General features: G+C 36.1%; 8 protein-coding genes across 15 annotated transcripts in view; 4 read left to right on the top strand and 4 right to left on the bottom strand.

Moving 5' to 3' along the window:
- LOC132610171 (ATP-dependent DNA helicase 2 subunit KU70) overlaps nt 1-9,486 on the bottom strand; it is a 12,183-nt gene extending 2,697 nt beyond the window's left edge. Inside the window, exons 1-14 of the mRNA XM_060324457.1 lie at nt 9,270-9,486; nt 9,083-9,160; nt 7,391-7,507; nt 6,655-6,769; nt 6,390-6,495; nt 6,155-6,272; nt 5,881-5,964; nt 5,749-5,807; nt 3,979-4,112; nt 3,844-3,887; nt 3,654-3,730; nt 1,930-2,077; nt 1,377-1,438; nt 745-805 (exon numbers count right to left, since the gene is read on the bottom strand). Coding sequence (XP_060180440.1) covers nt 745-805; nt 1,377-1,438; nt 1,930-2,077; nt 3,654-3,730; nt 3,844-3,887; nt 3,979-4,112; nt 5,749-5,807; nt 5,881-5,964; nt 6,155-6,272; nt 6,390-6,495; nt 6,655-6,769; nt 7,391-7,507; nt 9,083-9,160; nt 9,270-9,341 — 1,275 coding nt within the window. The 5' untranslated portion in view covers nt 9,342-9,486. The remainder of the gene's footprint in view (nt 1-744; nt 806-1,376; nt 1,439-1,929; nt 2,078-3,653; nt 3,731-3,843; nt 3,888-3,978; nt 4,113-5,748; nt 5,808-5,880; nt 5,965-6,154; nt 6,273-6,389; nt 6,496-6,654; nt 6,770-7,390; nt 7,508-9,082; nt 9,161-9,269) is intronic.
- A 2,443-nt stretch (nt 9,487-11,929) lies between these two features.
- Nucleotides 11,930-25,263, bottom strand: LOC132611138 (importin beta-like SAD2). The gene is made up of 22 exons (XM_060325543.1): nt 24,994-25,263; nt 23,104-23,239; nt 22,853-22,940; nt 22,560-22,709; nt 21,347-21,509; nt 20,816-21,000; nt 20,556-20,729; nt 19,099-19,244; nt 18,876-18,999; nt 18,599-18,779; nt 17,726-17,885; nt 17,605-17,646; nt 17,393-17,511; nt 17,116-17,314; nt 16,019-16,150; nt 15,230-15,333; nt 14,966-15,145; nt 14,066-14,205; nt 13,816-13,955; nt 13,571-13,728; nt 12,890-13,022; nt 11,930-12,784 (listed from the first exon to the last, which is right to left on the bottom strand). Exons 1-22 carry the CDS (start codon nt 25,081-25,083, stop codon nt 12,624-12,626), a joined length of 3,105 nt encoding a protein of 1,034 aa, XP_060181526.1. The 5' UTR covers nt 25,084-25,263; the 3' UTR covers nt 11,930-12,623.
- A 13,070-nt stretch (nt 25,264-38,333) lies between these two features.
- On the top strand, nt 38,334-90,183 carry LOC132610752 (histone-lysine N-methyltransferase ATX2-like). 8 transcript variants are annotated; one of them, XM_060325112.1, is made up of 28 exons: nt 38,334-40,274; nt 40,362-40,413; nt 40,507-40,581; nt 40,674-40,893; nt 41,154-41,277; nt 41,393-41,497; nt 42,964-43,154; nt 43,617-43,709; nt 43,808-43,905; nt 46,188-46,358; nt 46,695-46,832; nt 46,992-47,039; nt 47,746-47,863; nt 47,942-48,007; nt 48,099-48,160; nt 48,798-48,854; nt 49,323-49,391; nt 49,509-49,707; nt 49,894-50,175; nt 50,482-50,543; nt 50,666-50,743; nt 51,823-51,918; nt 53,039-53,142; nt 53,219-53,365; nt 54,754-54,803; nt 74,698-74,825; nt 75,746-75,832; nt 89,467-90,183. In XM_060325112.1, exons 1-24 carry the CDS (start codon nt 38,827-38,829, stop codon nt 53,358-53,360), a joined length of 4,098 nt encoding a protein of 1,365 aa, XP_060181095.1. In that variant the 5' UTR covers nt 38,334-38,826; the 3' UTR covers nt 53,361-53,365; nt 54,754-54,803; nt 74,698-74,825; nt 75,746-75,832; nt 89,467-90,183. The 8 variants fall into 8 exon arrangements, with proteins under 8 accessions (XP_060181095.1, XP_060181092.1, XP_060181093.1 ...); XM_060325109.1 differs by having other exon boundaries at nt 54,754-55,279; XM_060325110.1 differs by having other exon boundaries at nt 54,754-55,279; nt 74,698-74,884.
- Nucleotides 90,184-91,685: 1,502 nt separating this feature from the next.
- Nucleotides 91,686-96,951, top strand: LOC132609970 (probable polygalacturonase At1g80170). The gene is made up of 9 exons (XM_060324199.1): nt 91,686-92,060; nt 92,801-92,929; nt 93,531-93,701; nt 94,737-94,757; nt 94,850-95,057; nt 95,339-95,420; nt 95,980-96,088; nt 96,204-96,320; nt 96,414-96,951. The coding sequence occupies exons 1-9, from the start codon at nt 91,815-91,817 to the stop codon at nt 96,693-96,695; spliced, it is 1,365 nt and encodes a 454-aa protein (XP_060180182.1). The 5' UTR covers nt 91,686-91,814; the 3' UTR covers nt 96,696-96,951.
- Nucleotides 96,952-98,177: 1,226 nt separating this feature from the next.
- LOC132610018 (eukaryotic translation initiation factor 3 subunit H) lies at nt 98,178-104,839 on the top strand. Its single transcript, XM_060324272.1, has 12 exons — nt 98,178-98,335; nt 98,413-98,495; nt 100,595-100,711; nt 100,792-100,895; nt 101,232-101,298; nt 102,557-102,690; nt 102,814-102,862; nt 103,295-103,366; nt 103,455-103,556; nt 103,645-103,712; nt 104,151-104,303; nt 104,544-104,839. Exons 1-12 carry the CDS (start codon nt 98,326-98,328, stop codon nt 104,599-104,601), a joined length of 1,017 nt encoding a protein of 338 aa, XP_060180255.1. The 5' UTR covers nt 98,178-98,325; the 3' UTR covers nt 104,602-104,839.
- A 1,741-nt stretch (nt 104,840-106,580) lies between these two features.
- On the bottom strand, nt 106,581-110,232 carry LOC132608939 (probably inactive leucine-rich repeat receptor-like protein kinase At3g28040). Its single transcript, XM_060322743.1, has 2 exons — nt 108,493-110,232; nt 106,581-108,198 (listed from the first exon to the last, which is right to left on the bottom strand). The coding sequence occupies exons 1-2, from the start codon at nt 109,968-109,970 to the stop codon at nt 106,734-106,736; spliced, it is 2,943 nt and encodes a 980-aa protein (XP_060178726.1). The 5' UTR covers nt 109,971-110,232; the 3' UTR covers nt 106,581-106,733.
- A 14,713-nt stretch (nt 110,233-124,945) lies between these two features.
- LOC132610793 (probable folate-biopterin transporter 2) lies at nt 124,946-131,964 on the bottom strand. The gene is made up of 5 exons (XM_060325192.1): nt 131,123-131,964; nt 127,119-127,377; nt 126,698-126,794; nt 126,461-126,631; nt 124,946-125,823 (listed from the first exon to the last, which is right to left on the bottom strand). The coding sequence occupies exons 1-5, from the start codon at nt 131,493-131,495 to the stop codon at nt 125,221-125,223; spliced, it is 1,503 nt and encodes a 500-aa protein (XP_060181175.1). The 5' UTR covers nt 131,496-131,964; the 3' UTR covers nt 124,946-125,220.
- Nucleotides 131,965-134,767: 2,803 nt separating this feature from the next.
- LOC132610315 (mediator of RNA polymerase II transcription subunit 30-like) lies at nt 134,768-140,247 on the top strand. The gene is made up of 4 exons (XM_060324623.1): nt 134,768-135,339; nt 136,507-136,579; nt 139,218-139,316; nt 139,873-140,247. The coding sequence occupies exons 1-4, from the start codon at nt 135,035-135,037 to the stop codon at nt 139,969-139,971; spliced, it is 576 nt and encodes a 191-aa protein (XP_060180606.1). The 5' UTR covers nt 134,768-135,034; the 3' UTR covers nt 139,972-140,247.
- Nucleotides 140,248-144,179: the final 3,932 nt, after the last annotated feature.

Below are 144,179 nucleotides of genomic sequence, written 5' to 3'. Positions count from 1 at the left end.
GTATGACCAAACAAGTATAAGTTTTTGCCACTATTCACAGACAAAAGAATACACCAAAAAAGGCTACTCCCTCCACATAATTTCCACTGAGAAGTTCGAATGCACTCAAAGTTTTACAAGGTATGCTGGACTTGCATCTTATATTACTAAAAACATAAAAGAATAGTAACGTCATAGTTCATAAGTTAGCGGGACGGGGAAAACCTCATTTAAAGTAGGAATTTTTTAATCAAAAAGAGTGGTGGTATCGCCAAAACCATTCCCCCCAAATCTTAAAACGATTACGAAAGAGGTGAGAATACTGAACTCTGAAAAGAAAAAAGAAATACTTTCGCCTAGCATGAGGCTAGTAGGCATAAGCTATTTAAGTCCCTAACAAAATTGTAGAGGCTCCAATACCTTTTGAAAAATTGGTGAAACACACAAGAAAGCTATGTGTTAAGCTACACGAATTAAGGGAAGTTTTTTAAATTCTTGGAATTCTGAAATTCAATTACATAAGGATTAAGAATGTTTGACTTAAAATTCTTAACGGCTCTCTTGAATTCACGAACAATAAAGTTAATACGAATATTCTTAGTGATTGTATTGAATTTTATACTTGGATTATAGTGTCAATATCACACTACACGTCCTTCAGTGCATGTCAGAGGCAATCGCTGATCCCAGCAATCACGGTGCATAAATAGGCAGATTTAGTCTGCATATAATCCCAAAGGATTTGGATGGGAAAGCATATCTTACTTGTGCAACAAGAGCAACCAATTGAGGATGACTTGAATTCCCGAAGAAAGCAACTGCAAAGCTGCGATGATGGTTAAAAGTCAGACACAAAACAGCAACACACTCAGCAAGCACCGCAACAAAAAGATCATGAATTTATTCTACAGTAGGTCAAAATAAAACAATTGCAAGCAGGTCAAACTATCCTAAGGCGAAACGACAAGCAGAAAAATGCCCAAAAGTCAGCAGCATGTCTTGAGATCAAAGCAAACTAGCACTATTGCAGCCTGTTTATACACGACTTCAACAAGATTCAGCACAGTGGCATGCTGATAGAGTTGCTCAAACTACATAAGATAGGGTGAAATGAGAAAGGAAGGAAGATAACAAAACAGTCGCCTGAATTTACTTTAAACAAAAGGCTGGCTAGGGACATTTTCAGATTTAAATCGACAGTTTAAACAGTGGGCAAAATGAAAATGAAAACCCAGTTGAATATAGAACGGATGGACTTTTACCCAAGAAAGAGAGCCTCCAGCCACTTCTTAATGTAGATAACAGGTCAAAATATGCATACCTGGCACTTATCACTCACTACTATTTATTTAACCCTATTTGCTAATTAAATTAACAAGATTTTCAGACATACTAACCGCTTAAGCCGCAACATGGATCTGTGGAGAGCAACGAAAAGACAAGTGCTTCCGATCACTTCCTGCAGGGACCAAGGAGAAGCAATAGAATTGATCATCATGGAAATGACATATTTTGAGAGATTGGTGAAAGGTACTCCCGCTTGATGGATTCAAAGCGGTAAAATTGTATTGTAAAAACTAAAAACCCATTGGCACCACACAGAACAAGTTAAAGCTAAATTTGATTAACAGTGCCATATGGACATAAAGGTAGATAAAGAAATGTAAACATAAAGCACAAAATCAAGTTGACTCATCAGACTCATTTCTAGATGTAGTTTTAAAAGGTGAAATGATCCAGTCCAATATCCCATCTGACAGCAAGATAATCTGGCAAAAGCGCCGTACTTCTTAAAGAATGCTTTATATAAAAAATCCCGCTAATAGCGGTTAGACTGATATTAACCAGCATAGATAATCGAGAGTGAAGACGCATGATGACTGCAAATAACCTATGACCATATACCAAATCAAAAGAAGAAAAATGCATGTGGATTATTGAAAAAACCACCTCATCACTGGGAAAGACAAAAGTTGATGGCTTCAGGTTATGACAATCCTTTAAGCAGCTCAATGGCTTGAAGCCCAGAAGACGAAGATGTCCAGTGGAAACTCTTTTGACTTCTGAAAGCTCATCCACAGAAAACATGACATTCTCACTGAAACAAAAAGCCATAAGACATCAGTGAATGACTGAAGAAGTCTGCCAGAGTGAAGTTGGGCTGGTCATTTGGTTATAAAGTGAAGCAAAAAGTAGCAAATCAAGGAACCAAATTTGAAATTTTTCCAGGATTCCTAAGTTTACTACGCCATCCTTTTAATACTTTAAATGGTGAGGATTTAACATCCTGTTTCCAAGTCCCAATGTATCCCCATTCTCTAAATTAATCAGAAAATTTTGGAAGAAATGCAACAAAAAAGCGCTGTTAGGAGCTGAAAACTTGTATAGTTTGTGGAGAAGCCTAGTAATATTTGGCTTCTCTTTCGATAATCTGCAAATAGATTGTGCTACCTTGAAATTTTGTCTTTTGACTAAGTTCTGGTAGTATGAGCTATCTCTAGAGCCTGTTTGGATGGGCTTATGCCTATAAGCTGCAAACAGCTTATAAGCTAAAAAAAATAAGTTGGGGTAGTCTAACTTATTTTTTTTGGCTTATAAGCTGTTTTCAGCTTATAAGCTGCTTTAGATAAGCTAAGTCAAATGGGCTCAATTATTTTTTTGAGCTTATTTTAAGCACAAAATGACTTTAAGCTGGCCAGCCAAACACTCAAAAAAGCTGAAAACAGCTTATAAGCAACTTATAAGCCAATCCAAACGGGCTCCTAGTAGTTAAATTTTTAAGCCTACTCGTTGAAAATGAAAAGGTATACTGAAATTGATTGTTGACAAGATACGAGAATTATCTCTATGTAGAAGGTTGAGCAACATGAAATAGGGAAAGACTCCTACAATTTTTGGATCCTGAACTATTATGACACATTTTTTTATGATGGTGGTGTCTGGGCCAGCTTGCGGTGCACCTCGACTAATTCCATCGGATATTTACTACCTCCCAGGCTCCCACCAGCAGAGGTATTGGGTAACTTTGCTCCCCAAGACTTGGACAAATGGTAACATATCACCTAGTGTTCATGGTTCTCGTCAACTTCATTAAGAATAACATAATATTCTTCAGTGTTTTATAAGACAAAGTGAAAAAGTCAACAAAGTCCATTGAGCATTGAGAAAAAAGAGAGGAGAGAGCTTACACTTCTTCAAAGTGATGTGCACAATTTTCAAAAATAAAAGGTTTAACTAACATATATGAATTCAGTATAACTAACATGTATGAATTCAGTACTTGTAACATCAAATTGCAACTAAAATGACTAATTTCAGCATCCAATATCCAATAATGACAATTTCAATTGAACCACTCAAAATGATCATCATTGAAATATAAAATGCACAGGCCATATTACATTAACTCCAGTGTAAATTGATTTTAAATTCCCAATTTATCAACCATTAGAAAATACTAATTTGCAGTATTCAATTTCATATTAAATTGTTTAATATTTATAACAAACAGATTTGGCAGAAACATGTAAAATGCCTCCCACCCCCATACACATTTATCTAAAATAAGGAGAATAGAAGAGAGAAGCAAAAGAGAAGCCTAGACTCAGAGTAGCAGAAGAGGACGACTGGCATACTAGAGGAAGGAGTCGTCGTTTTAAGAAACAGATACTGACTTTTTGTAAGACTGAAAGCGTTTTGGAGGCTCCTGAATTATAGCAGCAGTATCAGCACATATGAAGGATCTCTCAGTCTGTAAACAGGGAAGAACACAGTAGAGGTTGATCAGAAACTGCCAGAGGTATATTAAAAAAAAAAAACCACACAAGGGTAAAAACAAAGCATGACGATGAAGCTAATAAGTACCTTCAAAGGTAGATTAGTCGTTGACTCAAGCCAAGTAATTGTCCCTGCAGAAAAATAAAAAGGGGTATGACGTTTACTTTATAGTCAGCTCACAGTAATCATTACATAATAAAAGATAGGACACCACCGCCAGACCGGGATTAGTTGGACGGATCAAAGCATAGGTGTTAAGTTCAATAGATAATCCATTAAAAATCACAAATCTAAGCCTTCGAACTCTGCGCTTCTTAAACATGCGCTTTCTTAGCTGGTCTTTCAGATCTTCAAACCTGATATCAAACATAGGGAAGGAACACATGAATACAGGGGCCAAAACATTATCAGTAAATTTAGGCTCTAAAAGAATAAGAAATCTAATAGGCTCAAAGTGCATTCAACACCTTAAGACCTTGCAAACTGGCATTTATTATCTAGTCATCTTGATCATAAGGAATAAAACCACAAATTTTGGAAATGCAGGAAGTTTTAAAAATACATACTCCAGTAACATAGGCACAAGACATGCCATCAATCAGATTCCAAATAAATAAAAGAATGTACAAGTCTGAGCTGTTTAACAGCGTAAGAAGCACAGACACCAGATCTTGAGTGTTTATACAAGTTGCATTCAACCCCGTTACCGATCTGGTCATCTCACCTTCATGTTATTTGGTTTTCTACATTCGAGTATTCATGTCATCAATCAAGAAAACAAATAAATTAAAACTAACACGTACATTGATAAACATTCATATCACCCTTTTTGGACCCTCATTTCTCTCTAAAGACGCAAAATGGATGTTATTTACCTTCCTTTTCCATCTTTATTCTATCTTTAGTATTATGCTGCCTTTAAAAAAATTATGGTTTTCTTACTTGTGCTATACAGAAGTTGCCAATCTTATGTGCTTTGCATGTTCAGTCCCACTAATTGTCATGTTCATGTCTGCTCAATGCTACTCAATGGAACAACCATATGGTATTGGTAAGTGGTAACTATACTTTCATAGTTTCGTTTACCAGACTTATAATGTCCGTACCTAATTATATTGGACGACATCTTGTCTCTCTTATATGTGATCAGAATTAAAACCTGTCTGTATATGTGATTGGTGATACAACAAATTCAAAGAGTTTCTAGAAACTTCAATAGTATTTTATGACTATATTGTGTTACTTACCCGGGAAAAAAATGATTATATTATGTCAAACTACATAGTGGAAAAAAAACATGCATGCTCCACACACTATGCATAGATGCCTAGAGATAAGGACAAATGCATCTTACGAAACAGATAGAGAACTCTGAATCTTAACAATGTAATAAACAAGAATCTGAATTTCAATCAGTACTACACTCCGTGCAACTTTCAAGAAATGGAGACCGTAGGTGCAACCGTTCATGCTTCCAGCATGAAACTTCCTAAGACTACTATAAGAAGCTGTAGGAATGAAAACTTAGGTGATTTGTTCTTAATGAACATCAGATCAACAGCAACTGCGCATTAGATAAACAACATCTACGCCGTAGTCCCAAACAAGTTGGGTTTGACTACATGAATCCTCACTTCTTTATTTAAGCTCATTTCATGTTATCATCATACTAAATCCTCGTGAACATTAGATCACTTAGAGAAATATCTTCACAACAAATGACTACCTCACCACGATCACTGAAAGAAAGCACAACTATATGAAACAAGTTCTTCTATCTTTGGACTCCTCTAATGAATATTATTAACCATACTACAGTAAGTTGTGTAAATAAATATCAAGTGCCTCAGAAAGTAGTTTTACCTTTTACATGGAGATTCATCATTTGACTAGTGCGAACATATGAGATAGTCATACGTATACTAAGCATATTGAATAGCACACAACATCCATGGGTAATTCTCAACAGCTAAAACTTTTTGTAAAGTATACCTCTCTCCTACAAGAGCCTTGAACTGAGCAAGGTCATCACCCTCCAAACCAAGTAAATCCTGAAGCCAAAGATCTTGAATTAGATAACAACGACAAGCAACAACGGATCTCAAAAATAGATAATGGTCATACAGCATAGAAAAGGGAAACATTGAACTCATCATCTGATCCGCTTAGTGGAAGAAGCTCAATTGCAATACCAAGATCTTGAGCATCCTGCAACCATTAGCAATATGATTAGAATAGTAGTGCAATAATCATTCAAGAATATGACAAGCAAAGTTACTAAACAATCTCAATTTCTATTCACTCAGAGTTATCTTTACTTAAATTAACATTTTCCTTTTGGACTTGTTTTCAACTGACTAGAATATTGATATATCAGTATGGGGCATAGATACTATACTTTGGCACGCTGCAGCGTTGTCCTCATCATATCCACTTTTATGACACCTTTGAGATTCCCAAAAGGATCATCTTCGTTTGTAAGCAAGAGAATGCGTTTATCAGCAGTTTTTGCAGATCTGAAAATGGTTTTAGACACTAGTAAATAAAGGGACGCACATCATTTCAGGAAAAATAACAAAGGAAATGAGAAGGAAAATGCTAGTAAACTGGGGAGAATATTGAGAAAATCTTACCCTTTACGGAGAAGGGCTTGGGCAACCCAAAGAGCATTGTAAAGAGAATTCTCACGAGAGCCGGGCACAATTCCATACTTACTTCCTATTTCTTTATCAAATCTTTCTGCAAACATATAAAACAGGTGATTTCAGCGTAAGTCTAGAAAACCAAAACGAAGCAATTTGAGGACCAATCTAGAATCTAATCTAAACAGAGATAGGTGCATAACTACGCACCCACCAAAAACTTGTACATAAATTAGAGACCAATATGATGATATACCTTCTATTCGATCAAATTCTTTAATTAGCCTAGCTGTTGGTCTGTCCAGATCCTCTCTTTCTGGAACATTAAATACATAAACGCCACTTAGGTCCTGCAAGTTCTTTTTTTCCCGCTGAAATCACACAACATGAAGAACATAAGAAAAAGCATCACTAAAAAACGAATTTCCAAATGTGATTTTTTCCTTATAAAAATAAAACAAAATTTGGAAATACTAATAAGAAACAAAAACTGAAAACAGGTGTTAAATACGGAGAAAAAAGCAAAAAACTAATTTGCCTTGATAGAAGAGTGGTTGTTCACCCACCTTGTCTGCTGCACAACATTAGAACTAGAACACATACATCTCGCCTAACCTAAATAACATTTGATCAAACTTATATGGTACAAGGAAGACTGGATCCCACAAGTAAATGAAAATCTAATCCACATTTTTAGAAAAAGGGAAATATAAATCCAGACAGAAATCTCTAGTTACAACCAAGGTGGCAAAAAAGCTCCAGCAAAGGTTAGTTGAGGGTTCAGCATTTTTCTTTCTTCTTTCTTCTTTCTTTTTGGGGTGGGGGAGGGGGTGATAAGTTGGATCCTGCCAATATTAGCTAGCACAAGATTTTAGCATAACTAATATAAACTTTGAAATCATTGTAGATAGAAAAAAGCAGCAATTAAGAATAGGAGCTGCCAAAGGCACAGTTTCAGATGTACAGTTTATATAGAACAAGGACTGGCTTACAGTGTTAAAGAAGCATATAGCAACTTCATCATAAGACCTATTAATAATCTGAGTTCTGAGGGATTGTGCTATGGAATTGATGGCAACTTGAAAATGAGTTGCAGTCTTTTCATCATCCTGCAGAAATTAAAAAATTAGTGGGGTTCCACATATTAGAATCAAAAGGTGAAAAATGCTAAAGAAAATTGAGAAGATGCTTTTAAGAAAAATACTGCTCATTATTTTATTTTATTTTTTGACAATAAAAAAAAGTACTGCTTATTATTACAATACAAATGCATGCCCAAACTCAATCAAAATAAGAAATTACAAGAAAACAAAAAGAATGAGAACTCCAATCTCAAGGAGGTGTCCCCCTTTCAAAAAACCAGTCCTAAACTAAGCAAAATCTGCTTCCTGGGATCCCCTTAATTTTTTGTTTTTGTAAATAAAACAAAGAAGTTGCCAAATATTGGTGTTTAACCTGCTATTAGCCCGATTAAAAGCCTTTCATTTCTTCAGACTCCAGCCACAAGTTCTAAACACACCAACAAGACAGCAGAAATGTCACAAAAACCATATTGACAATTGTGCTTTGCAAGTAACGCCTTTCCATCGGATTATAAATTACTTTCTAAAAGACCTTTACAGTAAATATTCCATCTTTATCATATTAACATATCACCAAGTCTCTCCACTTTAACAGGCACATTTCTAATTAACGAAGTATTAGAACTCCAAACTCAAGGAGATACCTCTTTTCAGAAAAAACAAGTCCTAAAAACTGAGCAAAATATGCCTCCTAGGATTCCCTTAAACTTTTTATAATATAAAAGAAGGGAGTTCCAAAATAAAGACTCCAACCTACTATTCCTCCAAATTTTGATTTTGAGCCATGTTACCAATTGTGCTTTGCAAGGAACTCCATTCAGTCGGATTATAAACTAACTTCTAACAGAAGTTTCAGTGAAATAGCCAACTTTATCAGCTTAGAGCGAAGTGGAGTAAGGGGAAATGTTCCAAATCAAGCAAGAAAACAAATATAGATCTGAACCTACTATTCCTCCAAAATTAGATTTTGAACCATATTGACAACTGTGCTTTGCAGGAAACTCCACTCAATCGGATTATAAATTAATTTCTAAAGCAAATTACAGTAAAATAGCCAAATTTATCAGCTTAAAGTGAAGTGGAGTAACGGGAAATATCCAAATCAAGCAAAAAACAAATATAGATCTGAACCTACTATTCCTCCAAATATTGATTTTGAACCATATTGACAATTGTGCTTTGCAATAAACTCCCTTCATTCGGATTATAAATTAATTTCTAAAGGAAATTTACAGCAAGGGTGTCTTCCATATGGAGGAAAACATTTCCCAACCAAATTTTCTCGGTCAAAATTTCTGGAAAACATTTTCTTTAGAAAAATAAGTTCCTTAAAAATGAGTAAAACGACACAAATGGCATTCCACATTGATTGTCTCCTCACCACCCACCCCATTCCCGCCCCCCATAGTTGGCTTTTATGATAATATTTTTTGCTTACGTACTGAACACAAGAAAATAAGTAAGAAACACAGTTATTTTCCTTCATACCGAACACACCCTAAAATAGCCAACTTTATCAGCTAAAAGTGAAGTAGAGCAACAAAAAATGTCCAACAATCAAGTTAAAAAATGAGAAAAAAGCAGGTGGTAAAAAGGACAAACCGTAGGGCAAGTAGTGGAAAACATTTTAGGTGAAGCATCAACAACATACACCAATAATTCCTTAGTAGCATCTCTTTCCTGCACATTAATAGTTTAATACTTATTGACCAAAGTAGTTTAATTCTCAATCTTAACTCAAAATGAAGAAAATATATATATATATATATATATATATATAAAATAGAACCTTGAAGAAATCAGTTTCAGGGTCATCATCATCATCACGAAAAACTTCATCTGGGTCCAACTCCATTGCCATATATCCAATTAATGGAACAATAAAGTTAGAGCTTATTTAGGTTTTAGAGGGGTTTTTGAAATATCAGTTTAAGCTTGTTCGACAAGGAGACCAGTTTTGGTCCTCCCGCCTTCTTTTAGACACGCTGCTTTTTCAATTGGCTACTAATGCGTAACTTATTTAACTGGGCACCCAGTTTAAAAAAGAATAATTTTTTTCTAAATTTGTAGTGTTAAATAAGCTTATAAATTATTACATAAAGCTAATTTATTTTCAAATATAGAAAGGGATCATTCTTTTTTGACACGAATTAATAATAAAATAAGTTCACGTGAATTGAAATGGAGTGAGTAATTGTGTTTATTTTTATTTTGATTTTCCCGGTGGCTACTGCGAGGTTAAAATGTTGTATGTACTAGTATGTGTTTGCACGTTTGTAGGAGTATCATTTACCGCCAAAGAACAGTGTGTAAAAGTTAAAATGGTAAAAGTAGCTCCATCCTTGATAAGATATTTAGGTGCCGTTTGGCCATAGATACCAAAAAAAAAATCACTTTTTTTTTGGAATTTTGGAGTTGGAGTTGGAGTTTTGTTTGATTATAGTTTTTGAAATTGTAATTTTTAATGAAATGTAAAAAAGTGGAAAAAAATTAAAAAACAAATTTTTTGAGTTTTTGGTATTCCGGAATACAACTTCAAGTTGTATTCGGAATTTTCATGGCTAAAAGCTGATTCCGGAAAAAAGTGAATAATTTTTATGGTCAAACGGCACCTTAGGTTGGACTTTTGAAATGGGGAAGTGCACATATAGTGGTTTTTAGGACCGCTATTTTCGAGAATAATTTATATTTTCTTAAGGAGTATACAAATGACTAAGTGGACACCCTTTTTGATCCGGAGGGAATAACGTAGCTACCTCATAATCAAATTTTAGATCTTTGGGTATGAATTCTGAACTGCCAAAGCCTTTGAATGCAATTCAAATTCATTAACGAAGGGCTGAAGTTATAATTTTGGCAGTTCTTTTGAGTATGGGGTAAGCCTCTTTCAACTCAAAAAACTGCAGACTTGATGCTCTGAAGCAGAAGCAGCAGCAACAGAGTGATATGATATTTGCCAAAACTAACTAATTTGTAAATAATTGTTAAGACTTAGATATGTTTTAAATAGAGCTGCTAAAAACAGCTATTTGGTGTCATTTCTACCCTTAATATGAAGTTCTCTTTGATAGAAAATGTTAAAAACTTCATACTGCTAAGTTTTCTACTGTGCGATTAATCGGGTCAATATGTTCCCCACAATGAATGATAAACCAAAAAAATACTGTAATCGATTTAAGGGAGAGGGAAAAAGAGATTGTTTTACTTCCTTCTTTACCATGTAAAATGGACACCAAATATCAACGTTGTTAAAAAATGATGTTAGAAGATCACTAAGTTGAGAACCAGTGATATTTTTACTATTCGAACTGGACAAGTGAATCACTAGGAAGGCTTATGCGAAGACATATCACTTGTCACTTCATAGTTTAGCACTTCAGACATGGTCAGCAAACTGCAATACAAAATAGATATAGTTTCCTTAGTGACCACTCAAGTGGGCCAAGGGTATATCGAAAACAACCTCTCTGCCCCACAAAGGTTGAAGTAAAGTCTGCGTACATCCTACCCTCCCCAAATTCCATTTGTGGGATGACACTGGGTTGTTGTTGTACTACCACTTCCCCACAATGAATGATAAACCAAAAAAACACTGTAATCGATTTAAGGGAGAGGGAAAAAGAGATTGTTTTACTTCCTTCTTTACCATGTAAAATGGACACCAAATATCAACGTTGTTGAAAAATGATGTTAGAAGATCACTAAGTTGAGAAGCAGTGATATTTTTACTAATCGAACTGGACAAGTGAATCACTAGGAAGGCTTATGCGAAGACATATCACTTGTCACTTCATAGTTTAGCACTTCAGACATGGTCAGCAAACTGCAATACAAAATAGATATAGTTTCCTTAGTGACCACTCAAGTGGGCCAAGGGTATATCGAAAACAACCTCTCTGCCCCACAAAGGTTGAAGTAAAGTCTGCGTACATCCTACCCTCCCCAAATCCCATTTGTGGGATGACACGGGGTTGTTGTTGTACTACCACTCAAGTGGCTTTTTACAGTATTTGAATACTTTACAGGACTACGTCCCCCATCTAATCCCTCCCCGCCAGCTTCTATAACTGGTGGCAAAATCGTCACTAAAAACATTAGATATCAAACTGTGAAGACAAGAACATGGATAAAATACATGGTTCAAAGTATCTAACCTGCCTGAAAACAATATGGAGCAAAATTTGGGTATGGCTATTAAAATATTTTTAGAAAGGCAAAGCAAAATAAATCGCAACGGTACTCTTCACCATCTATTTCTGGCTGAGGTTTCAATAGTCCAACAAGTTCCAGTGTCATGCACCATGTCCCTTAACAAATATGTTTTTGTTAGGCATTGCCGAGTCCAAAAAAATGCTCTAGCCATTACCCGAACCAATCGATGAAGTAAAATAGAAATTCGAAGAAGCCGACGAGTGAGTGAGATGGCAGCACGATAAATTCAAAGAATCATTTAGAAAAAAGAACAAATGAAATTATGATATTCCCCATGAATACAGATCAAGGAATACTAAATGTTTTACAATCAGCAGCAAAGCTAATTGTGTGACCACTTGCAATGCGAAACACCTTCCAACCCAAAAATAAACCAATGGTGTATAAATACTGAACATAAACTACAACCATGACTTACAAAACTTTTAGGGCATTAATTCACCCAAATTCAAACAGTATATGCATCATCTGGTAACCGAATAAATATAATACATGATAAATGCTGTCTGCATTTACCCCCAACCCCCACGCCTTCCTAAACCAAATAGAAAGGCCACCAATGAATAATCCTAACGTTTTCATCCGTATGAACTACAAGACACTCGGGGAAAAAAAAAAAGCAATGACATCCAGCGAAGAGGCATCTTCTGACATAGAATTAGCCCACTTCACGGAGACTCATCAAGACCACATAGCAAGAGAAGGGAGCAGGCCTAGTGCAACTTCAACTTCTGCCCCTCGTAACCAAGGTACATGTTTGGATGTGATTACTCATCAAGACTTGCACGTTTCCAGAACCAGCGGACCCCTCAAAACCTTTAAACTTAGCAACTTACTCAATTCTTTCTCAAATCATATTATTGAATGAAAGGATACACGGAGAACTCAGAGCAAATTGAGTTTTGGCCAAAAGCAAACTGGCTGACCAAAATCATGATGCAACTGTTGCTGATGCCTTCTCCACTTTTTCCTTCTCTATCTCCACTCTTCTCTGCTCAGCATGCTGAGCAACACCATTTGCCAATGCTTGATAACGAAAGTCCAAAGTCTGGGTAAGGCTCTGGAACCTCAATGGATCAGATGCTTGCATAGCTGGATCAAACAGTCCCAAGGATAGAGAAGAAGAGATCAGTGAGCCCACTGCCCAACACCAAGCAAAAAGCATTTCTGAGAACAAAATAAGCAGCAGCATCATACCTTTGATTGTTTCCACAAAGAAAATGAAGGGGTCCACATCATCAAGGGGTGACTGCAACTCTTCATCATCATCGCTGAAATCATCATCGGAGTCATCATCATCGTCCTCGTCATGTGAACGAAAAGCCTTTGCCTGCAAAAGAAGCACAAGATGTTAAAGCTTTTAGAGTGCTAACTCTGACGGCGTCGTTCTTTATCTTGAAGTAGAGGTATCCAGGCATCAATCTGTAATAAATTCTCCTACAAGAAGCCATCACAAAGGTAATCTACAGAAGGTACTTCAAATTCCTTTGTGTTCTGAGGCACAAACAATGTCACTATCAAACTCATATCATTTAACTATTTAACAGAACAGAGTTCTTCATTTATCATAATCATTCTAAAAGAAACCCTGTGTATTCTCTTCTTCAACCTCATTCAAATAAAAATCCCGTGCATTATCTGCAATATATCACTGCATCATCACTTGCTCAACTGTGTCATATAGAGGATGGAAACCAGATCCACCTCAAGCTGCTAATTCAATAGTAAAAACACAAATGTATTCCAACTCCTATTCAGTTTAAAGCAAATCAGTCAGTAGTATATGAGACTACTCCACAACATAATTATACACATGAAATGGAGCATCAGCAGTACAAATTCCAATAGAGAATTACAAGCACAATTTTAAGGAATCACCTGTGCAGCCAATTTTTGAAGCCTAATGCTTTCAGCCTCATCCCCTTCCTCAGCATCATCCCCCATTTCTTTGTCAGACCCCTCTTCGTCATCATCCTCATCAGATTGCAATCCATTCATATCATCATCATCTTCTGCCTCGTCCTCCTTAGCCGCTTCTAAACACGGTGATTAACATATTCGATGATTATATACCAGTGACATATTGCACCAGAAAAATGAGGAAAAAGCAAAATAAGTTTAACCTGCTACTTGATCCTTGTAGGCAACAAGCAGATCTAGAGTTGCTTTGAAAACACGCTCTAAGGCCTCCCCTGGCAATTGATCCACAGGAAGAGGAAGCAAAGATGTCAAGCCCAAGCAGCAAACCTTTTTGTCATGTTCCCTGGAAAACAATATATAAGGAACATTAGTGGCCTGTTTACCAACTAATTCGTTCAAAGTTGTTTTATCTTCTCCTTTTCAGTGAAAACAGAGAGACTACCAGGTCTTTACCTTTTAAAGTTAACCCGTGCTCCGCTCTTTTTTGTTTGTCCCAACATCTGGAACCAGAGATTAAACACCTCTGTAGCAATGCCAAGCTTTTGAAGTATGTTCAATGTCAGAGGCGCATTGTAGTAAAGAGCATCAGCTATCTGCCAAAAGGAAAATTATCAAACAATAGAAACATCAGCAACCTGTGAAACAGAATCTAGAAAAAAAAAAAAAGCTATCCAAATGTATTGTTCATTTGTGCAACTCTATAGTGATTGAAGGCATTAAAAAAAGGAACTAAATACACCTAAAATCACATGGAATTCAAGAAAGCGCAATCTCTTTGAAGCCATGTAGAAATATCCAAGAACAAAACATAATGGAGCAGAATCTATAGGAATACCAACTAGTTGGCTTAGAAAGATTAGTCCAGTCGTGCACACACATCCAGTCCGGCTCTAGGAATAATATCTTAATTTGTTCAGGAAATTTGTAAGCAAGTAATAAGTGAGAGATGTAGAGAACTCTAGCGTTTGAGAACCATAATATTTGTTGCGGAAGAGAAATTTGAGTATTCCATTACAAATGCACTATATTTGGTATACAGGATTTCATGTGATCAACCTCATTTTGTTTGAAGATCAATTTCATGTAAATATTGCTTCCATTAAAAATGAAGAATGTGCATGTTGATGTAGCAAAGAGAATGTTCATCTGACATACGTCAAATGAAAATGACACATTCTAGATCAATGGTCATCCAAACAGAAAAAAAGAACACATAAGGGAGTGGTTGAAGCAAAGTAACTAGCACCCCTCCTATGTTACTGTCCCGGGGAGCATCCATTTACAACATACCAACCAGAGTATGCAGTTACTAGGAGAAACATACACAGCATACAGTTTGAACAAATAAATTACCACTTGGACCAAGAGGCACTTCAGATATGGTTTATCAGCTCGACGGAGACGTTCAATTGTGATTCTGATATACGGCTCAACCCAGTGATCCACCTGTCCCTTACAATGCTGGAATACAACTTGAATAAGCTTAGGTGCGGGCTCAATGTCACTATCCTCCAAATTTTTATCTCCCATGACCTGACAAGAAATGTTAATTATTACACAATTTAATGTAAAGCAAAATGATCAGAAACTAAAACTTGGTTGCAATATTCGACTTACAGATGATATCATATTCCAAAGGCTTTGTTGATAGTCTGGATCCTTGCAAGTGAGGAAGTGGGCAGTACTCCTGGATATATAGTTGTCTAAAGGAACCAGTATATCTGCAAAAACATAAATCAACACCAACAGAAAGGGGAACCAAATGAGGTAATTAGCAGAACTGTAATTTTTAGTTGCATATAAATGACAAAACATCTACTATCCACTGGCAAAACAAAAAAAAACATATGCTGCATTCTGCAGCACCTAGCATCTCTCTGACAGAAGAATGCATCATATCTCATTAAGGCCACAATCCTAACAGTATAGGCAATATAACAGCATCGTAAAATCATTTCACCAAACATGGCCAATCTTTAGAAGGATGAAATGAAATCCAACCATCTAAATTGATTTGCAGCTTACTCTGAACCAATAGCACTACCTCCCCAAAAAAACGAACAAAGGGAAAGTAAAGAAAATAGAAAATAGAAAAACATAGAAGGATTAAGAGTAGTTCAAAATACAAGAAGACAAAACAAAAACTTTTTGCTCATGAAACTCTTTTCCACCAATCTATCCCTGAACACAATTTTACTCCTTAATTCTAAATGATCTAGTTAAACACATGAAACTTAGTTGAGCATATCATGAGTTCTTAGATAATTACTGAACCTCCAAAAACAAGTCACGCAGCAAATGTGTTTATCACACAGGAAGGCATTAGAAGCAGCAGATATTTGTACAAACTAACCCTATTTGACAACGGCATTTTCCCAACAGAAACATTAAAATGTCTACACATACTTGGAAAGAAGTCAATAGCCCAGTCTGCTAGCGCCTCCATCATCAATGGCCAAAGACTCCACATTTCCATGGATATTGTTGGCGAAAAAAAAGTCATATATGAAACTATCTCCAAAACCTCTTCAAAGACCTCTGCAGGAAGAACAATTGGTTATAAGAGAAACACATTGTTTTCCAAGAAAAATGCAACACATCCAGCATATTTTAAGATCAGGATGCATAGTTCAACTAATACATCTTGCAAATATATAAACCATGCTGACTTTGGACGAGATTGCAAGATTGCATTCAACGCATTTTTTCTAATACTTCAATGAACACAGATGGAAATAACAAATGATAATTGCTCCCGTCCAAATAGATACACTAGCAATGAAGCTAGCTGATATTGTATGATACAGCTTACTTTTAGTTGTGCACTTTACCACAAGAAGTTCACCTGTCATATTCCATCCTTCACGAAGGAACTAGGAGCTTTTACCAAACATTAGATCGCTAATCAGACTGACGAATTACTTTAAAATGATCCACCCAGTCTTTCTGCAGCTTAACACTTCAAAAATGTTTTCTAGGCAAACTGCATGAAAGGAAACCCCCTTTGCTTTTTCTTCTTTGTAGTACAGAAGAAGAGGAAAGAAGTTTGAAAAAACAAAAGGAACAATATGGCTCTTATCTTGGTCTATCGCCTAATTAACAACAGCAGAAAAGCATATCACATCTCAACGACTCTTTGCCTTCCTCAAACAAAGGATGAATGAACTCCTTACACTTTCTCCTCTGTTTTCCTTGCCTATATTTTACATTACATTTCTTTTCCTTCCACAAGAAAGTATGAAGTTTGGATAATGAGAATTGGATAATACAGCAATGTATTTCAAGACAGATGGACTGGGTCCATTATAGTTTATACCATGTAGAAGTGTCACTCAATTTGATACCACATGGGTTGAGAAACTGCGAACTTCAACTAAATGATTGTCTTACTAACAAAAGGTAACAAGCTAACAGAAGAATAAAGCACCCTTATTTGGATAGGTGAAGAATTAAAGCACCTTGTCTCAATAAAATATCTTTTAACAATCAAAAAGAAAAAGCACCTTGTCCATCCGTAGTCAACATCCTACGCATTATTGGCAGGAGTGTTGGCTCAATGTGAATGAAAAGGTGTGGAAGCCGGCTCACTGACTCAAGTATTGTGCTTATGGCTCGTAAACAGCCAACAGCAGCAAGAGCTCCAGGATCATCGGCTTCTTCCTCTGCTTCAGCCATGTTAATGCATTTCCAAAATGCAGCAGCCTAAAAAGCAACTCATTAGATTTTGGTGAAGCAGATATTCTATGCATTCAAAAGCGCTCTAATAACAAATATTCTCACCAAATTCTGGCATAACCCAAGAGCATAAGGAGCCATCTCCTCACCAAACTTGTCCACGATAGTCTCAAGCGTAAACACAAGATCTTCATTCTCGACTTCATTCATAAGTTTGAAAAATTCTGAACGCAATTGATATGAAAAGGATTGTTAAACAAAAATATCATCAGTTGATGCTCATTAGCAATATAAATGGCAAAGAATCTTCCAAGTACCATCAAGTAATTGCGGAAGAATGGGCCGGATTTCATTCAAATCTGCAGGTACAAACAAAAATGAGAAGTGTAAGCAGGATTAATGTATATGAAGATACCAAAATGTCAAGTATATGTTTACCTCTACAGGCTTCAACAAATGAACGTAAAGCGAAAACAGAATCAACGCGAACAGGTAGGTCAGGATCACGCATTCCAGTCACAACACTGTGTAATGCCTTGCGGAAGTTGTTTGGATCTGAAAAGTTAACATGGGCATACTGTCCTGCAACCCATGCTGCCTGCAGCGATAGAAAGATAAAACATTGGCAATGATGATGCTACATCAGATTAATTTTGAAGATCCGAAGTTATGAAAACAGGAAGAAAAAATTAAAAAATAAAACAAAGAGGCACCGACAGATTGCTCTATATGCTCCCCCATAATAGGAAAACATTGTTCTTTGCAACAATAACTATCAATAAAACCAACAGGAATAAAGAAGTGAATGGATGCAGTATTTGAAGATTGCTGAAGAATTGGTAAGGATCTAACAGAAAAGAAGAAACCTCCACTTGCACAGGAAAGACACAACTTATTTTCAGAAACGAGGAATGAGTTAGCAAGCAATCTTCCTCCAGTTATTGGTAAAAGATTAGTGAGAACATATGGCTTTAACAATATCAAAACAAACAGCCTTTGGGGTATTTAGACTGGATTGAAAATCTACAAGAGTTCAACGAGCCAGGAAGCTTCTTGAAATAGCAATTTCAAATTAAAGGTACAAAGTGTTGATATTTGCCGCTACTACATACAAAATATCACTTAATAGAATTAAAATTCTTCCGATGATAAGAGGAAAGGTGAACAAAAAAAAGTATGTTATCAGTATTTTGCCTCATTAATCCTCTGAAAGAAAACCCAAAGGAAATCATTAGACAGAATAAACTAATAGTCATTAGCTGAGCATATAAAATGCAAATTAAGAAAGACCAAATACACAGTCCAACACACCTTGGCTCGAAGATGACCCACAGGACTGCTAAATTCAGGGAAAACATGTTGCACAAGCATACGTTCAAGCTCTGATTTGTATGGTTCAGTTTGTTTCAATTTATCGCATAGAGCTCCTATTGCAAGAAGAGCGCCATCTTTCTGCCTATAGGGCTTGTATTCTGGGGCTGCCTCCTCATATCTAAGAAAATAAAATACAAAACACGCACTCAAGAATTTTGTTATATAAAACGAGCTTAACATGAGTGACACCATGTGAATTAACGTTGAAAGATACCTCTTAAAAATCTCAACAATGAAGAGTATAAATTTTTGAAGGTTCTCTTTACCACGCTTTCTTACTAACTCGCTCACAAAATCCATTGCAGCAGTTCTGGGACTATATAAATCCTCAATTATATCTGCAGAATTATAAAGAGGAATGTTAATCTTAAATTGCTGAGAACTCAGCTGAGTGGAAGGACAGCAATATACGTAATAGTGAATGACATATCAATTACCATAACCCTTCCTCACATATTCATGAGGATCCTCCTCCCAAAGCTTTTGATCATTATCACTGAAGCACATAAGCGGAAAGATGATCTCGAAAAGAACAACATCAAGTCTGGGTTGCAACAAGCTATACATGTTGCTCTTTGAGATACTGTACAGTACAAAGTAAAGTAACTAAGTATCCAGAAAGATGTAGAAATAATAGAGTGCATTTCAGTTACCAAACCGTTATCTACAAACTTGGAGAAGGAAAGAGATTCGGCTAATAGTGCCTGATATAGACAAAATAGAGAGGCAGAAAAAGTTAACATCATTAATCAGCAGTTGAAATCAAAACCAGGGCCTAATATCACTCACTACGGCTTATTAGAAACCTACCGATAGAAGCAACCTAGAGAAACAAAGCAAAGTAGCAGAGGAAGTAAAGCATCTAGAGGACCTGTAGAAAAGATTATCACTATCCAGTGTTGTCAAAGGCGCGCTTAAAGCGCGCTTAAGCCCTGAAGCGAGGCTCAAAACACGTTGAGCGCTTCGCCTCGCTTTATGTGCGCTTCAGTGTCATCATCAAGGCTCTAAGACATATCTTTCCTTGCCAGTGAGCCTCTCTTGAAGAGATGATAATAGTTATTTCACTTTATCATTATGTTTCTACAATTTGTTTGTCCATATATTTGTTATTCATGCTTATTATAATTAGTCTTGGGCAAAACATGAATATAATTTTATTTTTGCACCATTGCGCCTTTTTTCATTAAAGCCCACGCTTTATTTGCGCTTTGCGCTTAAAGCCTCAGCGGACCTTAGAGCTTTTTTGCGCTTTTTGCTTTTGATAACACCGTCACTATCTAAAAAGTAAGGCCTCAAGTCCAGTCATTTTTCTTCACAGAAGACCGAGATTCATGTTCATCTTCCACTCAAAAAACTGCAAGACACATCATATTGAACAATCTCACTCAAAACTGAGGTGTCCAAAATCTGTTAATTTCTCGGCAAGAACCCACTTCTATGCTATTAATCTACAGTATTTCTGCATAGGCCTACTACCTCTTCATGGGTCATTGAGAGAGAGAAATGAGGACCGAAGTCCTTTATAATGTTTTACCCATTTCAAGCTGCGTTGTCACTGATCAAGCACTCACTCTCTGGTCACCACTAGAAGCCTAAAACGAAAAGTCTTTTCTCAATTACAAATGAGCAGTACTCTATCAAAGTACCTTACTTTTTGTCTCATTAAATCCACATTAGAGCATCCAACTTTAATCCACTAAACAAAATTGCAGTATTGTAAAGCTATCGATACAACTCACAACAAAAAGAAAAATCCAAGAAGTCTTCTCAACTTACTAAAACTCAAGTCCATGCTTTGCCTACTACGTATAAACAGATTTTCCGAAGGAAATAATTCAGGAAGTATTTACAGATTAGTATATGTGACATTCGTAAACAAAGTAGTTGCACAAACCTATTGCTCAGGTATTGCAAAATGAGGTTGATCACCCTATCCGGCAAGTAACCACCAGCACGTATAACATTCAATAGATTAAGGTGACACTCCAAAATTTTCCCCGCATAACCCTTCTGAAACATTTGAGCAAAAGCTTTGTTGTCTGGGTTTTGAAGTTTTAAATCTCCAAACCTGGAAAAAAACAAAAAAGGTGAGATCAATGCTAGAAGCAAGCCATAATTGGTCAGAACCAAATAAGCATAAGGGTATCAATTTACCGGGTGTAAAGTCGATTTAATATATGGACTGTCCACTTTTTCACCTTCCACCATCCCCATGATTTCCTTAGCTCTGGATCAGTTGGTTGGCCTTCCACAGGGACAGGCCTCTCCAACATATTCAAGAAAAGAACCATCCAGGCATTGAACACACTTGGATCAAACAACTGCTTCGGAATCTCCAACTGGAAAGGAGTTTCGACATGGAAAAGGTAAGGAGTTGCATAAACAAATTCAGTTGTGTGATCAGATTTTTTCTTTTTCTTTTTTTTAAGGAGTTATATTATCAGCATTGAAACTGAAGATCAGGGGGGACAGCTTTCATTATCCTGGTCAATTCTATGAATTATTTGCCAGATCAAGAATATTTGAAAATACTAACAGAAGACAAGAAGGCAAACAGGCAGAAACTTGCTAGGCACACCAAACACTTCTTTAAAGGGTTTAGCTAAATAATTAGAAACAACAACCCTCATCGGGACATGTAACCTTATAAGATAACCAAAATAAAAACGTTCAAAGAAAACATACATATATGGACGACCAGAATATTTTGCAAATAAGCTTGATCAAGTCTGCTACTTCAATTGACGGATTTGTTATCTGAACAAGTCTGTTAAATATGTTGAGAAGACTCGGAAAAGTTTCCTCAACAACGTGATAAACAGGTGTTCTCTCCTCGTCTGATTTGAATCTGGTAATAGAGAAAAGACATGAGCACACAGAAGAAGTTATAATGGAGTTTCACCATCCAGGTGATCTAAGGCAGAAGAATGAAGTTTCATAGATAACAAAGCCATTCAACAGTGTTTCTTCATCGCAACACAGATGGAAGGATATCCCTGCACTTTACTACTGTTCATCCAAATGCTGAGAACTCAGAGACACTATATAATACATTTTTTAATACCCAGAAATCCCCAAGGACCAGTGGCGCATGGTTTGAAACTCGGTGGATAATGGACCTACTCCTCTACTTTTTTCCACTTAAATACCAGGCTTTTGTATGCAGAGTGTCAGACCCGTAATCTGTGGCTAACCCACCCATGACATGTTACAATCTTACCACTAAACCAAAGCCCTGGGACGGGGGACACTATATAATAAATACACATGTAGAACTTGGGGAATATAAAGTGCCTGCAAAGATAAGCCCCCCCACGGCACGATCAAAAGGGGAAAAAGATGTTGGATGAGCTCTCAATCTCTCACACCGTGTTTTACACACTCATTATACTCAAAACCTAAAGGCCTGTTTTATTAAGACAGTATGCGGCCGTGTTTTAATTTCGTAAAAGAGTTTTAAGGCATTGAAAAATGTGAACCATTGACACACTCATTATACTCAAAACCTAAAGGTCTGTTTTATAAAGACAGTCTGCGGCCACAACTAATAACGTTTTCACGAGAGCGCAGGTAAATTATCATGGTGTGTTATAAGAGCAACAAGTAATTATTTTGATGCATGTTATGTTTTATTTTTGGACCTTTTTGCAGATGCATTAACATGCATAAAAATACCTCTATGCATTATATCCTTTTTGGTGTTGAAAACAGACATTATTCCTGAAGTACAAACTCAAGAGTTCAAGTACATGAAAAGCATTTCCTGTAGCGCAAAATTCACTGGTCATGAATCAGCAGACGAACGTAAAGCACAACGCATAGAAACAATTTCTGGAGTAGCCAAAACGAAGAAAATAGAGCTTGTCAAGAAAAGCATCATTCTAAATCAACAACTTACTCATATTTCCTAGAGAGAATTCTCAGAACAAACAAAGCACCATAAACTTGCTGATCCTGCAGATTATGCTTTACCCAGGGCAGAAGTGTTGGCCACTGCTCCGGGTAGTCTGCATGTATCATTGTCTTAAGGCATTCCCCCAACTGTACCCTGTTCACAATAACAAAATTGTCTACTTATATGAGAGTCCAGTGTTAAAAAGTAGTAAAAGAAAATGATTATCAACAATTTGTTTTATCAAATAGGATTTCCATTCGAAACACATTACAATATGTACAGATAAGAAATCATACCTCAGCAATGAAGGAACTTGCGCAATAAATATGAGAATATTTTGCCTCACCAATTCCTTGTCACTTGGCATAATTTTTGATTGCTCAGCTACATCAACACGAATTTCTCCGTAAATACCAAATTTATCCAACCACTAATGAAAATATCATGAAGTATACATTTTGACAATTTATTCCATATAGAAAATCTGTCTTTTTCCTCTTTTCTCGTTTGTGGGGGTATATATATATATATATAATAAGGTCATTACCAGGATCATGAGGGCACCAGTTCTTTGCAACGAAGTTCTTAAAATGAATGCTAGCCACCTGTCGGACTGCCATGTCGCAAGACCCATCTACTATGATTTGCAGCAATCTCACAAGATGCTGCGGGGTATGCTGAAACTGCAAATACAGATGCACTCAGGAATATACAAAATTAAACCAATATCCACATATTTATTCCCTAAAATTCAAGTGCTGCGATTTCACATCCTATAATGTCAACCGTGAGCTTGTAATCCAGGAGGACAAAGAGGATTCAAATTCAATAATCACAAACAGCTAAAATAAGCACCGCAATCTTAGATAAACGCGCAGAACTAAAAGTCAGATCCTATACATACACATCTCAGAGTACATACACATATCAAAGTACAAAACAATTCACTATCAGCACAATTAAGAAACCCAGTTTCTTTTTAATGGTTGATAAATGGAGAATTCAAATATATTTCTTCATTAATTATCAAATATAACGAGAACACTTGAGTCAAAAGTAACAAATCCAACTTGAAACCGGCCATATATTGCCATAAATTAAATAGTCTACTCAATACAGAAAATTTATTTGCAACTCCAACACCACAAATCTAATCCCATTAAAACTCAATCCAACAATTTCTCAACACCCCATTCCAATAACAAAATGAAAAAACCCATAATTCAGGTCCAAAACTACTTTCTGATAAGTATGTTCGATGCAAATTTACTAACCACAGAGTACTACTCATAATTCAATCATACCAACAAATCCGATCAAAACTCAATACTAATGCTTTTATAAGCAAATTAAACCTGATTACGACTGTCTTCAGCAGCTTTAAATTAAATAACGACATGGATTTAATCATAATTCAATCATAATAACAACAAATTCAGTTTATTCTCAATCAACTTAAAATTCAACACTAATACGTTCATAAGCAAATTATACCTGCATAGTACTACACATAATTCAATCAAGCCAATAAATCCGATCAAATTCAGTTTATTCTAACGCAACTTAACTAATACTTTCATAAGCAAATTAAATAACGACAGAGATTTAATCATAATTCAATCATAACAACAAATCCGATTAAATTGATTTAAAATTCAACACTAATACTTGCACAAGCAAATTATACCTGCATAGTGCTACTTACAATTCAATCAAAACAGCAAATCCAATCAAATTCACTTAAAATTAAACACTAATACTTGCATAAGAAAACTATACCTGCATAGTACTACTCATAATTCAATCAAAACAGCAAATCCGATCAAATTCAGTTTATTCTCAGTCAACTCAAAATTCAACACTAACTTCCATAAGCAAATTATATCAACACTAATACTTTCAAAAGCAAATTAAATAACCACATAGTACAACTCATAATTCAATCAAAACAACAAATCCAATAAAAGTTCAACAGTAATTAATACTTTCATAAGCTACTCAAAATTCAATCAAAACAGCAAATCCGATCAAATTCAGTTTATTCTCAGTCAACTCAAAATTCAACACTAACTTCCATAAGCAAATTATATCAACACTAATACTATCATAAGCAAATTAAATAACCACATAGTACTACTCATAATTGAATCAAAACAACAAATCCAATAAAAATTCAACAGTAATTAATGCTTTCATAAGCTACTCAAAATTCAATCAAAACAGCAAATCCTCTTAAATTCAGTCCATTATCAATCAACTTAAAAATTCAACACTAATATCCATAGTACTACTCATAATTGAATCAAAACAACAAATCCAATCGAATTCAGCATATTCTCAATCAACTCCAAATTCAACACCAATACTTTCATAAGCTACTCAGAATTCAATCAAAACAGCAAATCCAATAAAATTCAACATTAATAATAAATAGTACCTGATTGAGACTGAGTTCAGCAGCTTTACGCTCATCAGGATTAGGACTCAAAGCAGCACGAAGAATAACAGCAAGGTTCTGATGATCCATTACAACTAAGGATAATATAAACCCTAGAAAGATAACGAAAGGGATATTTAATCAATTCCCCCTTTCTACTACTTCTAGGGTTTATAAATATATGGAGAAGAGAAAAAAAAAAAAAAAAAAAAGAGAGGTTGCGGACAGATACAGCGCAAAAGAAACTGGGAGAGTGTGCTGAGGAGAGAAGAATGTGTGCGTTTAAATCATTAGGGTTTACAAGGGTAGAGCCATAATAGTTGGGGCAGAGTGGTTTAACTAATTTTACTATATTCTATTTTTTTTTTGCTTGGAAAGTTGGAAATGAAAAAGGAACCTTTGTATGGAAACAAGGAATAGGAAAGAAATTAAATAATATACTCTATTATTTTAACTAATTTACTATTTACTACTATATTCTATTTTTTTGGGTTTGGAAAGGTAGAAAGGAAAAAGGAATCTTTGTATGGAAACAAATCTAAATGAAAGGGGAAAAGAATAGGAAAGAAATTGAAATATTAAGGTTTTAGTATGACATTGAATATTTTCTCTATTATTTCCCACTAAATAGGAAAAATTGACTTTATCGTTAGGAAACAAAATTGATATTAATATATCACATTTCCATTTTTTAGAACGAGCAGTAAAACGATCAAACCATAGGCGCAAGTAGAGTAACCATTTTTCTACTACTGAACCTTTTCATGGAACGAATTTATTATTTACTTATGTTCTATTTTTTTGGGTTTGGAAAGGTAGAAATGAAAAAGGTACCTTCGTATGGAAACAAATACAAAAAAAAGGAGAAAAGAATAGGAAAAGGGAACCTATATTCTGTTTTATTCAGTAGTGAACCTTTGCATGGAAACAAGGAAAGGGGACTAAAAAAGAAGGGGAAAAGAATGGGAAAGAAATATGTAATGTTCCTATGTTTTGTTTTTATGGAGAAAAAAAAAAAGTGATTTTAGTATTACATTAAATATTTTTCTATGTGAACATCTTTTGTATAAAAGAAAAAATTCCACTAAATAGGAAAAAAATGACTTTATTATTAGTAAATGAAATTGAGCTTTATTTATAAATATTTCACGTTTTCGCTTATTAGAATGAGCTGTAAAATGATTAAGAGCCCGTTTGGATTGGCTTATAAGTTGCTTATAAGCTGTTTTTAGTTTTTTTGAGTGTTTGACTGGCCAGCTTAAAGTCATTTTGTGCTTAAAATAAGCCCAAAAAATTAATTGGGTCAGTTTGACTTATCTTATCTAAAGCAGCTTATAAGTTGTTTACAGCTGATTTTTTTAAGCCCATCCAAATAGGCTCTAAATCAAATTGGTGTTTATGGGGCACACATATAGAAAATAAGGGGATTGGGGTAGAGTGGTTTAAGTAAGTTACTATATTGTATTTTTTGGGTCGGAAAGGAAATGACAAGAAACCTCTTGCATGGAAACAAGAGAAGGGAAGAGAATATATAGGAAAGAAATTATATATTAAGGTGTTATTTTCTTTTGTTTGTTTTTATGGAAACGAAGTGGGTTTAGTATGATAATTTAATTAAATATTTTCCTATAAAATATTAATGCTCACTAAACATGGAAAAATTACTTTATCGTTAGTAAACGAAATTGATTTTTTATTTACCAATATCTAAAAAAGAAGGGGAAGGAAATGAAATAATAAGGTGTTATGATCTTTCTTATTTTGAAAAAAAGAAGTGGTTTTAGTACGAGTATTACATTATATATTTTTCTATAAAAGTAAATTCCACTAAATAAGAAAAAATGACATTATCATTAGTAAACGAAATTGATCGGAAGGGAAGGAAAGCAAATGGAAAGGAAACTTTGTACGGAAACAAGGGAAGGGAACCCAAAAATAAGGGGAAAAGAATAGGAAAGAAATGAAATAATAAGGTGTTGTGTTCCTTTGTTTTGTTTTTATGAAGAAAAAAAAGTGATTTTAGTATGACATTAAATATTTTTCTATAAAAAATAATTCCTACTGAATAGGGAAAAAATGACTTTATCATTAGCAAACGAAAATGATCTTTATTTATGAATAGTTCACATTCCCATTTCTTAGGAAGAGTGGTAAAACGATCAATTTAAATAGGCGGGGGTAAACTGACTGGTTTGTCCACTACTGAAACACAAGTTAGAGATGTTACATTCTTACCAATGTGATCCCTCTTTGAAAACAGAGTCTTTCCATAACGAAACTAAACCTGATATTAACGTCTTGTATGGAAACAAGAGAAGGGAAATCAAAAAAAGGGGGAAGGATTAATAAAGAAATGAAATAATAAGGTGTTATGCTCGTTTAATTTATGGAAAAAAATAAGTGGTTTTTATATAACATTAAATATGTTCCGGTAAAAAACATTATGAGAAAAATAGTTTCTACCAAATGGAAAATTAAACAAAATTGATTTTTTTATTTACAAATATCTCACATTCTCATTTTCTAAAATGACCGGTAAAATGTTTAACCAATATGGGCAAGTAAATTGACCGTTTTATCCACTATAGTTGGAAACGTTACATTCCCCATGTAATCCCTATTTGGAAACAAAGCCCTTCCATAACGGAACTAAACATAGTATTAACGTCGACTTGTCTACTAGACATGTTGGGTCTACCGTTCTGTTGAAAAGTTATTTTAAAATATAATTATTTTAGTAGATTTAAATATTAGTTACTACATAATAGATGAATTTAGTCATTGTTTTAGATCATTTATTACTAAGTCTCATATTTTTATCGCGAATAAAATAGTAAGTAGATTTACACATCACTTAGTAGTGAAATTAAAATCAAATATTATACGATAATGTTAAATTTTCATATGAAAATGAAAAATGAGATCAAACATTACACCTATAATGCTAAATTTTATATAAAAATTATTTCTCCACTACTATCGACTAAGCGTCACATTTAATGAATTAAATAACACTATTAAAAGTTATGGTAGAATAGCAACTACTTTCCTATCATCAATTAAACCTTTGGGTTTGGATCCTCAAATTTTTCAACTTAAATTCGGATTAATTAAGCCCAAAATAGGTACTGCATCCGTCCCAACTTATATTACACTTTTTAGTCAGTTTTAAAAGAATAGTATATTTCTACATTTAGTAATAATTTAACTTTAAAATATTTATTTTATCTTTAATGAAATAATTTACAACTATACAAATATTTACGACTTATTTTAGAACATAAAAATTTACATAAATTGAGACGGACCGAGTACTAAACACCTAACAAAAATAAATAAAGAAGAAACTATTTATATTTCGCTTGGTTGGCAGCGCGTGATGTCACGCCTATTTATTATGGGAATCAAGTGGTATTAGGTGTGTATGGGTCCTACAACGTGGGAATTATGAGGAGAGAGGACTCATTTCTCAATGATGGATTTGGCTCTTTGTTTTTCAGCTTCGGATTTTGCGGCCTTCTCATTGTTGTGCGTATTTGTCTCCGGTCAGCACACACAGCATACCAACCCATACAACACCTACTAGTTATGTGAGGCCTGTGCTAAGTCCGGGCTCAAACTCAAGATATAAAAATAGATATTTTAATTAAAAAAATATAATTTATGTTAGTATAAGTGTACTACAACAACAACAATCATATAGTCCCACAAGTGATTAATTACGTTAGTAGTAATTAAATTTCATATAAGTATATTTTCAATATATGAAAGTAAAACTCATTCCACTCCTTTAATATTTTAACTTCCATTTTGATGAAATTATTTACTTCAAATCAAATGCGGAGCCAGAATTTCACATTTATAAGTTATGTATCCTAATTTTCTGAAGTTATTTAATTCTAAATAAACAATATATACATAGTTAATGAACTTTTAAGATAAATACATAATTTAACTTGTGCAGCGAATGGAGTTGTTCCTCCCTTAATTAGGGATTAGGGGTTCGAACATGGATATGAAAAAAATCTTTGGAGGGAGCGCTTCCCCCGAATGGGCGCGATACAGTGCGAATTATCTGGATTAATTGGGCTCAAATGCGGATATCGAGCACCAAACAGAAAATCAAAGAACATGAAAAATGAGGTACGAGGTTCGATAACTTTTGAAAAGTAGACCTTAAAAACAAAAAACAAAAAAAAAATTGACTTAAATAAACAAGATTAGGATCTAAAAGTAATTAATTAAAAAGTTTTAAAAAAAATTGGAAATTCTTGTGAGGACTACAAAAGTCCCTAAGTTTGCCCTTATATATAGTAGTAATATTTTGATTCTCCAAATCTCTTGTACGTACTCACCTTAGGTGTCGAGTTTTGGATATGATTTTTTTTTTTTTTGGTAGAGAGCATTTTTCGTGAATGAGATCTTACGTATCGTGAATTATGATATAGTCGAGCTCTAATGTGCATATTGGACACCGAATGAGAAACAAAAAAAAGGACGTTAAATGAGCAGATTGAATTATATTTGGAAGAATCAAAATGTGTTGCGCTAACAAATGGAATGGGCTAGTCGTTCATAAGTTACTTGCATTACAATGAGTTAAAAAAAGATCACAATTCAATTCGCTTAATTCTTGCAAGTTTTAAATTTTCTTTTTATTATTTTATAATTTTAAGTACTTAATAAAATAATTATATTCTTTGTTCTGGCTATAGATAACATATCAATATTTTTTTGAAAATAATTTTGACAAGGTTTATATGGGTAATTTTGGTCCAGATTTGGGCCGAATCTGAATTACATATCAGTCCAATTTTTAGATGGGCTAAAATGAAGGGTTGGGATTGGTCGAGCTACTAAATTGGCAGGCCAATGACCCACCCAAACTTAAACAGGTTAGATGGGTTCTGTTTTCATGGGCTAATTTCGTATCGCGTACACCCCCCCCCCCCAACTCAAATCATCCTCCCAACCCAGCAACACACACCATGAAGAACTATGGGTAATTTTCATTATACAAATTCATCACTTAATTATTATAATTAATTAATCAATATACACTTTTTAATTTATTACATCAATTGATCATAATAAGTTGAATTGAGTAGGTTAGGTATATAAATATTTAACAGTTTTGTTGCTTAAGATAGAACAATAATAATGTGATTAGCATTTTCAAAGATCTAAAGTATCGTTTTCCACAATAACTGTGGCAAGAAGAATCATGTAGGAGATTATGGCGTGTATATATTGTATACACCGCGTATTATGTGTGCATATTACATGTTTTGATTTCAATTTTTTTTAGCCGAGGATCTATCAGAAACAACCTCTCTACTCCAAAAAGTAGGAGTTGAGATCTATGTACATCCTAACCTCCTCATACTCATTATTAATAAGCCAAAGAGGATTGTGAAAAAAATGTAGCAATCCTTAAAACATGTGCATATAAATGACAGGAAAACAATATACAATAAATTTTCAATCTCAAACAAAAATGACACGTCATTTGTATGAAAAATAGGTCTTTCTACAAAGAACAAAATAACAACACCAATAACAATACACCCAGGGATGTCTTACGATGTGGTATGGTGAGGGTAAAGTGTACGCATACCTTACCTTACCTTGAAAGGTAGGGACAAATCACAAAATAACGAACTTTAAAAATATCCCTCAAACAAGCATTTATTTATTTACTTATTTAATCTAGTTTCACCTCACGCTATGTATACTTAGGGGTCGTTTGGTAGACAATATAAGGCAGGATACATCGATATTCAATTTTTGGGTTAAATTTGTATTAAATTTGGTTTGAATTGTTAATTAGTCCCGGTATAAAAGTATACCACAATGTTGGATAATATTATCCCATTTTCTGGGTGGTATAACTAATACCAAGCACATGCTTTGGATTATACATGGTATATCCCACCTTTAATCCAATGAACCAAACAAAGAACAAGTACTAAATAATTCAGAGGTTATTTAGTCCCGGGATTATAATCTCAAGACTTTAATCTCAACATAACTTTGTCCGCGTACTAGACCACCATTTATAATTATTGGGGGGTTTGACATAGATCCCTACCATGTAAATTAAAATCCAGAAGGTAAATAGGGACATGACACCTTACCTCCTCATGGTCTGTATAAGGATTAGACATGTCAAATCCGATGCAAAAATTAGCATACAAAATACATTGTCAGTTATGGTTGAACAGTCATGTAGGTTTGGCCCCATAGTTAAAGTAACTACAAAAATTACATTATATACCCGCAACATGCAGTGAGAGTCACCTTCCCATATCATTGATGGAGATTTCAACATTTAAACATAGGTATTGGTAATGGAGTTTCTTTTAGCGTGCCTGATCCTGGAACTAGGCATACCCCTAGAATCCATCTTGCTTGGTCCAGTGACTTGTTTGGGCATATCATGGAGTCTATTATTGAGCAAAATATAATTTCTTTTTAACGGCAAGTAAGTCTTAACTTCATTTCTACCACTTGAAATTTAGATTAAATACCATATATTACAAAGTAAATAGCCATAGGATGAATCTGTGCTTGGATTGAGCAACTGTGTTCCCTAATAGTTCACATATTTTAAGTCTACTTGGTACCCAACATGGTATTGTAGACTCTGTTTTTATCAGAAACACATTATTCGAGACTTTATGACACAAATTTAAATTTAATAGGAAAACCAGAAAAGGAAAAGGAAAAAAAGATAAATGCTTGGAGTTCTTGATGAAAATGAAATTATGAATAGATATTACTAATTACTTAAAGAGCTTTATACAGGAATATATGGGCGTGCATATATTGTGCATACACCGTGTATTTATATATACATATTATAGGCATAAACGCGTCATATGATTGTTAATAATTTAAACAGAATTAGGAAAAAGAAAGGAGCAATCTTTGAAACATGTGCATTTAAAATAAGAGGAAAACAATATATTATATAGTAATTTCTTAATCTCAAACAAAAATGATATGTCATTTGCATGAAATCCAATTTTTTCTCACAAAGCAAAATAACGAACTTTTTTTTAATGATAAACCACTAAGTAATACTTAGTGGAGGGGTATTTTGGTTAATAATAAATAATAGTCAAAAGAAAACAAAAAGGAAAGCAAAGGTTCCGGACCAAATAAAATACAACAAAATCAAATAGAAACCGACAAACTCAAAACCCTTACAACACATTTAGGTAAGTTATCGACCATGGTCGCCTTCATCGAAGCAATGCCGCTGCAAGTCCACCCCAAGGCAAGCATCTGATTCTGATATGGTTTCATCATCTTCGCACCAAAAAGCTCTCTGGTGCCATGATTCTATAGCCAAGGAGTTCAAACTCGGAATAAACCAGATCTCTACCTTACATATAAATTTTGATCCCAAATTCTCGATTTTGCTTAGTGCAAGTGAGGGGTTGAAACATGTGCCGGTTATCTCTTGCTTTGTTTTCCTATTTAAAGAGTCTTGAGTTGTTATGTTCTTGAGATCAGCCGATCTGTTGTGAATGTTGGTTGTTGAGCTGGAATTTGCTATTAACCAGCATTTGTGTCCTGAATCGGCCAGATTGATTGATATTTTGGGATTGTGTTTAACATAAACTGTAACACCCCGTATCTTAAAATAAAGGTTAGACTCATATCGTAAGAGTTCCATAGGAAATTTGAAAGTTTGTACGTATTACGAAAGTGGTTGATAAGCCTAATTCGGGCACCCATAACCCCTTGATTCATTGAGAATTTGTAAAAGGTTCCCTAATGAAAGTTATAGTGCATAGAAATACCTTTCCAGGCATAAAAGGACCGGGTCAATTGGAGTTTGGACCAAGGAGATATGATCTTCTCAAAACGGCTAATAGAGAGGTTCTTCAGATTCGGTAGAATCGACTAAGTGTTCGATACATTTGACTTCCAGCCCAATTTTTGGAAGATCCGTTGATAATATGAGAAAACGTAAAACATGAAAGTTGTAGCCCTTTGAAATAGCTCTCCAACGGTATATTGTGAAGCCTGAACGGATCTCTGTGCTAGGAGTTATGACCATTTTACTAAATGCTATTGACTTGGTGTAAAATTGACAGGGGAGTTCGCCGAGCGAGGCCCAAAGCGAGGCAAGGGCTCGCCTTGGACCACGTTCAGCGAGGTAAGGGTCCAAAAGTGGGACAAAGTCAAGAAAATTGTCTAAGTGTAAAATGGACAAGGAAGCTCGCCGAGAGAGGCCCAAAGCGAGACAGGGGCAAGCCATAGACCGCGCTCGGCGAGACAGGGGGCCCAAAATGACCCATGCTATAAATTCAACACTTAACTCGAAATTTCATTTATCAGACATTCCAACTTCGTTCTAAAGCCCTAAGCAGTTACTTTTCTCCTCTCCTCATCCTCCCACGTCAAAGTAAGATCGCTCTAACGATTCCTAAGTAATTATAACAGTAATTCATGAATTGTAACATGATTCTTCAACCAAAACATAGAATTTCCAAGGTAAATCCACCTTAAGCGATTCAAAGCTAGAGTTTTGGTGTTCTTCGTCAGAGAAGCATTTTAATTCATTGGATTGGGGCGTTTACAGGTATGTGGAGTTACTATCTACGTGTGGGAACGTCATTGTTCTTCCTCACGCCTCTTAATTCATAAAGTATGAACCTTTACGAAAACTAGGGTTTCTATACCATGCTCATAACAACCCTAGGTCCATGTCCATGATTATATTATGTATGAATTGTTATTATTCTATCATTGTGTTCTTAATAACTCCATATGATTATTGAGAATCAGTCTATAATTCATGAAAACTCATATATCTCATTCCACAGGTTCTTACATGCAAGTTATGATATGCTATGATATTTTTCAAGAAAATACTATGTTTTACAAGTTCATGCAAGCAAGTTATAATTCATGATATCCACGTACAAGCAAGTTATGATTCATGAAACCATTGGCAGCAAGTGCCACTTATTTTTACATGTTCATATTTTTGGGAGTTGCATTAATTACCGAGAAGGCTTCAAACAGCCTGAAACTACGTAGCCACCGTATGATGAGAATTGCTCCACCCATGCTTAGGACGATCTCTCATAATGACTGGATCCTTTCATAATATTACTAAATCTCATGTCCCTGGCAAGGTATGATTGTTCTGCTGGTAGCACGCAAGTACCAGACCATGTTGTCGGTTATATTTACTGCTCTCCCTACTCACGATACTTTACGCGTGTTATATATGTATATGTACTCATGTTCGTGATCATGTTTCAGTTCAGTCTCTATTATGTTATTTCCATGTCCCATGTTATTTTATTCAGTTGCTTTGCTTTACATACCAGTACATTTAATGTGCTGACGTCCCCTTTTATTGCCCAGGGGCCTGCATTTCACGATGCAGGTACAGATTTACAGGACGCCACATCTGCTCAGTAGGATTCGCTCGTATCAGCTTATTGGTGAGCCCCATCTCATTCGGGGTTTTTTTTTACTCAGTTATCTTTATTTTACTTTGTTTTCCAGTCAAGACTCTGATTAGAGGTTTCATAGACTAGTCAGTTTAGTTATGTTAGACATGTAAGGTGTTTAGCCATCTCTGGCTCAATTCATGTTATTTCCGCATTTATGATTTAAACAAGTATTTCATTAAATTTTTATGACATCTCATGCTTTATAAAAGCTCATCACATTCATGCTATATTTTCGCTCATGTATGCCTCATGATGATTCAGCAAGTCATGTGGTTCACTCGGTCACATGCAGTATGGCACCGAGTGCCGTGTTTCGCCCAGGCCATGGTTCGGGGCGTGACATAAACAACTGAGAGGAAAACAATTTATTATATAGTAACTTCTTAATCTCAAACAAAATGATATGTCATTTGCATGAAATCCAAGTCTTTCTCGCAAAGAAAAATAACAAACTCTTTTTGTTGTTGTTGTTGTGAAACCACTAAGTAATAAATAATAGTCAAAAGAAAACAAAAAAGGAAAGCTAAAGGTTCCAGACCAAACAAAATACAATAAAATCAAATAGAAACTGGCAAACTCAATATCCTCAGTTGTTTATGTCACGCCCCGAACCATGCCCTGGGCTATCGACCATGGTCACCTTCACCGGAGCAAAGCCGCCGCAAGTCCACATCATGTTAAACATTTGATTTTTCGATATGGAATCACATCATCTTCGCACTACAAACCTCTCACTGGTGCAGTGATTCCATAGCCAAGGAGTTCAAACTCAGAATAAACTAGATCTCTTTCATACAGATAAACTTTGCTCCCAAATTCTCGATTTTCCTTAGTGCGAGTAAGGGGCTGAAAGACATATTTGTTATCTCTTGCTTTGTCCTACTATTTAAAGAGTGTTGAGTTGCAGTGTTCTTGAGTCTGCCGATCTGCTGTGAATGTTGGTTGTTGAGCTGAAATTTGCTATTAATCTTTATTTGTAACCTGAATATCAGCTAGATTGATTGCTATTTCTGTTGGATTGTGTTTAACATAAATAAATGAGATAGGCTGTCAATTTAACTCTCCGATAGACTAGTGTATGTTTGTCCAATAGCTATCACCTCGACTCCTCCGATTGAACCTACAAAGGTAAATCTTCATATGACAAAGTAACTAACTAGCCATAGGATGAATATGTGCTTGGATTGAGCAACTCTGCTCCCTACTAGTTTACATATTTTAATTCTACTTGGTACCCAGTATAGTATTGTAGCTCTGGTTTTTATTAGAAAACACTTTATTCGAGACTCTATGACGCGAATTTGACTTTAATTGAAAAACCAGAAAAAAGAAAAGGAAAAAAAAGAGTAATGCTGGCAGTTCTTGATGAAAATGATATTACGCATAAATATTACTCGCTAACTTGACGCGCTTCGCACAGTCTAACAATTTTTTTTTAAAAAAGTGGATTTAGTGAATATAGAAAAGATAAAAACAAAATAGAATATCAAAAAATTTAAAAAAACAAACAAATTTATAATATGAGGCATGAGAAGAAATTATACTAAAATCATAAGGAAAACACATATAAAAACATATAGAAAAGCAAATCCAAATAAATACATTTCACGTCTTTTTGTAGGTTCATACAGACAGAGTTCTTGCAAAAGTGACTTGTCAATTATATTGGGGAAGAGAAATTAACGTAGTAACGTAAGTTCTTCCATGTTTTTTTTTTTTAGTTTTACATTGATGTCGCGCATCGCACAGTGTTAAAAAGTGTCTTTAGATTTACGAATTAATCTTTTTACAATATTTCAATTTTTTTAATATATTTGTTCTTAATCTAGCAATTTGTCATATTTTCCGAGCAATGATTCAACTTAAAATAAAGGCGCGGATTCTTACATTTTAGCTTAAAACATTTGTTTTTACCGAGGAAATGTAATACTATGAAAATATGCTCAAATAATTCAAAAACTTATTTATGGCGGGAAATAAATAAAAAGTTACTTCGAATATTTATTGCACCCTCACTTATAGAGAAAATTGTTATAAGAAGGTTCGCCTAATAGAGAACTCTTTAATTTTCTTTTGTTCTGCTTGGTAAAGCAGAGCTTAAAGTTTAAAGATATACTTCTCGAAATAAATGAAAGAACATGAAAACAAATCATTTTCCAAACTTTGGAAATGGCCAGTTGGTCAAGGACTACCTGATGCCTCGGTAGGCACTCCTAGTTAGATAAATGTGACCTCCACCGTAACGACAAAGAGGAAGAACAAATAATAGTAGATGAATTTTGCCAAACATTCTTTCACATTTACCAAGCAGAGCACAATTGCCATGCTGGATCTTGTTTCAAAAACTTCATATCATATACATAAATGGTAACGTCGCTAATAGGATAGGTTAAAGTTCAAACAAGGACCATTTTACTGTATAAGTCGCTATATTATCCTGCAATAGGGCATATGTTTAAGGTTACATATGTACTACTCGCAAACATATCATATTTCATAGCAATTATAGCCTCTTGAATAATATGAGCATACAATATGCAGTTAAGGACCAAAGCATGTCATACTCATAGTTACCTCGATCTCATGTTTCGATACAATGACACCTATAGTTTGAACACAGATGACAACTCCCCCTCTCAACAGCCATCACCAGTCACCACCTTCACACACAGTCCTAGACATATGTCACATGCATTCACCCGTCGAATCACAACTGAAAATAAAAAATGGCACTCACCTAAAAGGAGTTTCAATCTAATAGCTAATTTTCCCGATTGATATCCGTGACAAGGATTTGAAGCAAATTAGCTAGTGCAAGCTTATAAATTAAATCTGCTGCCTTAATGCCTTCTCAATCCTCCATTCATTCCTATTGGTAATTGTGACGAATCAATTGTAATAGAATTCGAAGAAACGTTACAAGACAACAATAGTATTCTTCCTTATTGACGTTTTATGAGAAGTTAAATAAGAAAAAAACGCTACAATAAAACAAAATAGACATATGAGGGAAAAACTATGGAGAAAAGCCAACAAACTAATTTCAAAAAAAGAATATAAATAATAAAGCTGGCCATCGAGAGTGCCACCTATAGATAGATTAAGTTCTTTGAGATCATAGTTAATGGAAAGTATCAATTGACATAACTGTTTCCTACAAATATTGAAGAAACAAAAAGTTCATTAATCAGTAATATGCTAGGTGATTCATTCATCTGACCCTATACTAAGATCACTTATGATTCCGCAATATTTTCTTCATTAATCGCTCCAAGTTCTTTACATTCTATGTAAAGATCATCTCACCGATCGAGAAACTAACTTTGAATTGCCCATTTTTCTCCTATTCTTTACAATCACTTCATCACATTCGACCTAGTTTTCTCTATTTCCATCGGATAAATTAGATACATTCACCGATCGAGAAAACGATTTTGAATTACCCACCTTCCTTTTCTGCTTCTCCTTAAACCTTACACCTACTCTCTTTTCTCCGCCCTCGTTTTAGCCCTCACCGTCGTAATTAAACCCTAATTTCCTCGATCGAGAAGCTAAGGAGTCGTAAAATGACGGTTCATCTCGCTTCCTTTTACACTGACGAGTGTAAAACTGAGAAATAGGGAGTTTCCTTTTTCGTTGATCGTCGGTTTCCAAATTGGGAACGATTTTATGAGCGGCTTTTATCTTTTTACTCCCACTAGCGCCGCCGACGTAAGGTGAGGCAGCAGAGTACACATCGCATAGCGGTATGTACTTTCGCGGAGTAGTGACGTCGTCTCTATCATCATCCACGTCATCTACCTGTAATGGCGGCTTAGATTCACATTTTCCTTTGGTGAAAGAGGAAACGTCATAGAATTGAGAGTAAAAAAAGGAAAAAAAAATCAAATTGATTCGCCCTCGCCACCGTCATTAAACCCTAATTTCACTGATCGAGAAATTGATTTTGAATTAATCACCCTGCTTTCCTACTTCCCCCTACTAGTTCATTCGAGATCTTCAGACATGAATTCAAATTTAGTCGGCAAAAAATGGAGCATTACATTACATTTATAGAAAATGAAACGAATCTTCTCCTTTCCCCTTCATATAAATACGCCGTGTATTGACACCCGGCGGGAAAACTTACATTTTGCCCCAAAACCTTCCTCTTAAAAGTTAAAACCACCACTCTCTCCCCCAATTTCCCTCAATTCTATCGAACCCTAAAAATCCCAAATCCCTCAATTCTTTCGAACCCTAAAATTCCCTTCCAAATTCACTTCAAAATCACTCCTTTACAACCAAAACCAGTGAACAAAATCAAAATCAAATCAAATCGAATTTGATTTTTATTTTTACTCTCAATTCAATGGCGTTACCTCTTTCACCCGAGGAAAACGCCATTTTTAAGCCGCCATTACAGGTAGATGACGTCGATGACGATAGAGACGACGTCACTACTCCGCGGAAGTACGTACCGCTATGCGATGTGTACTCTGCTACCTCCCCTTACGTCGGCGGCGCTAGTGGGAGTAAAAAAGTAAAAGCCGCTCGTAAAATCACTCCCAATTTGGAAACCGACGATCAACGAAAAAGGAAACTTCCGATTACTCAGTTTTACACTCGTCGGTGTAAAAGGAAACGACAGGAACCGTCGTTTTACGACTCGTTAGTTTCTCGATCAGAGAAATTAGGGTTTAATGATAATGGCGAGGGCGAAAATGAGGGCGGAGAAGAGGGAGTAGGTGTAAGATATAAGGAGAAGCAGAAGAGAAAGGTGAGTAATTCAAAATCGTTTTCTCGATCGGTGAATGTAGCTAATTTATCCGATGAAAATAGAGAAAACGAGGGCGAAGGCAATAAAATAGTTGTAAAAAGTAAGAGAAAAGTGGGCAATTCAAAGCTAGATAGAGATAATGGGATAGATGAGGGCGAAGACGAGGAACTGGTTATAAAGAGTAAGGAGAAGCCAAGGAGAAAATTAGGGTTATGTGATGGAAGTAGCGGAGACGAGGGCAGCGACGAGGAAATGGCTTTAAAGAGTAAGGAGAAACTGAAGAGAAAAGTGGGCAAATCAGGGAATTTATGTGATGTAAATAGAGAATACGAGGGCGAAGAAGGGGAAATGGTAATAAAGAGTAAGGGTAAAGTGGGAAATTTAAAGCTAGTTTCTCACTCGTCAAAGTTAGCGATTTTTTCCAATGGAAATAGCGAAGATGAGAGTGACGCGGACGAGGAAATGGTTACAAAGAATAAAGAGAAGCGGAAGCGAAAAGTGGCCAATTCAAAGCTAGGTTCTCACTCGGCAAAATTAACGAATAGAGAAGTCGGGGCCGAAGACAAGGAAATGGCTATAAATAGTAAGGATAAGCAGAAGAGGAATGTGGGAGATTTGAAGCTAGTTTCTCACTCTGGAATTGAGGGCGAAGAAGAGGAAATGGTTATAAAGAATAAGGAGAATTTAGAAGTAGTGAATTTTTGTGTCAAGAGTGAGAGGGACGACGATGGAGAAGATGATGGAGTAGTGGTTGTGAAGCATATTAATAAGAAGAAGGAGAAGAAGAGGAGGAAGTTGGTTAATCCGGAGCTGGCAAATTTGGGGGTAGATGCTAATATAATCGGTCAGTTGAACGAGTCTTGTTCGAGAGGAACTCGAAATAGTGCTGGTAAAAATAAAGTTGACACCAATCACGGTGGTGATGATTGCAAAAATTCTAACTCCACGGGTAACATTAAGAAGCGAAAGGAAAATTGTATTTTGGAGAATCATTTGAACAATAAAAGCTCAGGGTCAAGGCGGACCAAGAAATGGGTTTGGTACATTTTTAACCCTTGTTCAATTTTTTGTTTCGTAAATGTGCATGTTATTATGAATAGAAGTGTTTGAGTTTGTGTGTATTACAGGCTGAGTTTTGAAGGCGTTGATCCCAAGAAATTCATTGGACTACAGTGTAAGGTGGGAGATGGTCGAACTTGGAATAATTAGAATGTACTACGGACGTTTGTTATTATCAGTTTAAGCAACTAATTGGAGATTTTATGTCTATAGGCATATTGGCCATTAGATGCTGATTGGTACACTGGTCGCATAATTGGGTACAACTCGGAGACTGGACGGCATCATGTAATTGATTTTCTGGTTCCTTTTATATTTATATAATTTATGTTTGATCTTTTGACTGACAAGTGTATGAAACATGTTTGAGTCCAATGCAGGTGAAATATGTAGACGGGGATGAAGAGCATTTACTTTTATCAAATGAAAGGATCAAGTTTTCTGTTTCACTTGAGGAGATGAATCGTTTGAAGTTGAGACCCAGCGATACGAGTCCTGAAACTGATGCAATTGATGTTGATGAGATGGTTGTATTAGCTGCTAGTTTGGAGGACTGTGAAGCTCTTGAGCCCGGAGATATTATATGGGCCAAGCTGACTGGTAAATTATGGCTCGCATGTTCTACTTCTGATTATTTCTCAGCTTCTGATAATTTTGGTCTGATTTGCAACTTTATCACATCTACTCATGGTTGCAGTCAGTAAGCAGCTAGGAGCTCTCAAAGTAGAACTAATAACGAAGATAAAACCTTTTTACCAACTTAATTTTGCATGATTGTTTACTTGGAAAAAAGTTTGAGATCAAGATCTCTCAAATGTAGCAACTATCTGGTTTTTCATTGGTTCTATCTGCCAATACAGGTCATGCCATGTGGCCTGCCATTGTTCTAGATGAATCTCTTGCTGGTGGGCGTAAAGGTCTAAACAAAGTTTCAGGGGAAAATTCAGTTCTTGTGCAGTTTTTTGGCACCCATGATTTTGCTAGGTGTGTTATTTGGAATTTTTTTGTGAATGTAATTGGAGCTCTATTTACCATTAAAACAGTAATATGCTCAGTTAATTTCCTTATGGGCTTATGAACCTTTGTTATTGGATTTCAGGGTCAAGTTAAAGCAAGTTATCTCTTTCCTAAGAGGGCTTCTTTCTTCCTTTCACCTCAAGTGCAAAAAACCAAAATTTGTTCAAGGTTTGGAGGAAGCAAAAATGTGAGCCTTGTCGATTTGAGTTACATTTTTTGTGTCATTTCCTTGTTACATAGCCGAGATTAAATGTTTGCTATATTTTGTTGGTCTTTCCCATTTTATGACTGTCGATACTAGAATTGGGAAAAAAAAACTAGGCAGAAATAATTCCCTCAAGATTGATACATACACTGTATACCATTCCTGTGAAAGCTTTGATGATTATAGAGATGGTAGCAGTAGTAGTGTTTTTTTGCGTTTTTAATCCTTTTTTCACATGCATTGAACTTTATGTCCCCACTATACACTATTCAACATGACCTTAGATCTTAAGGCGTCTCATTGGTACCTGGACAGTACTATTTTTTTAATAAAGTGAAGCCAAATAATTCAATGTGTTTCTCGCTAGAATAGTTAGGGGTTAGTTATAGGCTTTTGGTCTTAGTTCACCATAGCAACCCACTTCTACCAATTTTCAGATGTTTGTGTGATATAATTTGCTTCAGTCCTTAAGAAATGTATGAGAGTTCCAGCCAAAACATTGTGATCCATGTGCATTGTACTTGGAAGAACAGAACTTAATAGCACCTGCATTTTTCGGCATAATATTCTGGATTCCTTAAAGTATTAAGATTGGCTAGCAGATGTTACACATTTCTGGTCCCAAAATGGTTTCCTGTTCACTGAAGTTGCAGTATGTGGTATGGTAGCTTACTGGTATAACTATTTCCTGCAGGCCACAAGTTTGGGTTTTAGGTTCTGATTGGTTCTTCAACTTTGGACTGCTGCTCTTTTGATAAACCAGGCAGTGCAACTGCTTGCACACTACTGTTTGTTTTGACAATTCTTCATTAAAAAAACCTATTTGACCTTACAATTACACCCTCCCGAGCATCTCTATTTAATCAGTACCCTCGGAAGAAAAAATCTTTCTTGTTTGTTAACCACAGTATCATTATTATTATTATTCTTTTACATCTCCTTAAGTTTTACTCTAGTTAACAGATAAGTAGATATATTAAACCCATCCAGGCCTAAAATCTATCTAGAATCATTATTTTCCTCAGCATCTGTGTTGGTGGGGATAGCAGGGACATCGTGGAATTAGTCTAGAAGGGTGTTTAGATTGGTTTATTTTAAGAGCTTATTGGCTTTTGAGCTCTTTTCTACTTTTGAGGTGTTGGGTAAAATAAAAAGTGCTTTTAAGCACTTACTTTAGAGCCAAAATTTGGGTATTCCCAACTTATGACTTTTAGCTTTTAGCTTATAATCTTCTTTTAAAAAGCCAGTCCAAACACCCTCTAGACGGGGATAAGCTGGCTAGGACACCACAGTTATAAAAAAAGTTCCTTTTTAATGAAGAAGTTTCCTTTTACCTGTATATATGGTGATGCTGATTTTAATTGTGGCTTGTGTATTTGGGTATGTTCCTAATATTAACTTGGTTGCTAGGTTCGTACTGATTTTATACTTCTAACTTTCTTGATCAGGTATCTTAGTGAACAGAAGCTCTCAAAGAGGATGCTGCGGTTACAGAATCGTATCAATGCAGATAATAATACTGACAGCGAAGAAGATGAAGGCAGTTCTGATTCAGAGGATGAAGGGGGGTTGAGGAGAAAGCTTGAGGATGTCAAAAATTGCCCATTTGAATTGGGGGACTTGCAAGTAGTTAGCCTTGGTATTTTCTTTCTCAAATCTTAGCTGCATACTGATTAGAGAGCAAAATCAATGCAATAATATTCTATTGAATTGAATGTGTGTTATATATTTGGGTTTGAGATTCTTCTAGATGTAATCTGAAACCTTTACCATTCCCCATCCTCGTTGCCCTTTTTACATCATGAGATTTTGATCTCCAATTAGATAATCTGAAATTGCTCCTAGATGGTTTTACTATTTCAGCATATCATAGTCCAACAGTTGATTGAATGGTTTAATCTGATTCTGTGGACATAACTTAATCAGCATGTTGTCCTATGAAAGCCAACTCTTTGACATATTATACACCAAACAGTGGTCTTCATTTTTTTCTATTTTGTCGAGTAACATTCCCTATTCTTGTCAGTTAAGTTGATTTCTCTCTTCACTTAATGTATATTCGATATATATCAGTCTTTTGATTTGCAAATGTCCTTTACAGGTAAAATAGTAGAAGATTCGGATCTCTTTCGAGATGAGAAATTTATCTGGCCAGAAGGTTACACTGCTGTGAGGAAGTTCCCCTCAGTAACAGGTAGCTGATCCTATCTCCCTCTCCAGCAACAGCTCTGCTGTGCCTTATTTTGAATTTAGTGGTATAAAATTAATCATTTCGTTTCCCAATTGAGACAGATCCCGGTGTACGTGTCTCATATAAGATGGAGGTACTGAGAGATCCTGATTTCAGGACACGGCCTTTATTTAGAGTTACATCAGATAGTGGAGAACAGGTATTCTGCAATTCAATGATGTCTAATCAAGTTTTTATTTTTTTCTTTAACTACTTCAGTCATTCATTTGTATGCTATATACTCCTTTGGTTCTGCAATTTTTGACTTACGAAGGCACTGACTATATTATTGTCGCAGTGAATTTTATAGCACGCTTTTGAAACAGTGGAATCCTTGTTCCGATTCTGGATATACTTTCAAAGAATTTCTATCAAAAAGCATATGCTCCATAGCTTTTGAGAGGAATTTTTCTTCTTTCGCCTTTTGATAGGAAATGTTGTGTTAAAAAAGTGGTGCTTGTGGACTTTAAGATGGATACCCCAAGGTTAAATGGTTTAAATCAAAATCAAGCTAAGGACTAGCAGACACAAAAACAGACAGATTTTATTGGACTAAAATATGCTCATTATGATTGTTGGTTAGATGATAAAGAACTATTTTTGTTTGGTAAGATGGGTACCTAAAGAGCAGATAGAGCCAACCATACTCCAAGATTGAAGTAAAGGACTGCAAAGTGGAGGATACGACCAGATGAATTGCATTCAATTAAAATGTCCATTGAGGATATCAAGCACTTTGAGATCCCATAGGAATATCTGGAGAAGGATATAAGTTCTTACTTTATGCTCTATTTAGATACTCCAGTTGAATGCGTAAAACTGTTTTTTGTCCCTTTTTTCCTCTTTCCAGATGAAGTAATAAGTTTATTGATCTGGGTGGTAGACATCTCAGACGCTAGGAACTTTGCTTATGGAGCTATCCAACCAAACTTTGAAATTCCAGTGTTCCACTAGATCCCAGTATTTATGGTTGCTTCCAAATCTTAAGTCTGGTTAGATCTCTCTTTCATGTGACCTTAAACTACCAGTTGTACTCTAGCTCAATTTAGCATGGTATTCTGTAGATGTTAGGAGATGTGAATCTCAATTTGCATACATCCAACACCATCTGTTCCCCCAAAACTTGCCCTTCTCCCTTCTCTACCTTAAAAGTAATGTTACCACTAAATTCTTTCCACCACTTCAAATTCCTCCACAGGCTGCTGGCTAGGGGAAGTGTGATATTTTAGTCCTCCAACCCCTTTACACAATTCCGTATTTTTTTGCTATCACCTAGACTGTGATGCTCTATTCAAATCTCGGAAACCATTCATTTTCCTGATAGGGTCTTGTTAATAACCCAAATATATATTTCACCCCAAGATTATCCAACTCTTTGGCGTCGTAACGTCTCCCATGAACCAAGTGAAACTTCTTAGCACCCTATGTCGATTCCATAGATAGTTTCCTTGAAGTCTTAACTCTTAACAATTTAGCTTTAACTCTGGCCCCTGCTTGTAACTCAAAGAATGTGGCAACGGATGGTGGTGTACTCTTGATTAGTACTTCCGTTCCTCCTTTTGATCAATAATATTGTTTATGGCTGCAAGATAAGGTAAATAGTTTTATAACTTTCTTTATTTGCCGACAATCTCGTAAGCAAGGTCTTAAAAATGGAATCAACAAGGTTTACGAAAATTAAGGTCTTGAGCCTACAAATGTATGGAGCATGTAGATCAAATTGTAGATCTATTAGGAACTCTGTAACTTTTTGGAGGTACCCGGCATATCCTTAATGCTGAGGAATACAGCCTTACCACTTTCGAAAATAGGGAAAAATGCCAGGAACTTACGCTTCAATGAATTTGGATTCTGATGATATACATGTGAATCACCCGTCAGACTGATGTATCTTTTGTATGTCAGACTATGAACAAAACAACTTGTTCTTGCAAAACATCTTAGGCTTTTTTGATTAAATTCTATGGCATGCCTCTTCTGGTTTGACTTGGTGTGCAAAGTGTCTTAGTGGAATGCAATCGTGACAGGTCTGTCTTTGCTTGATTGTTTTAATTAAGCTCAAACTTGGTTTGATTTTATGTATGAGGCTCAAGCTTGAGCTTTGAAAGATTATTACCTGCTACCTTTCTGTGATCCTTATTTGAAATATGGGCTCTTGAACTGTTGAACTTGTGATGAATTGCCGAGTGTCTATGCTGGTGCTTTTCTGCGTTTATCCTAACAGGGGTTAATGTGACACATTAGTATCTAGTTCTTAAAAACACATGTTATGTTCTCTACCACATTAGCTTGTTACCATTTTCTCTCTTCAAGGGGAATAGCTGGTTGTTTTTGTTTTTCTTATCTGGCATCTGTTTTGCTTTTGAATAGGCATTAATGTTTTGGCTACTGATGTTGAGAGAAGCATTAATGTGAGTCACTGTGGTGCACTTGTTTTTGCAGTTTAAGGGATCTACACCATCTGCTTGCTGGAATAAAGTTTACAAACGGATGAGGAAGACACAAGTTGACAATTTTGACGAATCAGTATCTGGCGGTGAAAGTGAAAGGACTTTTGGATCGGGTTCTCATATGTTTGGCTTTTCTCATCCTGAAATTTTGAAACTTATAAAGGTATGTTAAGTTTTTCTTCTGTCCAATTTTGTTTTTTATGGTGGTTTTGTTTTTTCAATTTCTGTTTACTGTCTAATTATTGAAAGTCTAGGCATTGAGCTCAAGTGACTTTGCAGTTGTTTTAGTAGAGTCTTATTTTGCCGAGAGATGCATAGACAGGTTTACAGTTTTAACTTTATTATTAAGTGATTAGTTATTAATTTGTGTCAGAATCGAAGGGTTGCCGAATAACTTTTATTTTTTTGGCAACTAACTTATTTGTATTGAAAAGCATTGTTCTATCTTTGGCTTATTTCTTTTTCTCCAGTTTCTAAAACATATATATTGCACTGCCAGGAATTATCAAACTCCAGGCTTCTCGCAAAATCATTGAAATTGGCGTCTTCGAAAAATCAAGGCCTGCCTGCTGGATATAGGCCTGTCCGCGTTAAGTGGAAAGATCTGGACAAATGCAACGTTTGCCATATGGATGAGGTTATAAACTGCTTTCGTTTTGTATGCTCTTTCTTCTTTCAACCAATAAGTTGTTTTTGAGATGACTCTTGTTTATTTTGGTGTTCATGTTATATGATTAGTGAAGTTGCATCTTGATGATCCATAGCTTTATGCTGATGTAGATTATTTCTCTTACAGGAGTATGAGAATAATTTGTTTTTGCAGTGTGACAAATGTCGAATGATGGTGAGTATACTCCTCTCATTCTCTCCATTCTTTTGGGACCAGAAAATAATAGTATCTTTTCCCTTTCTTCTTTAGAATCAGAGCGTTTCTAGCTTGGTAATTCTCTTACCCACACATCTATTGCGCCGGATGTTATAGCTGCCAATTTTCATTAAACTCTACATGTGTGTGTGTGTATATATATATGTATGTTTTAATTTGTTATTGATCAACGCGGCAATTTGCTGATCATGTCAAAAATGACTATTTAGCACTGGAAGCAGCCACTAATGCTTGCATTAGGTTGTCTACATCACACCCTTGAGGTGCGGCCCTTCCCTAGACCCTGCTAACGCGGGATGCTTTGTGCACCGGGCTTCCCCTTTTACTTATGATGCTTCCATCAACTGAAAACTACAACATTCCTGACATTAAATCTCTTGTTTTTCCTTTGAAAGATTTGTCTACATATTGCTGCCCTTTGGCACATGCACTTGGTGGTCATAAAATATTTGGTGGAGTGATCTGGATAGACTTATCTATCATTTGATTTGACTCTGTTTTACCTCCCAATGGGTGCTAGAACGTTTGTTACAATGTGCTATGCTGATTGACGTTCTTTTTTTCTTTTGATATTAGAGTGATACTATTTGTGCTTTTAATTGGGATTCAATATTTGATTCCTTTCTTCCGGGTTAAAATTCTTTGCTGGTGATTATGTGTTCAGGTCCACGCTAGATGCTATGGGGAACGGGAGCCTATGGATGGAGTACTTTGGTTATGCAATTTGTGTCGTCCAGGGGCTCCAGTAGTTCCTCCCCCTTGTTGCCTGTGCCCTGTTATTGGTACTTCCTTTTGCTTGCATTTTCACTCCTTTTACCCTGCTCTTTTCCTGACTGGTGTGTCTTATTTTAAATATATAGGCGGTGCTATGAAGCCTACAACTGATGGACGTTGGGCTCATCTTGCTTGTGCCATTTGGATACCAGGTATTATTTTTTCTTCTTTTTGTCACATTGCTGACTTCTTGTTGTTCTAGATGAGTGTTTCAGTTCACTGATTATCTTTACCATGATTCAGAAACCTGCTTATCTGATATAAAGAGAATGGAGCCGATTGATGGTTTGAGAAGGATCAGCAAGGTACTATTCCAGTTTTATTTGACTTTCATCATTGTCTAAACACACTTCAGTATTTTCATCTTTTGTTGTTTGCACCTGTAAAGGTGTCCAACCATGATTTGTCAGGAATCAAGTCATAATTGTCTATATGTCTTTGACTTAATGATGATGCATGGATATGACTTCCCCCTTGATTGAGCATGCTCCGTATGTCATATGGCTATACTATTAATAACGCCCAAGTCCCATAGGATAACTTTGTTAGTGTCTAATTTTATGTACCCAAGATTGCCCTATAATATAATTACCTTGTATAGTGATAATTCCAGATTTCCAGTATACCCCACTTTCTTATTTTTATCCATTATGCACTATAACTATTCCTAAAAATTTCTTGAAATCATAAGCCAGTTTTCACTTTTAATTCTTAGCAGTATATTTTGAAGGCACAATTAATTTTTCTAACAGGACTTTCAGAATATCTACCAGAATTACTTACAGCTGTCATTATATTAGATCTTGCTGATTTATGCAATTAATTTTCATTGCTTAATTATCAAAAGAAAGAAAAAGTATTTTCTTGTGGAAGGCATCCACATACATAGGGTGTGCCGTGATTTCTTCTGATAATCTCTTCTTCTGTTATTGTTTTGTTTAGGATCGCTGGAAGCTCTTGTGTAGCATCTGTGGTGTTCCTTATGGAGCTTGCATTCAGGTAACCTTGGGGTTGTTTTTCATCCTAACCCCGTCTCAGTGTATTAGGAGATAACAAGCATAGCTTTAATTTTTTATTCTCTGTTATGTTTCTTCATGGCTGTCTTTCAAAAGCTAATCCTTAGGACTTCTGTTAATTGCTCAGTAAAATAGATTCTGTTAATTGTGGCTTATAATATATAATATTTAGCTCTAATTTGATAGTCATCGGCTGATCCTCTATCGAAATGGAATCTGCTCTTTTTTTCTGCATCTTGTTTATGAGTTCTGCCGTCTTTCTTTCTCTCTCACATTATCTTTCTTCCTTCTTTCTTTATCTTTTTTTTTTCTTTTCCTTCCATTCTGTATACTATTAGTTTGACCTTTTGGGGGAGGAACTGGCATCCATATCACTATGATTGAGTACTGCTCTGTCTATATTTCTCCAGCTCACTTGTTAATTTATTGCCCTCCTTACCTTGTGATGTAGTGCTCAAACCATACATGTCGGGTGGCTTATCATCCTCTTTGCGCACGGGCTGCTGGCTTCTGTGTTGAGGTGATTTCTTTATATTATAGTGCTCAGAAGTGTTTTTTATGTATTTATGAATTCTGTGTTACCTTTTATCCTGTTTGCTATGCTAACCTATGTTCTGTTGATTTTGACATTTTATAGCTTGAGGATGAAGACAGATTGCATTTAATCCCTATGGATGATGATGAAGAGGGTCAGTGCATTCGGTTGCTTTCTTTCTGCAGGAAGCATAGAGCTGTATCTAATGACCGTCCTGCTGTTGATGAGTGTGTCGGACAAAAAGCTTGTGGATATTCAGACTATACTCCTCCATCAAATCCTTCTGGATGTGCTCGCAGTGGTGTGCTATTCTTTCTTATTCTCCATTAGTATTTATGCGTCTCAGTTTTGTTATTCTGTTATCTGCAATTTTATGAATGATATTTGGTTAATGCTTATATTGATGGCATCTTTTGGTACTATTTTCTGTGCGCAACTGTGAAGCAGAACATTTTGTGATTCCTAATCTCTGATTGTCATTGAATAGAGCCTTACAATTATTTTGGAAGAAGAGGAAGAAAAGAACCTGAAGTCCTTACAGCTGCATCTTTGAAGCGCTTGTATGTAGAAGATAGGCCATATTTGGTTGGTGGCCATAGTCAGCACGATCAATCAAGCGACACATTATCTTCATCATTTGCTGGTTCTAGATACAGTGTTGACCTTCAAAAGCTAAGGTGTTCACAGCTCGATGTGTCAAGGAGCATCCTTTCCATGGTTGAGAAATACAACTTCATGAAAGAAACCTTTAGAAAAAGACTGGCATTTGGTAAGCTAAATATATTGTATGCGTTAACTATCTGAAGCAAATTTGTGCTGTATACACCTGCAATCTTATTCTTATCCTTTAATTGTGCCTTTCACTGTCTGGGAGCTCTGTCGTGTTATTGCTCATGGTAGACATAGAGTAACTGGTTAAATAAAGCCGAAAGTAGATCCGTTTGAATATTCTGCTATTCCCTAACTAGATTATTTTGCTAGCTGATGCTACTTTGAGCCTCCTTTGTACTCTTGGTATCACCACTATTCCTCATCTCAAGTTATAATTTATTTTTGAGATTGTCATTGCCTCCAGGGAAATCTGGAATACATGGATTTGGCATCTTTACCAAGCTCCCTCATAAAGCGGGAGACATGGTAATTCGTCCCTTTCTTTTTATTACGGTGATATGATTTGTGAGCAAGTAGCTATATTCATGCTTATATTCTTTTGTTTGAAAGTTTCAAGACCAGGGACTGACAATCCCTTTTCGTGATAGGTAATTGAATACACTGGAGAACTTGTTAGACCTTCTATTGCTGACCGAAGGGAGCATCTAATTTACAACTCACTAGTGGTGAGAACTATCCGTATCTGACTTCGTTTTATGCTTTTATTGAGCCGGGGGTCTTTCGGAAACAGCCGTCCTACCTTGGTAGGAGTCAGGTCTGCGTACACTCTACCCTCCCCAGACCCTACGATGTGGGATTTCACTGGGTTGTTGTTGTTGTTGTTGTTGTTGTTGTAGTGGTGAGAACTATATCTTGGCTTATGATTTTGCATGTTGCTTGGTCATTCTTGTGGTTTCTAAATGGTCATCTTTCTTATTTCCATTGTAGCAGTTTATTTGTTTGGTTATTGAAGATATAGTTTTGAACACTGGTCGGAGAGAAATGTAATCTTTATCACTTCCAATGAGTGTAATCCAGAAAATACAATATGTGCCCCAACTAGACCTTCCTAACTCCAAATAGCTCACTGTTAGTTGGCCATTATTAGGAGTGATTGGTGGAGAAGTACAATTGATGGCTGGAAACCTCTAAAATTGCATCTTCTGCATATGCCCCCTTTTTCTTGGAAACAAGGAGCATTTGCATTCACTAGAGGCGAATTGATATTTTCTAATTTTATGCTAAGCATATTTTTTAACCAAGACATGCGTAATATTTTTTTTTCTTTTTATGTCAGATAACCTGATATTCTTTTTGAGGTGCTCTTATCTTAGCAATCATTGTGGGTTCATGTGTATCAGCAATAAGGGTTACATTCCATGAATACCTGTAGTAGGAAATATGTGAGATCCATAAATAAACTTATTCCTAAGGCTTGAAAATTGTACTTAAAAAAGTAAAATTGCGTTGCTCCGCATAGGACATTTGGTCACAAAAAATAAATTGTTGGTAATCATGTAACTTGTTTTGGTCAAAGGTCAATGCTTAAGACCTAGTAGTTGGAGTATTTATTGAAAGATGTTAAGATACCTTTGTGCTTCATTTTTTGATAAATAGATCCTATGCACTTCATAAGCATCCCTTTTCGATTTTGCTTGGCCCATTTTTGTGGACTAGCTTGATGAAGGATCTAAGCTGCTTCAGTTAGTGATTTGGTGGAAAATATCTTGTTGCACCATAATATGACATGATTTTCTACTCTCAGGGTGCTGGAACATACATGTTTCGGATTGATGATGAGCGTGTTATAGATGCCACAAGGGCTGGAAGCATTGCACATTTGATCAACCATTCATGTGAAGTACGTAAAATCCTTCTTTACCTATTTCCCTGTTTCTTTGATGATTTTATTCTCTTGGGGGTAAAATTTTCTTTCCGCACTAGATGCAAAACACCCGCATTACATGAACAAAGACTCCATCATTTGTTTTCTGCAATAAACATGGGCCTGGAAACAGACTTGTGGAGGGTCTTTTTCAATTGAGTTGACAAATAATAATGGTGTATTATTGAAACATCTTTATTAATACATGCTTTAATACATATTCTGTTCTTACAAGTATTATTCTGTGAGATTACATACGCACGGATGCATATGCATAAACGAAGCTTAACAAGCTAATTGGAGCTTATCACGCACAAGATAACTCCTTATGCTGGGTCTCCTCAATAATGTCTAAATTCAGATCCATCTTTTAATGGTTTCAGGATTTGTTGTGACCTTAGATCCGTGAGAAGGATAGAATGTTTTCTTTTGAAAGATTAACTTTAATTATATCGGGGAACAACATTTGTTTGTTAAGTCTAAGCTTTCCTGTTGTGTTCCGGGGAGGAACAGACAAGAAGTTCATCCATTGAAGTTGAAGTAGTTTCAATACTTCATCGATTTTAGTATTCTTATAAGGACTTTAAGATGGCATGAGAATGCTATGTGCTGATACATAAGCCTTTGCCTGACATGTCAGTTATTAATCCTTCCGTCCCAATTTATGTGACACTTTCCTTTTTAGTCAGTCCAAAAAATAATGACACCTTTTGAACAATTTGACTTTAAATTTTCCATTTTTACTCTTAATAAAGTGATTAATAGCCACAAGTATCTATTGGCTTATTTTAAAGCTCAAGTTTCAAAAGTCTTCTGTTCATTCTTAAACTCCGTTCCCAGTCAAACACCTTCAGATAAATTGGGATGAAGGGAGTACTTTATGTTGTTATGGAGTGGGATCTAAGCATAATTTATCATATGGGTAAACACATCTGGATTCCTGGTTGAGATCCAATTATATGTTTCATTGGCAAGTTAATGGGTTTATTTAGAAAATTTGCTACAATGGAGAATGTATTGGTGGTTTTGGTTGTTCGTAACTGAGAAGACATTCTGTAATTGATCTCCAATTTCACAACTTTCACTTTTCGTGCAGCCAAATTGCTACTCAAGGGTTATAAATGTCAACAGTAATCCACATATAATTATATTTGCCAAACGAGATATTAAACAATGGGAAGAACTGACATATGATTACAGGTTTTTCCCTCATCTTACTCTAGTATTTTATCACTCCCATCTGTTGTGTGCTAAATTGTATTTGTTCATGTTGCAGATTCTTCTCTATCGATGAACAACTCGCGTGTTATTGTGGGTTCCCAAGATGCCGAGGTGTAGTGAATGATACTGAAGCTGAGGAACGAATGGCAAAGCAGTATGCACCACGCAATGAGTTAATAGACTGGGGAGGAGAATAAAAGAGGTTTGTAAATCTGTTGTTGCTTTATTATCCATGAGTGCAGATTAGCTCAATCTGTATGATGGTGGTTATTAATTTTTCATGTTGTTTCTATTGTTTTTCGCGTATGTCAGTTCTGGCTAGTAATGATATACAAAGTTAGTAGCATGAAAAATCAGGCTGTTCCATTGCAGCTCTTTGAGAAGGACTTTGAGAATAATCTGTTCAGCTCATCCTATTCTCTACCTCACTGACAACTCGCCAGTACAATCTTTAACTTTATAGTAGTGTGTTTAGAAAATAATATGGAATATATATTAGATATATAAATGCCATAAAGCTATAAAATAAGGGAGCTATTACTAGTGTGGGAATAGTCGGAGACAAAAAGAAGTTTCCTATACTGTGGGTTTACACCAAAGTTCAATGTTGGCTCCGTACTTGTTTACCCTTGTTATGAAGCTAGCAAAAGTGTCAACCCAAAATCTTGAGCTATGGAAAACTAGTCTAGAGAGCAAGAATTTTAAGTTAAGTAGAAGCAAGACTAAATATATGCATTTCGAGTTTAGCTTAGCATAAGAAGAGCGAAGTTGATGTGAGATAAGATAGGATTGTGGTGCATAAATGTAAACACTTTATATATCTAGGCTCAATGTTTCCCAGAGGACTGTTTGATAGCTGAAGACGGCACACACAGGATTTGGATTGGCAATGTTATGGGAGTGAGCGAGCCTTTGAAGTCCAACATATCCATAAGATGATGAAATGAGTGTGTCTAAGATGGAAGTGGGTCCATACAAGATTTTAGAAATGATCACATTTTGCAAAATAAAAGTAGAGAAAGTCACTTGAGATGGTTTGTCGTGTCTTGTATTGAACTGTAGATGCACTGATTCATAGGTGTAAAACCATACGTGATTGAGTTTGTCTCGGAAGAAACTACATTTCCTATAAATTTATGTTGACTCGGTGCAAATAAGGGTAGAATGCAAGAAAATCCATTTAGGCGGTACCAATTAGTTGTGATTAAGGTTTAGTTCCCTAGGAGCCTTTTACTCTGGTCACAGATTTGATGGTACTACATGCTAGATGGTTTTTTACCGTCAAATCATATTATCAGAGATTGCGAGAGAGGAATCATTTTTTCACGTCAGTCTATTTTGATTCCTAGGGCACTTAGGAACATCAGTGAGAGTTCTCTTTTCTACCTTTTGTTATCTTGGGTTTTGGTGTCTTCTTGTGCACTGCCCTTTCCGTAGTTGTATTCTGGTTCGTCTAGCACATCAATTCATGTGTTTACAAAGTGCCGGTTGCTGAAAGTAACCTCATTCGTTATCTAGTTCATCAACTTTTCACTCATATCATCGTCGTCGTGTTTTCCATATACTGATAACAGTTTACCTCTTGTGCAGAAATTCTCCCTTCGAAGTGACGCGTCTTTGGTCGCTTGCTCCTTCTTGCGGTATTGCCAACTTCTACCTGGTTCAGATGCCCGTATATTGCTCCAGGGCTAGTGATTTTCTTCTGCCTTTTGTGCTTAGGCTTGAGTTGTTCTGGAACTTCTTTGCGGCTTTATACATTCCTCCGCTTCTCGTTCTGATCATGGGCGTCTCTGTACAGAATTGCCCAATTAGTCTGTCTATTCTTTCTATTCACTTATGTCTTCCTCAGTCAGTACCCATACTGCCTAATTCTCTAAGAAATTTGAGATGTTGTCAATGCAATGAAGATGCCATTCTCTGAATCTCGAGCTTTTTTTTTGCGGGTGTGATCAACCATGTGTACAATTTTAAGCCTCAATTTTCTTCAACATCCAGGAGTAAAGGCCTCAGAGCGGGGAAAAGACTGGTTGAAGGAAATACGTTTTCTTTAGCTCATAGTTCCTTAAATAATCTCCTCTCGCCTCAGAGATATGTAATTCTGATGAGAAGTTAGAAAGTAATGAGCTTTCCTTAGGCTGTAGTTATGATATAATTCATTGTCTAAGCATTCATCAGGAAATATGCATCGTGCATGTTGAACTAACATAGCACATTTTAGGGCAAACCATAACATTTTGAAGGATATAGTGCCTTGCATCTTTTTCATGACAATGATGGATTTCAGGATGAACTATGGGTAGTAGTAGTCCGTTTAGACTCTATCCGTCTACTTAGTCCTTCTATTTTGGTCCAAAATATGTGTCCACTTACATAATCAAGAAGGAATTAACTTTATTTTTTATATTTGCCCCTATTTATAGGCAAGAGTCTTAATAATTTAGGGTAGTCTAGTCAAAGTACCTATTTTTTTTTTCTTTCTATAAGGTAGTGTTTTCTTAAGGGTGTGAAAATGGATGAGTGGACAGTTATTTTGAGCCGGAGGGAGTACTATTTTGATTAGTCTGCGGACGGGTAATTTCTTGGGAGGGAAGTTTGGGTGTGTTACCGTTTGTAACTAAAGTTAGGCAGTTGGAGGTGTATGCTTCCTTAGTCCATTCTTCCTCTACTATGTTTTTGTGCTAAGTTAATAAAGCTAAAGGATGTATAACAATACCTACCATTTGGTTGGGTTTTCATTCAGAAAGTATTAGAGCTTGAGTGGAGAAATCATGTAGTTTGACTGGAAGTTGTCCAAAGGCCAAGGACCGAGATTTGTCAAAAGATTTTGGTGCTTGAGAGCTTTCCTGGTACTATGAAGAACCTTGCCCTCTTGCCAGATTGACGAAGAACATGTTTCTTCTCGCTGCGCACTAGTAGGAGTAGAATCTCTTTCAACTTTGAAAGGACAAGTAGACTGGAGATTCTCCTTTGACCTATTCCTAGCATTACAACTAGTACCTACGATTGAAACTTCACTTTTCAAGTAGGTAGAGAAGGAATGAGGATGACCTAACTGACACCAGTGAAAATGGTGAGACTCCTAATGCGAAGTTCTGTTAATGATCCTTTATTTCAATCTACTTCTGTACTTGTTGTATATGCAGCATCTTTCCTTTTGGACGTGACAAATGATAATATTTTATACAACTCACTGTTTTTAAAAACAATTCTAGTTATTTAAACAATCAACTGAAAAATGTAATTATTACCCTTCCATTTCAAAAAAATAAATAAATTGTAATTACACCTCCAACCCCACCCACCCCTACCCACTCTCTACACCTACCCCACCAATACTAACTACCTTTGTCATCACAATCACCACCACCCCAGCCCCCCTCCCAACCCCCACCCCACCTACCCACCCACCTGCTCCACCCACCACCCCATTCCACCACCACTAAATAGTCAATCTTAAGTTAAGATATACTCCCTCTGTTTCAATTTATGTGAACCTATTTCCTTTTAGTCCGTGCCAAAATGAATGACCTCTTTCTTCATTTGGAAAAAAAATTACTTTATGAAATGATTTACAGCCACAAATATTCAAGACTTATTTTGAACCACAAGTTTCAAAAGTCTTTTCCTCTTTCTTAAATGTCGTGTCCAGTCAAATGGGTTCACATAAATTGAAACGGAAGGAGTATATTTATTTACTGAGTAATACCTTGAACGTGGGATTCTTTGAGATTTCATTCAATCTATTAATAATTTGTATGCCCTTTTGCCATCACCACTGTCAACCACCACCGTCGCCAATCACCAGTTGCCACCACCACCCACCACCCACCACCTCTAACATCACAACCACATTGGTAACTACCACCACTAGCAACCATTACTGTCAGTCGCTATCACACCTACCACCTCCATCATTATAATTATATCAACCACCGTCGTTGCCACCGCTGCTGCGGTAGATGTCGCCGTTGCCACTTACTACTAACCATCTCTACCATCATAACTAGCACCGCCACAATAACTATGAACACCATCGTCAACCATCACACATTCTTCAGTCACTACCACCATCGCTGCCAATTATTAACGTCAACCAACTCCACCATCGCAACCACTACTGCCAGTACCAACCGCTACTATCGTGCCAGTACACCAACCACCTCCACAATCACAACTATTACCAACACCATTACTAGCCACTAGCACCAACCATCTCCACCCTCACCATTACAAAGATCTCCACCATCACAACAATATACACAGTGTAATCCCACTAGTGGGGTCTAGTTTATGCAGACCTTAGCCTTACCTTGAGAGGTAGAGCTCCACTATCACTAGCGAACATACATGTTTTATTTTTTCTTATCAAATGATATTTTTATATATTTAAATTTATATTTATTTTTTAATATTTAGTTACTTTTTATTTGAAATGTATATTTATTATGTTTAAATAAATACATTATGCACATTTAGATGTTTATAAACAACATCTTAATCATTCAGACGTGCATTCAGATTCAAACATTTTAATCTTAATGAAATCAAATGTGGCTGAAGACTCCTAGAAGATGTAGGACCTAAAGTAAACATACTAACATGGCAAAAACATATTCCTAACTAGTTGGTAACGTCTATAGATTTTTTCTTACATTGTACGTTATTTTTCGCTAGGCCTGCATGGATTTCAAGAGATTGCGATTCTTTCGAAATAATTCTCTTTGATGTAATTTTACGTCTACTTTGGCCTTTTAAACACCTCCACTCACCATTGTTTTACACTTACGGATGTGTGTGTCTGGAGTGTTAATGCATGACATGACCAAACTATCTCAAGTTCTTTTTCCATTTTATCCTCAATGTGATATGTGGTCATTTTTAATCTTGTACAATCACATTTTCATCTTAGCATTCACATCTCTACGACACTCATCTTGTGGATATGTTGGAGATAGTGGCCCGATATTCGCACTATACAACATGCTGGTCTTATATATGTTTCTATCTTATATCATGCAACAACACTTCTCCGTTTCTAACCATTCTAGTTAGGTTCATTGTGCAATATCTTTATCTATCATACCGTTATCCCAAAACCTGAAGCTTAGATATCTGAATTGTTTGTATTTAGGCACCACAATTCCGTCTAATCTTATCAACTTCACTCTTGGTGATTAAGCTTGCAATGCATATGCTCTTGCTTACTTCTACTTATCCTAGAACACTTGCTCTTTGAAATTTTTCTCCTTTTTGATCGTATGCCCTTTAAGTGACTCTCTAGAGTACTTCTCCATTGTTCATGCATTTGGTTGATATTCTCGTTGGTTTCATCAGTTCGCACAATATCATCAACAAATAGCGTACACCATGAGACCTTGTATTATGTTGGTTAACTTAATCCATAATTAGGGTAAACAAGTAAGGGTTAATGTTGATCCTCACTATAAACCCGGTTATGGGGAATCTTGTATTTTTTTCTACTGACAGACTCTACATCCATATCCTTTATGACATTCATATTTTTTATATGAATTCCTTTTCTTTCCAACGTTCACCAAAATAACATTTCTTGGTGATTTATGATATGCTTTTTATAGGTAAATGCATCACTCGTAGATGTTTTTTCCCCTTGCGATAAGGTCCCATCATTTTCTTTTTCTTTGTAAGGTTATAGCCTTTCTTTGTTGTACTTCTATCAAGGCATAAATCCAAACTGGTTCGATGTTACTCTTGTAGTGTCCCATGTATACATTCTCTGATACGCTCAAATTACACTTATTAATGGCGTAAAGCGGACGTTGTCAAATATAGTAACCCAAACAAGGTTGGGGTCGAATCCCACAGGGAATATGGAGAGAAAAGGGTACTAATTGTATGCGATACTAGTCTTTAAAGGCTTTTATCCTATTTCGAATAGTTTGAAATATTTGTTGAGTAATGTAATTGAATACTTTGACTTGAATTGTACTTACTGCAAGAGAGACTAAGGTTGTGTTCTCCATTTTGATTAGATAATTATGCTTCAGGTTTCAATGTGATATACTTCTAATGGTTGTTCTAAGAGTATGCACTTGATCTCTTAAGGACTTCTTAATGTTTTCCAACAGTTAGGCCGTATTTCCTCTTTATGATTTTTCCAAATGTAAAAGAGTTGAAATCGAAGAGTGACCAATAATGCCAATTTAGACTTGTTCTTATCCCTAAGTTAGTCTATTAAACGAGGGTTAACGCCCCGAGTCATTGTTATTCAATCTTACCTATACTGACTCTTTCCCAAGAAAAGTGAGTATAATGGCTTAGGCTAATGCTTGCAATCATTACCCAACGATAATGCACAAAGATAGAATAAATATCAGCAACCATTATGCTTATATCAATAGTAGAAACCCATTCACATAATACCCATCATGGGATCCACAACCTTAGAATTAAAATTAGCTACTCATCATTTTGATTAACAAAGAAAGCTTAAAAGTTAACATAATATACTTACGATGCTAATACAATATGGAATGAAAGTGAAGTTGGTGCTTTAAATGCTCCAACCACTTCAAATATTTAAGACTTGAAGTTAATGCTCCCAAAGAAAATCAGAATATTGAATTAAAACCCTAACTTTAAGTATTTATAGGGCCAAAAATCGCGCCAAGTTTCTGGATAAAATCACCCTTACGCGGCATCGTTACGGACCGTAACCCAGGTTACGGTCCGTCCTTTGTCAGCTTGATGTCACGGCTTCTTGTGACGGACCGTAACACGGGTTACGGTTCGTATCTTCCAGCGGATCATGGCCTCAGTCTTCAGTGGCCAATGAGTTATGCCATGACGTTACGCCCCGTAACCTAAGTTACGGACCGTCCTTCTGGGCGTAACCTGTGGCATTACTTAGGCAACATTCTGAAAATTTTTCTCAGCTTACGGTACACGTTACGGCCCGTAACATGAGTTACGGACCGTCCTTTATAGCGGCACGTATCCTCTCTAGTATGGATCACGTTACGATCCGTAACTCGAGTTACAGACCGTCCTTTTGCTCCAAGTTGTTCGTTTTTTCAGCATTTCTTATCATTTCCGTTCCTTAGTTAACCAACCCTACGAAACACCAAAATAACATAAGAAACGACGTAAAAACACTTAAAAATAAGCAACACTTCTAGTGACAAAAGCATAAAATGGGCCGAAATTCACGGCACATCACTTTTTCCTTCCCAAAATTTCACAACTCGTTAAAGTTTAATGCCACTTACATTAAATAGTTTAACAAGCTATTCTATGATCACCTCTGCTAGACACAAATTCCGAACCTAAATGAGAGAAAAGAAGCCCAAATGGACCGAAGAGTTAACAATCCATTAGTTCTATTTTGAATTTTTTCACGTGTATTTTTCAAACTGTCAGTTTTTTTTTTTTTTTAAATTTTTGTTATATTTTTCTTTTGTTGATTATTTAGTAAGTTAATGGTCATTTAGTTAACCTGTAAGGGTGGCTCTGTTGGTTGAGCATAGGGCTTCATAATGGAGGTCTCAGGTGTAAACCTCCTGCCTACGATAACAGGGGATTTTGCCTTTAGGGTCGAGCTCGTTGTACGAGGCTTGCCTTGTGCAGGTTCTCTCTCCTGTGTGGTTTGCGGGTTATTGCACAGGAGCGGCGTTATTGTCAGGAAAAAAATGTCATTTAGTTTATTAGTTAATTGTTAGATAGTAGTTTTAAATAATTAATTGTGAATCTGCCAAACGTCCCAAGTTAACCACAGTTAGCCAATTTTTTTGTAAAGTGCATAACGCATATTTTTTGGTTTTTGCTCTCTTCGAATATATTCCGATTTTTATTTTTCACTATTAATTTTATGTTAGGATGTCTCACATGGCTACAACTAGGTAAAAATAACGGATAATAAGACGTTACCTAATATTCATATGAATTTTTCACTTATTTTATATAATATAATATTTATTATTAAATATACAAATTAGTCACATATGTACAACCAATGCCTGCCACAACCCTTATGCCTTAGCGTGGTTGCTGGCCTAAGGGTCATACGATCCCCACCACCCACTATATAATGGCCATGGCTAGGGTCATCCTCGTCCTGCCTCCTCTTAATGCAGAATGCTGTAAGCCTCGGACCGATCATATCCCCTTCCCCCCTTTCTTTGGATTGGCCGGAATGTGCCTTTTCCTAGACTGTGAGTTGTGTCACAAGAAATATGTCGGGTTCAACGACCTCATCAGACAATCTAAAGAAAGAGTATACATGTACCGATGGATGAAGCTGCTAAAACATATAAAAAATAAGTATGAATTTAAACTAGTATTGAACAGATGAATGTAACTTGTGTCTCAACACGTCGGGGGGGGGGGGGGGTCTAAGGAAGCTACAAAATTCAAGCTAAAAAATACATGCTAAGTTAAACTAAAAATGAACGTATATTGAATGAATTAAATAGCATTAAAAGTCTAACCTGTATCTTGATGGGGTCCTGAGCAGATGGCTCGGAAGTGTCCGACGGATCGAGAATCGATGAATCCTAATGTATGCAAGAAATATAAAATAATAACTACTTTTTTTTGTCAAATAATACATATATTAAAAATTATCTTAATTATTAAAGACTAACCGGCATCTCAACTAGATAGGCTATGAAGCGTTTGCACCATTGAAGCTCAGCGATCTGTGAGCCTGCACATCTCGCGTTGGCCGGTCCTTTGCAATACGTGATGGTCCAAGAACATCTATGCTGAAAGAAGTCCAATTAATGTTAACACGCGTAGGGATGTAGGTGTCCTGGAAGGAGCAGAAAGGGGATTAGATCGATTGGGAGGAAGTCTGAGGTGGATCCAGAAATGGGTGTGCTAAAGTCGACGGATCAATAGGTATGCTGATGTTGATTGATTCGCAGGACGTGCTGAATTGGACGGGTTCGTGTTAGCAGCAGGCAAATCATCAACTTCATCTACCAGGCTATGGTGACTGTGCTCGAGTATGCAACCACGTCCAAGACTCCACGTTCGCGTCCGGCACCATGTTTGCGCCCGACGCCTCCATCACGAGCCGGTGGCACCTCAAGTGCTTGCTGGTAATCACCTGCTGGTGCGTATGCTGGGTCAAATGAAAGTCGCCCGCCATCTTTTGTGATCCACAATGTCTTTGTTGAGATTTGAGAAAGTGTACTACCCTACTCATGAAATAGCGCTTTAACATTTGCGCATCTAACCCTTTCTGGTGCACGTAGTGTAGCCCCTTGGCCTGTATGCGTTCCAAATATTAATTAGTAATTTTCTTTAAAATTTGTATACTCAGATTATTAAATACAAAATGAGATTTACAAACGCCTCTTGTTATGTGGATGCGGTGAATCCTCAACGACCCCCACCGGGCAAATAGGGTTGCCAATCAACGTGCGGCTGATACGACGATACCACACCATGTAGTCGTCGTCATCAACCATGATGCCTAAATGCTTGGCCGCTTACGTGATCCTATCGAGCCTAGTATCCCAACTCAAGACATGCATTGCCACCCAACCCAGAAATTCATCATTAACTCTCGATCGGGTGTCCCGCTCATGGTGCATGGTCAACTATCTAAGAGGATCACATACATGATGTGCACGCTCGAATTATTGCAAGACCTGACCGGTCGTGTGTTCCTCCACAATGTCATACATATAGGTAGACCTGTGACATCCACACGTCCTTGACCTGCTAAGCAATATGGGGGCGACGTAGCATTGATTGGAGCGGACGGCAGCCATACAAACTGTTACAAAACGAAACAAGTAATTAGACAAAGAAAAGGTGGGTCCTAATATTAAAGTAATTAAGTAAATGTAAAATATGCATGATCAACCTCCATATTTTCGAGTTGATTTTTTTATATAGAAAGGACATATCGCTCCTTTGGCTCGGCCAACCCCGTGTCCACCTTCTCGTATAGGATAACTGTGGCTCGTCTCGGTCGGAGAATAGGGATTTTGTTGAAAAGGCAGCACATAGACGCACGACAGAGCAATCTTTAGAGGTATGCCAGAATTGTACAGCCCCAACTATAGTCTGCTAGCTAGTGTAGACAGTCTATAAATCGCAAAAATTGTAAGCTCATGAGGCTACCCGATGTGTTCAGTAACAAGATGGCCTCGAATATCGTCAATATATATAGAGACGGGATAACTGGCCAATCACTGCAATATTTGGTAGCGTCTCCAAGTATGTGGGAATGTACAATAGGGTCAATCGGCTAGAACAACCCCCCCCCCCCCCCCCCCCCCCCCGAAAGGTCGTCCTCCGGTTGGTGAGCCTGAGCATCTCTGCCTGCCAGCGCTCAACTGGCCAATCCTTGCAACTGATCTGGATCTCCGTGTATCGGCAATTCAAACATTACCTCCACGTCCTGTAGCGTAAAGGTGGCCTCACCAACACAGGGATGAGTTTTGTGTCTTCGTCCTCCAGCGCTCTAGCAAGGCCGTGATAAGCGCCTAATCAAACCATGGTCAGCCAACCCTAACAACGTGATAAATGTTGGTCACAATCAGACTATGATGTGAGGATGTGGAAGTATGCGTAGATAATCTGCCAATTATTATCGATGTGGCGTGGATGCATCGGCCCATTTGGCCCCATTCGCCTGCGCCATATTAGCTTAGGCTTATGGCTGGCCTGTAAACTAAGTACATGAAATATCATGGGCCCAAGGTGAACAAAATGATTCATAGTAGTACCGTATCTATATAGGCAACGTAAAACAATAATATTTTTTTCATTATAAATTTATCGTTCCTTATTAGTTTTTTCAAGGATTTTCAAGCTATATCTTGAAATTCCAAGGCACTTGTCCTAATTTTTTAGTATGGTTGATGATCCAACAAACATCTTGAAATTCCAAGATACTCATCCTCATTATTTTAAAAAGACCTTTTTATGTCCTTTTTGTAAATATGATAGTTATCTATTTTTTATGTAAGTTTTAAATATATCCTTTATTATTTCTTTTCCAAATATTTTCAAACTATATCTTGAAATTCCAAGGCACTTGTCCTAGTTTTTCTTAAAAGACTTTTTTATCGGTCGTTATTCGCTTTTTCAACTATATCTTGAAATTCGAAGGTTGTCATCCTTATTTTTTTTAAATGATTTTTTTCAAGTTTTTTGCAAATATTGTAGATGATCCAACTTTTTTGTAATTCGGCCCTTCCCCGAACCCTGCTAACACGGGGTGCTTTGTGCACCGGGGTGCCTTTTGATCCAAATTTTTTTGGAAGTTCCAAATTTATCTTTCATTATTCGTATGTTCAGATATTTTCAAACTATATCTTGAAATTCCAAGACACTTGTCCTATTTTTTCTTAGAAGACCTTTTTCAAATATTTAGTGTAAATATAGTAGATGATCCAATTTTTCGGTCGTTGTTCGTTTGTTCAACTACATGTGGAAATTCCAAGATACTCATTTTCATTTTTTTCAAAAGAAACTATTCACAATTCTTTTTTTGTAAGTATAGTAGATGATACTATTTTCTTGTAAGCGTAGAATTTTTGTTATTTGTTTTGAGAAGCATTTTCAAACTCTGTCTTGATTTTCCAATTTACTCATCCTCATTTTTTGAAAGACTTTTTTCCAAGTCCTTGTAAGTATGGTGTAAGATCCAATTTTTGTTTTAGTTTAAATTTTATCGTTCGTTATTCTTGTTTTGTAGTTATAGTTCACGCGCTATATTTACCCTTGTTTTTCAAGTCTTTTTAAAGGAATTATATATATAAGTAAGTTCATAATTTATACATACATGAGATGTGTTAAACTAATTAAGGATTAACAAATTAATACAATAAAAATTAACTAATTCACAATTAACTAATTAACAATTAGCTAAATAACAATTAACTAAATAGATAATTAGAACTTAACAAATACATACATACATACATACATAATCATTAACTAAAAATTGAAAAACTTAAAAACAAATAATAATTTGCAATTAACTATAATTGTCTCTTAATTAACAATTAGCTAAATAATAAGTTAACCAAATGAATATTTATAAATTAATAAGTAACACATAAACATTAACTTTAACTAACTAAAAATTAAAAAACGTAACAACAAATAAATAATTTACAATTAACTATTAATCCTCTAATTAACAATTAGCTAATAATAAATTAACAAGTGAATAAATAATCTAAAATTAAAAAATAATTAAGTAAATAATTGATTGACTAATTTGTACATTACTGCGAGTCACCAAAGGCCGGAAAAAAGGGAGAAAATCAATGAGATATTAAAATCGAGACTATTGAACATTACACATACTTAGGAGTATCATTTATTACACAATGTGATTGAAAATTTCATATGAAAATCCTCAATCAAAGAAGCTTTAGGGTTGTTTTAAAATTGGTTGTACGCCGCTCTTTTTCGAAATTCGAGCTGAGATTCTTGTTCTTTGACTCGAATATACGAGAATCTCGAGTATGGATAGTAGATTTAAATGAGAGGTGAAAACTTCGATTATTTGACCACCTTCATTTATTTATGTGTTGAAAAAATAAACGCAAGTTACAAGAAGTGTCGTAAACAAGCTAGAAAGACATAATGTAAATACATGTGGTAAAGTAATCTATATTTACATTGAAATGGGACTTATGATCTATACAGGGAACTCCAACCAACTTGTTTAGAATAATGGCAAGTCAGTGTTTAGACAGGTTGATTCGGTGCGACACTTGTAAAAGCTATTAGCACAAAAAAGCAACAAGATCCACGGGGCTTGAAGCGAAAAGTGAAGCGCATGATTCTTTGTTAAGAAGCACACAATTTATGAAAAATTAAAAAATATATATGAATTCAGTTCTATAATCATCAAATTGTAATTATAATAACTAACTTTACTAACCAGTGTACAACAATATAACTATTGATCCAACTTATCATAGTTGAAATTTAAAGAATCAGACTTCTTGTGGATCACTTTGCTTATCATTGTCTGAAGCGCACTTCACCCGTGAAGCATAACTCTTCGCTTCGTGTTGCTTTTTTGCTTTATGCGATGAAATGAACATTGTGTAGGGCACAGGTGCACAAGTATAACACCCGGGGGGGGGGGGGGGGTTGTAGGCGCTTGCTACTTGTGAGGTGACATAGGCAAGGGCACACTTGTCACTTGGAGAGGACATGGCCACGGGTAGGGCTGGGCGTTCGGTCGGTTCGGTTCGGTTTCACATATTCGGTTCGGTTTTCGGTTTGTAAAAAATAGGAACCGAAACCGAACTGAAATAACTTCGGTTCGGTTTTTTCGATTTAGATATGGATGACATAGTTAAGCATCAATTTAACAGAAACCAAATGACAACCATTCTATTATCTTCTCTCTGTCCAATCTTTAGCACTGGTATACAAAAGCCAACTACAATCAATTGGATCCAGACTTTATGGTTTCAACATTCATAAAAGATGAAACAAAATGGAGGATTAATAAGACATCCTGAAAGTGAGAAGCAATCAACACTTCAGCTAGACAATCAATTGTTTTGGTCTTTTTGTTTCTCCTCTCAGTTTAAGCTTTATTTCAAGAAATTTGTTGTATTTTCTCTACTATAATAACACACAGACCACAGTCACATATTATAAAGAGACATCTATAATATTATCCATATTTAGATGGATAGTTGGATACGGTATCAATAATTGGGTTGGACTTAGATATTTTCATATTGAGATTGGGATTTGGGCCTTTTAGTTTATTAGTTATGGGCCCAATATATATGTATAATATATGTTTCAAGAAAAAAAGGCTTGTTAAAATTCGGTTTAACCGAATTAAATTTTGCATAAAGTGAAAACCGAACCGGATTGAATAAACCGAAAAACCGAAACTGAAATTAACTTCGGTTCGGTTCGGTCGGTTTTTTCGGTTTGAACCATATTATGCCCAGCCCTTGTTAGGATTTGAATCCCAAATCCGACCTTTGTAAGCAGGTTCCCATGAAAGATTGGAGGGTCACAGCTGGACCACTTAAATACCAACCTCCTTAGACAGAACCTACTTACGCAGTGATGTAAGCGAAGAATAAATAGCACACACAGATTTATAGTGGTTCACCCTCAATGTGAGAGCTACGTCCACGTTGCTGCTGCAGATCTTATTAAAGAAGAAATATTACAAGTGTTTACAACACTCAACCTCACAACCTCAATCCCAATTACACTCAAGAATTTTACCACAGAAAATTCTCTCAAAGACCTTCTCTTACTTAGGCCTTTCACTAAGAGTATTTCTCTTAGATTTTTTTTCTCTCTTTGGGATGTGTTTAGCAAATGATCTTGATGATGTCTTACAAATGAACCATAAGCTACCTATTTATAGGAATGAATTTCCTATGATGAGGTAAGCGCTTACATCACGACTATCATAAGGTAAGCGCTTACATCACGACTAAGATGAGGTAAGCGCTTACATCACGACTAAGATGAGGTAAGCGCTTACATCACGACTATGTGAGACCCAACAAATCTCCCACTTGAAGACTAATTTTAATTTGTCTTCACACTTTGATCGATGCAGCAGCTCTTTCCTAGTTTCATACTTCGTGCAGGCCAACTGAAGCTGAGCATAGCTTCAGTTTGTCTATCGTCACTGCCTTTGTCAGCATGTCTGCTGGATTCTGACTCCCTGCGATCTTTTCAAGCACTAGCGCTCCATCTTCCAAAGCTGATCTAATGAAATGGTACCGGAGTTGTATGTGCTTCGTTCGAGCATGGTAGACCGGGTTTTTTGCCAAATGAATGGCACTTTGGCTATCACAATATAGCACACTTCCCTCGTGGTCCTGATCCAATTCCCGCAGAAAAGATTGTAGCCACATCATTTCGTTTGTGGCCTCCGTCACAGCAACGTACTCAGCCTCACAACTAGAGAGAGCTACTATCTTTTGCAACTTGGAAACCCAAGAGATTGCAGTACCTCCGAATGTGTAAACATACCCGGATGTGCTCTTTCTGCTATCAATATCACCACCGTTGTCAGCATCAACATACCCTTGCAATCCTGTTTTTTATTTTCGGAAATACAGAGCTGAACTCGAGCTGCCTTTCAGATATCTGAATATCCACTTCACAGCCTCCCAGTGTTGCTTTCCCGGATTGCTCATAAATCGGCTGACAACTCCCACTGCATGTGCAATGTCTGGCCTTGTACATATCATTGCATACATAAGACTACCGATTGCAGATGCATAAGGTATCTTGTCCATCTGCTTCTTCTCATCCTCGGTTGTCGGCGACTGATCCTTTGACAACCGAAAGTGTCCGGCCAAGGGAGTGGGGAGTGCTGACTGGCTTGGCATCATGCATGTTAAACCTTTTGATAACTTTCCTCACATATTCTTCTTGTGAGAGTTTGATGCCTTCCTTGCTTCGGTTGATTCTCATCCCAAGGATTTGCTTTGCAGCTCCCAAATCCTTCATTGCAAACTCTTCCGATAACCCTTTTTTCAACCGATCAATCTCCTGTAGGTTTGCTCCTACGATTAGCATGTCGTCGACATAGAGTAGCAGTATCATGTACGAGTTTTCAATTTTTTTTGAAGTAACAGCAGTGATCTGCCTCGCACCTTGAAAAATCAGCTTTCTTCATAAAGCTGTCAAACATTAAATACCACTATCTTGGAGCCTGTTTTAGTCCGTACAGACTCTTTTGAAGTTTGCACACCAGATTCTCCTTTCCTTTGACTTTGAATCCCTCCGGCTGTCGCATGTAGATTTCCTCGTCTAGATCACCGTGAAGAAATGCAGTTTTCACGTCCATCTGTTGCAGATGTAGATTTTCCTTTGCTACCAGTCCAAGAACAGTTCTGATAGTCACCATCTTGACTACAGGAGAGAAGATCTCCGTATAGTCGATGCCTTCTTTCTGTTGAAATCCCTTTGCAACCAGCCTTGCTTTATAACACTTGCTTCCATTGGGTTCTTCCTTTATCCGATAAACCCATTTGTTTTGCAATGCCTTCTTATCCTTTGGCAACTCGGCTAACTCCCATGTATGATTTGCCGATAGTGAATCCATCTCATCTTTCATTGCCAGCTCCCACTTAGTCGATTCATTGACTTGCATTGCTTCTTCATAACATTCCGGCTCCACTCTATCAGTGAGTAGAATGTAGTTGAGAGATGGAGAGTACCTGTGAATCGGCTTCCTGATTTTGTATGATCTACGCAGTTCTGTGATTGGCGTCTGTTGATTTGTTTCAAAATCAGCACTTTCATCAGCACCTTCTCGGATTGTTTGTTCCTCTGCCTCGGCTGTACCTGGTTGCTGCTCAGATGTCGGAAAGTCCTTCAAATCCACTATTTTCGATTCCTTGTCCTGACATTCTGAATTTTTTTGCAACTTGTCTTTGTACAGCACCTCTTCGTTGAAGACAACATTCCTGCTTCGGATGATCTTCCGATTTTGTTCATCCCAAAATCGGTAACCAAGCTCGGTATCACCATAGCCAATAAAGTAACACTTCTTTGATTTTGGATCAAGCTTGCTTCTAGCTGTATCATCATTATGAACATATGATAAGCAGCCGAACACTTTCAGAAATGAAAGATTTACCTTCTTGCCACTCCAGACTTCTTCTGGAATTCTGAAATCCAAGGGAACTGACGGTCCTCGGTTAATTAAGAAGGCCGCTGTATTGACTGCATCTGCCCAGAATGTCTTGGGCAGTCCAGAGTGTATTCTCATACTCCGAGCATGCTCGTTCAACGTTCGGTTCATTCTTTCGGCTATTCCATTTTGTTGCGGCGTTCCAGGAATAGTCTTCATCATCTTGATCCCATTATCGGCACAGTATCGTTTGAAATCACCATCGGTGTATTCTCCGCCGTTGTCGGACCTCAAACACTTCAACTTGAGGTTTGTTTCATTCTCGACCATGGCTTTCCATCTTTTGAATACACTAAACACATCGGATTTATTTTTCATAAAATAAACCCATACCTTCCTGGTTGAATCATCAATGAAGGTCACGTAGTAGTGTGATCCTCCAAGGGAGGGGACAGTGGTAGGTCCCCACACGTCTGTGTGCACCAATTCCAACTTCTCGACCTTCAACTCCCTGCCTGCATTTGAGAAGCTTACTCGCTTTTGTTTTCCGAGAATGCAACTCTCACACGTATGAAGGTCCACCGTCTTCAGCTCCGGAATTAAGCCATTTGTCACCAACAACTTCATCCCCTTCTGGCTGATATGTCCCAGCCGACAATGCCACAAATCTGTCTTCTTTGTGTTGTCAACCACAACAACAGTATCACGACAGCTAGCCGTCATGTAGAGAGTGCCAATCTTCTTTCCTCGGCCAACTACCATAGCACCTTTCGCCACCTTCCAAGACCCATTACCAAAGTTGAGATCATATCCCTCATCATCAAGCTGACCTACTGAGATCAGGTTTCGCATCAGCTTTGGAACATGTCTAACTTTTGTAATCTTCCACGAGGATCCATTTGACATCTTCAAATTAATGTCTCCAGTGCCAACAACATCTAGCGGCTCTCCATCGGCTAAATAAACTTTGCCAAGATTCCCAGCCACGTAGTTTGTCATTATATCATGATGTGGGGTGGTATGAAAGGACGCTCCTGAGTCAAGCACCCAAGAGTCTATCGGGTTGTCAACCGATAGCAATAGCGCATCGCCAATGTCTTCCGTAGCAGCGTTGATTCCAGCCCCCTTGTTGTCCTCCTTCTTTGGCGCCCTGCAGTTCTTCTTGAAGTGACCTGGTTTTCCACAATTCCAACACTCAAATGTTCGTCCTGGTCTGGATTGACCCCTGCCATTCCTTGACTTCGATCTGCCCCTATTTCGGTTGTAGTTTCTGTCAAAATTTCTGCTTCTGTTTTCAACATTAAAAGCAGAACTCGTCGATGCCTCTCCAGAATCTGTCCTGCGCACTTCCTCAGCAAGGATACGATCCCTAACATCGTTGAACTTTAGTTTGCCACTGCCGATAGAATTGCTAACCGCTGCTCTCATTGGCTCCTAGCTATTTGGTAGGGATGCCAACAAAATTAGAGCTTGCCCTTCATCATCGAAGTCAATTTTTACCGATGACAATTAATTTACAATGGTATTGAATTCATTTACGTGTGCAGCAACATGAGCATTTTCCATCATCTTTAGATGAAATAGTTTCTTCATGAGAAATACCTTATTATTTGCCGAAGGTTTCTCATACATGTCAGACAATACCTTCATCATATCTGCAGTCGTCTTCTCCTTTGCCACATTGTGAGCAACGTTCTTTGACAGCGTCAGCCGAATGACTCCCAGAACTTGTCTGTCGAGGAGATTCCAATCTGCTTGCTTCATCTCCTCTGGTTTCGGACTCAGAGGTTCATGAAGCTTTCTGCCATATAAATAATCTTCAATTTGCATTCTCCAGAACGCAAAGTCTGTACCATCGAATTTACCGATGCCGTGCGTCGTACCATCTTCGCCTCCCATCGTTTCTAAATCACAACACAACCTGTTGCTCTGATACCAGTTGTTAGGATTTGAATCCCAAATCCGACCTTTGTAAGCAGGTTCCCAGGAAAGATTGGAGGGTCACAGCTGGACCACTTAAATACCAACCTCCTTAGACAGAACCTACTTACGCAGTGATGTAAGCGAAGAATAAATAGCACACACAGATTTATAGTGGTTCACCCTCAATGTGAGAGCTACGTCCACGTTGCTGCTGCAAATCTTATTAAAGAAGAAATATTACAAGTGTTTACAACACTCAACCTCACAACCTCAAACCCAATTACACTCAAGAATTTTACCACAGAAAATTCTCTCAAAGACCTTCTCTTACTTAGGCCTTTCACTAAGAGTATTTCTCTTAGATTTTTTTTTTCTCTTTGGGATGTGTTTAGCAAATGATCTTGATGATGTCTTACAAATGAACCATAAGCTACCTATTTATAGGAATGAATTTCCTATGATGAGGTAAGCGCTTACATCACGACTATCATGAGGTAAGCGCTTACATCACGACTAAGATGAGGTAAGCGCTTACATCACGACTAAGATGAGGTAAGCGCTTACATCACGACTATGTGAGACCCAACAGCCCTAGCCACGGGCCCTCCATAGCATTATCTTTGGGAGGTTCACCAAGGGTTCATGGGCCATAGCTAAAAAGCAACCATGACGTGTCTCATGTCACAACTCTGTTCATCATTTACGATGTGCGTTTGCCGTTCATTACCAAAATCAATAGCACATGAGATAGTAGGTCCTTATGTCTTAAATCTCTGGAACTACCAACAAATCCATATGGGTTTCCTTTCACCGTCACTGAATATTTGACTGAAGAAATGCAGAACTTGATTCACGTGCTCCATTTATCACCAAGTCCCAGTCTTAATCATATTGAGGTCTAGAAACTCCCACTTTGTATTACATGCTTTCTTGTGATCATACTTGCACAAGATTATTCACTCTCCGTTCTTCATTTTAGCATCTGCCACTTCATTTGCAACCAATGCTACGTCTAAAATCTGCCTACTTTCCATCTAGCACCTTCTTTAATCTGTTAAAAGCCACCTCAGAGATTATCTTGTAGATGTACGTCGAGAATCCTCCCAGAAAATTCACCTTGATAATGGGTTTGAAATGATGCTTGAATTCCTCTTTAATGGTTCTAAAATTTTACTTGAAGGGGATGTCTTTTCTCTCTCGTCACTGAATTGATGGAAGCTGGATTGGATACTTCGCGTCCTGATGAGCTTGCTAGGCCTGGGCGAAAATCCTTAGGAACACCTCCTCGGATGCTTCACGTCCTTGCTTGGTTCCTCCCTCCAGGCTAGGACGCTGAGGTGGATGCAATGGGGAGTGTCCGCTTCCTCTCCCTCTAAGCATTTTTGGACGCCCTGAGGGACGCACTTTCAGGGGCCAATACCTAGGAACATTTTATCTTCTGTTCTTGTTCAATTTCATCCTTTGGTCAGCTTCTACTATCCTGAATTTCTTCCAACTTGTAAGATAATTGTGTACTCAATGCCCAATGACGTTGCCACCCTTATGTGGGCCCCGATGCTCGTCACGGTCTCATTAATTGTATAACTTGCCTTCAAATTAATCGTACTTAATTTTAAAAAGTTACTTACTCATTGAAGTAATAGGTCTATAGTCTTTGATGTTCATTCCTAAATTCCTCTCTGGCACAACAACTATGAAGGATGCGCTGAAGCTTTATTTCAAACTTGCCCGGTTTTCTGAAATGCATCATATGAATTCACCTCTCTCTTGATCTCGCTTCAGCACTTCTGGAAGAAAGTTAAGGTGAACCAGTGGAGTCCAGGGCTTTGTATACTGCATAACTCTCAAGTGCCCCTCACCTCTCCTCTTCCGCAGTGACACCTTCATCGTCTTTCGTGTTGCTTCTTGTATTTGGTTGAACATTACCCTTACCAACTTTGATCTCCAGCTCACATCCGCACTTACAAATGTTGATAAAAATACTATGATCATCTGTGTTAGACTAGAAAATGAGTTTCTACTGTTGAGGCGAGGTCATCTCTTTTAGAGCAAATTAAGGCACAACAGTTCGATGATGTGAAGTGGTGTAAGATTCGAGATAAGGTGTTGAGGTAGTACCGAAAACACTATTCCTTTGCACATGCATGTAGACTACTTTATTTCAAATCTACTGTGTAATGAAGAAAATCAGTGAAGTATTAGGTCTAAAAAGACTTCCAAAGTGTTGGGATGGCATCCATTCATTTCAGCTTAAAACTGGAATTGGTGTACTGAGAGTGAGATTCTGTTGGCATTTGTTTTGGTTTCTAGTCATATTTGTTGTACCAAATTCATTTAGTTTTGGTAGGTGGTTCCTTCAGTTTTATTTCAAACGTTGAACAAACTTTGTTGTTTTGTTTCATTTTACTCAATCATAATAAACAGAATGTTACCCCTTTGTGAAGCACTAATTCTTCCAAAATTTTATCATATTTGCGTCAGTCAATTTTATCAAATATTTCATGTTTTGGGTACATTTCTCCAACAATTTTTGGATGGGTGTATTTACACTTCATTTTGTTTGTCTGATCAACCTGATTCCAAGGGGGCTTTTTTCCCATGTGAGGTTTAACTTCATATAAGATTAGTAAGTATGAAAGAACAAATACAAGCTAAAATGTTGGAGAATTTGAAGAGGTTAATAAAAACTCCATTTTCTATTTCGTTGAAGCAACCGAGCATACATATACTGATAACTTGATAGTACATTAACATATTAAAATATATCTATATAAAGTGATGTGCTTGATATAAAGTCCTTTTACCATGGCACTGTTATATTGTCGATCTGGATGTCGCACTTGCTTGTAGGCCTGTCCATTTCTTTGATGGAGCAGACCAATCTTCAGAAACTGGATTTGTTGTTTCTATGTAGTATGGAAACTGCCATCTATATATCTTGTCTTGCTTCATGTCATTTTAAAGGCTGTATTTTGCGACCTTCCTTTTTTAATTGAAGTCTATATCTTCTTGGTTAGATGGAGCAGGAGCCGGACTGGGAGATGGAAGAATGGATGATAAATTTTAGTGATATAACAGGACCACAAAGATCATGAAATGCTGATCGATGGTTTAGAGTGGAGTATCAAAAACTTACTTGCAAGAGGTTTTAGATTTCACAATTCTTTGATTTTTCATGAAGTGCATAAAAGTAAAAAAGCACAGGTGATAAAAAAGCACAGGTGATCTTATATATCCTAGATAAGACTTCACTGGGCATGTTTGGATTTCTATGTAAATGTTGAAGGAGTATCTTCACAAGTCAATGATCTAATTGATTTTTCCACCACGTTTCTGCACTATTACTTTTATGTAGACTGTTGATGTTGCCAATGATTTTTTATCTTCATTCCAACTCCTCCCCCTCAAAATCTATGCTTCTGCTTTCCTTCATTAGTTTGGCAGATGGTATGAACATGAAATTCTTTGCTTCGTGTACTATGATTCTGCTCTTCAGTGGTCCTGCCATGGAGTTCAGTATTACAGAACTAAACATGAGTTATTTTTACATTGCTATTGTTCAGTTAATTCTCAATAGCATGTGCTACAAGATTTGAACTACTCAATTCCACTTTAATACATCCCAACGCTCAGAAGAAATTCAAAATTAGTTCTGGCCTTCTCATCTCTGTAATGGAAGTTAGTTGGAATCTTTATATTCTATTTTAAATGGGAGAACTAATGTATTTCTGAGCATGTTCCCTTTTATGACTTCTCTATTATGTTCACATATGGTCTAATCTTTCCATCGGTGCAGTTTTCATCTTTTCCTAAAGCTCAGTCTTGTTAAAGTAATTTGATTTTCCGGGTCATTTCTCAAGTTACTAGGAGATGTATTTGTTTCTGTATTCGCTAGTTTTGACTGGATGATTAAACACATGGCAACTGAACTTCCCATAGTTATTATTCGCAACAATTTTTAGTGGCTGCATCCTCTGTTATCTAAATTTTTAGTTGGGTTTTGATTTGCTCTCATCGCATATTTATATCCTTATCTTTTCTGATTGGGATCAACTCCAAATGCAGCCTCAAGAACATCCATGTTTAAAGCCACTGGGTGAATCTGAACCACTGACTGTAGCATGGGTGTCTCAGATCTGTTCGTATGCTCAGGTGAATCATCACACTATTGCATAATGTATTCATCTATTGAACTCTTGTTGAAATTTAGTGTTCATAAATTATGTAAATCGTTTAGACATGCATATAATATTGAAAAGTCTATAAGTAGCTTATTTAAATTGTAATCAACAACAATAACTAATCCTCAGTCTTAAACAAGTTGGAGTTGGCTATGTGAATCCTCATTGACCATATTTCTCCATTTAAGCTCAACTCAGGTCTCATCATACCAAATTAAAATAAAAGTAAATAATAAGTTAAATGTATATAAAATAATGACAATATTTAAAGTTATTTGAATTTTTACAGACATATAACTCCTATATAAGCACTAGGTTGAAAATTAACGTATTAACAAAGACTAAACCCAAGTAGTAGATGTTATCAAACAACAACAACATACCCAGTATAATCCCAATCCCACCAGGTGGTGTTTGGGGAGGGTAGAGTGTCCGCAAGGTAGGGAGGCTGTTTCCGATAGATCCTCAGCTTAAGAGAAGGTGCCAAGACAACAATAATAATAGGTAGAAATAATGCTCTTAGTACGGAAATAATTAAGTGAATGAACAAAGATAATAATGCTCCTAGTACGGAAAAAAATCCCCGCGACCAGCCACTAGCCCTCTACCCTGATATTCGACCTCCGCACCCTCCTATCAAGGGTCCTGTCCTCAGTAAGCTAAAGTTGCGCCATATCTTGCCGAATCGCCTCTCCCCCTGACTTCTTTGGTCTACCCCTTCCTCTCTTCAGGCCCACCACTAGCCTCTCACACTCCTCACTGGTGCATCTGCGCATCTCCTCTGTACATGGCTGAACCATCTCAACCTTCTTTCCCCTATCTTGTCCACCACGGGGTCATACTCACCTTGTCCCTTATCACTACATTCCGAATCATATCTCTCCTGGTATGCACGTACATCCATCTCAGCCTCTGCATCTCTGCTACCTTTATGTTCTGGACAACTTTCTTAACTGCCCAACACTTCGTCCCATACAACATAGTCGGTCTAACCACCACTTTGTAGAACTTTCTCTTAAGTATAGGCAGCACATCTTTATCGCATAAGACACCTGATACGAGCTTCCTTTTGATCCATCCCGCTCCATGTTACTTATATAGATCTTTTTGTCGTATCTTTAGCTAAGTCGATGGTAGATTCCAAGAAATTATAGGTTTTTGAAAAATCAAAAAGAAAAAAAAAAGATTCCAAGAAATTATAGGTCTTTTGAGACAACTTTCTTCCGTGTAGTTTCAGGTCTACCTTGTCCCTTTTAACACCTTCACTCACCATAATTTCACACCTGCGGACCGGTGCATTTGTTGGTTGACACGGGATATGACCAAACCTCCTCAAGCGACCTTTTCTCATTTTATCTCCAATGTGTGCTGCTTGCACCTTCTAACAAATGTGGTCACTTTTAATCTTATTTTATCTGTATGACCACACATCCATCATAGCATCCACATCTTTGCAAGACTCATCTTGTGGATAGGTTGGAATTTAGTGGCCCAACATTCACTCATGTATAACATTGTTGGTCTTATAATTGTTTGTGGAATTTGTTTCACTTTGGTAGGTATCCTATCACTTGACACCCTGATAGCAATATACCATTTCGACCATCTGATTTTAATTCTGAGTTACATCATCATCTGACATTTCATTATGTCGGAACTACGAATCCGTATATGTAAATTGTTTGTATTTTGGCACAATAATCTCGTCTAGTCTCATCGCAATTTCTCTCTTATCATGTTGACTAAACTTGCAGTGCAACTATTCAATCTTAGTCCCTGTTTGGCCATAAGAATTATGCACTTTATTCCGGAAATTTTTTTCACTTTTTTCCGGAATCAGCGTTTGGCCATGAAAATTCCGAATACAACTTCGGAATACCAAAAACTCAAAAAACTTGTTTTTCAATTTTTTTTTACTTTTTTTTTTCCCACTTTTTTACAACTACATTTCACCAGAAACTACTATTTAAAAAACTATGGCTAAACATAACTCCAACTCCAAAATTCCATTTTGATATCTATGGACAAACAGGGCCTTAATGTAGTTTATTGAATTGAAAAAAAATGTCTTTAAGTTTCTCACATTAATAATGTCACTAAATACATTGAGAAGTATAATAAAAGGAGATTGCAGAGTAAGACAATTTTTTCACGCATTTACTTTTTTTTTCCTTCTCCTGTTTTGCACATAATTAAAACTTTGGTGAAAATTTACTCAACATAAATTTTATCAGCAATGTCTATAAGAATCTCGTTACCGTAACATTTTTCGATGATTGTGAGTGATTCTCGAGGTGTATTGTGCTTTGTGACCGCAACTCTTCAATTAGCATGACCTTGAGGCTCTCGATATTCCAGTAAACAAATCCCAAGAAGTCACATTCTCGTTTGAGTAGCCACAAGTAAACATGGATGGAATAGTTTGCGACTTCTCTAAAAAAACGTGCCTCTCGTGCTCGCATGCGTTGCTTCTCGTTGAATGCTAGTGAGCTTCTTGGCGTAGTTGGAGTAGACCCCTTTGTGAGAAGAAAAGACACGAGAAAATATATTATTAAGATGCGTATTTGCAGTATTACACTTAGCTCAATTTATAGTGATATTCTACACAATACATGGTAATCCTTTATCTTAGGGGATACTATATACATTAATATTCTAACACTCCCCGTTAAGCTGGTGGATGTATGTCATATGTACCGAGCTTGTTACTGATGTAACTAATACGAGGATCATTTGACTTCACAAACTTTGTAATACTATCTCTAAAGAATATCTTTTCTCTGATATAGTGACAGTCAGTTTCAATGTGTTTAGTTCATAGAATACCGGATTTGACGCTATATGAATGGCAGCTTGATTATCAGACACAAGTTCCATTTAACTGATTTCTCTAAATTTCAGTTCTCTTAGCAACTGTTTGATCTAAACTAGCTCAAATGTTGCCTTAGCCATTGCTTGATATTCTGCTCTGCACTAGATCGAGCAACCACATTATGTTTCTTGCTTTTCCAAGATCCTAAATTATCTCATATTAAACTCAATGTCTAGACGTAGAATGTCTATCAAAGGTGATCTTGCTCAATAAACGTCTGTGTATCTAAGGATTTGTTCATGGCTTCGATCCATAGTCCTTTGCCTTAGGGCTAATTGTATATATCGAAGAATGTGGAAGACCGCATCCCAAATCCCAATGACTATTACATGGAGGGTCAATAGATTGACCTACAATACTCATACGAAAGGAAATGTTAAGTCTAGTCACTATGAGGTAATTCAGCTTACCTGATATTATGAGGGCTAAGATTCGTGATGGAGCTTGGCCTCAAACCAAATGATGGTCCATGGAGCATTTGCACCATATTTGAGGAGCTTCAAGAGGTCTCAAGTGTGTATCTTCACGTTACACAGTTATTGATGATAAAGGGTGCGCCTTTAAAGGCCATTAGAAACCCATGTGTGATGATGATCATGTTATGGGGATAGCATGGAAGCCTTTGAAAGACATCGAGTACTCACATATCAAGCTATTTACGCAAAGATAGGGTGGCTATGCATGCAAAGAGGCTATCTTTTAAATCCAAGGCATCATCCATGAAGAAGATTAAAGAAGGCCTTTTTTTATTAAGGTAATAGCCTTATTAGTCTTCTTAGCTTAAGTAGTATAAATACTACCTTTGTTATTTCATTATGTAGTTTTTGATGAATATTGAATGAGAGTGATTCTATAGTATCTAGGTTGTAGAGATAGCATAGTGCTCCTAGTGAGTGTAGAATTAGTCTTAATCTCTTCAATTGAACCTCTCTTTGAATTTATCCAAGTTAGTAATTCAAGCATGACTTCAAGTATGGTTCCGCAATGACAGATCATCTGAATATTTTTCAGGGAATCATGAACCAGTTATCTGCTATGGGCATTAATTTTGATGAAGAAATTCAAGGCTTGTTTCTACTTGGTTCCCTACCAGATTCTTGGGAAATTATTAGAACTTCATTATCAAATTCTGCTCCGGATGGTGTGATCTCTATGGATCTTGCCAAGAGCAGTCTTTTAAATGAAGAGATGAGAAGAAAATCTCAAGGTTCCTCCTCATCAGATGTCTTGGTGACTGACACTAGGGGGAGAGGCAAGAATCGTGGTTCTCAAAATAGAGAACATCATAGACTCAAATTAGAAGCCAGTGTACCCTCCTTCAGGTGAATGGGACTGGAAGGGGAGATTTGTGGGGTCCAGTCCCCTATTCCATATTTTAAGGAAGGAAATTTTTTCTTCTTTTGACAAAATCACATTGGTAGCAATTGTGGAATTGGCCAACAAGCCAATTCTTTTGTTCACATTTTCGTGATGTAAACGCTTACCTCATCATAGTCGTGATAAAAGCGCTTACCTCATCATTGTCGTGATGTAAGCGCTTACCTCATCATAGTCGTGATGTAAGCGCTTACATCATGAAAATGTGAACAAAAGAATTGGCTTGTTGGCCAATTCCACAATTGCTACCAATGTGATTTTGTCAAAGGAAGAAAAATCTTCCTTCCTTAAAATGTGGCTCGTGGCGAAAAGCGTCGTGGTTTATACTGGACTACGGCCTCTACCTGTGTTGATATGGTGAATGCAGTTGAGAGCAATAGCTCTTCAACGTTATGGCATAAGAGGCTTAGCCACATTAGCGAGAAAGGACTAAATGTTCTGGCCAAAAAGAAATTATTGTCAAATTTCGAAAGTGCTAAATTAGAAAAGTGTGAGCACTGCTTGGCTGGAAAACAAAATAGAGTTTCTTTCAAGTCTCATCCTCCTTCAAGAAAGACAGAGTTGCTTGAGTTAGTGCATTCAGATTTATGTGGTCCAATGAAGACATGGACCTTGGGTGGTGCACTTTACTTCGCTACCTTTATTGATGATTGCTCAAGGAAACTTTGGGTCTACGTGTTAAAGACTAAAGACCAAGTGTTGGGTGTCTTTAAGCAGTTTCAGGCCTCAGTTGAAAGAGAAACTGGAAACAAGCTGAAGTGTATTCGTACTGATAACGGTGGTGAATATTGTGGACCGTTTGACGAATACTGCAAGCAACAGGGTATCAGACACCAGAAGACTCCTCCTAAGACTCCTCAGCTTAATGGTTTTAGCAGAGAGGATGAACAGGACCTTGATGGAAAGAGTTAGATGTTTGCTTTCTGAAGCAAAGTTGCTGAATTCCTTTTGGGGTGAGGCCTTGTTGACCGCCGCACATGTTATTAATCTATCCCCTGCGGTTGCTTTGCAAAGTGATGTTCCAAACAGAGTTTGGTATGGCAAGGATGTCTCCTATGACCACTTGAAAGTGTTTGGTTGCAAAGTTTTTGTACATGTGCCTAAAGATGAGAGGTCAAAATTAACTGCCAAGACAAGGCAGTGCATCTTCATTGGTTATGGCCTTGATGAGTTTGGTTACAAGCTATATGTTCCAATTGAGAAGAAGGTCGTGAGAAGCCGTGATGTTATGTTCGTGGAGGATCAAACCATTGAAGATATTAACAAAGTAGAGAAGATAAAATCTTCAAGTTCTGAAGGTTTAGTTAATCTTGATCAAATCCCTCATACAAATGTTGATGAAGTTGGTGGGCTTGATGACGATAGTGATGCCCAGAATCATGTTCCAGATCAGCATGTTGATGATGATAACGATGCTGCTATTGATGAGGTAGATGCTCCTACTCATAAAATCGTGGATGAGTCAGATATTCCACTTAGAAGGTCTACTAGACAACATGTTCCTTCTTCCCGTTATTCACCTAATGAGTATGTATTACTCACTGATGGGGGAGAACCTGAATGTTATGAGGAGGCCATGGAGAAGCCATGCAAGATGAAATGAAATCTCTGCACGAGAACCATACTTATGAGTTGGTGAAATTTCCTAAGGGCATAAGAGCTTTGAAGAACAAGTGGGTGTTCAAAGTTAAAGTCGAAGAACACAGCTTGAAGCCCAGATACAAAGCTAGATTGGTTGTTAAGGGATTTGGTCAAAGGAAAGGCATTGACTTTGACGAAATATTTTCTCCTGTCGTGAAAATGTCCTCCATTCGGACAGTTCTTGGTTTGACTGCTAGTCTTGATTTGGAGATTGAGCAGATGGATGTGAAGATGTGAAGACTGCTTTTCTTCACGGTGACTTAGAAGATGAGATTTATATGGAACAACCTGAGGGCTTCAAGGCAAAAGGTAAAGAAAATCTTGTATGCAAACTTAAGAAGAGTATATGGATTGAAGCAAGCTCCCAGACAGTGGTACAAGAAGTTTGAGTCTGTTATTGGGGAGCAAGGCTACAAGAAGACTTCTTCAGATCACTGTGTGTGTCTACAAAGATTTTCTGATAATGACTTCATCATCCTCTTGCTATATGTGGATGATATGTTGATTGTAGGCAAGAATGCTTCCAAGATTGACGAGTTGAAGAAACAGTTAAGTAAGTCTTTTGCAATGAAAGACTTGGGTCATGCTAAGCAAATTTTGGGCATGAGAATTACTCGTTCAAGAGATGAAAAGAAGCTTTATTTGTCGCAGAAAAAGTACATAGAACGTGTACTGGAGCGCTTCAATATGCAGAATGCTAAGTGGGTTAGCACACCTCTTCCTGGTCATCTGAAACTGAGCAAAGAGATGTGTCCTACAACAACAGAGGAAAAAGAGAGAATGGCCAAGATTTCTTATTCCTCTGCCGTCGGAAGTTTGCGCAAAAATAATATTCACGGTATTAGTGATAAACGCGAAACACTAACTCATGGTTAAATCAACAAGAATAAAATGCAGCAATAATGACATCAAGATTTTACGTGGAAACCCTTCTGAATAAGGGAAAAATCACGGCCAAGAGGAGCAGCTGATATCACTATAGCGAGGAATTTTACACTGTGTAGTAACGAGTACAAATACTTCTAAGACCACTACACCCTCAAAAGAAAAATATTCTTTTGATTTTCCCACCTCACTACAATATCACTCACACTCTATTTTTCCTCACATACTATTTTCTTACATAGTCTATGGTATACCTCACTTTGCTCTCACTCAGATGTATTGTCTGAGATTTTGGTGTATTACAAATGAACCATAAGCTGCCTATTTATAGGAATGAATTTCCTATGATGAGGTAAGCGCTTACATCACAACTATGATAGGGTCCGAGCATGTGTCTCTCTAGAAATATGGTTCAACACATTATCGTCAACCCACTGTCTAATAAGGCCGCAAACCTGCCGATGCAACAAATTCCATTCTTCATCTGATTTATTATCAAGCTTTTTATTTCCAAAGACAGGTTGATGAAAATTCTTGACATAGAGCAAATCTTCCATTTTGCCCTTCCAAATGGCATAATTTACGCCACTCAAAGTAACCATTCTACTAGTGTTGGCTTCCATCGTTTATCACAAATACAAATACTATTTATATTCCATAGACTTTTTGAGGGTGTAGTGTTCTTAGGAGTATTTGTACTCGTTACTACACAGTGTAAAATTCTTCTATAGTGATATCAGGTGCTCCTCTTGGCCGTGGTTTTTCCCTTATTCTGAAGGGTTTCCACGTAAAATCTTGGTGTCATTATTGCTGCATTTTATTCTTGCTGATTTAACCATAAGTTAGTGTTCCGCGTTTATCACTAATACCGTGAATTTTATTTTTGCGGGTCTATTTTATTCCCAACAAGTGGTATTAGAGCCAAGGTTCTGTTTGAGTATGCTCTGTGGTCAACCACAGTCTGAACTTCCACATCAGAAAAGAATTATTTTGGTCTTCGAATAAAATAGTATTTGTATTTGTGATAAACGATGGAAGCCAACACTAGTAGAATGGTTACTTTGAGTGGCGTAAATTATGCCATTTGGAAGGGCAAAATGGAAGATTTGCTCTATGTCAAGAATTTTCATCAACCTGTCTTTGGAAATAAAAAGCCTGATAATAAATCAGATGAAGAGTGGAATTTGTTGCATCGGCAGGTTTGCGGTTTTATTAGACAGTGGGTTGACGATAATGTGTTGAACCATATTTCTGGAGAGACACATGCTCGGACCCTATGGGAGCATCTTGAAAGTTTGTATGCTTGAAAAACTGGTAACAACAAGATGTTTCTGATAAAGCAAATGCTGGGTTTAAAATACCACGATGGTTCCGCAATGACAGATCATCTGAACATTTTTCGGGGGATCATGAACCAGTTATCTGCTATGGCATTAATTTTGATGAAGAAATTGAAGGCTTGGTTCCCTACCAGATTCTTGGGAAATTATTAGAACTTCATTATCAAATTCTGCTCCGGATGGTGTGATCTCTATGGATCTTGCCAAGAGCAGTCTTTTAAATGAAGAGATGAGAAGAAAATCTCAAGGTTCCTCCTCATCAGATGTCTTGGTGACTGACACTAGGGGGAGAGGCAAGAATCGTGGTTCTCAAAATAGAGAACATCATAGAAGCAAATCCAGAAGCAGACTTAAAGATATTGAGTGCTATCATTGCGGGAAGAGAGGGCACACAAAGAAGTTCTGCTGGATTTTGAAAAAAGAGAATAGAGAAAAGGAGGAAAAGAAAGAAGATGGCAATCGTGTTGCCGCTGTCACTACAGAAGATCTTGTTATTGTCCTTGATGCGGATTTGATAAATATTGCTTGTGATGAGTCAAGCTGGGTTGTGGACAGTGGTGCCGCATCTCATGTGACATCAAGGAAGGAACTTTTCTCATCCTATACTCCGGGTGACTTTGGAACTTTGAGTATGGGTAATGTGACTGTATCTAGGGTGGCTGGTGTTGGAACGATTGGTTTGAAAACTAGTATTGGAACTAAACTAGTTTTAAACAATGTAAAGCATGCGCCTGATGTTCGTTTGTACTTGATCTCTGTTGGTGTTTTGGATGATGAGGGATATGTCAGTACCAATGGTGCTGGAAAGTGGAAGCTTACTAAAGGTTACATGATTGTGGCTCGTGGCGAAAAGCGTCGTGGTTTATACTGGACTACGGCCTCTACCTGTGTTGATATGGTGAATGCAGTTGAGAGCAATAGCTCTTCAACGTTATGGCATAAGAGGCTTAGCCACATTAGCGAGAAAGGACTAAATGTTCTGGCCAAAAAGAAATTATTGTCAAATTTCGAAAGTGCTAAATTAGAAAAGTGTGAGCACTGCTTGGCTGGAAAACAAAATAGAGTTTCTTTCAAGTCTCATCCTCCTTCAAGAAAGACAGAGTTGCTTGAGTTGGTGCATTCAGATTTATGTGGTCCAATGAAGACAAGGACCTTGGGTGGTGCACTTTACTTCGCTACCTTTATTGATGATTGCTCAAGGAAACTTTGGGTCTACGTGTTAAAGACTAAAGACCAAGTGTTGGGTGTCTTTAAGCAGTTTCAGGCCTCAGTTGAAAGAGAAACTGGAAACAAGCTGAAGTGTATTCGTACTGATAACGGTGGTGAATATTGTGGACCGTTTGACGAATACTGCAAGCAACAGGGTATCAGACACCAGAAGACTCCTCCTAAGACTCCTCAGCTTAATGGTTTTAGCAGAGAGGATGAACAGGACCTTGATGGAAAGAGTTAGATGTTTGCTTTCTGAAGCAAAGTTGCTGAATTCCTTTTGGGGTGAGGCCTTGTTGACCGCCGCACATGTTATTAATCTATCCCCTGCGGTTGCTTTGCAAAGTGATGTTCCAAACATAGTTTGGTATGGCAAGGATGTCTCCTATGACCACTTGAAAGTGTTTGGTTGCAAAGCTTTTGTACATGTGCCTAAAAATGAGAGGTCAAAATTAACTGCCAAGACAAGGCAGTGCATCTTCATTGGTTATGGCCTTGATGAGTTTGGTTACAAGCTATATGATCCAATTGAGAAGAAGGTCGTGAGAAGCCGTGATGTTATGTTCGTGGAGGATCAAACCATTGAAGATATTAACAAAGTAGAGAAGATAAAATCTTCAAGTTCTGAAGGTTTAGTTAATCTTGATCAAATCCCTCATACAAATGTTGATGAAGTTGGTGGGCTTGATGACGATAGTGATGCCCAGAATCATGTTCCAGATCAGCATGTTGATGATGATAATGATGCTGCTATTGATGAGGTAGATGCTCCTACTCATGAAGTCGTGGATGAGTCAGATATTCCACTTAGAAGGTCTACTAGACAGCATGTTCCTTCTTCCCGTTATTCACCTAATGAGTATGTATTACTCACTGATGGGGGGAGAACCTGAATGTTATGAGGAGGCCATGGAAGATAAGCACAAGAATCAATGGATTGAAGCCATGCAAGATGAGATGAAATCTCTGCGTGAGAACCATACTTATGAGTTGGTGAAATTGCCTAAGGGCATGAGAGCTTTGAAGAACAAGTGGGTGTTCAAAGTTAAAGCCGAAGAACACAACTTGAAGCCCAGATACAAAGCTAGATTGGTTGTTAAGGGATTTGGTCAAAGGAAAGGTATTGACTTTGACGAAATATTTTCTCCTGTCGTGAAAATGTCCTCCATTCGGACAGTTCTTGGTTTGACTGCTAGTCTTGATTTGGAGATTGAGCAGATGGATGTGAAGACTGCTTTTCTTCACGGTGACTTATATGAGGAGATTTATATGGAACAACCTGAGGGCTTCAAGGCAAAAGGTAAAGAAAATCTTGTATGCAAACTCAAGAAGAGTCTATATGGATTGAAGCAAGCTCCCAGACAGTGGTACAAGAAGTTTGAGTGGGGAGCAAGGCTACAAGAAGACTTCTTCAGATCACTGTGTGTTTGTACAAAGATTTTCTGATGATGACTTTATCATCCTTCTGCTATATATGGATGATATGTTGATTGTAGGCAAAAATGCTTCCAGGATTGACGAGTTGAAGAAACAGTTGAGTAAGTCTTTTGCAATGAAAGACTTGGGTCATGCTTAGCAGATTTTGGGCATGAGAATTACTCGTTCGAGAGATGAAAAGAAGCTTTATTTGTCGCAGAAAAAGTACATAGAACGTGTACTAGAGCGCTTCAATATGAAGAGTGCTAAGTGGGTTAGCACACCTCTTCCTGGTCACCTGAAATTGAGCAAAAAGATGTGTCCTACAACAACAGAGGAAAAAGAGAGAATGGCCAAGATTCCTTATTCCTCTGCCGTCGGAAGTTTAATGTATTCAATGGTATGCACTCGACCAGATATTGCTCATGCAGTCGGTGTTGTTAGCAGATCTCTCGAAAATTCAGGGAAAGAGCATTGGGAAGTTGTGAAGTGGATACTCAGGTATCTAAGAGGAAACTCTGATGAATGCTTGTGTTTTGGAGGATCAAATCTAATTTTGAAGGGCTATACAGATTCTGATATGGCAGGTGACCTTGATAACAGAAAATCCACTACTGGATATTTGTTTACTTTTTCAGGGGGAGCTATATCATGGCAGTCGAAGTTGCAGAAGTGTGTCGCACTGTCTACAACGGAAGCGGAGTATATTGCAGCTACTGAAGCTGGCAAAGAGATGATATGGCTTCAGAGATTCCTTCAAGAACTTGGATTTCAACAAATGAAGTATGCTGTCTATTGTGACAATCAGAGTGCAATAGACTTGAGTAAGAACTCCATGTACCATGCGAGAACAAAACACATCAGTGTCAGATATCATTGGATTCGTGAGAAATTGGAAAGCGAATTGTTCCAAGTCAAGAAGATTCACACGAATGAAAATCCTGCAGATATGCTGACCAAGGCGGTATCGAGAGACAAGTTCGAATCGTGCAAAGAACTTGTCGGCATGCACTCAAATTAGAAGCCAGTGTACCCTCCTTCAGGTGAATGGGACTGGAGGGGGAGATTTGTGGGGTCCAGTCCCCTATCCCATATTTTAAGGAAGGAAGATTTTTCTTTCTTTGACAAAATCACATTGGTGGCAATTGTGGAATTGGCCAACAAGCTAATTCTTTTGTTCACATTTTCGTGTTGTAAGCGCTTACCTCATCATAGTCGTGATGTAAGCGCTTACCTCATCATAGGAAATTCATTCCTATAAATAGACAGCTTATGGTTCATTTGTAGCACACTAAAAAATCTCAGACAATAGATCTGAGTGAGAGCAAAGTGAGGTATTTCATAGACTGTAAGAAAATAGTCTGTGAAGAAAAATAGAGTGTGAGTGATATTGTAGTGAGGTGGGAAAATCAAAAGAGTTATTTCTTTTGAGGGTGTAGTGGTCTTAGGAGTATTTGTACTCGTTACTACACAGTGTAAAATTTCTATCTCCCTCACCCAAAGCTGTGGAGATAAGGTGGAAGATACAAAAGCTATATTTAGAATAATAAAGAGAATCTATTGAAATTCATATTTGAATGGGATTATCAACTATATTTGATTGGAAAAACCAGCCAATCTACTCTCCTTTTTTTGGTCTGCCCTCGTAACTTGATAAATCATAAGAGAAGAAGGCAAGCACGCGGGGTGTACCGGTCAACTTTGAGCTGTCGAGTGACGATTGCTCCATCTCTTAAAAAAGGACGCGGGGGGCCTGTCTTGTAATAAAGGGGGTACTCTCTTCTCTGATGTGCGCATACTTTGCTTTTCCTCTTAAGATAAGAGCTTTCCACGAAAGCTTGTCACACCATCCTTCCATCTCCCTAAGTCATTAGAGTGTGGTGAAAGAATTCCATCGTACAGTCGAAGGGGACGACCGAGAACTAGATGGCAACCTAACCGAGTACGTCATAATTGAGAAAGGGTAGACCCACCCCCAGAGCCAGAACACAGGCGCCGACCTCTCTGCCACCAACACAAGTGAATAAGAAAAGATCACGTCGCCAAAGGTGGCTTGGATTGTGATCATTTGCTTGATTTGAATCCCTTCTTTCTTCTATTCTCATCTCTAATTTCTTCCATTCTCATCCCTTGACTTCTTACCATTTTAATTTCTGCGTTTGTTGTTTGAATCCGCTTATCCCAAGTCGATTCTTATCATTACCAATCAACCACCTATATTTTATATGATCACTAAGAGCCTCCTATCTTCCCCCCCCCCCCCCCCCCCCCCCCCCCCCCTCCCCCCCAAACACACACACAAAACCACAATATCTTGGCAGTAGCTTAAAGATATCCATAGGAGTGTTAATAGGTTTACAACTCATCATTCCCATCTCCTCAAGAATGTCTAAAGCATACTCATTGTGAAATAACGATACCCGATCTAGACTAAGCGACCTCAGTACTAGAAATTACTTCAATCTGCCCAAATCCTAGTCTTAAAGTGCTGAAAGAGATGTTGCTTTCATACTAATGATATCATCGTGATCATTGCTAGTATTACGATATTGTGCGAACATAATTTATGTGGTTGCTCCATATAAAGCTCAAAATTGCACTATAGAATGAACGTTGAAATTGTGACTTTCGATCTTTTCTTTCCTGGGAGGCTTAAGTAGAATAATGGAAAACGAACTTGTTATAATGAAATCTTTTGCTTGCAAGATACATAAGAGGAGCATTGCTAGATAATTTTGTCTACCACGATTTAAAACAAATAGAAATAAATCATCTAACTTTTTTGTTGTTGTAATGATTTGAACTCTGTTTTTTTCATGATTTATTCTAATTTCATTGACGGCTCTGGCCCTGCTACCCAAACAGGTAAACCTTCACGCATACAAACTCTTCCTAAGGTTGCATCCAGAAGTTGTGGAAAACATGTGCTTGTAATCTCGAAAAAGTGAGTATTCAAGGAAAAATGATTGATTTTTTTGAGAATAACAAGGGTGAGTTCAACAACTTCGAAAATCTAAAGTGGTTGGAACATTTGAAGTTGTTGACTGATATTGGCTCTTTGAGGAAAGTTTCTTCATCTTCCTCTATAATTCTTCGGCTCTCTATGCAAACTGAAGAATTTAACTTACCCACATACGAGGTCAGCTTAGACTGGGGCGAATAGACTGCGATACGGAGATTTTAACCAACTCAAGGTACTGTGGATTGGAAGGCAGACCTCAAATCTTGGAAGGTTGTAAATCTTCAATTTTAGAAACTTTAGTACCTTGTTATTAAATCCCGCGATGAGTGTGAGACTGTGCCTATTGAGTTGGTTGATGTGCGCAGCCTGCACGTGATGACGTGGACAACACAAACATGGAGATTAAATATGCAAAAGCCATTCAACGCAGGAAGCAAGCGATGCATCAAGAACACATACAGAAAGCAAATTTGGAGTAGAAATCTTAGATAAGTAAAAGAGTCGAATTCTAGAGTGTTTCAAATTTAAGCTCAATATATTGTGCGCCGTTTAAACAACTGATTGTAATGCTACACAATGACGTTGAAATGGAAGGTCAGATTCTTTTTGTTTTGACATGATTTTAGATCTTCATTATGTTTTTCACCAAATGTATGTCTATATATTCCTTGTAGTTATTTTTCTTCATACGCGGGTGCATTAGTTTTTTTTTTTCCTTTTCCAGATTTGAAATTATTTCATCAACTTCATCATTTTCCCAATATTTAATTATTTGTTACTTCATCAAGCTTGCACGAACACTAATTGTTATAATGATATAAGAACAATAATAGCAGCAATTAATACTGATTTTGAAATAAAATAACAAATAATTTAATATATTGTAACGGAATATTAAATTTGCATGAAAAACACCTACTAAATAAAAGCAGAGAGCGACTCAAAACACTGTATATCTTTCTCTTCACGTTTAAGTTTGTTCCTCCACTTGCTTTCTTAGTTTGTTCCTCCACTTGCTTTCTTATGTTTCATTATGGAGTTTGGTCCAAAGTTCAATAGTTCCAGCTATTACCACCTTCCACATTGTACACATTTGATTAACGTTATTTCTATGAAGTTATAGTTGGGGTATACGGGGTCTTATCTAACTGTTGGTACTTTGCATCTCTACGGAGAATTCAATTTCACCGGATCTATGTTGGAGATACGCGGCAATCGTTACACTATTTGTCTAGGTTGCTACTTAAGGAATATCATCGATCTTAAAACACTTTTAGAGTTGCAGCAACCGGTTACTAGGCTTCCATTCACTCTTACAATATTTCTAATGTATATTGTCCCCAATGTCTTCATTTCCATAAAATTTGTTGGATAGGATATCCATATTTTTGATGTACACCAAAGAAAAAGAAAAAAGGGATAGAAAGAAATGAGGAGCGTGTGATCAGCATGTGACTAACTATCCCAGTCAAGAGAATAACTGAACTATTAACTGTGCAAATTCAATAAAATACTTAAAAGCAGACATTCGATCACAAACGCTGCATTAACTGAATCATTTGGACAATAGTCACAACTCTGAATCAAGGGACATTTGACGATGTCACAAAATCGTAACTGAAATACTGGACAGATCTGATACAAGTCATCAGCCAGCTAGGTAATATATAGCCTGTTTGGATGAGCTTATAACTTATGGCTCTTCGTTTATTTTTGTTATTTTGACGTAAAATCAGTGTTTAAAAACACTTTATTTTATCTTAATCAAACACTATAAAAGTCCTTAAAAGTTATTTTAGCTTAAAAAACCTAAAATAAGTCAATCCAAAAGGCTCATAGTTATGTTTCGGCGATCTAATAGTATAAATATCTTTTTACATTATCAGTATAAAGAAGTTAAACCACGTATATAAGGGAATTTTCGAAATTAAGTGGAGCTTTAAGGATGTATTTACCGAAAGCACTTTGACTTATGAATAGCATATTGGATCATGTCTGAGAAGTAAAGCAAAGATCTTAAAACAATGTTTAATCTTACACTTTAAGTACGGATATGTAGAAAAATTGTAACAACGACTAACTTTTATCTACTTTCAAGCCAAGCTATACAACGTAACCCCCCACTAAATCCTCCAATTCTTACCACTAAATACACCTCATGTAAATATTTATACTATGGTTTTCACTTGATTTATCCAAAATCATAGGCAAAGAAACAACAAAACCACAAAACACTAAAAATTAAACCAACATGGCTAAGACAAAGATACTCTTCATTTTGTTTCTTGTTTTTCTATTGGAGTCTCTTGTAAGTGCACATGAGAAGAAGAATATTCTTGAAGAGGAAATTTTGCCAGAGTTTGAAGATTTTGATGACATTTATAATGAAGATGAAGATGAACTATTTGATCTATGGAAACATGGTAGAGGCAATAAAGTTCTTGTGAATGTAGATAGCTTTGGTGCAGCTGGTGATGGAACTTCAGATGACACCAAGGTGAATGATTAATATGTTTTTAGATTTTGCTAAAGGATTTAGATTGTACGATCAAACCTCTCTATAATGGTGCTGCTTGTTCGGATATTCTTTGGCTGCTATAGGAAATGTTGTTATACAAAACATATAATATTAACACAACATTGAAATTGGTTTAAAAAAAAACTTGGATGTTATAGTGAAATGTTGTTATAGAGGAAGACTGTTATAGAGAGGTGTGACAGTATCAATATACTAATATATATATATATATATAGCACACACACATATTTAAGTGTTTGACCGGGCTCACATTTAAGAACGAAAAAAGAAAGAAAAACTTTTGAAACTTATGGTCTAAACTAACCCTTAGAAATTTATGTAGTTGTAAATCATCTCATTAAGAGTAAATGAGAAGTTTAAAGTAAATTGTTTGTAAATATAGAGAAATGTCATTGTCCTTTTAAAAAACTAAAAAGGAAAGAGTGTCACATAAATTGAAAAAGAGATAGTAGTGATTAGTAATTGTAATAATCAAAATTTTCATCTTGAGTATCATTGATTATAATGTTTAGTGTTGCTCGGATCCTTCAAAAAAACCGCCGCACTCTTCTCAAATCCTTCTGAAACATTGAATTTTCAAAAGATTTGACACGATCTTGACATTTTAGAGGATCCGAACAACATAGGTTGCGGTTCGGTAGATGCTAAAGTTGCTTTCTCTATTCTACTTTCTAAATTTGCTACTATTATTCTTTCAGGCTTTTGAAGATGCATGGAAACAAGCTTGTTCAAAACGAAGATCAGTGTTTCTGGTCCCTTCAAGACGCACTTATCTAGTAAATGCAACTAGGTTCAATGGGCCTTGTGACAACGGACTGATCATCCAGGTTATTATTGGATTAATTTCACGTATGATTATTGATTTTTATTTACTATAACGGTAATTAATTTCACAAAATTACATTTTGCCGTACTAAAGCAACTAAACTATGTGAGTAATGCTAAAAAATACAAGTGATCGTAAAAGTTTATTTTGGTAATTTTCACTATTATTTTGTATGTAAAGTGGCATGAATTGTTAAATAAATGAAAATGCACTTATAAATGATCGATTACCTTGTAGGCGTTTAGACATTAAAAAAAACTGTAATTTTTGATATAAAAAAAGTAGTATTTGAAATTGAGTTGAAAAAGAGTATTTGAAGTTGCATTTGGATATGTATTTAACTTGAAAAAAAATTGAAAATTTGTGAGAGGAAATGGTTTTTCACTTGAAAAACTAGTCAAAATCAATTTGAAAAACTCATTTTAGAAATTTTGCAAAAACAATCCGGTGTATAACCAAATAATGTTTTGAATTTCTTTTTCGAGAAACCAGATTTTTTTATGGACAAACAGTTTGTTACTATAGCTTTTACATTTTACCAAACCAGCTAGCTTATACATTATTTTGTCATAAATTGAACATGATATATATTTATTTAACAGGTTGAAGGAACCATAGTAGCACCAAGTGATCCAGACAACTGGGATCCAAAGAGTACAAAAGCTTGGCTTGTGTTCACCAATTTAACAGGAGTTACATTCCAAGGAAATGGAATTATTGATGGAGCAGGCAGCAAATGGTGGGAAGCATCATGCAAGAAAAACAAGTCCAATGTAACATACATAAAATAATGCTAACACCCTATTTTCTTTTACATTTTTGTCGAGGGAGGCAGATCTAGGACGGACTCTACATGTTCAATTGAACTCATTGATTTTTGCTCGACTATGTATACATATAACGTTAAAAAGGGACGACATATGCGTAATAATAATATCACATGGACGGTAAGGACCTACAAATATCTTGGAATCCATGTAGACTTAGTGAAAAATAGGGTATAATAGAAGAAAAAGATATATATATATATATGCGATACTAATTAGTTGAGAATATGTTTTAGTCATGTTGATACGTTTACTTTAGGTTCTAGACTTTTACGTTTACTTTAGGTTCTAGATTTTAGGACACTTTTGGTCATGTTAGAGATCTATATACCAGAAGAAAATTAATTATAGAGAACTTCTAGTACAAATTTTTATTTTTTATTTAAAAAAAAAAATTGCACAATGTATTAGCATGAGATGTTCGGAAACAACCGTCCTACGTTGGTAGGAGTAAGGTCTGCGTACACTCTACCCTCCCTAGACCCCACGTTGTGGGATTTCACTGGGTTGTTGTTATATTAGCATGAGATGAGCTAAAACGGAGCAACATAGTCAGTGAGAATTTATTTACGACCACAACTTGTTTGAAACTGAGACATAGTTGCAGTGGCGGAGCCAGGATTCATATTAAGAGGTGTCAAAAAATATAGAAATGTCGTGACCTAGGTTTGCAACCCTTTAATCGCTACGCTAAGCCTTCAACTTGTGTCAAGGGGTGTCAATACTAGCATACATACCTATAAAACCAAAATTTCACCTATATATGTAATTTTCTGGCGAAGGGGTGTCGCTTGACACCCCTCAAGCCAAGGTGGCTCCGCCCCTGCATAGTTGTTATGTACATATAATAGGATCACACTCATTCAAAACGCAATGACTCTAGGTCCTAGATTCGCCTCTGTTGATGGACAAAATTATTTAACGATGATGTTCTAACTGTGTTTTTTTTTTTTTTTTTTTTTTTTTTTGTGTTGATAACAGCCTTGCAAATCAGCACCAAGAGTAAGGACATTATGTTATAGTCTTTACTCTTTCTTTTATTATTACTCTTAACCTCTTAATAAACTTATGAAAAAATTAACTTCAAATTGCAGGCATTAACCATAGACTCAAGCTCAGGTATAAGGGTGAAGGGCCTTACATTCCAGAATGGCCAACAGATGCATTTTGTCATTTCGCGGTCGGACTCTGTACGCGTAAATGGTGTTAAGGTTTCTTCTCCTGGAGATAGTCCCAATACTGATGGAATCCATATAAGTGAATCAACAAATATTGTACTCCAAGACTGCAAAATTGGGACAGGTTTTTGTGACTCTTCCTCTTCAAAAATGTCTTAGGGTGCGTGTTGGATCCTCCAAAAGTATTGCATCTTTGGAGGATCCCATACTGGTGCCACAGCAATTTTGGAGAGTCCTATGTCTTGATTTTTCTGGCATTTCCTAAAACTGCATCACTACTAGTTATGCAATTTTACAAGTTTCACCGATCTGATTTACCTGCATTGTGTATGGACATACACAAATTTCATGATGTGTCTTATGATTAGAGAATAATTATTGTTAACTTGTTTTTTATATATGTAGGTGATGATTGTGTATCAATTGTCAATGCTAGTTCCAATATCAAGATGAAGAAAATCTACTGTGGTCCTGGCCACGGAATCAGGTATGGTTGTGTTCGCGTATGCATCTATTTTTAAAAATCTCTATAAAGTATGTTCAAAAAATGGTTTACTTTTGACAAGACTATTGTGAAATAGTGTATTCTTATTTTTGAGATTGCGTCTGGGCTATTCATCCTAAGTAGTTTACCGAAAAGGAACTGACTGAAAGACTAATAAGAGAAGACACTCTAACTTACTAAAGGTAAAGGAAAGAGGCCAGGTACATCACCTCTTGATAATAAAAAAAAAAGTGTCAATGTCCTCTTCTCTTGTGTCGAAGTGTAGTGTAGTGTGGTGAGATTTTGCCTCCCGGAAAGAGTGAGAAATTTGGCAAAGAAAACGAAGAATATCTAATAAAAAAGGAGATTACTTCCCTCTCCATACACTTCTACACTGAACTTTAGAGTCAATTAAGAGAAATTAGTAGCTATCTCCCGCACGCTATTCTTTAGGCCCGTCCCATTCGTTTAAGAATATTCATACAGCCTAATATAATTAGGTGAATTATTCTTCTAACCTATGTTCCCTCAATTATTTTGTACATGATTGATCCTTTCGCAGCATTGGGAGCCTTGGCAAGGATGATTCTATCGGCATAGTGAATAGAGTAGTACTGGATACTGCATTCCTCACAGGTACCGCAAATGGCCTTAGAATCAAAACATGGCAGGTAATTATACGTTCTTGTCATAACCTCAGTTTAATTACACACAAAAATTAGTCCCTTGTTCAGATTGCATTTAGATTCAATGTTGAGACTGATGTGAAGTCCTTAATATTCATAGGGAGGAGCAGGCTATGTTCGAGCAGTCCGCTTCCAAAATGTACAAATGGAAGATGTTTCGAACCCAATCATCATCGATCAATTCTATTGCGACTCACAAAAACCTTGCCAAAATCAGGCATGTAACATAATCTCAAGTTAACTGTGTGTGCTTATGTTGTTGAGAAAGGGAAGTATGACAAAATGTGTGTTGTTTATTTTGACATTACAGACATCTGCAGTTGAGATAAGTGGAGTACTTTATCGGAACGTTACTGGAACAACAAAGAGCAAAAAGGCGATGAAATTCGCGTGCAGTGACACCGTGCCTTGCAGCCACATTACTCTGGACAATGTCAACTTAGAGGCTAGAGATGGCACTGCTGAGGTATACTGCAACTCTGCCACGGGCATTATAGCCGGTTACGTTCATCCAGAAGCAGAGTGCCTCAACTCAAATGACAAGAAAATTGAGCAGAAAATTGAAGAATGTAATGTTCATAATGAACTATGATTTTTGCTTCTTTTTTGTCTTCAATCTATAATGTCATTATTGAATCAAATATTTTGATTACAAAACAAAGAGTATAGTAAGTATTCATTTGTGTTATCTCAGATTTTTGAGAATCCTAGCTAAGATATAAGCTAGATAAATATTGTTTTACAAAGGATGCCTTTGAGATTAATCTTTTTATGTAATACCTGTACTTATTGTGATTATGTTCTGTATTCAAGTATATTGATTGAGAAGATATATATAACAGCCTTTTCTGTTTATTGTCATTTTTCTTTGTAGTCAAATTATATTGCAATGAATATGGGATTTCAAATTCATTTCACTTTTAAGATAGCCAGAATTGGCAGTAATTAGCTACCGTTGTGATGCATAATCGATCAGCTAAGTTTTATTTTTTTTTCCTTGTCGAAGTGCACGGATAGTCGATTTTAGAGTCTTTGTTTAAGTAATAGATGCAGTGTATAGTGTATAGAATTTTGTAAGTTTAACCGCTTCAAAACCAACTTCAGGCATTAGTGTCCCCAAATGTTCACAAGTTTTAAAGATGGTCCAATCAAGTGATAAGAGTGCAAATAGCAGACTTCGGAATCAATGTTTAAGCCATGATCTAAATTTATAAAATTTTGCAAGTCTATTCGCTTACAGGCTGAAGTTTAGGTATGCTTGCTTTAAATTTAGGTATATATGGTTGAAGTTTAAATATTTTTGCCTGAACTTACAGGCACATATTGTTGACGTTTAGCCAATTATGCTACGAAATAATAATTTATTATTCGAATTTCAACGATCTAACATATGATTCTACGACCGAATTTACTTCAAATGAGGTCATATTTAAAATATGAGTTTCCAGTATCATAAAGAACTAATCTTAATCATGTGATTGTCAAATTAACAATAAACTTAACCAGTCCATTTGAGACTAATGGTGATTCGCTAATCTTTTCAAGCTTTCCAACCATAACCACTCTATCTAAATTCACTTTTCATACAGAGAGGAGGCGTCACATTATTCTGTTTGTCTGATATTTGCAAAAGTGAATACAAGTTACTCTCTCTGTTTCAATTTAAGTGTCTTATTTTTTGTCCCAAAAAGAGTGTTTCTTTCTATATTTAGTGAATTGACAATTCGAACATCCTACATGACAAGTTTATAACCGCAAGATTCAAAAGTCTCTCTTTATTTCTTAAACTCTGTTTCTTTTTATTTCTTAAACTCTACGGCTAGTTAAACTAAGACACTTAAATGAGAACGGAGGAAGTAAACTCTCTTTTGAATCTTATGGTTTTAAACTTGACATGTAGGATATTTGAATTGTCATTGTCAACATACTAAATATATATATTTTTTGGGACAAATTAAAAAGGAAGTAAGACACTCTTAAATTAGGATTGAGGGAGTCCAAAATTGATTAGAAGTTAAATAAATTTACAAACCGAGTTGAAATGGGTTACACAATCCCAATCCTTGTCCAAGCAGAATTGGGCCGGCCCATTAATAATAACGCCTCTGTCTTATCACAACAAACCCCTCACCAGCAATTAGGGTTTCGGTTTTCAAATATTTCTCTCAAAAATTGACTGATTTTGCTATTCAGTCAATTTTGCGCTTAATTTCTCTTCACTCATGGCAAATCGTACGTACAATACAAAGAGTAATTTGTTTAATATGTGTAGTTTGCAATTAATTAATCCGTTTGAATTTGATTTGCAGCAACAGGGAGGTCGTTTTTGCAAGTGGCAGCTACAGAGGAGGCTACTGCACCTCCACTCAGAGTTGTTCAGATTGAAGGACTTGTATATCTCCTCTTTTTTTTTTTTTTTTTTTTTTTTTTTAATTTTAAATAATGGTGATGTTTGGGTCAGCTTACCGGTGATTCCAGAGGTATCTGGTACCTCCCACTGTGTTAGCGGGTAACTCTGCCCACCAAGGATTGGACAAAAGCGAAAAGATCCCTTAGGGCACGTATTAGTAATACATGGATTAGTTACGAGGAAATCTATGTATTATTTTAGGCAGGGATTAGTTATTTATGTATCAGTTATTTCATCTTATATCCTGCATAAAATGCTACATAAATTCCTTAATAACTTATACATGTATTAGGGTGCGGGTCTCTAAATTGCAAATCAAATACTGTATTAGGTGTGTTGAATTTTATACATAGCAAAAGAATGCTACCAAACATGAATAACTTAGTTTTTTTTTTTTTTTTGGGTGAAGTAAACAAATTTCATTAGAAAAGGCATCAAGTAGATGCAAAGTTACAGAGAGAAACCTAAGCTTCAAACATAGAGCTGCATGAAGGTAGATTGGTGAGCAAAAACCTGTGCAAACAGTCTAAACCTATGCTGCCTTAGAAACTCTGCTAAATAAGGGTCAAGGAGCCAACAAAATCCAAAAAGTTATCAACACTGTTTACAGGAGTATGGAAATGCCAACTAAACAAACTAACTAAGCAGATTCTTTTCAAAGAACTGGTGGGAGTAGATTTTCCAGCTACCAAATGACACCTTAGTGTTTTTGTCTCGGGGAAAAGTCACTTCATTGACCACTAGGTTTCACCCTTAGGTGCACTATCTCTTTTTTTCTTTGTTTGTGTTTATGTATAATTAGCCTGTGAAATCAGAGATAAAGAAGTCGAGAGCTCAATTGAAGCTCAAGAGCTTCCTAGTTGGGTTCAGTGACTATCCCAGAAATCCAACTCCAAAGTAGAAACGAAAGAAGGAAAAAAGAACGGAATGTTCTCTTGCCGCAAAGGGGGTGGCTTGCAGTCCCTTTGAGAAACAAGTTCCGAATTCCAGGATGGAGAACACTAGATGAATTGTTTACATCCGCCTAAGATTTGCTGGGCAGAGTTACGTTGTTTATGCCCTGGCGGGAGGTAGCATGTACCCTGTGCGCTAGCTTGCTCTTACTAATTAACTGAATCAAGCTACCATAACTTCCCACTAATTGCAATAGATAACTATAACTGTGTATTCGCTCTTGTAGTCCCTCCAACTTTTGTCTTTGCTATGCTGACCTTCCTCCTCTTCTTTTCTCCAGATTCTTCTTTTCTAGTTTAGTATGCATCAATATCCTTCCTTAAGCTTACCCTTTGTCCTCAAGGATGACCATTCATCAAGAATAGTTTTGTCTGAACCATGAGTGGTGCAACAATCCTCAATGTCAATTGCTGCCTTACCTTTAACCTTCATGTTCTCCACAAAAGAATGTAGATAATTTCTTTGCAAGGATCAAACAAATTATACCTTGTGCACGCATACATTGCACCCAAATAGTTGGTGGAATGGTAGTCATCCCAAACTCAGGCTCACGGATTTTAATTTGCTGGAACTACTAGGCCGTACTTTTTGTCTAATATCCATGGCTTTTAACAGCATCATTGTGAAAGTTTGTAGCCTAGTAGAAGTTCAGAAGTTTCCCGTGCATGAGACATTCTCCCTTTTACCTAAGTTACTCGGACTCTCCTAAAATGTCGTCGGTTGCGTGTCTGATCCTTACAAAGTAGTGTATTTTTGGAGGATCCGACACAGGTGTGGAAACACTTTCGAAGAGTCCGTGTAACTTAACGGCTTCTACTGATGTTAGGCTTCTGCATGCATCTTCTTCTGTTTGAGAGAGGTGGAGCATCAAATCTTTTCCTTTTTTGATTTAAGTGGACGCTATTTTGGACAAACCACAAGGGATAGTAGGACATGTAAGAAGGGATCAAGAGAATAATATACATGTATATCCTTAATGTTTTATTACAATTTTCCGAAAGATGTGGCGTAGCACAGCGAAAGATGGGTGGGGAAAAAGTGATTTGTTCTCTCTTCTTATAGTATATCTGCTGCATCCATAGCTTCCTTTTCATGTGTACTTTTCTGAAGTAAACTCTGTGCTACAGGTTATTTTGAAAATAATAAAGCATTGCCAGGAGTTTTCACCGGCTTTGGTCACTGGACAACTCCTTGGATTGGATGTTGGGAGTGTTCTTGAAGTCACTAACTGTTTCCCCTTTCCGGTATGGTGAAGTCTGGTCTTTCTTGCTTCTTATTTGTACAAAAAATGTTTTTTTAAATTATTTTAACAAATTTTGCTCAGGTTCGTGAGGAAGATGAGGAGATTGAAGCTGAGGGTGCTAATTATCAGCTTGAAATGATGCGATGCCTGAGGGAGGTTAATGTTGACAACAACACCGTTGGTTGGTAAGAGAGCTTTTTGACTATTAAGACACTATGTATCCTTCTTTCTTATTGAGAATATGTTTGTTTTTGGGCTAGTTCTCTGTAATACTGATTGCTAAGCTTTAATTAATGATGTAACGAGGACTGTTTCTTGCTGTCAGACTTGTTCTCAACGACAATGAATCTATTTGCAGGAAAACATTTTTACTTTATAGTCAGTCTTACGTGTTACACAATATTAAAAAAGACATGAAAAGCTTGATCTATTTCTCCCTATTTTCTATGTTATTGTCATCTTAACTTTTACTTTTTACTAATTTGCTCCTAATATGGATCTCATTGGTGGTTGTTTTCCAGGTATCAATCAACTTTGTTTGGTTCTTATCAGACTGTGGAACTGATAGAGACCTTCATGAATTACCAGGTATCCATCTCCATCTCTCATTGTTGGATTCTGAACTTGTCAGTTTCTGCAGCGACCTAAGATATACTGGACTTATCCTGCAAGTCATTTTCAGTTTAGAAAATGCCATGTTGCGACCGCTTTCCTGCTGGCCCTAGGAAGAAAAGGGAAGAATGAAATTAACAACACTATAAAACCTTTTTCTTGAGATATGCTAAAAGAGCCCAAGACGTTCCAGATTATGTTATCCTTCTAGTTTAAAGTTTAAACACTAAGGCTCTACGCCTGATAGACCAATGTATCATGCAAATTATCGGCAGATTTGCAAGAGTACTGCCCCTGAAGTGCCTTAACCACCCATTTGCAGCTTAAGACTCAAAATCCATTGAGTGATCATACCAACAACATATTTTAGATAAAAGATACTAACTAATAACTTGGTGCTCTGCTGGAAGAGAAAATGAGAAACGGGAATTGTTTGTTTGGCTTTAATGAATTAAGGACCATATAAATATATTTATCTTGAAGGGCTATAACCTGCTTGGTGGGCAAGGATGAGGAAAAGCTCATGGAATTGGACCAAACATATATGCAGAAAAGGAATTAAGCTTGAATGTGAGCCTTGTAAATTTCAGATTCTAACAATCGATCATGTTGGATAGTGAATCTGAAGCGGTAGAAAGTAATCATCCATAATCCAAAATTATAGCTGCTTTATGACCCACTTCAACAGCTGGTGAAGGAGTAAATAATCTTTTTTCAGGATAATGGTGGTGTCTGGGCTTGCTTGCACGGACCTCAACTATAGCTGTATAAATGAATGCTTTTTATTACTAATCTCCTGCTGGTTCCCTAGCAGGGCAAGCCCCAACCGACAAGGATACGGTGTCCCTTTTTAAAAGCAACATGAGAGATGTAACCCTTTTAGGAAGTTGAGGGGACTAAGATGCTGCTCAAAGTCAACTCCTGATCAATTGCTTGAATTAAACATACATGGAAAATATTTTAAAAAATTTTAAAATCAAGTCACAAGTTGGTATTACTTGTTAATTCTTGCTTAAGTTATGTATTATCTTTTGCATGGAAAACATACTAGCAACGTCCTCATTTCTTGATTATTTGAAATATGAAACACTTGGTACTGTAAATTAATAAGTTTTCTTGCTGAGACTTTTTTTTTTCCATAAATGTTGGCTTGATTAGGTTCTATTTTTCTCATTAGTTGCTATTGATGTGAACAATTCTCTGTACTTAGACTCTATGATGTTTGTGATTGCAGGAGAATATAAAACGTTGCGTGTGCATAATCTATGATCCTTCGAGATCCAACCAAGGTGTCTTAGCATTGAAAGCCCTGAAGCTTTCTGACTCTTTCATGGAACTCTACAAGAGCAACAACTTTACTGGAGAGAAGTATGTTTATTCTTGACTTGCTCCTTTTCTACTTTCCATCTCGAGATAGTGGTTATGGACTTATGGTATTAGTTTAAATAAAGGAAACTCATTTTAATTGCTAATATTTGTTCTTTGTTATAGGCTGAGAGAAAAGAATCTTTCATGGGTTGACATATTTGAAGAGATACCAGTATGCTTCTAACCTACCTTATCCTGTTTACTCTGTGGCACTTATGTCATCGTATGTCGATTCTTTTTGTGCTAGATTTTTCGTAAACCGACGTTCTTTGCTTCATAACCTGTTACCGTTTTGCATGTCAGAGACAGTTGTATTGACTTGAAGATAAGTTGTTTTAGATATAGAAACGTAGTTTTATACTTTTATTAGCTTTTTCCCAAGGGAATCCCTTTTTCTCCTTTTCTGTGGTTTTCGACAAATTTCTTCCTCCTACTAAGGTCAGATTTGACACTTGCATTGCTGCCATGCTAATTCTTAGAATTGCATATTGTTTTGAGTAATGCCATGTAGAGATCCTGCCTGCCTGGTGTTAGTTCCTACGTCGGGAAATCGGCAGAAGTCTTCAATTTTATTGTAGAAGTTAATTTCGTATTTTTTTGACAGATAAAAGTTTCAAATTCTGCACTCATTAGTGCCTTTATGACCGAACTGGAACCCGATACACCTGTAACTCAGGTAATGTAACTGAAGTTTGGCAGAATACTGAATATCCATATATGTTGCCAAACTGTAACCCAAATATTTTTTTCCTTCATTGTGTCAGTGTGATTATGAACGCCTACAATTATCAACCAATCCATATTTGGAGAGGAATGTGGAATTTTTGATTGAATGCATGGATGATTTGTCAATGGAACAACAAAAGGTTTGTCATTCTCTTCCTGGGTCAATCTTTCCTTTTCTTTTGTTCACATAGGTGTGATGGTTTACTATGATTAAAACTTTATTTGCAGTTCCAATTCTATTACCGGAATCTTTCTCGTCAACAAGCTCAGCAGCAAGCTTGGCTTCAAAAGAGGAGGTATCTTTTTTATATTGGCATATTAGTAGTTGGTCATTTTTCTAGGACATTTTGAAATGAAGGGTTGCAGCAGTTTTGGGTTATAAAAAAGGGATGCAGCAGTTTCGGGTTATAAAAAAGGGTTACAACAGTTTTGTAAGCTTAGTGGACTGTGGATGATCTAGGCCTCAACAAGAGTGCTCCGGACTAATTTCATAGGCAGCCAAAGGTTAAGGAAGATTTGACACTTGAGAGAATGGCCTTTGCCAATTGCTACAAATTGATAACGGGATTTGTTATTTACATCCTTAGAAGCTTTTAATTTACATTGCAGTCAAGCTTGAATCTCTTGCTTAGCTATGCTCCAGTGAAGTTTGTATGTCATAATTTCTGTAATTGGAGGTCCTTCGTTGTTCACATTTTATTATATCCATTTAATCTGGTCTCTGTTCTTTACAGGGCTGAGAACATGGCACGTAAAGCTGCTGGAGAAGAGCCACTGCCAGAAGAGGATCCCTCAAATCCAGTCTTTAAGCCACTCCCAGAGCCCTCGCGGTTGGATAGCTTTCTCATAACCAATCAAATTGCAAATTACTGCAACCAGATTAATGGGTAAGTTACAGTCTTATTTGCTTACTGTTGGCCGTTATCTTTGAGATTGAAACATGATGGCCGAATGTAAGCTGATCCTTGGCTTATTTCTTTTACTTGTGTTGGTCACTTTTGATACCAGGTGCTTGTCATTTATCAACGCTTTCATTTGTTTTCTGTTCATGTTCTTCCTGGTTTTGTTACCTTTTCCTGTAATTTTTCGTTTCTTCTGACATGAACTTGTTTCTATGGGGATTGCAGAGTTGCGGGACAAAGCTTCAGTAGATTATATCTGATGAAGGCTCTGCACGAGAACTGAGCAAGTTTTGAGTGGGCATTTTGTACCTTAGATTGTGTGTCGTTATTTTCACATACTGAGTTGAGAGAGAAAGAGACCTTTTCTCTGTAGGCGTCTTATTCTTTCTTTAGCTTTTGCTGTTATATTCTTCTACCATTGCCATCAAGTGTAGCCTACAAGCTGAGGAAATTAAATTGAAGACAAATTATCTTATGTTCTTCAGATTCTAGTCGGACATAAATGTGAAGATTTACATCTAGTCTATTAAGAAGGAATAGGTATATCTGTATCGATGATCTTATCGTTTTTTATCAATCGTCTGGAAATGGAGATTGAAAATCTCTCAATACCCACATTGTTGAGTAAAAAAGATCGCTTCTCGTACGATTCAGCTGTTTGTGCGCACTTTTAGAAACGTTCATATCCAGAAGTTTTTGTTGAGACGTTAGGTTGTTTGGCCAAGCTTTTAAAATCTATTTATTTTGGAGAGTGCTTTTCGGAAAAGTGCTTTTGGAGAGCGAGTGACTTTCTTTCTTCAAATCAAATTGCATTAAGATGAATTCTCTCCCATGTCCCATTCAATCAATGCTATTGGGGATTCTCCCTGGGTCCACCAGAGCTCCTGTGAGCAAAGAGGGTGAAAAAGCATCGTCGAAGCAACATAAGCGGGACGGGTGGATTATAGAGCTAGGGTAGGGTAAATTGAAGGCCTTGCGTCGTCGAAACGGCATAAGCAAGACCAGTCAATTATAGAGCTAGGGTAGGAGTAATTCGAAGGGCCATCGGGATTGGGCATGGACGAGCCTCTATTGGGCTAACATTGATGAAAAAGGAAAGCTTTCCTCGTCGCACCATTAACCGATATAGGATTAGATCGGGTGTAGGATTCGAGTCAAATTGACCTTCCCTCTCATCTCAAGGTGAGGCAAGGAATTGTTTCAAATGTTCGTCGTTTAGTTGCTCCTCCGATTCAGAGAGGATTCTGGGGGAAGGGTAGAGCCTCACCTTGCAGTAGAAAGGTGTTCGTTGATGGGACAGGTTCAAACTGGACCGAAGGGACGAGGAAAAAAAGGATCCTCTCTTCTTGTTTGGAGCAGCGGTTTGTGTTTGATTAATCAATTTGAAAAATAATTACATTAATATTTAGAGTTGTGCTTGATCAAGGTTACAATAGTGCTTTCGGGGAAAAACTACTTTTTCCCAATTTTGAAATATAATTTCTGCCACTACTAAAAAACTTAGTAATGCTTTTGGCTTTTGAGAAGTTTGACTGATCTTTGGATCACGATACTCCCTATTGTCACCTACACTAAAGTAGAAATAGGTGGATCGATAGCTGATACCATATATGGTTAGTCCAAAAAATATTGAATTCAATAGTCAGAATGATGTTCATACAAGTCTATAAAAATTATAGTAGTTGGTAGTGACTTGATTTTTTTTAGGAGAACAAGCTTATTCTAATAATTTGTGTGTACTATGTTACCTTTTTCTACTCTTTAATATGTAGTAGGTGGCCAGGGGATTAACTGTATTCAAAATTGTGTAGTCTTGATACCAAGTTATCACGTAGAAAAGACAATGACTTTCCATATTATAGATGCCAAAGTATGGTTACGACACTCAAATCTCAATGTTTTATAGCAAATTAATAATAATAATCAATACTCTGTTAGTGCCATCAGAAGAAAATGAAGGAAAAAGATACTATAAAGAAAGTTTAAACAGAGATTTCACTCAATATGATATAAATTATAAGTGATTTCTGTCAATGCTATGGGCACAAAGGACCACATACAGAAGTAATAACCATCTAATTATAAACTTATATCCACTTTCACTAAAATAGATACCTTTTCTCACTCAAATGCACAGTGTTTCACAAATTTACTTCCAAATTATTGTGGAAAGTTCAGTAAAAACCAATAAATTTCATCTCAAAAAAAAAAAAAAAAAAAAAAAAAAAAAAAAAGAAGGAGAGAACAAACAAGCAAACAGGATTGAAGTCTTGAACCCTCCCATATATTTCATCAAATGACAGAGAAGTACAAAACTCTCTATCAGTATCTAGTCCAAAAACATCAAATTAGGAGGTTAACATAATATATAAGTAATAGGATTTATAAGAAACAAAATGAAGTAGAGCGACATGTTCAGTATGCTTCCATTCTTTGAGGAACAGGAGTCTTAATGACCTGCAAGATTTGAACGACTTCAGCCATTGAAGGCCTACTTGATGGTATTTGAGAAGTGCACACCAAAGCCAACTTCAAAACAGGCAAAACTTCCTCTTCAGGATATGTATCCATATTTGGATCAACACATTCCAACACATTTCCTTGCTCAAGCAAAACTCGCACATGATCATTGAGTATCAGCACATTGTCCTCACCATACTGAACTGGCCTTCTCCCTGTGACAATTTCAAGAATCAACATCCCAAAACCATAAACGTCGCACTTTTCGTTCACCCTTAAATTCTGACATGCCAATTCAGGTGCTACATAGCCTGGTGCACTTTGGAACCTGTTGCTTATCACGTGTTTATCGAGCTTTGTCACGAGCTTTGCCAGCCCAAAATCTGATATTTTCGGGTTGAAGTTCTCATCAAGGAGGATGTTGCTAGGCTTTATGTTGTAGTGCATGATTGCTGGCCTAAAGGCGTGGTGCAAATGTGCTAGTCCCTTAGCTGTCCCGACCGCAATCTTGAATCGAATGGACCAACTTAAACTGTGTAGTTTGTCTTGTAAACTTCCTTGTGGTGCATAATCTGATACTAAAAGCTGAAGTTGAGGAGTCCAGTAATACCCTTTTAAGGATATCAGATTTTGATGCCTTGCTTTTGCTAAAACTCTGACCTCTCTATCAAAGTCCTCAGGATATTGGAGGATCTTTGATGTCACAAGCTTCTTGATTGCTACTATTCTTCCTTCCCCTCCCAATGGAGCCTTGTAAACAGTCCCGAATACACCTTCACCGATTTCAGATGCCTTGTTTAGGATTGATTCAAGACTGTTATTAGTCCAATCGGGGGACGATTTGGTGTCCAACAACATCAGCTTTCCAGTAGCTAGGCTACCTGATTTAGAAGAACTCGAACACATACTTTCCAACGCGTTCTCAACGAATGTCATCCTCTTTCGAACAGAAGCATTTAGTAAGGCTATAACCATCACTCCAACAGCGATCAGAGCTGCAGCAGAGATTGCAACAATGGATGAAACACTGAGGAATCTATGGTGCTTGAAAGTTTTGTTGTTGCTTCTTGAAGTTCCATCGCCTCGGTTTTGACCACCTGTTTGGTTTCCATAAGCATAAGGATCAAGAACCAAAGGCTTTGGCACATGCATTTTGCAAGGTCCTTTCAATAAAGGTGAACAAATCCCTAGATTTCCTTCCAATGAACTCTGGTCTAGATTCTGGAATATACTACTCAACGGAAGGCGTCCAACGAGCTTGTTGTAGGATATATTAACAGCCAGAAGATTTTCCAGTTTTCCAAGTTCTTGTGGTATTTCACCACTCAATTGGTTATATTCTAGCTTCAAAATCTTGAGTTTTTTCAACATTGAAAGGGACCTTGGTATTGAACCACTTAAATTATTATGGGACAAACTCCTGCATTTAAACAAATTTGACATTCAATTCAACAACTATAGGAAAATAAACAGAGCAAAAGTGATACACAAAATGAGGTATGTCCCTTTCTATAGAATTGGTCATCTGAGTTTTGATAAACAAAGTAAAATACAGCCAAACCTCTCCATAACAGCATTGTTTGTCCCGATATTTTCTTGGCTACATATAATGTAACATAACATGAAACATCGGTTCCACAGAAAACACGGTTGTTACCGAGGATGGCTGTTATCCATAGGTCTGACTGTACTATAATGAGATAAATGTACTTACAATAAGTAGAGGGATGAACAATTTCCAATCTCATCAGGAATAGGTCCAGTGAATGAATTTCCATCAAGTTGAAGAATTCCCAAGCTACCAGAATCACATATATCATCAGGAATTGATCCAACTAAAGCACTGTGTCGAAGATCCAACGCCGTTAGATTCGGAAAGTATCCAACTTCAGGAGGCAATCTTGATTGAAAATTGTTCCAAGAAAGATTCAAGTATCTCAACTTGAAGAAAAGTCCAACTTCAGCAGGAATATTCCCAGTAAGATTGTTTCCTGATAGATCAAGAACCTGAAGTGATTCAAACAATTTGCCAGAACCAGAAGGGATTGAACCACTTAGCTCATTTCTTGAAAAATCTGCTTCTTCCAATCCTATACCAAACAGTCCCTTAGGAATGCTACCAGTCAATTTATTACCAGATAAACTCAAGCACTTCAACATGTGCAAATCACCAATTGAATCAGGCAATGTCCCTTGTAAACTATTGCCTGAAAAATCTAAGTATTCCAAGCTGCTCATGTTACTTATCCATTGAGGAAAATCTCCATTTATCAAATTGTTTGATAAACTGAGAAAAGAAAGAGCATTGAGCTTTTGAAGTGACTTTGGAATTTGTCCTGTGAATAGATTATTACTCAAATCTAATCTATTCAAGTGCGGACAAAAGCCAATATCAGCTGATAATTCTCCATTGAAGTGATTTCCTTGTAACAAAAACTCTTTCAACTGATGTAACATTGAAACACCAATTGGTACTAATCCAGAGAGTTCATTATGTGAAAGATCTAATGTTCTAAGCCTTGTCAATCCCCATATTCCCCCAGAAAATCCCGGGTCACCAGAAAAATGGTTTCTTGAAAGATTGAGATGATTCAAACTTGTGCATTTTGAAACTGTTTTAGGAAATGCACCTTCAAGAAAATTCCCGGCCAGGTTCAGATAACGTAGGGAATCAGCACAATTATCAAACATGGTACCAGAGACAGCTCCAGATAACGAATTCTCGGACAGATCAATAAACTGTAAAAAAGAGGTCATACTTGAGAAAGATCCAGGGATATTCCCCGTTAGGCCGTTATGACTAAGGTTGAGATTTTCAAGATTCCTCAGCAAGACTAACTCGGGGCTTATTGCACCAGTAAAGTAGTTGTTTGATAAAGATAATACCTTTAAAGACTGCAACTTCTCGAGCCCCCTACCGATCTTTCCTGATAAACTTAAGCCATTTAAGTTAAGTTCAGTGACTCTACCATTCATTGGATTGCATTTGATGAATGCCCATGCACAAGGAGAGTTATCATCTTCATTCCATGATGAGAGTTTTGTGTAAGGATCAAGAATAGTTGATTTGAAAACAATGAGGCCTAAAACATCATCATTAAGCTGCAGATTAGTATTATCATCAGCTAATAAAGATCCATACAATAAGCCAACATGAAGTATGAGAACTAAAAAAGGACTAAAAGATCCCATTCTATAGAGAAGCAAACAAATGTTTTTTTTTTTGTCAGTTAAAGAAGGGAATGGAAACTGAAAGGGGAAAAGGGTGTGAATTTTAGGAAGTGGAGTACATGTTTCATTAGATGAATGTTGAGTTTGGGATTATTGTTAGATATTCATGTGTACAAGGTGGAACTGTATTCACAAGAGAGATAGAGAAAGAAAGACTAAGACTTGTAGTTTATTTAGTGGCTCTTGTGAGTTTTGTGGTGGTCCTTGTGAGTTAAGAGGGTGATGAGAAAAAGTTTTCTTTCATCTTTCCTTTTTTGGTTTCTAGTCCCCCACAATACATCCATAGCTGGAGTCTTTGTTGTTGCCTTTTTTTTTTTTTTTTGTGTGTGTGTGTGGGCGGGGGGCGGGGAGGGGGGGTTGAGAGTAGGGTAAGGGCTGGGGGGTAAGAGTTTAACTTCTATACGCTGATAGTGTAATTTTTTTTTTTTATATTGTAGATTACCTAAAAGATAGTTATAGATAACTTTCCATCGTACGTCACTAAAAGCTATAAATTAACTACGGATTCGTCACTAATCTGTTGTAGAATAGAATTATCGATAAATTTTTATTATGCAGCGGTAGATGTTGTTCTTATTTCTATTTTTTGTAGTGATTAGTGGAATTAGTAACTAACAAAATAAGGCTTGCAAGATTAAATTATATGTTAGCGTGCATAATCTTTACTCTATCAGATTAAAGTAAGCTGGAACATTGGATTAACGATCCAAAATAAGCTTAATTTGGTAAGTTAGAAAATAAAGCAAATATTTAATCTGCTATAATCTTTAAAATAAACTAATGATATAAACATTACATTTCAACTTTGTTTCATGCTCAAACACTATTTTAACTTACAAATATTCCTTTTCAAGTTCAAATACTATTATTTTATAATCTCAACCAAATCATGTATAAACACCGACTTAAACATCACCATTTTAGAAGTAGTTTTCATATTTGACATTGAATTGATGTCAAACAACCTCACAACAAATTATTGTGGGTGTTGGGATAGATGAAATTTTGCTATCTCGATTTCGAGCCCTGAATGGGAAAAATCCAGAAAAAAAGACTTACTCTTTTAATGAATCCTACATTGATGCAAATTTAGATTAGTCGACCCAGTAAATTTCAAATACTAAAATGGTTATATTAAAAAAGAAAAGAGTCTCACAACAAAATAAAACATAGGAATATAAACATGAAAACACATAAACTCATTGGATGAATGTAATTGGCAAATATTATTTTAAGAAGGTAAAGTTTGAAATGAAAGAGGAAAGATAAATGGAATCTAAGGAGAATGTTGTGGTTGTTTGAACAAAAAAGGCAGCAAACTGTAAAAAATGATGAGACAATCAACAAAATGGTCCAAAAGATAAGTCCATCTGACACATTCCCCCAACAATTCCAAAACCTAGTAGTTTTCACTCATTTTTTAATTGCATTTTAATTATTTTTCTTTTTGCATTTTTTGAATTTTTGGATTATTCTTTAGGGCTTGTCAATCATGTGTCCTTTGTTTCACCATCTATTGCTTTGTCCTTTCATTTTTTCTGTCAATAATTTTCAAATAACTATAAAGAAATCCGAAAACCATTTCCTTTGTAGTGTTTCACTTCCAAGAATTATTGAGTATCATTCACAATTATTACTTTTTGAGTATCATTCACCTTTTACAGCATGTTTCGATCAAATAAATTCAACAATTTTACCTTTCTATAACATGTTATTTGTCGTGATCAACCTTTTGAACATCTATGAGTTTAACTAGAAAGTAAATTTAAGTTAATGAGAAAGTCATTTATACTAAATATATAAATCAAGTTTAGTTTTTGTAGATTTTATTGCGGCAAATTTATACTCCTAATATTTTTCAACACAGAAAAATTCTCTCTTTTTTTTTCTAAATAAAAAGTGTATAAATGAATTATTTGCATGCCTTTTTCTAACTTATTTAAGTTACATATATATCCTAAAAGCTTTGGTTTGAGAGTTTTTCATTTTGTTATCAAACAATTTTAATCATTCTTTAAAGTTAATGAGATTTTTTTGTTGAAACATGCTCTTGATTTTGCGCGAGAAACGGAAAACAAAGAAATGACCTTACATACCAGAGGCGGACCCAGGATTTTGAGTTTGGGGGTGCTGGACTCAGGAATTTTGAGTTCGGGGGTGCTCTATTAACTATTTATATCTGTTTCCTTTATATTTTCTATACAATTATACACTCCGTGATTAAGTTTAATGGGTGCCGGAGCACCCAAACTTTACACATGGGTCCGCCCCTGTTACATACACGTAATTAAAAAAAAAAATACTAATACACTTCACGTAATTTTTCACAAGAAACAAATGAGGGTCACGGGTGCAACTTAAAATTTTGACTAATGTGAGAGATGCTAAAAGTTAGCAGGTCCACACACCTATGCTTTGTTCCTTTGCCTTTATCATCTTGTCCCAAAATTATTATTTTTTGTTCCTAAAACAATTAATGAACTTGTGTTTAATTCGGGGACATGAAGTTCATTATAATCATCTTATTAGAAAATGAAATCTTAAATGGCGCGTTATATATTATTAGTATAAAACACAAAGATATTTTTCGTATTATAAATCTTACTCCTGGGAACTGTTGGTTTCATTAGAAGGACCATCACCAAGGAGAAGACCTCAAGTGAATCTTTTTATTTTTTATTTTTTTATTTTTTTATCCGGCATTTGTTAATTGTATTAGGACCCGATTAAATTTGAACTTACGCTGAAAAATTCCATACGCATGGGAGATTATAAAAAGCTCGACCTCTCTAATTAAGGATAAATAAGTATTTACTTGTCATTCCACCGCAATTCTTGTTGGTTTCCTTAGATGACTCCTAAGTGCACTTTGAGCTCTGTGATTTTTATACATTAGTATATATTTATATTATTATTATTATTATTATTATTATTATTATTATTCCTTTTTCCTTAATTTCGAATTGATTGATCTCTAAAGAATGCTTTTTATTTGAATGTTGACGCTTGGTTCTTCAATTCACTGGGATTCTCAATATATAATATTTCTTTAGTCTTCTGTTTTGATGCAACTATTATACTTTCGTCTCTTTCTTTTTTCTTTCATTTTACCACTTCTGTAGCTGTATATTAAGAGACATGTAATCTTTATAACACACACCCTTTCCCCCCCCCCCCCCCCCCCGATCACAGTCATTCCATCATACTCATTAGTGGTACATATTAGTTTAATTAGTATAACCTATACTATAAGTAAATTTTATAGTTTGAAAAGTTAGTTTAAAAGAGAAAAGATCACATCAATTTTTACATTAGTTGATTAAATGAAATTGAGTTCTTGAGAACGTTTTATAAAAATTTGGTTTACATAAAAAAATGGACCGGAAGTCATAAATTTGGGATTATATATGAAAGTAACATTTCTTGTTCTTTTCTTTAATGTTCTTAGATTTAACTCAATTGCATGATGTGGAATGTCGAAGTACAGGTCAAATGAGACACATATAATCATGTGATCATTATTTCAAACCTCAAACTTACCCTTAATACAATAATACACATACTGACACACACACACACACTATTTAATCTCACATTTACCGTATGTATCCATTATAAATTATAATTACATAATCTTCTCCAATAGTTTCAGGAAAATCTCTTTTATCATCAGAGAAGTTAGTCAAGTAACCTATCTCGCTCAAATTCGATTTAGTACTATTTTCTTCCCAGTTAACGTACGTAAATTGAGTTAACATGCAACTTGAGATATAATATAACTCTATTTTTAGCCCCATTAGTTAACATGGTTAAGATCGAAAACATAAAGCACTAGACTGATAAGACGTTACATGAGGTGATCGGTATTATTAATTCTCTCATGCAATGAATGTGTCACATGAGAAGATCTATAACAAGAGACAAATTTAAAATTTAAAGTGTAACGTGCTATCAAATTTACTAATCTTTTTGTGACAAATTAAAATTAGAACTTATTTAGTGTCAACAGAAGCGGCTCCACTTGCTACTGATGATGGTCAGTGACATAGACCATAGTCATTTCTGTCGAAGTGTTTGAGAGCGAGCATATATTTTGTTTCCCGACAGAATAACTAAAGATCACCCTTCTAAACTTGACACGCTTTATTCACATCCATTAGGTCTGATCCTAGTTACCTTCTTGAACTTGGTATTTTATGATCATCATATCCTCAAACAATATAATTGGTCCTAATTACCCCCATACTTGACTTTATTTCTATAATCCAAGTGATTTTAAATGTCGTTTGGCGCGTGAGAGTGTAAAATAACAACCACCACTACTAAAAACTGGAAAAATTCGACGCACAAAAAATCGACGAACTGCGTCGCTTTGAAAAACAGACGGAAAACCGACTCAGTGCGTCGGTTTTGTGTATTTCTAATTTTTTTAATTAAAAAACCGACGGACAACGTCGGTTTTTTCCGCAAAACTTTGAAATTATGTTTCCGCCAATTTTTTTTTACAAAGACCAACGTCCCACGTCGGTTTTATTAAAAAAAAATAATTAATTTTTTAAAAATATATTAAATAATTTATAATTCATTTTGTTTTGTAAAATATTAATAAACGATTTTTTTTTAAAGAAATCGACAGACTACGTCGGTTTTTAATTTTTTTTTTTGGTCAAAGGCTGGTCAACATTTTAAAAAAACCGACGGACCGCGTCGGTTTTTCCGTCGGTTGTTTTTAACAATATGATAGAAACGGGTTTGGCATATCATTTGCTATCTTCCCCCCCCCCCCCCCCCCCCCCCCTAAAAAAACCCACTTCTCTCTAAAATAAAAAACCCTAACCCGCTGCCCACCCCCCTCTGCCCACGCCTGCCACCTGCTGCTACCCGCCGCCCACCCGTCGCTACCTACACAGCCCAACCCCACCTACCCCAGCCCCGTTTTTAACTTGTAATTTAAGGTAGTTTCTTTTAAATTAGGGCTTTTAAAATTCTTTCAATTTTAGTTTTATTTGTAGATTTTAGGCCTAATGTTATTCTATTTAGCTTTGTTAAACATCATTTGTAATGTTATTAATGTTGAATTTGTGAAAAAATGTAAACTTTATTTGACTAGTTTACTTTTCATTTTTTTTTTTTGCTTGAGATTGTGCTATATTTTATGTTCATTGTCAATGTATTTGTGTTAACTTAGTTATCATTGTTTGTAATATTATTGATGTTGAATTCGTGCAAAAATGTATACTTTATTTGACTAATTTTTTTTTTTGTTGGGATTGTGCTTTTTGTTAGAATCCATAAGTTAGTAGAATGTTTATTCAACATTCAAAATTAGAATTGATTGAGATTGTGCTTTTCAAAGTAGAATTGTTAACTTATAGTATTTCTATAACCTCAAAACTAAAGTGTAGACTTTATTTGACTAGATTTACTTTTCAATTTTTGGAATTGGTTGGGATTGTGCTTTTCAAAGTTATATTAAAGTTAGAATCCATAAGTTATTAAAGTTAGAATTATTATTGAGAATTTAAAGTTAGAATTGGTTAGGATTGTGCTTTTCAAGGTTAGAATGTTAAGTTATAATATTTCTATAACCTCAAAACTAAACTGTAGACTTTATTTGGCTAGATTTACTTTTTAATTTTTAGAATTGGTTGGATTGTGCTTTTCAAAGTTATATTGAAGTTATAATCCATAAGTTGTTAAAGTTATAATCCATAAGTTATTAAAGTTAGAATTGTTATTGAGAATTGAAAGTTAGAATTGGTTGGTGTTGTGCTTTCTTAAATTATTGTTAAATTTGTGAAAAAATGTAAACTTTATTTGACTAGTTTACTTTTCATATATATATATATTTGCTTGAGATTGTGCTAATTTTTATGTTCATTGTCAATGTATTTGTGTTAGCTTAGTTAGAATTGGTTGGGATTGTGCTTTTCCAAGTTATATTAAAGTTAGAATCCATAAGTTATTAAAGTTAGAATTGTTATTGAGAACTGAAAGTTAGAATTGGTTGGGATTGTGCTTTTAAAAGTTATATTAAAGTTAGAATCCATAAGTTATTAAAGTTAGATTTGTTATTGAGAATTCAAAGTTAGAATTGGTTGGGATTGTGCTTTTAAAAGTTATATTAAAGTTAGAATCCATAAGTTATTAAAGTTAGAATTGTTATTGAGATTTCAAAGTCAGAATTGGTTGGGATTGTGTTTTCTTAAGTTATATTTTAAGTTAGAATTCTTAAGTTAAAATATATTTCTATAACCTCAATAATTTGTGGGTATATTTTTGTAGATGGATCGTATGTGGATGTATAATATAAATAATAGTGATCGTGTGGGTGTACACGATGAATTTGTTGACAAGTTTACACACATGCAATGCCACTTCACCCTTTTCAAAATGAAGGGGTAATTAGGTGTGCTTGTTCTCGTTGCCGGTGTAAGAAGTATTTGAAACCGGAAGCGGTTAGGGTTCATTTATATAGTCGTGGGGCTTCTGTTTTAGTTTGGATTTCATAATGGACTTATGTTTTATGCTTTATGGAACTAGTTAATGGTACTTTTGGTTGGACATTTAAATATTTTTGAACTTTGAAGGTCTATTTAGATCGTATTTAATATGTTTAGATAGTGTTTGATTGTTACTTAGGGTGATTTTATGTGCTGTAGCTCTTTTAGAATTGATTTGGAGCATTTTAATGCTAGTTTTGAGCAGCTTTTGGTACTGGTTTCTGTGCAGGTGTGGCTGCAGAAAATGCATGAATTGCATGTAGGAAATTTTTCAAAAAACCGACGCAGTCCGTCGGTTTTCTGGAAATTAATTTTGGAAATTTTCCAGAAAACCAACTCAGTCCGTCGGTTTTCTGGAAATTAATTCTTAAATTTTATGAAAAAACCGACGCAGTGCATCGGTTTTTTCATAAAATATATATTGTTTTAATATAAGATCAAAAATCAGAAATTAAAAAAACCGACTCAGTCCGTCGGTTTTTTTTAATTTTTTAAAATTATTGGATAAAACCCGACGGACCACGTAACCGACGCAGTCCGTCGGAAAAAACCGACGTGGTCCGTCGATTTCCAAAAAGCGAGGCTATGTAAACCGACGGACCGTAAAGGGTCGGTTTCCCGTCGGTTTCATTAAAAAAATCGACGCAGTCCGTCGGTTTTCGTCGTCGGTTTTTCCCGTTTTTTTAGTAGTGCACACATATTAACCTAATGTGTAAAAAATCTAAAGTACCATTCTTTTATATTTAGTCATTCCAATGGCTATTTTATTATCATCCTCCATGTATCTTCTCTATTCCTCTATTAAAATACAACCCAATTTTTCCTTCTTTTACCATTTTTCTTTTGAATTGGCAACAGTTATAGAAAAATCATGTATAGGAGGGTCATTAGGAGGGGGTAACGATTATAGAAAAGTTAAGTACAAAGAGATAACTATAGAATGTAACTAGATATAGTGAGAGATAACTATAGAACGTAATCAGATATTGTGTAAGGAAAATTTAACTAAAACACGCCAAATTCGTCAAGGAAACTTTACGTATTCTGCCTAATCTAAAAGCTTAAGCTAGCTGATAAAATTAGAGAACGTTAGTTTTTTGAATCTCTATAGATGAAATGTCTGCACTCTGGGTATGACATACATATGTCAGTGCTTATTAAAACTGGTCGATTCCTAGTTTCCCACCCTCTATACATAGAGCAGAATCTAACAAGGGATGACAGAAGCACCGATTATATTGTATCTCATCATATGAGAGAATATCATGGGTATCCTGTGACTCATTTTGATTTCCCATCTGTGAGGTTTTGTCAGGTTCGATGAGCACAATTGCCTATCACATGCTCAAAAGCCCACAAACCAAATATGATAGCTATGCATCATTGGCCTCGTATTGCTGCTATATATTATCATCTCCTTCCTATATTTTTAATGTATATATTGTGACGGACTCATGATTTTTACTAAAAGAGTCAAAATATAATTTATATTTTTTAAGGTAAATTCAACATATACTATTTATATAAAGGTTTGAAATGAGCGGCCTCCGCTGAATTTGAAGCAACCAAAATGGATTGAATTATTAAATGGGCGGGTCATTAACCTGCTCAAATGTTACTTAAGTTGGGTCGAAATGGGCCAAAACATTAGGTCACAACTCAATCCATCCAACTATTACCAAAAGTTTAATTTCTTTATTTGTTTTCTTATAATATGTTTAAGTACCGAATAATATAAAAATTTTCCCTCTATTATGCATATATAACATATCATACAAAAAAAATATCTTTCTAAAATATTTTGAAAAGGTTTCTCATATCAGTCAATTTGCGCTAGCTACATATTAACCCAACTTTTAGATGAACTGAATTTAACGAATTAAAATGTACTGAATAAATAAATGAGCAGATCATTCACCCGTCCCAACTTGGATGGATTGGACGATCATGTTTGCATGTGCTACTTTTGACACCTTATATATATATACATAAAATTAAATCTTAACCTATCTATATAATGTAGTTTTTCAACAGGTCAATCGACTGTGTGAACAAGAATTGTTCCACTATCTATATATTTAATCAATTGTGTAAATAGAAAAATTGCTTGGACAAGGGTAAAACTCCTGGTGTCAGCCGATCTACATAGAAATAAACAGAAAAAATTGTGTAATTTGCGGTACCACATATTGTGTTACTTTCATTTCAATATACAGAAAGATTTACAATTCAAAGAAAGTGATTCTAGAATTCCTAAAATTAACATAAATACAAGATATAACATTTCATTTACTTAGTTTGTATATAATACACACACACATATATATATATATATGAAGAGGAACCAATATGTCATGGTTTTCTTTTGTCCATGATTGATGTTTTTTTCACTGAGGAGATATATTTGTTGGGTGTGCGAACAAAGTATCACATTGGTAGCTGAAAAGAAAAAGGAGTTACTTATAAGGAGTTGGATACTCTTAATGATGTGAGGCCTTTTGGGGAAAACCGTGCGGGCTTGGCCCAAAGCGGACAATATCACATCATGTTAAGAGTATCTTTGGGCCGTTTAGCCCAACAACTGGTATCAGAGCCAATAGTTTGGTGGGATGAGTATGAAGATGGCGGGCTTGGCCCAAAACGGACAATATCACATCATGTTAAGAGTATCTTTGGGCCGTTTTAGCTCAACAACTGGTATCAGAGCCAATTCTTTGGTGGGACGAGTATGAAGATGGCGGAGTGTGGCGTGGGGTCCGGCTTAGTGTCTTTGCCCGTCTACAGGCTGGTTTATGACCTTCATCCATAGCTTTGAAGACGCATTCACAGCCTTTGGACTTCGGTGACTGTAAATACTTTGACGACAGACATGTTGAATCTCTGACCCGTGGTATGATAATGAACCATGTGGAACATAGTTCGAGGGGGAGATTGTTGGGTGTGCGAACAAAGTACCACATTGGTAGCTGAAAAGAAAAATGAGCTACTTATAAGGAGTTGGATAATCTTAATGATGTGAGGCCTTTTGGGGAAAACCGTGCGAGCTTGGCCCAAAGCGGACAGTATCACAGCATGTTAAGAGTACATTTAGGCCGTTTTAGCCCAGCAATATATACGTGCTGTGGGTTGTGGGATGAGTTATCATAACAACTGGTATATTTTTCCAAGCTAAATGACGTAAAAAGTTTCAAAGATTTTTTTTTTAATTATGATATGTATTTATCAGGGCATATAACTAATATTTTCGTAACAATTTTGCAGTACTTTCGATAAAAGAAATGTCACAAGTACCCTTTGGTTTTTGTTGGTTATTCATGGTGCAATAGAATATTTGTTCATTTTCCTAAACTTACTCAAACATATGAAATGAGAAATCATTTTAATTTTTCTTCCAAATTCTTACTCCCAAATTGTGATAATGCTTTCTGCTAACACTCCACTTTAGCTTTGTCATTGTTCTCCTGTTTGTATGAATGTGTTTGGCTGTGGTGTGTGTGGACACCCTGACTTTTGGCCTTCCTTTTGATGAATGAAACTTTTGTTCCATCGAGTGGAAATAATGGCTTAGTTCTGACAATTGCCTTCTGTCTCTTTCTTAGTTCCTCTTGCCCCCTATCCTCTACTTACAAATTTTAATAACATGATCAAAATTAAATGGGTAGATTTTGGACCACCTTCGAGGTACTTTGACATGAAATTCGGCATATCAAGATTAAGGGCAAATTACGACAATTCGCAAACAAGGATATCAATGGCTCAAGACAAGAGCGCGGAGCTATAGAGGGGCGGAAGGGGATTATAGATTCATCCAAACCCCTCTCACCGATAAATCACAATATAAGGTGAATTTTTTTTATGTGTATATAGTAAATAACGAACTCCCTTGATAAAAGTTCTGCAGTCACCGCTGACGTGAAAGTATAACAAAAGGTATCTTAACACATTTCAAAAATTAGAGAGGTAAAGATGAATATTTTTAATTAACTTTTATGTAGAGGAATAAAAACGAAAATCATATTTCCCATTCTCATTTCAAACTCAAAGAATTCTCACTAGTATACCAGATAAAACAAAGTGAAGAGAAGAGTTTAAAAGTACAACGTTAAGTTTTGGAGTAAGGAATTATAGAAATTAAAGTACACAACACTTTTTAGAGTTTGGATTCCTCTTGTGAGGAAGGTACAAATCATCAGGGTAACTTCAAACACATATAGACACCAATGCAAAGACAACACTGCATTAAGAGGTAACAGAAGTATTTTACTTTTTCAATTTCTTTACTTGTTTTGTTTTCTTCTTTTGGGTAAAAGAAACTTTTCCATAAATCATCATTAATTGAAAAGAGAGGTCTAATAATAATCCAACTTTTGAGTTGTTTCAAAGCTTAGTAACTAAAACATACTTATATATTAAAAGGGGTATGAAAATTTAGACTATTAAGTAAAAGCAAACATTTTAATTTGTCATTACTCTTCTAGGATGCGATTATAGGAAGCTCGACTAGCAAAGGCAAATAATAGGCCCTCGAAGCCCGCATTCAGTTTTACAACCTACGAAGTCCATCCCATACAAGCCCAAAACTTACGTAAGTCATGTTTGCCATTTTACTTCTAGATTTGAAAACTCAGTCGGCGTTTGGCCATGAAAATCAAATATTTTTCACTTTATTTGAAATATTGAAGTTGGAATTGTGTTTGGTTATAGTTTTTGCAAAGAATATTTAGTTGTTTGAATGTATTGGAAGTGAAAAAATATAAAATTAAAAACAAGATTTTAGATGCTTTTCAAATTTCAAATATAACTTCAAGTTGTTTTTAGTATTTTCATGGCCCAATGTTGATTTTTAAATAAAGTGAAATAATTTTGGCACAAAAGGTGAAAAATTCTCATGGCCAAATGGGTCCTTATACCATTTGTTATGCATTCATATACGATGGGTAAATTTGTTGTTCATTGAATTTAGAATTGAAAACAGTGAAACTAAAATAATTTAATAGGTGTATGTTTTGTCACTTTACTGTTATAGCCGTAAAGTTTAATTATTTTAATGCGACAAAAATAATTTTGTGACTTTACTATTGCATTAAGTAAAGTTTGGTGAGCTAAAAGAAGAAAAAAAATACAAATCAAATTCAAGCAAATATACCAAATTAAAAAGAGCAAGATCAAATATTATTGCATATCTATCATCGCCGCTTCGATCTTCTCCATTGAATTCTCTTCTCATGCTATTGCCAAATAAAAAGATGGAAAAGATTTCAATGAAGAGGATAGAAAGTGAAGATGCTCGATACACAACTTTTTACATTTAAAATTTACTGGCCCGACTAGTATATACTCTTAAGTTACATAAGATAACAATGAGCTTTGCATTATAAAATACGCTTTAGCTGAGAAAGTTATGATTAGAAAAAGAAGACTGGTGATTTTTTATACTATCTGTCACAAAAAAGATTAATCTCATTTAGAAATTCATTTATGATTTGGATCCTCGATTCATCCTATCAAGGAGAACAAAGATAGTTTTGCTCAATGTGCCTCTCTCTTGCTTTAAGCCACCACTATGAATAATTTAATTGCTCTACCCTTCTGTCTAAATATGTACTAATATAGAAGAGAAATGTTTTCCTTTCGCGGACCAGGACAGAGCTTTTACTTGTTCGAGTAACATTTTATTTCAAGATTTTGTGGAAAGTACTCAATCACATCTTGCTCATCCTCTTGAAACTTTTTAAGATTTTCAGAAATGGGGGCAACTCTTTTTGTAGATTCTAAGGGCTAAGAGTAATCCACGGCCCAATCCACACTAAAGTACTCTAATGGGTCGATTCAATAGGCCTTCGAACCCGCTTAGAAATCATTTTTTTGCGCGGATTGTCCTCCTTTTGGGGGAAAAGCTTTGCAAAAAGTTATGCCTTATGCGGCATACTTTGCCTTAAGGCATAACTAAAAGTTTGCCTCATATGACAAAACTTTTCCTTAAGGCATAGACTTTGCCTTATATTGCAAACTTTTAGTTATGCCTTAAGGAAAAGTTCTGCCTTATAGGGCAGACTTTTAGTTAAGGCATAACTAAATTTATGCCCCATAAGCCGAAACTTTTCCTTATAGGCAAATTTTTTGGTATGCCTTAAGGAAAAGTTCTGCTTTATGAGACAGACTTTTAGTTAAGGCACAACTAAAACTCTAAAAGTATGCGCTATAAGGCGGAACTTTTCCTTAAGGTATAACTAAAAGTTTGTCTTATAAGGCAAAGTTCTGCCCTCTGCTGCAAACTTTTAATTATGTCTTAAGTCAAAGTCTGCCGCATAAAGCAGAACTTTTTGTAAAGCTTTGCCTTGCGATTTTTTTTATTTTTATGACTGAGCCGGGGTTCGAACCTAGAACCTCGGGGTATTTTAGGCGAAGGGCAAAAAATAAAGATCAACAATTTGAGGGGCGAAAATTAAAGACCGGCAATTTGAGGGGCAAAAACTAAAGACCACCCCAACAAAGGGCAATCGGGCAAATTGCCCCTTAGAAATACTTCATTTGGAGAATCAAAAGTCATTTTTCTTAATTTTATATTTGGGAGAATGACGTATATATACATAAGAATGTATTTACAAAATATGACGGTACTTTTCAGTTTATAAAAATAACAATAGATATCAAAACATATATGAAAATTTTCGCTCAAATTTGTGTATGAAATGCGTATATCTCGCTCAAGGCTTAAAATTTTCGCTCAGTATTTTGTGCATGAAAACTGTATGAAATATGTATATCTCGCTCAAGGCTCAGAATTCTCACATTTTTCATGTTTGAAAATTGTATAAAAATGGTATGAAATATGTATATAACTGTATAAAATTTATGTTAGGTTTTTGGAAATTTAATACAACTATAACAATATTGTATACAACTTTCATACAAATTTAATACAATTTTGAGTTTCGCTTCGAAATTCGGATGAAATTTAATCCAACTACAACATTGTATACAGCTTTTATATAATATTAATACAAATTTAATACAAAATTTTATTCTTATTAAATGTACAGAAAGAGAATAACACTAAAAAGCTAATTTTACGCCTTCATTTCTCTAATTTGTTGAGCAGTTTTGTGTCTCTGATTTCCGGATCCGAGAGAATGACATTTGAGTAGGGTTTGTGTTTTGTTCCATAACCCAAAAAACTCATAATTGTAAGCAAGAGTAGACCTATAAGGTTGTCGTTTTGATTAACTTTTAATGAGCCAGAAATATATTCATTATTCATCTATCAAGATCTTCAGTATTGTAATTGTTCTAGTACCAACAAAGGTTGGAGTGTTAAATACTCCTTCATCTTTAATCAAGGGTCTTGAGTTTGAGCTCAAAGTATGAAGGCAAATTTGCCTTTATTAGAGACCGTTTTACCCCCCACCCCCCAACCCAACCACTCTTGTGGGATTCCTTGGCATTATTCAAGCGTCAATATGAATATCGTACACGAAGGTTAAAAAAAAAAAAAAAGATTATTCCAGTAAATTTGACTTTTTGTAACGTGCAATGCTTTAGAGAACCAAAAGTAATTTTTTATTTCGACTTTTAAGTCATCATAGTTCTCTAAAGTAATTTTTTGTTTCGACTTTTAAGTCATCAAATAATAACTCAAGTAAGGAACTTATTATCAATTCGTTAAACCACGAAAAGAAAAAAACCGGTTGCGTAAGAACTGGTAAAAGGCACTCAATTCAAGCTGTTTTTAATATTCAAAATATCATGTGAACTATTCCGCAAAATAATGAATTACAGCTTGTCATAAAATTATTATTTTCCAAGTTGTAGAACTAATGATACAAAATTTTATTTAGGATATCGTTAAAGAACAGCATCATGTTACTTGCCCCTTGAAGTTAGCATATTAGAAAATAGAATACACATTAAAAAAAATTGGCATTGCTAGTCTATAAATTTGAATACTTGCAACTTTTATGAAGCAAACAAGAAAAGAAAATCAATTTGAGAGGTTAGAGAATATGGCAGCAAACTCTACACCAATTCCTCTCCTCACTCCTTAGTCTTAACCAACAGAAGGGAAAGTATACCTTCATTCTTTCCTCGTCCTTTCCATTACTCTAGGTTCCAAACAAACTAGGGGGAGTTCTCGAAAAGGCATTCATCTTTAGAACATAAAGAAATAGAATAAAGGGGCAGCCCGGTGCACTAAGCTCCCGCTATGCGCGGGGTCCGGGGAAGGGCCGGACCACAAGGGTCTATTGTATGCAGCTCTTCTGAGGGACCCCAAAAATAATGAAGCCGGATAGGTTAACAAATATAGTTAGCAGAAAGTAGAGCATCTTTGGGGTTTCATATAGACAATTCATTTCTACAGTTTCAAGCTCTATAGAAGAATTTACATATGCAACAAAAATTACATCCAATACTTGAAAAAAATTGGGCATGAAATGATAAAAAGCGTCAAGCTAAATGTGTGTGGATCACATTATTCTTATATAATCCATAAGAAGCAAGTGCCTTACAAGTTTACAGACAGTGTAATTTCTGTTGTCACATGCTTGCTGTCAATGTGACAAAAACTCGTAAAAATACAGAGAAAAATGAATCTTCTATCCAACAACTTTACCATCTAAACTAAACCAAAAAAATTATAATGGGCTGTGTCTAAAATTTGTACCCGGTAACTATTTCTGTAAGATTAGCTGAAGAACATGTATGACTCCCTATCTATCCATGTTGTGAACCAGAGCGACAAGTTCGATTTTTTCATTCTGAGTTGCTGAGGTTTCAGTCGTTTCTTTTGAATCCGACACTTCATCAGGAAGGATTGAGGAGTTAGGATCACTTCTGGGAACCAAAAATAGTACAAAAAGTGGAGTAATTCTCAAAATGTTCCTTATCAAAATGGCTAGCCAGAGATTATGAAACTTAGTCCTTGTAATTTTGAAGACATGAAGCAACAATCCACCTCCCCCTCTTGATGTAAGAAGTCCAAAATTGTCAATGGACATGAGCAAGGCGAAAAAGGTGCCTTCAATGCCAGGAGGGCAGAGCTTGGAACTTAGAACAAGAAGCGGCATCCACTTTAGTCGTCCAACCATTTGAAATACACTTGCATCTATCACCATGAAGAAATAATCGGGTATACCAAATTTCAAATTTAAACGCAACACCAGCACCAAATCTAGCATTCCTGACAGACCAAATAGTAACTGAGTCCAAAAGAGCAGGTCTCGAAAAGAATGGTCTTTCAATCCATATTGGTATAGTATAGCACCCAATAGCGCCCCAATGGAAGCTACCGCTGAAATATATCCGATACTCTCCTGCAGGAAAAAAAATGTTTACAAAATTTCACATTTCCATTGTGAGTTCCTTAACCAATAATACCCAAAAAGTAAGCATGATTAATAGAATATCTCGTGTAGGCTTCTTTCTTTCCGCATAGGAGAAGTTACACGAAATAGGAAGAAGGAAAAGTGCAATCAATCAGTTCAATCAACTTTTGCTATCCCCTGTTGAAGTGCGTGACTAAACCTCATCTTAAAGCTTAAGCTGTTAGAGAGAGCACTCTTTTATTTACTTCACATCCCCAAAAGAGTACAAAGAACTAACTTTAATTTGATCATAGGTTTTCTGATGCAGTTACAATATTGATGAAAAGTCAAAACAAGATGCCAAATGAAAAGATAGGAGAGCCTACTGTATGTATAGCTGATAAGGTAAGCAACATTTGGCTTGGCATGTAAGCAGGTTAGCTTCTTTGTTTTTGTCCTCATATCATTTGTCTGGTGTTGTTAGTTAGAGGATGATACTTTCAGTTAAGCAGAACTTCTCTTGTGTGACGTATCCCACTCTAATTAAAGCCTTATAAGTAGGATATTTTTGAAATGCATTATTAGTTTCCTTTGGCTAAAGGTAAGTTAAAGGAATTTATTATTCTCAAATGTACTTGACTTGCACCTTTGAAAAATGTGGTCCTCCCTTTGAATCTGTTGCCCAGTAAAACATTCCTTCCTGGATATCTACACTCAGCGCAAAGGACAAGTACATATAAAGACATGGCCGCCAAACTTCTGGGCATTTCAAAGTATTCCACATAGCCTTGGCAGCATCAGTTAAGTTCTGGTTTACCTGAGGAAGATTAAGATTTTAGAGACTGACCTATTCACAAAAAGTAGTGAGATTAGATGTAAGTACCTGTTGATAAGCAAAGTTGTGTGTCTGAGGTTCCTTGAGTAAAACTCCTACCAAAATGATAAGCCCCGCTGGTATGGACAATAAGCCATATACCCCCTTTTTTAAAAGAAAATGATTCAGAAGTAATCTACTATATTTAGAGATGGGATTTTTTCATTTTTGGCCCGTCAACCGAAATTAATTACGGGCACTAGCAAAAATATACAAAACATATACATTGCTTATGTCTATTATATGTATATTGATGTATACGATATGTATATTATATATATATATACACACACACACACACACACAGACCCAGAGACACACATTTGCTGGCTATTAGTTTTCTGGGTGGTCCAAAAAAGTAATTATCCCATCACTAGACTTCCCTTAATGAATATATCAAGTTGTTTAAATTATGAATAGAAAGCTAAACATAGGGCCAAGTAAGTGAACTAATATACCACTTAAAGAAAATCCCACTAGTGCCCCAATTGAGGAACTCGAGGCACATAAGCTTTGCATATCAGCTGCAAGGGAAGGATGAGAACCGCTATTTTGCGCCACACATGCATCAACAGTCACGTCAGCAATAGCAACCGCAGCACTTCCTGCCGTCAAGGAGAGCAGTGCAAGCACAATATGCAAGTTCTTGTGCAACGATAAGAACAGCATGGAGACAACTCCAAGAGAACCTGGAATCATTGAATGTCATGCTTTGATAGAAGAACAGAAAAATTGCAAATATAGAAAAGAAATAATCAACAGAGAAGATATTAAGTTAACTTTTTCATTGAGTTAACTTTTGTCTGCACGTTGATTGACTAACCAAGTTATGCTAAGGTTGTCAAGAAAAACTGGCACGCCACACTTGAAAGTCCATAACATTCAACCAATATTCACTTGGGGTGCAGGCACGTGGAAAAAGCACCATCAAGTGCAGAGGATAATTTTTTCAGTTTTTTGCATAAAATTCAGGAAGGGGAACTAATTCCTTGATTCAGTCATTAGATAATTTTGTAGTCCAACTCTTAAAGACTATGAGAAGCATGCTACTCAAAGTGCAGATAACCTAAACCAGAATCTTAGCCTAAGAGTTTTCCATCAAAACACCAAGGGCTGTTCATACCACTTGCACTAACTACAATTTAGAAGGCTGGGGAAGATTCCAATGAGCCAGTACTAAATGGATAAGCTAAAAGTGATTTTGCTCGGACTCTTCAAAAGTACCGCATAGTGCAATTTTTGAGGATCTGACACGGGTGGGGTAACATTTTTGGAGAGTCTAAGCAACATAGCCTAAAAGTCTGCATGCATTTATATTCATGCATTCAGGATCCTTATTTAAATAGCATAAAACATATTGAGGACAAAAAAAAGTTGGGTGGCCTAGGCATTAGAGACTTATCACTGCACAACAAAAGCCTACTAATGAAATGGTTATGGAGATACACTCAGGAGGAGCAGAGCCTTTGGAAGGATGTAATTATTGCCGAGCATGGAGTGTTAAACCACTGGTGCTCTAATAGCCCAACAGAGCCATATGGGGTTGGTGTCTGGAGAAGCATAAGCAAGTTATGGGAGGAGTTCTCACAACATCAACACTTAGTAGCAGGGAATGGGCAGCATATCAGATTTTGGAGAGACAAATGGTTAGGCGACATCCCTTTAATGGTTGCTTATCGCAACATGTTTCAGTTATCAAGGGAGCCAAACTCTACAGTTCAACAACACAGAGAAAGAAATTCATGGAACATCATCCTTAGAAGGAACATACAAGATTGGGAAATGGAGGAGTTGATAAGCTTACTAGCAGCACTTCATAGTGTTGCAATCAATAGTGAAACACCAGACCAACTCAATTGGGGAGAAACAAGGAACGGAAAGTTCTCAGTTAAAGCAGCATACAAACTTCTAGGCCCACAGAATGAAATTACCGCTCATTGGCCTTGGAAGCTTATATGGAAGATCAAACTGCCCCCTAAGATCAGCTGCTTTAGCTGGACTGCACTTCATGAAGCTTGCTTGACTCAAGACAATCTAGCTAGAAGGATGTTTCAGATGGCTAACAGATGTTATATGTGCATGAAGGAAGCAGAAACTCACAGCCACTTATTTCTACAGTGTCCAATAGCAGCAAATTTATGGAATATGTTTTTAGTACTTTTTGGACTCAAATGGGTCATGCCTCAGAGTATCAGGGATGTTTTTGTAAGCTGGAGTTGCTGGAAAGTTGATAGTGCCATCAAGAGAATCTGGAAGATGATACCTGCAGCCATCTGTTGGAGTATCTGGAATGAAAGGAATAGAAGATGCTTTGCCTAACAATCTTTAAAAGCTAAATGCCTCATGTTTTTGTATAGCTGGGTTTATTTATCTCCATTAGATTCCCCTGTTACCTTTCTGAACTTTGTCAGCTCCCTGTCCCTTAACTAGCTATATCAAGGAGAGCTGGCCCTTTTGCTATTCTACTTTTGTAACTATTATGCATCTGCTTGATGCCTGCAATGAAATCATTTACTTCATCAAAAAAAAAAAAAAAGTCTTATACATTCTGAAGAATAAACTAAAGATAAAATAGAAGCTTGAGAATGTGTGAAAGCATTATCTATCAGCTTGTCTGTACTTACACAATACGACAATATTACAAAGATTATTAATCGTACTGATTATGCGTACCTTTTCTAATTAATTAACCTGTTGAATTTACTACACCTCAATCCCAAGCTCAGTTGTCCAATTTATGTTACACAAATTAATTTTTGCTATAACTCCCCTGACTATGGAATTTCTTAGTCCTGACTCCTAATTATATACATATATTTGGTTCATACAAAATTATACGCATACATTATTAGTACACTCCCCACTTGTGGGATTACACTGGGAATGTTGTTGTTGTTGTTGTTGTTGTAGTATTATTATTATTACACTCCCATCCATATGCTCCAACTTCACCACAAATATATTTGTCCGTGGGTGATGTAATCAGCCTTTCCCTTGGACTGGAATATTAAATCTGCAACAAACTTCAAATATCGGACTAGATGGAAGGCTTTCTTGACTGCCAAAGGAATACATTCTCCCTTGTAATGCATGATTACCCATAGTTGCCGAAGTTCCATTGTCCTTTTGTTCCTTCAATCTTTTGATTGCCTTAGGGAATAGAAACTGATCGACCACTATATGCAACTACTGGAACTGATATTACTCCCTCAGTTTTAAATTAACTTTTTTAACTGTAGCAGCGTTATAGAATATAAAATGGTTCACATGATGAGTTATTCATGCTTCACCAAATGGAAGTCACAGCATAAACTGATGGAAGCACTGGCACTCATACAAAAGAATGATGGGCCTGTGAATTGGTTCTAGAAAAACTTGGCTTTCACCCTGAAGAACCAACTTCAAGGCTTACGTTAGAAAAGATAGAGAAAGAAAAGAGAAAAAAAAGACAAGAACTGAAGAAAGTGATGATGAGCAAAAGAGTACAATAAAAATGACACACCAACTTGTCTTGGACAAAGCGGATTACTTGCATGTTCTTTCCTAAGGGGAAAAAAACAAAACCAATGTTTCCTTTTAGCATGATAATGCCACCATTTGTTCCTACTTCTCCAAAAAAACTCCACCCCACAGAGTTTTACTACAAAACCAATCATAAAATCTTGTCAAACTTCTCAAATTTGATCTCCAACCGCAGGCCTCCTATCAAATCCAACCAACACAGCATACAACTTGGTTTTATTCAAGTTGCATTATGTTTATGGTTTCGGGCTAGCTTGTGCGCATCTCAACTATTACACAAGCTAGCTGCTACCTCGCACTAGCACAAGTACAAGGTAACTCTACCCACTAAAACTTAGGCAGAATGGCAAATGGAAAGGTGTCTTTTGTCCTTATGGGGATTCGAAAACTAGTTTCCAAGGTTTTCACAAACTTCATTGACCGCGGGGGCACATCTTTGGGTGTCCCTCTTCCAAACAAACACAGAACAAATCAAATATAGAAAGGTGCTCTATAGCTTTGAGCTATACTGATAAGTACTCTCTTTAGATAAAGAGATATTTATGTGCCAGTAACATGTTCTATGAGTTCCTTTCGTTTAATGACAGCTGAGGCTGAGAAGTTTGGCTCTAGTTCTGGAAAACATGTCACATCTGGATCTTATCCTTTGTACCAAGGTTCTCAGTTACTCGTGCGCCTAAGTACACTAAAAGTTTTCTTTTTTTATTGATAAGTCCACTTATAACATGAGGATTTTCCAGTTTTAGTAAGTAGTACTACAATATTATATGGACAGATACCAACAAGCTATCAGCCTAGACACAACAAGCTATCAGCCTAGACACAACGTTAACTACAGTTAAACTAACAGATAATCAAGAAACTTCTAAATCAGCAAGGAAACTAAATAGCAAAATGCATTGCAAGTTTTACCCGCAAACAAGAAATATGGCCTGCGACGATACCCCAAAATGGGAACAGCATCAGTGAGAAGACCCCATAGAGGCTTGACAATCCAAGGAATTGAAGTTATCCCTGAATAAACCTGAGATTCAGAAGGCTGAACTTTTTGAATATCCTTCATATAGTACTCTGTGCTTATGAGGGAAAAAGCTCCACCAAGTCCTTGGCTTATACCATATACAATTACCACACCAAACACAAAACTCCAATGCAATTCCTTAGCAAGCATTCTGAACCAGTTAACTGGAGCACAAATAGAACTACATATCCCATTATTATGCTCACTTTCTTGCACTTCCTCCTCCTCACTATGAATAATTTGAAGTTTGGCTTCTTCCCCCATTACTCCCCAAAATTTGCAAAATGGGATCCCAAAATAACGAGTTCAAGATTGGGTTTTTTCAAGATTCTAGTACAAAAATGTCTTGGAAAAGTCAATTTCCAAGCAAATGGGAATCTCTTGGACTTGTTTTTCCCATGGAGTTTTAGAGATTTCTTCCTAACTTAACTTTGACTACTTCTGTTTCCCTCAAATGGCAATGAAGTAAACTTTGTCTGAAAAAAAAAAAAAAGATTCAAACTTTATCTGATCTGAAAGTTTTGTTCTTTGCTAAATGCCAAAAAGTATGTCTCCAAGACTATTAATTATTCTTTCAACTTGCATATTGAAATCACTGTCTCTTTTTGAGAAGGGTTAAAAAAGAGGTAGATTCAAGAATGGTTATTGGTTACAAGTGATAGTTTCAAGGTAGCTAAGTTTTAACAAATCTTTGTTCACACTTCACATAAAACTGCTGTATATAGTTTATTATTTGCTGTCATAAAAACTAGTCCTAGCATTTCAAACATGCTTACAAGGCTACGGCTACCAGGTTTTTTTTTTTCCAGCTGGTTTGTCTTTTTTAATGTCCACGAGTAGTAATTTGTGATAATCTCCTCAATTATAAAGAATTGTGATATGCAGTGTTTCCTTCGTCCCGACACGTTTGTTTTTTTAGTCATTCTCAAGGAGTTGACATCTTTCTATATTTATATTTAGTAACAATTCAATTTTAAATTTATCTTTTATTCGAGCTAAGAATTTTTATAATTTATTTTAGGCCACAAGTTTCAAAAGTCTTCTTTTATTTCTTAAAATCGTATCCAATTGAACACCCTCATATAAAATGGGACGGAGGAAGTATATTTTATGTGGTTTTTAAATTTGAGAATCAAATATTTGGATCATCCTACTCAGAACTTTTAAAAAAAGATTGGATGGAGGAAAACTTCTTTTGTCGAGCAATAAATATTAATTACAATTTTTTTCTCAATTGCAAGTAGATTGGGGTCAGTAATATGATGAGTAGCTCTTCTAGCGGGTGTACATAATATTAACTTGTGCAAATTGATATCTTCTAACACACAAATACTAGGAAAATATCAATACATTAGTATATCATGGGTTGATTTTTGCTATAAAAAAAGCTATTAAACATTTTTTTTATTGAACATTTTGCAAATATAGATGCTAGATAAATTTTATTGATTTGGAAAAAATGGTAGGTGCTGATAACACTGTGGTCCTCACTAGCTAAAATTGTGTTTGAAGGCAGATATTTGAAGTAAAAATGTAAAATACTTGTCATTGACTTTTTTTTTTTTTTTTTGAGAAACTGGTACTGTTGTATTCCTCAGCATCAAGGGTATGCTGGCGACCTCCAAAAACAGACAGTAAAGAAAAAGATTTTAAAGATAAAGATAAGCTTACAGTGCTCCTAGTAAATCTACAAGATCATCTACATTCTCTATACATTGTTCTTTACACTAAAAATAGAAAGATACAATACAATTCTCCTTCACTTTCTGAATAGAATTTGATGTATCTTCAAATACTTGTTATTGACTTGATTTACTTTGCCAAAGACTGGTGACTTCTTTTTTTCTTCTTGATCTCCAAAATGTATGCTTTGCATGGAGTGGCGGAGCCAGGATTAAAACTACGGGGGTTCAAATATATAAAAAAATAGACAAATAAAGAAGTCAAGGGGTTCAATATCTACTATGTATACATAAAAAATATTTTTCATCTTATATATATAGTGTAATTTTTCACCAAAGGAGGTTCAGATAAACTCCCTTGGTCCTTACTCGCTTCGCCCTGCTTGCATGAGAGTCCTCAATATCTTCTTAGATCCCACACCTGTTGCTTTGAAGCCTCTAATAATAGACTAAGTAAGCTAGTAAAATTAGGCAAGAAAACGATCTTCTAAATATTTCTTATATTTGTTTCAGATTTTTACCTTCAAAAATAAAAGATCTCACTGAAAAATTGATATGAAATGTAAAAAACTATAATTGTGCACTGCCAATTGACCCGTTATATACCTACATACTAATTGGAATCCTAGCTCTTGAGTTGCCTGATGGAGATACAAAAGAAGAACTTCATTAAAGTGACATCATACAGAAAAAATGGTCGTGTTTCTGCTTCTACTTAAAAGCAGTTTTACTAATTGGTCAAATATCTTAAATACCCAAAAAAAAATTGCTTTTTCTATTAAAAAAACCTCGTTTTTGACGTCAATACTGCTAGGCCAAACAGGCTCTTAGTTATTCATGTACATATATTGATTATGAGGGTTTCTAAATTGCATACAAAATTAAGGATTAAAAATTTAGATTAAAATTTAACAATCAAAATTTGATAATATCTTACGGAAATCAAAAGTGCTCACCATTAGCAAGCAAAATTAAGAAACCAAAACTCTCTAGTTAACACTTATCGTTTGGTACGTGGACTAAATTATCCCAAGATTATAATCCCAATTAATTTATCCCATCCAATGGCGGACCCAGGATTTAATGGGCCTGGGTGCTTACTTTAAAATCAACAAAAATATATTGCTTTGAGAGTAGAATTTGAACTCAGCTCCTCCACGGCTCAGCCCTTGCCTATCACCTTTTAGCTGGAACACCAAGATCTTTTATTACATCTTAGGTGCTATTTATTATTTTATATCAAAATTTTAATATTTTTTATATGTCTACATAAAGTATCTAACACTGTTAATGAGTGTTCGAGCACCAAATTTTACTATATGGGTCCGCCCCTGATCCCATCTGGTAGATGGAATAAAATAATTCCAAAATTAATGACATAAAATATAAATTTATTCCACTTTTTATCAAATATGATATAAAATTAATATCAAAATTAGTGCTGGGTTTATATTACCGAAAAATAAGTGACCATTTTGTCATTTTCTGTTAACTAAACTCTCAAAAACTCCTCGCACCCTGATTATTTCGATCCAGCAAGTAATATGAGCCCTAACACGAGCACTAACGGTTCAACGAGATTGAAGACAGGTACACGGGTACACGGTGGATCAGCACTTTTCACACCAACCTTACTACAATTACCACTAAACTCACTATCATTATCACTACTAATCTTGTCATAAATCATATCCACTAATTTGGATAACGAAAGCTTACTTTCCTCCAACATACAAGCAATCACACAGTTCAACCCTAACCCTTTCATATTCTCCATTTTTTCTCCATTAATTCCTTATAATACTCAAACAATCCCTTCATTTCCTCTTTTTTCATTTCCTCTTTTAACACTTCAGGAGTTTCCACTATTACTAAACTAGATCTCTTTCTCTTCACTGTTCGATCTGAACCGTCCGTTTTCACTTCATCAATCACCATCGGCTTCGATCCAACTGAAAATGAACCTTCTAGAAGATTCTAGAACAGTTTCGAGAAACTTGTAGAAGAAGATTGAATCACAAACCCTAGAAATGAAGAGATAAGAAATAGCGGGGGGGAATTAAGGAATACTGCCGCCTCCGCCGATCTAGGGTTTCGAAAACCGTTCACATTTCCCTCTAAATGGAAGACAACAAATCGACAAACCCTAAAACAATACAAGAAGTAGCAGTAGAAGGACAAAAACATCTAGAAGACACAATTGAAGCAGCACATCAAATACTCTCTGCTATGAACGATGAACTCTATAACCCTTCACTTTGGTCATCCACTACTACTCCAAATACCGTTACTTCTAACGGACATCATTTAAACGGTGACGTTTCCTCTGATAATTCTTCGGCGCAACATTTTGATAATATTGGTGGAGGTGCGCTTGATGAATCCAGACTCCGTTATAAGTCATATGTTGCTTCCTTGCCTTCTATGTATAGAAATGCATAATTTTTTTAAAAAAAATCTAGAGCCTGTTTGGATGGGCTTAACAACTTACAAGCTAAAAAAAAAGAAGTTGGGGTAATCCAACTTATTTTTTTTTTTGGCTTATAAGTGGAAAAGCTTATAAGCTGTTTTCAGCTTATAAGCTGCTTTAGATAAGCTAAGCCAAACGGGTCCAATTAATTTTTTGGGCTTATTTTAAGCACAAAATGACTTTAAGCTGGCCAGCCAAACACTCAAAAAAGCTGAAAACAGCTTATAGGCAACTTATAAGTCAATCCAAACGGGCTCCTAATCTTGTATTTTGTAATAGTGAGGTGATTAGACGGGACATGACTCGTCTTTAGCTTAATTAGGACATGACCCTAGATAGAGAGGTTGAGGAGTGGCGGATCTAGGATTTTCACTCAGGAGTTCGAAAAAACAACAAAAGTTCAATATAAAAAATAATGTTTGTCAATGGGAATCGAACCTAGGAAGCAATGACAGTTTTGAACACCCTGGACTGCTTGAGCTAATCTTTTGCATTTATTCAGGGTGTTCAAAAGTTAATATATGTACATAAACACAGAAAATCTACCCTATATATACACTGTAATTTTTTGCCGTGAACACCCTCCGCATGCTCTAAATCCGCCCCTGAGGTCGAGGGTTAGGTTAGAAAGGCGGTAGGTAGCTGAGTGGTGTCAGTAACCTTAGTAGTATTTTTTTAGTATTTATGGTGGGAATATTTTTGTCTTGAAAAAAATAATTTTCTGCTTCTACTTTTTTCATAGAAACAAATTTTTTTTGCTTCTCCCCAATCACAGGAAAAATGCTTCTGCTTCTACATAAAAGCAGTTTTACTAATTGGCCAAACACTTCAAATACCCAAAAAGGATAAAAATCATTTTAGTCCTCCAACTTTACTTTAAAAATCAAAGACCTCCCCCAACATTGAACAATCGACATTTTCATCCCCTTATCTCAACTTCAGTACATTGACCAGTAACTTTATATTATTTGATTGTCATCAAAGGGGTAAAAGGGAATTTCGCTTATATTTTTAATTAATTATTTATTACCCTAATTAATATTATATAAATTTTTCATAGTTTCCTCCGTTAATTAATTATAATACTTTCTGCCGTCTTCAATTTTCTCCATAACCTAAGCAGTTCTTCATATTTTTCAGAGAACCTTTCAAACCTTGATAAACAATTGTTCTCCAGAAATATGAAGGTTACAAAGGTTTGAAAGGTTCTCCAGAAATATGAAGAACTGCTCTTGCTATGGAGCAAAATTGAAAATGGCAGAAAGATTTAGAATTAATTGACAAAGGAAGCTGTGAAAAATTTATATATTATTAATTAGGGTACTCACTAATTAATAGTAAAAAACTATAAGTGAAATCCGTTTTACTCCTTTGATGATCGGTCAAATAATATAAAGTTACATATCAATGGTCGGAGAAGTTGAGATAAGAGGATGAAAATGTCGATTGTTCAATGTTGGGGGAGGTCTTTGATTTTTAAAGTAAAGTTGGAGGACTAAAATGATTTTTACCCTACCCAAAAAAGTGCTTTTTTTTTTAATAAAAAACACGCTTTTAACCTCAAAACCGCTAGGCCAAACAGGCTCTTAGTTATTCATGTACATATATTAGTTACGAGGGTTTCTAAATTGCATACCAAAATTAAAAATTAAAATTTCAAATTAAATTTAACAATCAAAATTTGATAATATCTTACGGAAATCAAAAGTGCTCACCATTAGCAAGCAAAATTAAGAAACTAAAATTCTCTTAGTTAACACTTGTCATTTGGTACGCGAACTAAATTATCTCAGAATTATAATTTTGGGACTAATTTATCCCATCAGGAAAATGAGATAAAATAATCTCAAGTTTAATGGGATAAAGTGGAATATTCCAGCCTTAAGATTGTGCTATATTTTATTTAGTAAAAGGTATAAATTTATCTCACCTTCTACCAAACATCTTGTACTACGGAAAAATATGAGGCCATTTTTTCTTGAATTTTGACCATTTTTTGGCTTAAAACTGAACTCAAACTCCTCGCACCGCCGATCTAGGGTTTCAAAAACCGTTCAGATATCCCTAAATGGAAGACAATAAATCAACAAACCCTAAAACAATACAAGAACTAGCAGTAGAAGGACAAAAGCATTTAGAAGACACAATAGAAGCAACACATCAAATACTCTCTGCTATGAACTCTGTAACCCTTCACTTTGGTCATTCACTACTACTCCAAATACCGTTACTTCTAACGGCGCCATACAAAAGCATTTAGAAGACACAATAGAAGCAGCACATCAAATACTCTCTGCTATGAACGATGAACTCTGTAACCCTTCACTTTGGTCATCCACTACTACAGTACAAGTTACTGGAAATACACACAAAATTAGTAGCCACAAACGGTGATAGCAGTGGCTCATATAAGCGAAAATAATATTTTAACGCAATGGACCATTAAGAACATAGATTCTCAGACCAACATCTGTTCCTCCCATAGATCTCTTCTTCTTCTTTTTTTTTTTTTTTAGTAAAAACATGTCTATGTGCAAAGTACCTAACAATTAAGAAAATCTAGAGCAGAAACAATAAGTGAATAAAAATGTCAAATATATAATAAAGGAGATCTAAAAATGCAGAGCAAAAAAAAAAAAATAGAAACCCAATTTAAAGAAATTCCGTTCATAGTGTGTGTGAGTGCAGAGAAAGAGATGATAGAAAAAATCTAGAAAGAAAAAAGAAAAAAAAACGATGGGAGCTTTTTATTGGGGGATGAACGTGACAAAAAGAAAATAAAAAAAAAATTAAGAGATGGAAATTTTTGTTTTCATTCTCAGGGGAGAAGGGCGGCTGAGTGGATGTGGGGTGAGGGGAGAGAAAATTAGGGTTTTTTTTTAGAGAGAGAGAAAAAAAATCTGATATGTGCTTGTGTGTGTAAGTGTTGTGTACATGTATAGAATGAAGACAAAGGATGAATAAAAAAATTTAACCCCATCCTTTCTTATAATATCAATGAACACCCTCTTTTGTTCAAAAAATAAAAGAATGCACCCCTTGTCACCTCAATGCTTATTTTAATCCTTGGGTTATTGTCTAATGAGGAATTAACCCTTTTAACCATTGTATAAAAATTTATTAATCAATGGATCAACAACCCAACCCATCACCTCAAATGTATAACTTTTAAAAAGGTGACGAGACCTTGACTTGATCGAATTCTTGCTCTGTGTTAAAAAATTACTTGCTCCGATTTTCTCTACACTGTCAGACTGTACTAAAATATAGTTAATTAATACATGTATAAATAATAACGCAAGTATAAAATATAAACATTAATGTCTATGATATGAAAATGTATTGCTATAAAATTAAGAAACAATTATTAATTGCACAAAAAATGGTAGTATTACGCTGTACATGTGCAAAAATAATGATTCTTGAAAAAATGACAATAAATTGAGAAAATTCCTAAAATAAGGATAATCATCAATAAAATTGTTAAAAAATGTAAAAATGTGTAAAAAATGTATTTCGTGCTCTTTAACGAATCAGGGCCCCCCAAAACGTTAATTTTAAGCACGTCGAGCCAAAATTAGGTGTCAACATCTATCACCGACCCTGCCTTCCTTTTTGTCGCTCAATATACGTGTGACTTCACATCATTTGAGTTTATTAAGTTCTTTTAACAACTTCATACTTTTGAGTATTTGCTCCATTTTAATTGCAAGTTGTCAAATTCTCCTTTGTGTTCTGTCTCATGGTTAACAAAGTTATATTTGCTTGCACGTTTTGGGAAATTGTTCACTTGTTGTATGATACTTCACATTCTTTACTGACTATGTTAGCTAGGCAAAAGCATTGGAAGCCGCTTCTGCTACTGGTTCACTATCTGCTGCAGATCAAGCTGAAATTGAGCAGCTGGAGGGCCGCGCCTCTACGTTAAAAAAGGTATTGATAACGTATCAAATTTTGATATCTTGGATTTTTGTTTCTTTTAGGAGTGCATGGTGGGTGGAAGTTGGAGAAACAAATGTGTATGCCAACATTTGAACAATGACAGATTTCTCCCTTGATCCATTGGGTAATTTCGTCTTCGTTGGAACAAACATTGAGGTATACCGCAAATGTCACATTTCCATTGCAGACATCCCATAATGTCTCACAGTAACAAACTTTCAGAAGTCTCAATATATTTCATAACCTCAAATCTGAACAACGTGACTGTACTTTTTATAGTGATTTTGTATTATAATTAATATCCAAGTCAAATAAAATAAATAAATAATTATATTCCTATTGTTTAAGTTTTTGTCAAATCATGTTTTCTTTGCTTCATGTCCCTGGTTTCCCCCCTAGTGTCAGTGAAAAGTCTTCAATGGAAGGTAGAGAGTATTTTATATGAGCTCATGCATATAAACTTTCTAGTAGGTTGTGGCGGTTGTGAACAAATCAGGTTGCTAATGTGATCAAGAGTTTAAGCATACTGTTGTTCTTTAAATTGCAGGAGCTCGTAGACAAGAACAAGCAACTCAAGCTTCTGATTGATCAGTTTCGAGATCTTCTTTCTGACCTATCAACATGGCAAAGTCCCTATTCTACTTGAATTTCTGCTGCTATTACTTCAAGTAGATAATTCAAACCAGAGAGATGTCAGATGTCAATGGAATTGTGTTCAACTCTAAGAAGTTGTTCTTTTTTACAGAGGTTACTGCTAGAATCCTGTGCTTTTATGCAACTTAATGCTGCTCATGGTGCTACGATTGTTTCTATTTAGATGTTCTGTCTGCTCCGAAAATGGGCTGAGAAGTTGTACAATTAATCTGTTAGAGCGGGAATACTGAAGGAGGGAAAAGGAGAATGCTTTTGATCTTTTAACTTATTATAGAAATATAGCCGCCCTGTGCACGAAGCATCCCGTGGTCACCCTGGGTCCGGAAAGGGCCGCACCTAAGGGGTGGGAGGTATGAGTAGGCAGCCGACCTTGAGCAAACATCAGAGGTGTAATGTAGGCAGATGACCTTGAGCAAACATTAGATTTCATGGCTCAAACTCGTGACCTAAAGGTCAAACGGACAATTTTAACCCCTCTTTTGATCTTAACTTATTATGCTAAATTTTATATTGATGTGCACTATAATTTTCTCCTCGCAGCTAATTGTGCCTTGGTTTGCTCTAGTGATGCGCTTTCTGTCATTTCCCCATTATTCAGAGGCACAGCAATAACATAGAGCTTTCGGAAAATAAGCTGATGTACTATTGGTTTTTTTTTTTATAATCGGATAGTAAAACGTTTACTGAACTTGTTTATCTTAGCAAGTGATTATTGAAATCAACTTAAAATCAAACATTTTATTGAAGTTATCACACGTAGATTAGTTGCTGTGGCCGAATTGGGTCACTGAACACCTTTTCATAATCCCATGTAGTTCGCGTTTCCAAAACCAAATGTTGTAGGTTTAAATTCTATTGAGTGTTATTTTATCATTTTAGATCGAATTGAAATGAAAAACGATTCATCGAATAATGAAGAAATAGTTCAATGTCATCTTTTACGATTTGAATAGAGGAATGTAACTCTGTAAAGATCTCTTGTATTTCACTTTCAGATGTTGTACGTGTAAAAATAAAAGATCGGTGGAGAGATTTAACATAAAGCTAAGATAATCAAACTAAATCATTGCGTCCATTTAAGCTAAATCTTGAAAACAGTCAATTAAGAAATAATATCTATAATCACTATTAAGAATCTAATAGCTGAAGCTCAAAGACGTGAAGTGAATGTGAGGAGAGTAGCCCGTGAAATGTTTAGTAGCATTCCTACTGGTCCTGCATAAAGTTTCCTTAATGAGGCCTCAACACGAAAAATAATGTTGGAGACTATTTCTCCCTGCATATTTCACTCTTCACACTAGTTCTCGCAAAAAGATCGCCACAAAAGATCACTACTTTGAGTCCAAACTTCTCTACGACTACAAGAGCATATATTATTAAGAAGATCGATCTTAAGCCTAACTAGATCCAATAATTAGTTCAGGACGTGAAGATCGTCCAAGACCATTTAAGATGACAAGTGACAACAACCCCTCAACCAATTGGGATACTATCACACCCTCCGCCTCCCCACCCCTCAACACAATTGGAGCGTGTATAACGTAACACGGGAGCAAATTATTAGGTAAACCAAGAATTGGAACGGATCTAACTCTGGTATTACAGTCCTTTCCTTCCCTAGGTCTGCTTGCTGGTGGAGAGCTCCAGGTTTACCATCTTGCTTCATGACACTTTACTCAGCTGTCCATGACTGTGCAGAGAACCTGGAGGAACAAATGAGTCCTTTAAGGTGACACTGGCTGGCAGCTAACATCTTCACTTCCCTTGTGGTAGAGCATCTTATATGTACATAATAAACCGAATGACATTATGAGGACGCAAAAATTCCAAAAAAAACATGTCGAATTATTTAACATATTGCCCTTACACGAAAAATATAAGTTTTCTAAACATCTATACTTGCCATATAGATGAAACATGACGGATGCTAGCATAACAATAAATCCCAACTAAGAGAGACAAGGGGCCGATTTTCTGGTATGCCGCTCTGTCATTGGCTGATTTTTAGTCCTTGCCGATTCACACTCGAAATTATGTATCTACTTAGCCTTGCCAATATGTAGAGTACCGACGAGAAAAGTGTTAGTGCTTTATCATTGAGTCAATAGTGTTAATCTCTCTTTTTGTACTATTCCGAGGGTAGGAAGAAAATAAGAAAACACGAAGTGTTCTCTTGCTTTCCCAACCTGTTGTCTCTAATGACTGCCCTCTCTCAGTTGGTTCTTCGTCTAGCCCAGTACGAGGATCCCATAGGCAACAACCTAATATATACAAAGGGCATCAAAGCCCCTTGACGAGGTTGGATCTATAGAGCTTACCTTATGTATTGTTATAAAAAATGGAAAGGGCCTTTTCAGCTTGTTCGCATAAGCGCACTTTCATTTTCCCTTTACTAGTAGGAGGCCCCGTGGTTTGCTGCCACATTTTTTGGCCCTTCTTTTGTAGTTCTAGCTTCGACCGGAAGCGACAACCTCTAACTAGTTTAGTCTATAAGATGGTTACTCTCCAGCTCACTCAAAAATGTGGAGTCAGTACTCCGCCGGCAAACTCGCTCTAATTTTGGATGCAGTACATTTCGTGATCCTATGTAGATTTACAACTACACGTGAAAATTCGAGTATTTGACCATTTTATTGAACACTCTGTTAGCTCATAATTAAATTATAAAACAAAGGTATTTATTGTATCATTCAATCCGATTTCAGAACCCACATCAAAATTTCTAACCCTAACTTGAAAGAGCTGAGGAAAAGCTTTTCAAACAGAGGTAAAACTTGAAGAAATTATAATGTTATGGTGAATATATATTCAATGGAATATTAAAGAAAACCTAAAATATCTTCTGTTAGGCTAAGTAGCTAGGTTATGCATGTAGAAAAATGCCCAAGCAGTCATTTTATTTTGATAGCAAAAATAGCGGTTGTCTTTACTAATGTATAACATAGGACCAACCTATTCACTTTCTAAAATACATTAAGGACCATTTCTATCATGTTTATACATTAAGTACCAAAGCCCATACATTAAGCACCATTTTGATAATTTTCCCCTTAAAACGTCTTCCTTATGGAGTAAACAGACAATGAAGAGTGATTTCATTAACACTAGGGGTGTTCACGGTTTTGGTTAAAACCAAAATCAAACCGAAAATTTAACCAAACCGAATAAAAAAACCAACATTTGGTTTGGTTTGGTTTGATTTGGTTTTAAATTTTAAAAATCGATAATATTTGGTTTGGTTATGGTTATATTAAGAAATAACCGAATAAATAACCGACCCAAACCGATAAATTATATACATAAATTTTATAATTATTTATATGTATAATATTAGTTTTTCATAAATAATTATAAACATTTTATACCTTTTAATCATTAACTTGATTTTTGGTCTACTTATTTCACATGATTGTTTAAGGCCCCATGTTTTTAAGAATATGTCCAACCCATGTCTTTAAGTCTTTTAACTCTTTAAGTGTTAAGTGTAAACCTACTAACAGAAGCTCACGTTAGAGTCTAATGTCTTTAACTTAAATTTTTAGCCTTTCTTTGTCAGCCATTTCATTTTAGGTTGTTTTTTTTTTTTTTTTTTCCGAATTTATACCTTTCTTTTTTCTTATCTGAATGAGTCCTAAACTTCTAATATTTTTCATGTGAAAAGGACACAGGTTGTAGATTTGGAGGTTCCTATAGAAGATACTTCAGTAACATCAACATTTGCTGTAACTCAAGCACATGGTAATGTCCTAATACTTCTTCCGTGAGTAATCCTCCTAAAGGCAGAAAAGAACAACTCTTTGTAGTCGAGACCCTAGCCCTGGAGATAATGATAGAAAAACATCTGAAGTTTGGGATCATTACACAAAGTGTTTTTAATAAAATGGGAGAATTGAGGACAAAATGCAAGTATTGTCCCAAAGTTTGGGATCATTACACAACGTTTTTTTATTTCATATATCTTCATTTTAATTTTAGGTAGTCTTTATGTTTAATTAATATGTATGTCTATAACAACAACTAAAAGCTCCCATGCTCTACTTTATTTCCAGGTATGTGTATTAAGATGACAAAAATGGTGCAGCCACTACTTAGTTAGTTTTTAGCTTTATATGTAATAGTTTAGCAACTTTGGGTAACTTGAGTATGACACTATCACTAATAGTGAAAATATTTCTATGATGTATGTTCCACCTTAAACGA

This window comes from Lycium barbarum, chromosome 9, assembly GCF_019175385.1.
Source record: "Lycium barbarum isolate Lr01 chromosome 9, ASM1917538v2, whole genome shotgun sequence".
Taxonomy (NCBI): Eukaryota; Viridiplantae; Streptophyta; class Magnoliopsida; order Solanales; family Solanaceae; genus Lycium; species Lycium barbarum.
Note: the sequence above shows the minus strand (reverse complement) of the source record. Positions and strands in the feature narration are given on the sequence as shown.

Bases quoted from the DNA above. Each gene is read 5' to 3' on its own strand.
- LOC132610752 (XM_060325106.1), top strand. From the start codon at position 38,827: ATGGCGTTACCTCTTTCACCCGAGGAAAACGCCATTTTTAAGCCGCCA. The intron at 47,040-47,745 runs GTGAGTATACTC...TTATGTGTTCAG, and splicing joins GTGACAAATGTCGAATGATG to GTCCACGCTAGATGCTATGG. The intron at 50,744-51,822 runs GTGAGAACTATC...TTCTACTCTCAG, and splicing joins TAATTTACAACTCACTAGTG to GGTGCTGGAACATACATGTT.
- LOC132610018 (XM_060324272.1), top strand. The intron at 98,496-100,594 runs GTATATCTCCTC...TCTGTGCTACAG, and splicing joins TTGTTCAGATTGAAGGACTT to GTTATTTTGAAAATAATAAA. The intron at 100,896-101,231 runs GTAAGAGAGCTT...GTTGTTTTCCAG, and splicing joins GACAACAACACCGTTGGTTG to GTATCAATCAACTTTGTTTG.
- LOC132611138 (XM_060325543.1), bottom strand. From the start codon at position 25,083: ATGGATCATCAGAACCTTGCTGTTATTCTTCGTGCTGCTTTGAGTCCT. The intron at 18,780-18,875 runs GTATCTTTCAAC...TTATTTTCTTAG, and splicing joins ATTGTTGAGATTTTTAAGAG to ATATGAGGAGGCAGCCCCAG. The intron at 15,334-16,018 runs GTATGTGTAGAC...ATGTTTTTGCAG, and splicing joins GGCTATTGACTTCTTTCCAA to ATATACTGGTTCCTTTAGAC.
- LOC132609970 (XM_060324199.1), top strand. From the start codon at position 91,815: ATGGCTAAGACAAAGATACTCTTCATTTTGTTTCTTGTTTTTCTATTG. The intron at 92,930-93,530 runs GTTATTATTGGA...TTTATTTAACAG, and splicing joins ACAACGGACTGATCATCCAG to GTTGAAGGAACCATAGTAGC. The intron at 95,058-95,338 runs GTTTTTGTGACT...TTATATATGTAG, and splicing joins AGACTGCAAAATTGGGACAG to GTGATGATTGTGTATCAATT.
- LOC132610793 (XM_060325192.1), bottom strand. From the start codon at position 131,495: ATGGGGGAAGAAGCCAAACTTCAAATTATTCATAGTGAGGAGGAGGAA. The intron at 127,378-131,122 runs GTAAAACTTGCA...CAATGATTCCAG, and splicing joins GCCATATTTCTTGTTTGCGG to GTTCTCTTGGAGTTGTCTCC. The intron at 125,824-126,460 runs GTGCAAGTCAAG...TTTTTCCTGCAG, and splicing joins GAGGACCACATTTTTCAAAG to GAGAGTATCGGATATATTTC.
- LOC132610315 (XM_060324623.1), top strand. From the start codon at position 135,035: ATGGAAGACAACAAATCGACAAACCCTAAAACAATACAAGAAGTAGCA. The intron at 135,340-136,506 runs GTATAGAAATGC...TAACCTAAGCAG, and splicing joins GTTGCTTCCTTGCCTTCTAT to TTCTTCATATTTTTCAGAGA. The intron at 136,580-139,217 runs GTTTGAAAGGTT...TATGTTAGCTAG, and splicing joins GAAATATGAAGGTTACAAAG to GCAAAAGCATTGGAAGCCGC.
- LOC132608939 (XM_060322743.1), bottom strand. From the start codon at position 109,970: ATGGGATCTTTTAGTCCTTTTTTAGTTCTCATACTTCATGTTGGCTTA. The intron at 108,199-108,492 runs GTAAGTACATTT...GTTTAAATGCAG, and splicing joins TGTTCATCCCTCTACTTATT to GAGTTTGTCCCATAATAATT.